The sequence below is a fragment of the Gopherus flavomarginatus genome, chromosome 11 (genome assembly GCF_025201925.1).
Source record: "Gopherus flavomarginatus isolate rGopFla2 chromosome 11, rGopFla2.mat.asm, whole genome shotgun sequence".
NCBI classification, from domain to species: domain Eukaryota; kingdom Metazoa; phylum Chordata; order Testudines; family Testudinidae; genus Gopherus; species Gopherus flavomarginatus.
The window spans coordinates 19,870,071-19,998,557 of record NC_066627.1 but is presented as its reverse complement, the minus strand read 5'-3'; the positions used below and the strand labels follow the sequence as shown (position 1 = coordinate 19,998,557).

At 58.0% G+C, this 128,487-nt stretch overlaps 5 protein-coding genes, 1 long non-coding RNA gene and 1 pseudogene across 13 annotated transcripts; 2 read left to right on the top strand and 5 right to left on the bottom strand.

Moving 5' to 3' along the window:
* Positions 1-22,731: 22,731 nt before the first annotated feature.
* LOC127030975 (zinc finger protein 771-like) lies at positions 22,732-26,331 on the bottom strand. The gene is made up of 4 exons (XM_050917654.1): positions 25,939-26,331; positions 25,056-25,112; positions 24,700-24,793; positions 22,732-24,078 (listed from the first exon to the last, which is right to left on the bottom strand). Exons 1-4 carry the CDS (start codon positions 26,329-26,331, stop codon positions 23,060-23,062), a joined length of 1,563 nt encoding a protein of 520 aa, XP_050773611.1. The 3' UTR covers positions 22,732-23,059.
* Positions 26,332-30,539: 4,208 nt separating this feature from the next.
* Positions 30,540-35,995, top strand: LOC127031960 (zinc finger protein 497-like). Of its 6 annotated transcripts, none has more exons than XM_050919036.1 (3): positions 30,540-31,173; positions 31,682-31,796; positions 32,540-35,995. In XM_050919036.1, exon 3 carries the CDS (start codon positions 32,551-32,553, stop codon positions 34,795-34,797), a length of 2,247 nt encoding a protein of 748 aa, XP_050774993.1. In that variant the 5' UTR covers positions 30,540-31,173; positions 31,682-31,796; positions 32,540-32,550; the 3' UTR covers positions 34,798-35,995. The 6 variants fall into 6 exon arrangements, with proteins under 6 accessions (XP_050774993.1, XP_050774990.1, XP_050774991.1 ...); XM_050919033.1 differs by having other exon boundaries at positions 31,650-31,796; XM_050919034.1 differs by having other exon boundaries at positions 31,650-31,796; positions 32,537-35,995.
* Positions 35,996-39,852: 3,857 nt separating this feature from the next.
* On the bottom strand, positions 39,853-55,957 carry NDRG2 (NDRG family member 2). Of its 3 annotated transcripts, none has more exons than XM_050919053.1 (16): positions 55,867-55,957; positions 51,419-51,504; positions 50,791-50,896; positions 50,198-50,318; positions 49,807-49,869; positions 47,584-47,644; positions 47,183-47,269; positions 46,883-46,939; positions 46,349-46,452; positions 45,799-45,843; positions 45,363-45,414; positions 43,661-43,708; positions 43,033-43,068; positions 42,623-42,674; positions 42,189-42,227; positions 39,853-41,798 (listed from the first exon to the last, which is right to left on the bottom strand). In XM_050919053.1, the coding sequence occupies exons 2-16, from the start codon at positions 51,494-51,496 to the stop codon at positions 41,614-41,616; spliced, it is 1,134 nt and encodes a 377-aa protein (XP_050775010.1). In that variant the 5' UTR covers positions 51,497-51,504; positions 55,867-55,957; the 3' UTR covers positions 39,853-41,613. The 3 variants fall into 3 exon arrangements, with proteins under 3 accessions (XP_050775010.1, XP_050775009.1, XP_050775011.1); XM_050919052.1 differs by having other exon boundaries at positions 42,194-42,227; XM_050919054.1 differs by lacking the exon at positions 42,189-42,227.
* A 9,304-nt stretch (positions 55,958-65,261) lies between these two features.
* On the bottom strand, positions 65,262-83,917 carry LOC127030974 (von Willebrand factor A domain-containing protein 5A-like; annotated as a pseudogene).
* A 7,195-nt stretch (positions 83,918-91,112) lies between these two features.
* On the bottom strand, positions 91,113-96,310 carry LOC127031132 (von Willebrand factor A domain-containing protein 5A-like). The gene is made up of 7 exons (XM_050917906.1): positions 96,220-96,310; positions 95,773-95,876; positions 95,288-95,496; positions 94,060-94,407; positions 92,811-92,947; positions 91,925-92,051; positions 91,113-91,479 (listed from the first exon to the last, which is right to left on the bottom strand). The coding sequence occupies exons 2-7, from the start codon at positions 95,859-95,861 to the stop codon at positions 91,400-91,402; spliced, it is 990 nt and encodes a 329-aa protein (XP_050773863.1). The 5' UTR covers positions 95,862-95,876; positions 96,220-96,310; the 3' UTR covers positions 91,113-91,399.
* Positions 96,311-99,812: 3,502 nt separating this feature from the next.
* On the top strand, positions 99,813-100,446 carry LOC127031353 (uncharacterized). The gene is made up of 2 exons (XR_007768530.1): positions 99,813-100,074; positions 100,388-100,446. It is a non-coding gene; the product is annotated as an uncharacterized LOC127031353 (long non-coding RNA).
* A 1,358-nt stretch (positions 100,447-101,804) lies between these two features.
* On the bottom strand, positions 101,805-116,671 carry LOC127030973 (von Willebrand factor A domain-containing protein 5A-like). Its single transcript, XM_050917653.1, has 10 exons — positions 116,605-116,671; positions 114,603-114,662; positions 114,149-114,351; positions 112,554-112,878; positions 108,544-108,716; positions 107,822-107,936; positions 102,735-102,907; positions 102,499-102,587; positions 102,254-102,398; positions 101,805-101,888 (listed from the first exon to the last, which is right to left on the bottom strand). Exons 2-10 carry the CDS (start codon positions 114,640-114,642, stop codon positions 101,805-101,807), a joined length of 1,347 nt encoding a protein of 448 aa, XP_050773610.1. The 5' UTR covers positions 114,643-114,662; positions 116,605-116,671.
* Between the last annotated feature and the right edge of the window lie 11,816 nt (positions 116,672-128,487).

Sequence of the window (128,487 nt, the reverse complement as noted above, 5' to 3'; positions counted from 1 at the left end):
ATTGGCCCCAGGTGCCTTGATTAACCCGGAGCAACTGCCATTTGGTTACCATGGTACTAGGGATTTGTTTAGCTTGGGGCTAACATACCTGTTCCTCAGTACTTTACTGTAGCCATCTGGCCTTGCCCCATCACATATCCCCCCTCCTCTGCTCAACACCATAGGGTTGGGCAACTTGGGACACCAGGCAGTATGCTCATGAAAGACAATCAGTGTTGCCGTGGTGGCATCCAGCCCCGTGCTGTATGTGGAACTGGAATGGTTGGAGGGATGAGAACCACCTGGTGACCCTTGCATTCTTTTCCTTTTTTCTCTGCATCCACTGGAGGGGTGCATGGTCCGTCACAAGAGTAAATCACCGGCCTAAGAGGTAATAACGCAGTGTCTCCATGGCCCATTTGACAGCAAGGCATTCTCTCTCAACTACTGCACACTTCTGTTCTCTTGGGAGCAGCTTTCTGCTTAGGTAGAGGATTGAGTGTTCTTCTCCAATCATTTGTGACAGAACCGCCCCCAACCCCACCTCAGAAGCATCTGTCTGTAAAATAAATTCCTTGGTAAAGTCTGGGGCTATGAGTATGGGGTCATTACAGAGGGTTGTCCGAAGGTCTAAAAATGCCCCCTCTGCTCCGTCAGTCCACTTCACCACGTCTGGACCTCGGGCCTTCACTAAGTCTGTTAGAGGACTTGCCCTACTGGCAAAGTGGGGAATAAAACGTCAGTAGTAGCCTACCACGCCTAGGAATGCACGGAGCTGCTTCTTTCGGGTCGACCGAGTCCAGTTTTGAATCACCTCTAGCTTATTAGTTTGGGGCTTCACTATACCCCTTCCTACAATATATCCCAGGTACCTAGCCTCTGCTAGTCCTATAGCACATTTAGCAGGATTAGCGGTGAGGCCAGCCCGCCTTAAGGTGCGTAGTACTGCCTCACCTTTCTCAAGTGGGTTCCCCAGTCTGGCGTATGGATGATGACATCATCTAGGTATGCAGCTGCATAACTAGTATGGGGATGCAGCAGCTTATCCATGAGGCGCTGGAATGTGGCTGGGGCCCCATGTAACCCAAAAGGGAGGACGGTATACTGGAATAGCCCATCTGGAGTGGAGAACGCTGTCTTTTCTTTAGCTTTTTTGGTCAGGGGAATCTGCCAATACCCTTTTGTCAGATCCAGTGTAGTCAAGAATCGGGCACTACCCAGTCGGTCAACCAGTTCGTCGATGCGTGATATGGGGTATGCATTAAATTGGGATACTTCACTCAGTCGGCGAAAGTCATTACAGAATCTCATGGTACCGTCAGGTTTGGGCACTAGAACGATTGGACTGCACCACTGACTGTAGGATTCTTCAATAACGCCTAATTCTAACATTTTCTTTACTTCAGCCTTGATTTCTTCTCTTTTGGCTGCTGCGATTCGGTAGGGTCTCAGTGTTACCTTGGCTCCGGGGATCGTGCGGATATGGTGATAGGTCTCAGTTGTCCGCCCTGGTTTTGTAGAGAACACATCTCAGTTGCAATTAATCATGTCGGCTGCCTCAAGTTTTTGGATTGGCATCAAGTCGGGTGATATCTTCACTTGCTCATGCAAGTTATCCTCCTGGGGAAGGGTCTCCGGGTGACTGAGCATGCCTCTCAGTCATGCCAAAGTTTAAGAAGATTGATGTGGTAAATTTGCTCTGGTTTCCTGTGGCCTGGCTGCCGCACCTTATAGATTGAAGCCGTGGGAGAGGTAATCACTTCATAGGGTCCCTGCCACTGGGCCAACAGCTTGCTTTCTGCTCTGGGCACCAGGACCATTACTCCATTCCCTGGTTGGAACCACCGAAGCTTTGCTTGGTGGTTATAATGGGTCCGTTGGGTCTCCTGTGCTTCCTCCAAGTGTTCCCGTACAATGAGTGTAACTCGGGCTATCCGATCCCTCATCTGTAGTACATGCTCGACTATGTTCTTTCCGGGATTTGGCTCCTCTTCCCAGGCTTCTCTGGCTATATCCAATATGCCTCGGGGGTGGCACCCATATAGTAGTTCGAACGGAGAGAAACCTGTGGAGGCTTGTGGAACTTCCCGGATGGCAAACATGAGGTAAGGCAATAGGGTATCCCAATCTTTCCCATCTCGGCTCACCACTTTCCTGATCATGGCCTTGAGGGTCCTATTAAACCTTTCTACAAGACCGTCTGTTTGTGGGTGGTATACAGAAGTCCATAGGGCTTGTACATGGAGCATTGAACAGAGATGTTTCATCAACTTGGATATGAAAGGTGTCCCTTGATCAGTCAGTATCTCCTTGGGTAGCCCAACCCGGGAAAAGATCTGTACTAGCTCCTTAGCTATTGTCTTGGAAGCTGTGTTGCATAAGGGGACAGCTTCCAGGTATCGGGTTGCATAGTCTAGTACAATCAGCACATGTTGGTGGCCACAAGCTGTCTTCTCTAGGGGCCCAATCAGATCCATGGCTATGCTTTCAAATGGTACCTCTATTATTGGAAGAGGTATCAAAGGGGCCCGTAAGTGTGGGTGAGGGCTATGTAGCTGACACTCTGGACAAGAGGTGCAGTGTCTCCTGACATCTTCATGTACTCCTGGCCAGAAGAACCTCCGCAGGATCCTGGCCTGGGTTTTCTCTACCCCTAAGTGTCCTCCAAACAGGTGACTGTGGGCGAGGCTCAATATGGCTTTTTGATGTTTTTGTGGCACCAGAAGTTGATGTATCTCCTGCTCCTGCATTTACACCACACCGTACAGGAGATCTTTCTTCACTATAAAGTAGGGTCCTGGACCCCGGACCCTCCCCTCCACTGGTATCTCATCTATCTCAGCCACCTCTTTCCTGATGTTATCATATCTAGGGTCCTCTGCCTGGTCCTGTTCAAAAGTCTCTCTCCCAGGACTAACCTGCCTGAGCTCCCAGGGGCTGGCTTCTGCTTCTTCCAATGGCTCGTCGCTATCACAGCTGGGGCCAGCCTCCAGCTCACCTTCTGTGTTGGTAGTTTCTCTGATGGCTGCTTGAGTCCATCTACCTACAAGCACGGTCTTCTAGCCCTGGGTCAGGATCCGGGTTCCCAAAGCCTTCGTGGCCTTCCTTTCCTTTTTTGTCTTCCAGGCCTTTTGGGGGGCTGAGAATAGATCCTGAGAAAACTCAGAAAACATTGAGGGTTGACATTCCCCCCAATGATGAGTCACTGCCAACAGGTTCTCCACCTCCCTCCAGCCTCTCTAGGGGGAGTAACTTATCAAACCCTGGATAGTCCCTCCCAATAACTACAGGATATGGGAGTTTAGGAACTACGCCAACTGTCACCTTAATGGGGTTCCCCTGAACCTCTGTCTCCACTGGGATGGCGAGGTAATGGCTCATGGCCCCATGTACACACGTCACTGCTACGCGTTTGGCTTGCAGCAGCTGGGCTGGCTACTGTTTACCCGATATAAGGGTGATAGCACTCCTCGAGTCCACAAGTGCTGTAGTCTCTGCTCCATTTATCTTCACTGGCCTGGTGTAGTTATGTGGGGCTAATGCAACACCCGCAAGGTGGATAAGGGAGCATGGGACCTCCCAATCCCCCAAGTTGCATTGCATAGGCTCCTTGGTGCTGGGACACTGTGCTGCTATGTGTCCCCACTCCCCACATGCATAACAACTATAATTGTTTCTAATTATTCTCCTATCACGTGGGCTAGGGAGTTTAGTTCCAGGGCTCCCCCCACTCAGGCCAATCCCTTCCTTCTGGGGTCTCTGCAGGTTTTCAGCCCCCTTCTTCCTCCACCTAGGACTCCCGAGGGGTTTGGCTGTCCCACCTTCCAGGGCTGGAGTTGGGTGTTTGCTACGAAAGGGGCTTTGCTTGGATAGTTGGGTCAATTCCCTGGCTGTCATGCGTCTTTCTACCAGTGTGATCATCTCGTCATAGGTGGACGGATCGTTCTGGCCTACCCATTTGCAGAGATCTGGTGGCAGTGCCCTCATGTACTGGTCGATGACCAGAACTTCTAGTATCTCTTCCAGACTCCGGGACTCTGTTTGCAACCACTTTCATGCAAGATGAATGAGGTCATACAATTGGGACCGCGGGGTTTTGTCTTCCTGGTACCTCCACTCGTGATACCGCTGGGCCCGCACTGCTGTCGTTACTCCAGATCTGGCCAGGATCTCTGCTTTCAGCTGGGGGTAGTGTGCTGCAGCTTCTTCAGGCAGATAATAGTAGTCCTTCTGGGCTTCCCCACACAGGAATGGGGCAAGGATGCCAGACCTCTGATCTCGAGGCCAGGCCTCCCGTAGGGCTGTCCTCTCAAAGGCCAGAAGATATGCCTCTACATCATCCTCCCGTGTCATTTTCTGCAGCCAATGGCTAGCCCGTATGAGCCACGTCCCATCATGACCACTGTTCAGCTCTGTAGGGGTCTTTACCTGGTTTACCAGTTCCTACAACATAGCCCGGTCTTGAGAAGCCTGGTCCATCAGCAGGCGATTAGTCTCTTGCTGCAGCCACACTGCTTCTTGCTGGGCGGCTGCCTGGACACCGGTAGCCTCCTGCTGGGCCGCCGTGGCTCGTATCAGTGCTCGCACTACATCATCAACTGTGGTGACAAAAAAAAAAAGTAACCCTCTCTCTTTTTTTTTTTTAAATCACCCTCCTTCTTCCACCATGCTGTGTACACCATCAATCCCACCCCTGACACCAGTTGTGACAAAGTTCCTCCTTTACCTTGGTGGGTCCTGCGCTTATTGGCAGATTTGCTCACCTCAGTGATCTTCCCCTGTGGTGGAACCCACAGTCTGGGTCAGCTCCTCCTGTGTCTGATCAGGAGTTGCGAGGCTTGGGGGGAACCCAGGCCCGCCCTCTACTCCGGGTTCCAGCCCAGGGCCCTGTGGATTGCAGCTGTCTATAGTGCCTCCTTAACAGCTGCATGACAGCTACAACTCCCTGGGCTACTTCCCCATGGCCTCCTCCAAACACCTTCTTTATCCGCACCACAGGACCTTCCTCCTGCTGTCTGATAATGCTTGATTGTCTGATAATTCCTCAATTCTCCAGCAGCACACCCTTTCAGTCTCAGCTCCTTGCACCTCTTGCTCCCAGCTCCTCTCACACGCTTCCTCTCCTCTGGCTCCTCCCCACCTGACTGGCGTGAGCTCCTTTTTAAATCCAGGTGCCCTGATTAGCCTGCCTTGATTGGCTGCAGGTGTTCTAATCAATGTAGCTATCTCCACTGCCTTCTAGAAAGATCTTAATTGGCCCCAGGTGCCTTGATTAACCTGGAGCAACTGCCATTTGGTTACCATGGTACTAGGGATTTGTTTAGCCTGGGGCTAACATACCTGTTCCTCAGTACTTTACTGTAGCCATCTGGCCTTGCCCCATCACACCCCCTACCCCTTGTCCTGATTTTTCACGCTTGCTATCTGGTCACCCTAACCCCAGCTCTTCCCTGCCCCACTACATTCTTGGAATAAGCCCAGCTGGGCCACGGCAGAGCATGGGGTAGAATGGAGAGGGTGCATTGGGCAAATCTCCCTGGGGCTGGAGAGAGGATGGGTAAGTCTCCTCCAGTCCCCAGCCAGGGGCGGCTCCAGGCACCAGCACGCCAAGCGCGTGCCTGGGGCGGCAAGCCATGGGGGGCGCTCTGCTGGCTGCCGCGAGGGCAGCAGGCATGTTGCCTTCGGTGGCATGGTACAGCACTGCTTCTGATCTGTGGGGCAGGAGGCGGGACCTGGACTGTATGGGCCTGTGGATTTGATTGGCGGGAGTGGTGGAGGGGGAATCAAGAGAGGGATACTGTGCTGGATGGGCCTTGAGGGGGGCAGCTCTGCTCTGGTAGGACCCACCCTCCTGCTATGGATTCACAGACAGTGCTGCAGCCATGCAGCCGCTATACTGGATTCCTGCCCCAGCACCTCTGGGCAAGAGCAGTCGTCCCCTTACTGCCTCCAGCCCCAACTCGGAGCTGGAGCAGGAGTTGATGCTTCCCAGATGTTGCTTGGGAAATTGAGCCCATCCCATGAGCACCCAGCCTGCCCCTGCCCTCCACCCCCAGCACCCAGCCTGCCCCACTGCCCCTGTGATGCTCTAGGTACATCATGGGTCATCCCATCCTACCCCACACTGTGGCTCCACAGCCCCTGCCCCAGCTGCTCGCTGGCTGCACAGCTGCTACCTGAGGCTGGGGTGATCCCCCTGCCTCCAGGCATGGCCCCACACTACAGGCTCCATGTGTGGCTCCTGGGATGGGGCAAGCTCCCCAGCACCCTGTGGCAGGCTGCAGGGAAGTGACACAGCCCTGAGCTGAGATGCTGCAAAGGGGCCATTCCTGGTTGCTTTGGAGAGTGTGGGGAGAGCCCGGTCCATCCCAGTCAGGGACTCATGGGATTTGCTGGGCTGGAATTTGGCCACCCATCAGGACTTCTAGCTTCTGTCCCTGGCTCTGGAAGGGAGTGAGGGCTAGTGGCTAGAGCAGGAGCTGGCTTGCTGCTTGTCAGCGCTAAGATGGACAGGAGACAATCTGGACTCTGGGGTACAGCATCCTGTCCTTGCCACAGATCCTTGGGCGAGTCACTTCAGGTTGCCCCATGCCTCAGTTTCCCCACGTGTGACATGGCTATAATAACCTGTTCTCCCAGCCCGCAGAGCGATTCACAGCTCTGACAGGGCAGATGGGAGCCAACAGGGTTACGCCGGATTGACACCAATGTCACAGAATCATAGAAGATTAGGGTTGGAAGGGACCTCAGGAGGTCTCTAGTCCAACCCCCTGCTCAAAGCAGGACCAACCCCAACAGGTGTGGCCAGGTCTTTGGGGCAGGGGGCAGCCGGCCGGGCGGGGTCAGTAACAGCCGCCACCAGCCGCCCGGCCAGGAGCAGGCGCCGCCAGAGGGGGCTGGCTCCGGAGCGCAGCTGCCGCGCTCGGTGCCCCACGTCCCGCCCCGCCCAGCGCGCACCGAGCCGGCTGCCCCGGAGCGCCGCGGACGCGGCCCCAGCCCGGGAGTCGCGGTAACTGGGGGAGCTGCGGGGGGCGGGGCCCGGGATCGGGCAGGTGGATCGGGGCCGGGGCGGGTCCCGGGCGCTGCACAGACCCTGCCAGCCCGAGCGGTGGGAGGCTGCCCGGCCGGACCCCTCTGGTAGGGCGTGTCTGGTAACAGCGCCCCCCGCTGGCCCCAGGGCTTTCCATGGGGCTCCCCTCCCAGAACGCTCCTGTCCCCTGCGCTCTGAGCAGTCCCCGCCCCCATGGGGCTGTTCTCCTGGCTGGCATAGTGATCTGGGCACTGCCCTCTGCCCTGGCACCATGTACCCCCCCCCAAGCATTGGGAGGCCCCAAATCCCAGACATGGCACACAGCCCCCCTACCCCACCCCCGCAAGGTCTGGCTTTCCCCGAGGCCCTGGCACAGGCATGGGAAGGTCTCAGGGGTGACCTGGCCTGTCTCCTTCCCCCAAGCAGGATTCCCCATCCCAGGCGGCCCTGACTTTCTGGAGGAAGCACAGGGAGGAGGTCACAGAGCCCCAGGGCTGTGAGGAAGGGGAGCTGCCATGTGGCAACTGTCCAGGTGAGGAAGGGGTTAACCTGCCGTGGTGCGGTTGGTTGGTGCAGGAGTGCCACTATGTGGAATGGCCCTGGTGCTGCCATGAGTGGTAAGTGGCCTGTGGCGTGGCACCCTGTGGAGTCCCCCGGGCCCTGCCCTCTCTGGGACCAGGTGGGAGGTGGTCACAGCTGCTTTCCCCTTGGGGAGAGTTTGTGGGGGGTCAAGCCCTGGTTCCCAGCCCCATTAACAGTGATTGGTTAATGACCCCCCCACACCATCTCAGAGCGTCCCTTTGCCCCAGTGCCGGGGTGGCTCTGGGGGCTGTCTACTGGACGGCATTGACGGGAAAGGATCTAGGAGGCACAGTGGACGAGCAGCTGGACACAAGCTACCAGTACAGTGCCATGGCATGAGGGGTCGTGTAATCCCTGGATGCGGAACATACACGGGTGTAGTGAGCTGGGTGGCACTGGGAGGCTGACACTGGAAACCTGTGCCTAGTTCTGGTGTCCACATTCTAACAGGTGGGTGGTACATTGGAGTGGATGCAGGGAAGAGACACACGCACAGTTTGACGGCTGGAGAAAATGCCCTCGAGTGACCAGCATAAAGAGCTAGATCCGTCTGGTTTACTAAAAAGCACACTCAGTGTCTCAGCCAATAATCACATGACTCCAGGGGCTGGGACTTCAAGGAAAACACCATATAGAGGCTGAAAACATGAGAACCTCATCTGTTTCATTTGTCAGCGAGAAAGTGAAGAAGTAAAGTGAGTGTGTGATCGTGATCTCTAAGTACCTAACTGGGGTCGAAAGCCTGAGTAGAGGGCTTTTCAACCCAGCAGGGGAAGTCAAAGCAGGATCCAGTGGCCGGATGCTGAAGCTGGAAAAATTCAGATGAGAAAGAAGGAGGAAATTTTTCACTGTGGGTGAGTAACCATTGCAACAATTTACCAAGGGCTGCGGTGCATTCTCCAGCACTTGAAGCGTTTGCATCAAGATGGCTGCCTTTCTAAGGGATGTGCTCTAAGTCTGGACGTGGTGAAGGAATCAGTGGGTGAAATTCTCCGGCCTGTGCTGTGCAGGGTCAGAATGACCCTTGGGCCTTAATATCTGTTGGGCTAAGACAACATGGGAAATGGCGTGTTTGATGGAAAATACCTTGTTTTTAAAGAGCTTAGACATTTTAAAATGGAGGGTTAGACTATTGTGGAAAATCCAGTGTCATTCTCTTTTGGGAGTAAGAAATGGGAGGTTGAAGATGTCCTTCACTTACTTTGTAGTTTTCCAGTTTCTTAGTGATTGTATACAATGGGGACAGAGACCTTCAGCTGACATTAAATGACGTTTTGTTCTGTGTGAATTAGTCTTAGGATGGGCTAGGTATCATCTCTGGGTTAATAAAGTACTTTATAAAAATGTATAGCGCAGGCCATAGAATTATTATGTTATAATGGTTCAAAAAGGAACTATTACAAAGGTGACAAAATAAACCACTTACACACCTTATATGTTTTTTTGCTGTGTGCTGAATGTACAGAGAACAATTCTATTAATGCCAGTGTACTGAAATGCCATCACAGAGCAGTAGGTCAAGGCCCAAGTTTTTTATGAGGATTTGTATATATAGAATCATAGAATATCAGGGTTGGAAGAGACCTCGGGAGGTCATCTAGTCCAACCCCCTGCTCAGAGCAGGACCAACCCCCAACTAAATCATCCCAGCCAGGGTTTTGTCAAGCCTGACCTTAAAAACTTCTAAGGAAGGAGATTCCACCACCTCCCTAGGTAACCCATTCCAGTGCTTCACCACCCTCCTAGTGAAATAGTTTTTCTTAATATCCAACCTAAACCTCTCTCACTGCAACTCGAGACCATTACTCCTTATTCTGTCATCTGCTGCCACTGAGAACAGTCTAGGTCCATCTTAAGAACCCCCTTTTCAGGTAGTTGAAGGCTGCTATCAAATCCCCCCTCATTCTTCTCTTCTGCAGACTAAACAATCCCAGTTCCCTCAGCCTCTCCTCGTAAGTCATGTGCTCCAGCCCCCTAATCATTTTTGTTGCCCTCTGCTGGACTCTTTTCAATTTTTTCCACATCCTACTTGTAGTGTGGGGCCCAAAACTGGACACAGTGCTCCAGATGAGGGGAATGTCGAATAGAGGGGAATGATCACATCCCTCCATCTGCTGATGGTTTTAGCTGTTTAATTATGACACCCTTTTGTAAATGTTTCAAGGAATAAAAAGCTTTGGAAATACCCCCTTGCTTTTCTTACCTAGTGTTTATTTCTGCTACTAAACAAAAGTATCGTTTCCTTCCTTTTTCACACTTTCGTTAGAACATCGTAATGGTGGCTGCATTGGAATGGATGCAGAGAACTCTCTTACGCTGGTCTCTATCTTCTGTAACTTACTAGCTGGTCAAGACTGTAGACTTTCAAGAATCTTTGGCCAATCTGCTGTCAAGCACATCCTCACAGCCACTGACCTTCAGATTGCTGCAGTTGGAGGAGGAGTTCCGTGGATGGGTGAACTCTAGGTGTGCAATTATCTCGGTGGTGGGGGGGTCTCTTCAGAGCAGTGGACTGGGACTGTTGAGACCTGGCTTGTCTTCCTGACTCTGCCCCTCCTGCTTGGGTTCGCTTGGGCAAATAATTTCCCCCTTTTTGTGTCACAGTTTCCCCATCCATTAAATGAGAATCATGCTCTGAAGTGCTTTGAGATCTACTGATGAATAGTACCAGGGATTAAAGTGCAGGGCCCAATGGCCCAGAATATTCAAAGCCCTCCTCCTCTGTTATGGATGATTCAGTTTTTCTCTAAGGTCAGATGTTCAGCAGCCAGTCTCCTTTTCCTCTGCTGACACCATTTGTTGGCACAACTTGCTGCTGCCCTACCATGACCCATGCCAGGGCTGGGAAGGGCAAAAGTTGGGGTTTGTGTCTCAGTGCAAAATGCAGCAACATCTGCCTTTCTGGGTCCCTTCGCTAGGCTGTGTGCAGGGGGCAGGATGTCATGTAAGCTATTCACACAATTTAATTGTGGCAATACATCAGGCTAATGGGATGACTCTTCTCCTCAGTGTACCCGGGACAGGGGCAATATGTACTGGTGGTTGGGGAGCCACACGACAGCCAGTTCCCAGTAGCTCAGCCACTTCTGTGTATTACTGTAGCGTGGAAGGTCCCCAGTTGTGGTGGGTGCTGCACAGAGAACAACAGCACCGTCCCTGCCCCCAGAAGCTCCCAGCCCAAGTCCAAGGCAGAGGCCAAGAGATGGTTACTGAGCGAGGGGGGAGCACAAGGAGACAGTGCTTGTCAGCACGATGGGCATGGGCTCCGCTCTCCAGGGACCTGCTGGTTTTTTGTAGGGCTCATAGGTGAGGAAAGTTCTGCGGAGGGATGTGAAGGTAGCTAAGGAGGCTGCTGAAGGCTCCAGTCCCTGCAGGACTTGTGGCTGCACCCCTGCTGCTCTTCTGACACCCCGCGAATCTGACAGCTCCTCAGCTTTGGTCGAGAGTATCTTCCCGACACCCTCCAGGGCGCAGGGTGATGCAGAGAAATTGGTGTGGCCTGGTGGCCAGCGCACAGGCTGGCCCTTAGGCTCTATTCCCAGCTCTGGGTAAGTCCCGTCACAGTCTGGTCTGAGCCTCAGTTTCCCCATCTGTAAAATGGGGATAATGCTTCAATGCTTTTTGGGACTGATGGATGGTAAGGGCTGGGTCTTGTAAGTCAGGTTTGCTCTAACTGAAATGGTACGTTGGCATAGCTTGGTCAGTCAAGGGTGTGAAAAAACACCCCAACTTCCTTTTGCTGAAAGCCTCCCCAGTGCAGACACAGCTATGCCAGTGGAAGGCAGCTAGCAGTGTTCCGGGAGGGGATGTTCCTACACTGCAGAAAAACCAGTGGGTGAAAGCTGCGTCTACCCTGCGAGGCTGCGTTGTTTAGTCTCCATAGTGTAGACATGTCCTTACTTTCTCAGCCATGTCTTTATCTTCCTGTAATTCCAAGTCACCGCTCAGGCCCTGCCAAATTCCTTGCAGGCTTCCTGCTCCTGAGATAATCTCTTGTTTGGTTTGCTAGCCTTGCCTATTTGCTCTTCAAATTCCCTCCAGCCCTCCTGATTTCCATGTCACCTGTGGGAGTGGCAGACGCTCTTATCCTGGGTTTCCATTCCTGAAGGCTCTCATCTGGCTCGCGTCACATCCGGCCACGCAACCCTCACAAACTGTCCTGCCAGCATCACTACTGCTGGGGTTTCAAGGTGCAAAGGGCTGTGTGGATATTCTGACTTGAGTTCAAATCTGCCTCATTTTGGTTTAGCTTAAAGTCAGGTCTACACTTGGGAGTGTTAACTCATTCATAGATTCCAAGGCCCTGTGATCATCTTGTCTGACCTCCTGTATAACCCAGGCCAGAGAACGTCCCTGAATCAATTCCTATTTGAACTCAAGCAGCTCTTTCAGAAAAACATCCTATCTTGATTTTAAAATTGCCAGGGATGGAGAATCCACCACAAGCCCTGCAAGTTGTTCCAGTGGTTAATTACCCTCACTATTAAAAATGTGCACCACTGAGTTTGTCTGGCCTCAACTTCCAGCCACTGGATCTTGTGTGATGTTTGTCTGCTAGACTGAAGAGCCATCTGCTGTCACATTCCTGGTTCCTCTGTAGGTATTTATAGACCGGGATCAAGTCACCCCTTAACTATGGCTATACCAGCTAAAACCCCAGCTATACCAGTGTGAAAATGTTTTTGCTGGTATAACTTATATTGGCTCAGGGTGTGAAATGAGCGATACCAGCGGAGTGCTTTTGCCACTTTAGCTGCTTTGCTAGTACAGAAATGTCATTCAAAATCACCCCCAAACAGCAGTTGCTGGTGAGGTAGCTGTGAAGCCTAGCCCTGGCTTACCTCAAGAAGGAACAGATTTAACCTGCACTTTCATTGTGTGAAATTGGATCATCCACACTTGGGCTTCTGCAGGGGAGCAGGGGATGTGGTTCCCGCAATAACAGGGCCTGGATTCCATGCCTCAGAGGTCCCTGCCAATCTCATGTCCTGTGGACTTGCTGACAAACACCTCCCTCAAGCTCTCCTTTGCTGGGAGGCCTTCAATAAACATTTTTATTATCATCTGTTAAACTTTTCCCATCTTTTTCTTGTACCAAACCAAATCCATTCCAGGTGCCAACGCACAGAACAAGCCAAGGGCAAAAAACTTCTATGCCAGAAAAAAGGAGAGACCAAAGACCAGATCTATAAAGGGATTTAAAAATCCCCAGGGGCCTTCGGTGCCTAAATACGTCTATGGATCTGGCCTCTAGCTACTGACACGGTGCTTGGATTCCCATGACAATATTCCCAGTCCTGTATCCAAACAAATATATATAGAAAAAAGAGGAACTCCAACTCAAGTGGGAAAAGGGTGGGCAAGAGACAGGGAAGGGTGTGGATTGATCACCTGCCTTTCATACATGCAGCCTGCGGGATCTTTAGTCCACTAGTTCTAGGAAACTGGCCAAAATAGCCTACAATAAACGTGACAAGGGTTTGGCAGCTGGTGCACTGAGGTGGCTGCCCATTGTCACATCATCTTGTGCTCCCTCATCAGCCTGGCTGGACCCACCAGGGATGGGTGTTTTGTCCTGCGTATGTACAGTGCCTGGGAGGGGGCCCTTAGTCTCCTACATGGGCTGCAGCATTCCCAGACGGGCAAGGCCGGGGTCTGGATTCTGTTCCCAACGGGGCGGGGGGGCCTGTGAACGCCACCTCCAGCATGTCCAGCTCTCTGCTCCTCTTTCACTCCAGGGCATGCATGCCTCACCTAGCGGCTTGTTAAAGTGCCTTCCATTCTGTGTCCAAGGAGCATGATTTCCTTCCTTTTCACCAGGGCTCTGCGAATCCCTGGGGGGATCTGAGTAACAATAGGCTATTGGGGGAGACTCCAGAGCTTTAGGAGTGAATCCAGACTGACTCCTGGGGCAGCAGGGACCATCTGTCTGCTCTGTGTCTGTGCAGTGCCTGGCATGGGCGGCAGCTGGTCTGCCAGGGTGAGTGCTGGACAGGTCACGGCTGCTCCTTGGCGCTGGGCCCTGGGCCACAGTGGTGTGAGCTTGAGTTGGGTGTGTGACCTGCACACCTGGACAGACCCAACCCCAGCCCAGTAGGACTCCCAGGTGGGGGTGTGGGCAGCTAGAACTGCATCTCCCTCTGTTGTCCCTGTCTGAGGAGGGCCAGGGGACACTGGAGACAGGTGGGGAGGCCAAGAAGTTGGATTTGGGGGGCAGTGGGGCACAATGGGAATAGGGGAGAATGACAGGAGGTGACGTGTGCAGGGGAATGAGAGGAGATGGGGGGCTGAAGGTGTGAGGGGTGCAAGGGGGTGCAGAAGGGCGAGGGGCGAACGGGGGGCCAGTGGAGGAGTGCAGGGGGTGGGGAGCTGTGGGGAATGGGGTGCAGGAGGGCTGACGCGAATGGGGGCAGGTGGACGGGTGCAGGGGGGCCGGGGCAAATGGGGGCAGTTGAGGGATGCGGGGGTGGAGAGCTGTGGGGAAGTGGGGTGCAGGAGGACCGGGGCGAATGAGGGCAGGGGTGTGGGGGTGCAGGAGGGCCGGGGAGATGGGAGGCGGGAGGGAGGTGGGGGAAATGGGCATTGCGGGGGGGGGGGCGCTTAGGGGCAGCGGGGCCCCAGCAGAGGGGCGGGGGCTTATTTACGGGCAGGGGCCGGGCTCCCCTGGAGGCCCCGGGGCCGGGCCAGCTCTGGGCCCGCCCCGGGGGAGGGTCCCGTGGGGCCGGCTATGGGGCACAGGGCGGAGTCCCCGGGTTGGCGGCGGGAGGGTCCCGTGGGGCCGGGGTTGCAGCCCTGGCGCGAGGGGTGAAGCTCCAGGTGGACCCCGCCCCGGACAGCGCTGGGGGTCGCCGAGCCCGGGCCCGCCGCAGAGCCTCCTGCTCACCCGGTAATTGCACCCGGCGGCGGAGCAGCTGGGCTGGGCGCAGCGTGGGGGGCTGGGCCGGGGACCTGGGAGCCATTCGGGGGCTGGGCAGGCTGGGTAAAGCGTGGGGGGGACCTGGGTGCAGTGGGGGGGGGTTCTGGGTGTAGAATGGGGGGCTGGGTGCAATGTTGGGGGGCTGAGCAGGGGAGACTGGGTGCAGTGGGGGGGTTCTGGGTGTAGAATGGGGGGCTTGGTGCAATGTTGGGGTGGGCTGAGCAGGGGAGACTGGGTGCAGTGGGGGGGCTGGGTGCAGAATGGGGGGCTGGGCACGCTGGGTGCAGCGGGGGGGTCTCGATGTCTATGGGCTGGGTATAGTGTGGGGGCTGGGTGCAGCATGGGGGGTTGGGCAGGGGCCCTGGGTGCAGTGGGGGGGGGCTGAGTGTAGTGGGGGGGGTCGGCAGGCTGGGTGCAGCATGGGGGGCAGGTGTAGGGTGTGCACAGTTGGATATTTGAGGCAGGTGTGGGGCTGGCACAGCGTGAGAGGGGACTGGGTGTCTGGGGCAGAGGGGCTGGGTGAGGGGTAGAGGGCTGGGCAGTTGGGGGCATTGCTGAATGTTCGGGGTGGCGATAAGGTCGGGTGGGTGTTGGAATATCAGAATGTTGAGGGGGGCTGGCTAGGTGGGTGGGGGTGTCTCTCTGGGGCTGCCTGGAGGTAGGGGGGCTGTGTTTCTGGGGATGGGGCCTGGCAGGTGGATTTCTTGGGGCCCGGTTGGGGGGCACCTCGGGCTCTGTCTCGGGGGGCACTGGCCACTCCAGTTCTTTTTGCTGCCAATGCTGTTGGCTAGAGAGTGACTGAATGTTTCCCCAGCGACACAGACACCAGATCCAGGGGCAGCAAATGGGCAGAAACACCCTGCCCTCCCAGCACTCCCCCACTGACTGCCCTTCTCACCCTGGCAGGCTGCAGAGCCAAACCGGCTCATTCATGGCTGCGGCAGAGCCCGCTCGGGGAAGGGACTCTCAACGAGCTGCGGGTGAGTCCGCCCTGGGGAGAGGGTGATGTGCGGGAGCCCTGCCTACTGGGGTGTGAGTCGCATGGGATGAATCAGGGGAGGGGGAATCCCTTGGGATGTTCAGTTGGGGACACCCAGTGCAGCCCCCTCGGTGAGGGGCTGTTGGAATTGGCCTCCTGAGGGCTTCCCCTGGTGCAGCGGGAGCCTCCAGGCAATGACAGTCACCCTGGGGTTGTAGCTCCAAGCGAGTGTGACCTCCCCCAGGCACAGGGTGGTGCCACCTTCCCATCCCCAGGAGGTCTCCCTGACCTCACCTCTTTGCTTCCTCCAGAAGGATGCTCTGTTCCCCTGCTGGACCCGGCGTCCTGGGTGGAAGGGGAGAATGTGTGGGTGCTGGAGCTGCAGCCCTACGGCGATCCCAGTGGTGAGTGAGCAGCGAGGTTCTTTGCCCTTGGTACTTGGCACTGGGGCAACCGCTGCTGGGTCCAGTTCTGGGGCCCACAGTTGAGGAAGGAGGTTGATGAAGTGGAGAGGAGTCGGAGAAGAGCCACCAGACTGAGGAAAGCGTAGAAAACCTGCCTTACAGCGATAGATCCCTGGAGTTCGATCTCTGTAGCTTAACAAAGAGAAGGTTCAGGGGTGACTTGACCACAGTCTATACACAGTTATGCAGGGGGAACAAATATTTGATAATGGGCTCTGTGGTCTAGCAGTTGAAGGTCTAACACAAGCCACTGGCTGGACGCTGAAACCAGCCTTGTTCAGACTGGAAAGAAGGTGTGTCTCTTGACAGGGAGAGGAATTAACCATTGAAAGCATTTACCAGGAGTGGTGGTGGATTCTCCATCACTGACAATTTTTCAGGCCAGATGGGATGGTTCTCTTAAAGGGCTGCTCTGGTACAAACCGGGATGGATTCTGGGCAGGTCTCGGGCCTGGACTACGCAGGAGGTCAGATTGCATGGGCCCTCCTGGCTGCACCCAGGTGGTCCCCCAGCTGAGGCTGGGACTCACCTCTGGTTGCATTCTGTGTCCCAGCAGGTGACGAAGTGGTAAAGCTGGAGCCGCAGAGGCCTTTCCTGAGAAGCTCTGTGAAGGCTGTAAAGCAGGAGACGCTGAAGCTAGGCGTAACAAGGATGACAGAGCCGGAGCGACCGTTCCTGAGAAGCTCTGTGAGGGCTTTAAAGCAGGAGATGCCTGAGCCAGGCATAGCAGGGATGCCGGAGGGGCCGTTCCTGAGAAGTGCCGTGAGGACTTTAAAGCAGGAGATGCCGGAGCGAGGCGTAGCAGGAATGCTGGAGCCGGAGGGACCATTCCTGAGAAGTGCTGTGAGGGCTTTAAAGCAGGAGAGGCCCGAGCCAGGCATAGCAGGGATGCTGGAGTCGGAGGGGCCGTTCCTGAGAAGCTCTGTGAGGACTTTAAAGCAGGAGATGCCGGAGCCAGGTGTAGCAGGGATGCTGGAGCCAGAGAGGCCGTTCCTGAGAAGCACTGGAAAGAACATTCCCTGGATCCCGGAGCAGGGCGGAGCTGGTGGGAACCAGCACCGGGCAGAGAGGAGGAACCCTCCACGGAGGAGGCAGGGTAAGAACAGCTGCTATGACCCCCTGCCGGGGAGGCAAGGAGGCAGCCCCCTGCGAGACATCACTGTGCCCCAGAGCGCAGCTGCCGGGGGGCCACCCCACACATGTGCCACCTGTGGAAAGAGTTTCAGCCGCCGCTCCAAGCTGAGCTCCCACCAGAGGAACCACACTGGAGACAAACCCCACAGCTGTGGGGACTGTGGGAAGGGCTTCCTGTGGCGCTCAGACCTGCTCCGGCACCAGCTCATGCACACGGGGGAGCGTCCCCACCACTGCTCTCAGTGTGGCCGTGGCTTCAGCCGGGCCTCGCGGCTTCTGCAGCATCAGAGAGCCCACATGGAAGCCAGCCCCGGAACAGAGAGTAGCCCGGTGCCGAATCTGTTGCAGGCAGTACAAGGAGAGCCTGGCAATGGAGTGGGGCAGAGCCCGGGACTGAGCGTGGGCCAGAGAGTCCATGCGGAACCTGGCCACGAAGTGGGACGGAGCCCAGAGCTGAATGTGGGGCTGGGAGTCCAGTTGGATCCCCGCCATGGGGTGGGGCAGAGCCCAGGGCTGAGTGAGGGCCAGGGAGTCCACGTGGAGCCTGGCCACGGAGCAGGGCAGAGCCTGGGGATGAATGGAAGCCAAGGAGTCCACCTGGAGCCTGACCATGGAGTGGGACGGAGCCCAGGGCTGAATGAGGGCCAGGGAGTCCACGTGGAGCCTGGCCACGGGGTGGGGCAGAGCCTGGGGCTGAATGAGGGGCTGGGAGTCCACACTGAGCCGGACCACAGAGTGGAGCGGAGCCTGGGGCTGAGTGAGGGGCAGGGAGTCCACCCGGAGCCTGGCCACAGAGTGGAGCGGAGCCTGGGGCTCAGTGAGGGGCAGGGAGTTCACGCGGAGCCTGGCCACGGAGTGGGGCGGAGCTTGGGGCTCAGTGAGGGGCAGGGAGTCCACGCGGAGCCTGGCAATGGAGCAGAGAGGACCTGGGCTCTGAGTACATTGCAGAGAAGCCACGTGGAGGCTGCCTATGGAGGGGAGGGCAATGTGGCACAGAGCCCAACCTTGTTCGCACTGCAAGGAGTCCATGGAGAGCCCTGTCGTGGAGCGAGGTGGAGCCCGGTGCTCACTACACTACAGGGCATTCACGCAGAGCCTGGCCACGGGGTGGGGCGGAGCCTGGGGCTGCATGAGGGGCTGGGAGTCCACGCGGAGCCTGGCCATGGAGTGGGGCGGAGCCGGGGGCTGAGTCAGGGGCTGGGAGTCCATGCGGAACCTGGCTATGGAGCAGGGCAGAGCCTGGGGCGGAGTGAGGAGCAGGGAGTCCACGTGGAGCCTGGCCATGGAGTGGGGCACAGCCCGGGGCTGAGTGAGGGGCAGGGAGTCCATGCGGAGCCCGGCAATGGAGCAGAGAGGACCTGGGCTCTGACTATGCTGCAGGGAGTCCATGCAGAGCCATGCCACGGGGCGGGGTGGAGCCCAGTGCTGACTACGCTGCAGAGAAGCCACGTGGAGCCTGCCCACGGAGGGGAGGGCAATGTGGCACAGAGCCCAACCTTGTTTGCACTTCAGGGAGTCCACGGAGAGCCCTGCCATGGAGCGGCGTGGAGCCCGGTGCTCACTACACTACAGGGCATCCACGCAGAGCCAGGCCACGGAGTGGGGTGGAGCCCAGTACTCACTACACTGCAGGGTGTCCACGCAGAGCCAGGCCATGGAGCAAGGTGGAGCCCCGTGCTAACTACACTGCAGGGCGTCCATGTGGAGCCCTGCCATGGAGCAGGGTGGAGCCCGGTGCTCACTACGCTGCAGGGTGTTCACGCAGAGCCAGGCCATGGACCGGGGTGGACCCCAATGCTCACTACACTGCAGGGCGTCCACGCAGAGCCAGGCCATGGAGCAGGGTGGAGCCCCGTGCTCACTACGCTGCAGGGAGTCCACGGGGAGCCCTGCCATGGACAAGAATGGAGCCCAGCCCTGAGTGCATTGCAGGGCATCCACGGGGAGCCCAGCCACACCCCAGAAGGGAACCCGGCACTGATTGCCTTGCAGAGGGTCCACGCGGAGTCCTGGCGTGGCACAGAGGGTAACGTGGCACAATGCCCAACCGTGTTTGCACTGCAGAGAATTCATGCAGAGCCCTGCTATGGCACTGAGGGACCCGCGGCCCAGAGCCTGGAGCTGATTGTGCTGCAGAGAGTCCATGGGGATCCCTGCCATGGAGCAGAGGGGAGCTCAGCCCTGATTACCCTGCAGGGAGTCCACGGGGAACCCTGCCACGGCACCGAACAGAACCCAGCACTGCATGCAGTGCAGACAGTCCACGGGGAGCTCTGCCAAGGCACCGAGCAGAGCCCAGCACTAAGTGCAGTGCAGACAGTCCATGGGGAGCCCTGCCAAGGCACTGAGCAGAGTCAGGCACTGCATGCAGTGCAAATATTCCACAGGGAGCTCTGCCACGGCACCGAGCAGAGCCCGGAACTGCATGCACTGCAGACAGTCCATGGGGAGTCCTGCCATGACACCGAGCAGAGCCTGGCACTGCGTGCTTTGCAGACAGTCCACGGGGAGTCCTGCCATGACACCGAGCAGAGCCCAGAACTGCGTGCAGTGCAAACAGTGCACAGGGAGCCCTGCCACGGCACTGAGCAGAGCCTGGCACTGCATGCAGTGCAGACAGTCCACAGGGAGTCCTGCCATGACACCGAGCAGAGCCCAGAACTGCGTGCAGTGCAGACAGTCCATGGGGAGCTCTGCCACGGCACCGAGCAGAGCCTGGCACTGCATGCAGTGCAGACAGTCCACGGGGAGTCCTGCCATGACACCGAGCAGAGCCTGGAACTGCGTGCAGTGCAGACAGTCCATGGGGAGTCCTGCCACGGCACCGAGCAGAGCCTGGAACTGCGTGCAGTGCAGACAGTCCACGGGGAGCCCTGCCATGGCACCGAGCAGAGCCTGGCACTGCGTGCAGTGCAGACAGTCCACGGGGAGTCCTGCCATGATACCGAGCAGAGCCTGGAACTGCGTGCAGTACAGACAGTCCACGGGGAGCCCTGCCAGGGCACCGAGCAGAGCCTGGCACTGAGTGCAGTGCAGACAGTCCATGGGGAGCCCTGCCACGGCACTGAGCAGAGCCTGGCACTGAGTGCAGTGCAGACAGTCCACAGGGAGCCCTGCCATGGAGCAGAGAGTCCCATGGCCCATAGCCTGGCGCTGGCTTCGCTGCAGAGTCTCCAGGCCGGAGAGGCTCAATGTGTCATGGCTGAGCGAGGGGGAGGCCTGGCTGAGACCCCCCCATCCCCAATGGCCTTGGTGCAGGAGAATCCCTTCCAATGTCCCGAGTGCCGAAAGTGCTTCAGCCGCAGCTCCTACCTGGTGAAGCACCGCCGGATCCATGGGGCGGGGAAGCCCCACCAGTGCCCCCAGTGTGGCAAGTGCTTCAGCCAACGCTCATACCTCTGCAAGCACCGCCGGATCCATGCCGCGGCAGCCGGCAAACCCCACGAGTGTGCGCTGTGCGGCAAGCGCTTCAGCCTTCGGTCCTACCTCTGCAAACACCGCCGCATCCACACGAGATAGAGCCGGTCCCCGGGCCTGGGAGCCATGGTACAGGCAGCCCACAGAGTGTGCCAGCAGAGCCCACGGCACAGGAGCACTACCGGTGGAGCTGGCAGGCTCCTCTCTGGCACGCGGTGGGATGGGGAATGCTGGGTGAGGCTGGGGGGAACAGAGGGGAGAACTTTCTGTGCCATGTTCTATAGAGTTTTCTGTCAATAAACGGTTTTGAAGAGGGGGAAATGCTCCCTTGTAAACGCGCATCATCTCTCTGCAGCTGTTCGGGGGCAGGGCAAGGGCCGTGGTCCTGGTGTGAGAGCAAAACAGCCTGAGCCGCGTATCCTGTGTGAGCTTCTCCGCTGCGGGGGAGGCCGGCGTGCTCACGCAGCCATTCCTGCGGGGGAATGATTCTGTCACGGTGCAGCCCAAACCCCTGCTGGAATGCAGCCGCTCACCCAGGGCTGGGATACCCATGGGGCGTCAGGCGCCCAGCACCTGCTGCGATGGGATCTAGATCCCCTTTGGGAACCTCAGCTTCCAGCAGGCCCTGCCACTCTGGTCTTGGGGCTATACCCGGGCTGGGGCAGCACATGGGAGGGGCAGTGCGTGAAGTGGTGAGTGACTCTGCTCCTGCGGGAGGCCAAGGGGCCAGAACCAGGGTTGGGTTCCCCCCCAGCCACAGGAATGGCTGCTGCTGCCCCAGCCCTGGGATTGCTGGGGTCCTGGGGCTGCGCAGCTTTAGGGTGGAATTTGGGAGCTAAGGTGGTGAGGTGTTCCTGGTTAAAACTTACCCGAGCAGTGGTGGCCTAGAACCCATCAGCAGGGTGGGCCCGTCTGGGAAAGGGCCATTTCCCTGGGATCTGTTTGGGGGCCCTGGAGCTGGGAGCACGGAGCCAGTGGGGAAATAGCCCCAAGGGTTAGGAAGAGGGGGAGCGACTGCCACCTGTGGGTCTGGGTAGGCGGGAGAGGCTCTCTGTGGGAGGCAGGGAGGGGACCTCCCCAAGCAGAGAGGAAGTGGGGGCAGAGACCAGATTTGGGGGGCGGGGCGATGGGCATGCATGTACAACCCCCCTCCCCCACCGAAGTCTGTGTGGGAGCCTGGGGCACCGTTAGCTGAGTATTGTTGAAGATACTGAATAGCATCGGGCCTAGAGACCTCCCCCCCCCAGACCTGACTACGACTCCATGACAATTCAATTCCTTTTTGCCTTCTGTTGGTTCTAGTCCCGTTAACAACGGCGAGGTAGGTTTGAGACAAATTGAATCATTCAGCTGCGCTTCAACAACCCAACAGCGGCTCGCTCAGCCCCTTCCCTCAGGCACCTGCTGTCACCCCCTTCCCCTGGGCTCCCGCTGTCACCCCATTCCCTCGGGCAGAATCTGTCACCTTCCCTTGGGCACCTGTCACCCCATTCCCTTGGGCTCCCGCTGTCACCCCATTCCCTCGGGCAGCCGCTGTCACCCCAGGCACCCACTGTTACCCCATTCCCTCGGGCACTCGCTGTCACCTTCCCTTGGGCACCTGTCACCCCATTCCCTTGGGCACCCACTGTCACCCCTTCCCTTGGGCTTCCGCTGTCACCCCATTCCCTCGGGCAGCTGCTGTCACCCCAGGCACCCACTGTTACCCCATTTGCTCGGGCACTTGCTGTCACCTTCCCTTGGGCACCCACTGTCACCCCTTCCCTTGGGCTCCTGCTGTCACTCCATTCCCTCAGGCACCCACTGTCCTCACTTCCCTTGGGCACCTCCTATTCCCCATTCTCATGAGCTCCTGCTGTCACTCCATTTCCTTTGGTTCCCCCTAGCACCCCATTCTCATGAGCACCCGCTGTCACACAATTCCCTTGGGCTTCTCCTGTTACCCCATTCCTGTGGGTATGCGCTGTGACCCCATTTCCTTGGGAACCTGCTATCACCCCATTCCTTCAGGCCCCCGCTGTCACCCCATGCCCTTTGGTTTCCACTGTCACCCAATTCCCTCGGGCTCCTCCTGTCACTCTATTCCTGTGGGCACCCGCTGTCACCTCATTCCCATGGGCACCTCTTGTCACCCCACTCTCGTGAGCACCTGTTGTCACCCCATTTCCTTTTGGTTTCAGTTCACAGCAGATGCCAGACTGAATACTTTGTTTCAAAGGCTACAACTGGTTAGCACTCTTCGGTAGCTTTAATCGAAGGCTAAGGAGATGTTCGCTAGGACATCAGCCATGGGCTCAGCAAGTCGGGGTCTCTGGACGGGAACCCCGAACCGAGTGGGACTCCTTAGCACTGGGCAGCGACGGGGTCCCGTTAACACCGCAGACCCTGTGGGCTCATTTATTCCAGCTGAATTAACCCACCTCTGCAGAGCACCTTCCCCTCACCCACTCGCATGGGGCCCCCTGTGGCACCCTTCTCCCACCAGGGCCCAGAGCCTCCCCCTCCTGCCAGAGGTCATGCCCTGGCTTGCTGCTGCCGGGCCCGGGAGCACCAGGCACTAGTCGTGGAGTCTCTGGTGGCGGACGAGCGCCGAGCTCTGGCTGAAGCCGGCACCACACTCGTGGCAGGTGAAGGGCCGCTCCCCAGTGTGGACGTGCTGGTGCCGGAGCAGCGCGGAGCTGACGGCGAAGCAGCGCCCGCACTCAGCGCAGCGGAAGGGAGCCTCCCCGGAGTGCCTGCGGCGGTGCTGGCGGAGAGTGGCGTGGGCGGCGAAGGTGGCCCCGCAGTCCCGGCAGGGGAAGGGGCGCTGGCCGGCGTGCAGGCGCTGGTGATGCTGCAGGGTGGCGGCCCGAGTGAAGCCCTTGCCGCAGTCGGAGCACTCGAAGGGGCGTTCGCCTGTGTGCAGCCGGCGGTGCTGGATCAGCGCGGTGGCCTGGGCGAAGCGCTCCCGGCACTGCCCGCAGCGGAAGGGGCGCTCGCCAGTATGGGTGCGGCAGTGGGCCGCCAGGTGGGCGTTGCGGGCGAAGGCGGCCCCACAGTCCTGGCAGGTGAAGGGGCGCTCGCCGGTGTGGGAGCGCTGGTGGCGCAGCAGGTTGGAGCTCTGGCTGAAGCCCCGGCCGCACTCGGCACAGCGGAAGGGGCGCTCCCCGGTGTGGGACTGGCGGTGCCGGGCCAGGTCGGCTTTGGTGCCGAAGCGCCGGTCACAGTCGCCGCAGCAGAAGGGGCGCTCACCGGTGTGGGTGCGGCGGTGCTGCACCAGGTTGGCGTTCTGGGTGAAGCGCTTGCCGCACTCGGCGCAGGCAAAGGGGCGCTCACCGGTGTGCGTCCGCTCATGCTTCACCAGGCGGGCGCTCACGGTGAAGCCGCGGCCGCATTCAGCACACACGTAGCGCTGCTGAGATCCTCGGGGCTGGGGGATGGGCTTGGCGGGGGTCTCTGGCTGCTGCCCAGCACCACTTCTCCTTTCCGACCGGCGCAGGCTCCCAACCCGCTCTGAGCGCCGGCAAATGTTCAGCTGGGCTCCTTTGGGTGCCCCGTCCACCTGGGCAGCCCCCTCCTCACTCACCTGGTCATCTGCTGAGACACAGATAAGAACATAAGAACGTCTGTACCGGATCAGACCAAAGGTCCATCTAGCCCAGTATCTGTCTACCGACAGTGGCCAATGCCAGGTGCCCCAGAGGGAGTGAAGCTAACAGGCAATGCTCAAGTGATCTCTCTCCTGCCGTCCATCGCCATCCTCTGATGAACAGAGGCTAGGGACACCATTCTTTACCCTTCCTGGCTAATAGCCATTTATGGACTTAGCCACCATGAATTTATCCAGTTCCCTTTTAAACATTGTTATAGTCCCAGCCTTCACAACCTCCTCAGGTAAGGAGTTCCACAAGTTGACTGTGAATAGCTCCCTGCACCGGGGCAAAGGGACCCTGCGGGTGGGGGTGCATGTCACTAATAAACCCCTGTTTGTAGGGCTGGGAACCAGGGTCTCACCCCAAACCTGCCCCAGGGGAGGGCAGAGGAGCCAGTTCTGCCCCATATCCTGGCTGAGCCCCAGAGACAACACAGAGAAGTGGGGGTTCCCCCAGGCTAGTGGGGCTGTATCACAGGCCAGGTGAATACAGATGGGTCATGCTGGGAGCTTTGCAGCAGCTTTGGGGCCATTCTGTGCCAGAGCTGCGTTAACCCCTTCCTCACCTGGGCTCATACCAAGTGGCATCTCTTCCTCACGGCCCTGGGAATCCGGAACCCGCAGCTCCTCCCCGCGCTCCATCTGGGAGTTGAGGGCAGCCTGGGACAGGGGAAGGAGATGGGAGAAGTCAGGTCTAAACTGGATCCTCATGGTCCCGGCCGCATTTCCAAGCCCCAGTGTCTCTGGACCCAACGGTTCTAGATTCTGCATCTCTGGCAAAAGGCTGCCACCATATTGCTCTGCAGCCCCCAGCTCCCCCCAGTGAGGGAGCCTCTCAGGTCGTCCTTAGCCGCCTGAGACAGGGCCCCTCTCCCCAGCCAGCAGCCTCTGTGCCACACATTCACAAAGAGAAGGGACTCACCATGCTGCTCCCTGATGCGCCACGAAGGCAGGCCATGCTACAGAGGCTGGGAGACGCCTGTCAAGAAACGACAGTGTCAGAGCCTGGGGAATCTCCAGGTGAGTAGCATCCAGGGCTGCAGGGACACTGGCAGCTGAGCCCCTGGGGACTGTCCCAGGCTGGGAAATGAAGCTGCCCAGCCCCAGGGAGTTAAGGCCAGCCCAAACCTCCCCTTTCTGCTCCACGTGCCAGGCCGGATGAGCTGGTCCCATGGCCCCATCTGGCCTCACTCTCGACCAGAGGTTGCTTTGGTTTTACCCCAGGGTATTTCATAACAATGTTACTTTTTCCTTCAGCTTTTGGACTGGGGCCGGGGGGACCTGGCCCGCCGGAGCCCCCAGACGGTGTATGAAGGGTACATCCCACACACCTGAACGGGGCCTCTAGGAAGGCAGCCAGGCTGCATTGGGGGACTCCAAGCCCACTGCTCCCCCGGGCAGTCAGTTCTGAGGTTATCATCTCATGGCACTTGGGCACCACCCTGGAGCCAGTTAACCCAGAGGCATCTGCCCATCCTCTCTCAGTCCTGTGGGGCCGCGACCCGGGGCTCTTCCATCCAGGAAGCCAGGCAGCCTGGGCGAGTGGGGTCCTGCTGGGGCGGGGAGGGGGAAGGAGACAGGCGCCTCCCTTGGCACCACCCCTGGCCCTGGGGAGAGCCAGGCCCTGGGGGGCAGGGAGGCTGTGCCCGGGCGGGATCCGGGGAGGCCCCACTGCTGGGGGGAAGGGGAGACAGAGGGCAGTGCCCAGCCCCTCTCTGCCAGCAGAGGCTGCAGCCACCCCCCAGCCTGGTGCAGGGAGCTCGGCCCCGATCCCGGCCCCCGCCTCCCGCAGCTCCCCCAGTTACCGGGGCCCCCGGGTTGGAGCTGCGTCCCCAGCGCTCGCCCCGCGGGGCCCCGGGCGCAGCCGGCTCGGTGCGCGCTGGGCGGGGCGGGACGTGGGGCACCGAGCGCCGCAGCTGCGCTCCGGAGCCAGCCCCCTCTGGCGGCGCCTGCTCCTGGCGGGGTCCGCCCGCGGGGACCGGGTCTGCTGCCGGCCAGGCCCGGCCCGGCCCATGGCTGCCCCCTGCCCAGCCCCCCGAGAGGGGTCTGGCTCGGCTGTGTCGCAATCTGGCTCTATTCGGGGCCCTATCCATGGGGGACTGGGGCGTGTGGGCGGCTGCTGCCTGAACCCCGAGACTGAGATCTCGCCCCCATTGTGCTGGTTGCTGGAGACGCTGACCAAAATCTGGGGCCCCCATGACACCAGGTGCTGCACGGCCCCTCCCCAGATCCTGGTGAGGGAGATGATCCAGCTCAATAATTGCTGGTGCTGAATGAAAACAGGAGTTTTGTCAGTCTTTGCTGTACCCCCATGCCTCCATGATCAGATGCCCCAGCTGGTTATGAGCAGGGTTTGGTGCTAGGTTTCCAAGCACGGGGTGCTGCATGTCCAGGGCCGGCTCCAGGCACCAGCATAGCAAGCAGGTGCTTGGTGCGGCCAACAGCAAGGTGGGGCACGTCCGGCTCTTTGGCGGCAATTCAGCAGCATGTCCCTCAGTCCCTCTCGGAGCCAAGGACTTGCTGCCAAAGAATGATGTGGCAGCGGTAGAGCTGCCGCCAATTGCAGTTTTTATTTTATTTTATATTATTTTGCTGTTTGGGGTGGCAAAAATGCTGGAGTGGGCCCTGTGTGTGTCTGAGTTAATGCTGACTCCCACTTGCTGAATGACAGTGAGGAGTTGGAATTACACACAGGTTCCATCAGAGAGTAGTACTGTACAGCACTGCACAGCTGACCACCCTGTGACGGCAGATCCAGAGCTGCTAGGGCTTCTTCACTGCACCTGGTGGGATGGCTGGTTTCATTCCCCAGCCCAGTTCCAACACCAGTGTCATAAAGACCCTCTTTGCCAGTGCCAAAGGAACCATACATTGTGATGTCGTAGCTATACATGCTCATCTTACCTGGTTTATGGGTGAAGGCAGGATTATTTACAGCTGAGAGGACTAATAATTCTTCAAGATAATAATGTTCACTGGCTCTTTCTTCCCCCATAATCAGTCTTCCCTGTTGATTCTCTAATAGAAAACATCTGCTGGAACAATCCTCCTTTATCAGTTTCCCAGGTTTATATATGCTTATGTAAGCAGTATCGATATCTATGTGAAGAGGATAGTTCCTCGGACTAGCTGGAGTTTTATAGACACAGGGAAGCCACAGATTGTTAGCTATGGCCTAACACACAGAATTCCTGAATAGGAATCCACTCAATGTGCAGTGGCAGGCAAAACAGTGAACAGAGTGTTGGGAAGCATTAGGAAAGGGATCGATAACAAGACAGAAAATATCGTATTGCCTCTATATAAATCCAGGGTACGCCCACATCTTGAATACTGCGAGCAGATGTTGTCGCCACATCTCAAAAAACATATATTGGAATTGGAAAAGGTTCAGAAAAGGGCAACAAAAATGATGAGGGGTATGGAATGGCTTCCATATGAGGAGAGATTAATAAGACTGGGACTTTTCAGCTTGGAAAAGAGATGACTAAGGGGGGATATGATTGAGGTCTATAAGATCATGACTGGTGTAGAGAAAGGAAATCAGGAAGTGTTATTTACTCCTCATAACAGAGGAACTAGGGATCATCCAAGGAAATTAATAGGCAAGAGGTTTAAAATAGATCAAAGGAAGTATTTGTTCACACAACAGCACAGTCAGTCTGTGGAACTCTTTGCCAGAGGATGTTGTGAAGACCAAGACTGTAACAAACTATAATCTATAACTATAATCAAAAAAGAATTAGATACACTCATAGAGGATAGGTCCATCAATGGGTATTAGCCAGGATAGGCAGGGATGGTTCACATTTTGGACCAGATCTTGTGCTCCACTTTCCATCTGAAGCACCTGGCATTGGCCACTGTTGGAAGACAGGATACTGGGTTAGATGGACCTTCAGTCTGACCAAGGATGGCCATTCTTATTGATCAAGGTTACTTATTGGTCAAGGACCAGTGTTCTGGGCCATAGAATTCACATATACTCTTTGTTAATATTCTAGCGATTCTAAATAATAATTAATATATAAATGAATCAAATATACAGAACGAAAAGGACTAAAAGAGTGAATATTTACTAACAGGTGACAGATATTAACAATATATAGCTAGAGGGGTGTACAGGGTTAGATAGAACAAAGAGTGTAGGGGGATGGATTTATAGATAGAGGGAGGATGTATGGGGATAGGGTCAAAGAGGTTTACTGTGGCAGCTGGTCTCAGTGTGATGTCAGCCCTCGGGCTCTCACAGGGTTCTGGGGGAGTCAGAGGCCTAGTCTCCAGTGAAATCAGAGAGGCTGGAGCCCCTCCCTCTGCACTGCCCACTCTAGTGGAGTTTCACAGCCACCCCCAGCTCCCAGAGTCCTGGGATTGTGTCTCTCCTCACAAGCACAGATCAGGGCTATAGGGGGAAGCGACAATGTGCCACAGTCAGGCACAGGCTTCCAGCTCAGACCCCTGACAGCAAAGCTCCTCACATGTGACCTTACAATGAGCTGGTGTTTGGGGGCTGGGGCTTGGCCAGGTTGCCTTTCCAGCTCCCTGTGCCCTGCCTGGCGGCAAGAGAGCCATCTCCCCTCTCCCCCTGGCAGGGGCTGCAGCGCCCCGCCCCGGGAGCAGCGCATGCTGGGAGAGGTAGTTCTGAGCAGCATGGGCAGGACAGCAGCCAGGCGGCATGCTGGGACTTGCTTCCCGGACTTGTCGCAGGGCATGGTGGGAGATTCCCTTGGGTACAGGGCCTACTGGGAGTTGAATCTCTCACTGAGCATGATGCATACTGGGAGATTCCGCTGGGACACGGGGCGTGCCCGGAGATTCACCGCCCACTTGGGCCAGGGCATGCCGGGAGATGCGTCTCTACCGGCAGTGATGCACCTGGGAGAGGCCTCTTAGGCATGGTGCATGCTGGGAGATGTAGTCCTGAGATGCTCATCGGTAACACAGGCAGCGTTTGAACCAGGTGCAGAAGCAGTATCTGTTCAGGTGCCCCTCTTGTGGGATCCCCATGCAGCAGCCCCCCCACCCCTGCTCAGGGCAGCGAGGTGCCCAGCATGGCTCCTGCCTTCCCTGCCCCCTCCCAAGCCCTGGGGCTGGGCATGTCTGTGATACCCTGACCTGGGGTGCTGCGGACACCAAAACACACTGGCAATAACGCACACCTGTACACTAGCAATAATACACGCTCCACAACTGGACTCTGGGCTCTTTCTGAGCGGTTTGGCATGGAAAACTAGCATTGCAGGGTATCATCTAAGCACACATGCAGGATGGGCACACAGACCAAACTCTGAGCATCGGTGGACAAGCTCCATAAAATGTGGTAGTCTCTAGTGAGGTTCAGCGGGGATCGTGCCAGTCCTGGTGCAATTCACCATGATCTCCAGTGGCATGGAAATCAGTGTAAATTCACCACTGAGAAAATGAGCAGAGAACCCAAATATCGGCATGGAGAGGATACAGAGCCATCTGGACTGCTTGGGAAAATAGCCTAATTCAAACAAAAGGCATTTTATTTCAGCCCAGCGAAATGTGACACATCTAGGCCCAAAGAAACCCGGCCAGCCCTACCGACTGGGGGCCAGAGTCCTGGACAGCAGCGCCCTGGAAAGGCCTGAGGGGGCACAAACCCAAGAAACTCGCCCTGAGCTCCCAGAGTGATGCTGGGGCAGAAAGGCTAAGGGGAGGAGCGGATGTCTACACGAGGCAGTGAGTAGGGACGTCTCTATAGCTCACTGGGCTGACATGGATACTGGAGCATGGGGCCGCCCCACTCTGGTGGCCACATTGTACAGGGATGTGGAGGTCGCAGAGCAGAGCCACACTAATAACTGGAGCGGCCTGGAGACCAGCCTGCCGGGGAGAGGCGGGCACAGCTCACTCTGCTCAGCCCATCCCCAAGCAGCCAGAGCGGAGACTCGCTCGCAGTGTCCAAGGCCCAGCCCAGGGCAGAATCCCCCGGCGCGGAGAACGCCAGAGGAGCCGGTGCCTGGCAGCGGAAACCAGACCGAGCCAAAGCAGAACTAAGGCACCAGGTCCCGCAGCGCCGGCGAGGAGCCCCCCATGGGCAGGGCGGGGGGAGGATCCGCCGCCGCTCGCAGCCCGGCCAGGAGCAGGCGCCGCCAGAGGGGGCTGGCTCCTGAGCGCAGCTGCGGCGCTCGGTGCCCCACGTCCCGCCCCGCCCAGCGCGCACCGAGCCGGCTGCGCCCGGGGTCCCGCGGGGCGAGCGGCGGGGATGCAGCCCCAGCCCGGGGGCTCCGGTAACCGGGGGAGCTGCGGGGGCGGGGCCCCTGTGCCCGGGGAGGGGCGGGTCCCGGGGAGCCGTGGGGGCCCATCTGCCCGCGGGGTGGCCGGGGCTCGGGGATCGGGGCTGCCTAGGGAGCGATGGTGCGTGTGGGGTGTGGGCGTGAGAAATCCCGGCCCAGCCACAGAGGAAGTGCGCGTGCCCGATGGTGCAATGATGTGTCTTGATTTCCCCGGAGTGAGGGGTGGGGGTGGGTCTCCCCGCACAGTTGTGGGGTGGAGATGCTGCAGGGAGCGGTGGCCCAGGACAGGCCCGTTTTCTCCTCCTTCACTGGCCTCTGCTCTTGTTCTTTCCTTTGAAGCAGCAGGCGCTGCCCAGAGTCGCAGCCCTGATACCAGGCTAGATGGGCCCCTGCTCTCACTGGCCTGGCAGGTCCTGAGCAGCAGCTTGTGCATCCCCAGGTGAAGCCATGTGTGTAGCTGGCTTGGGGGTGGGCTTTCCAGGGTTGCGGGGGTCTGTTCCCATGGGCAGGGCAGTGAATATGCTGTGTGTGGAGAACCTGCAGAAGTGCCCGTCTCTCTGTATGGGAGCAGGGATGGAGGAGATGTGGGGGGCTGGAGGAAGTGGTGACCAAACCAGAGCAGACTGGGGGAGAGCAGCCAGGACTGAGTGTGGGAGTCTTGTTTCAGAGCCTGGACGCGCAGGGAGGTGGCCAGGGGCATCTACCAGGCAGAGCTGACCCTGTACGGAGACCCAGTGCGGGAAGACATGCGGGAGCCGAAGTTCACAGCTGCTGTGGGTGAGAAGCCCATTTGTCTCCTTTGGCAGGAGCTTTGCGGGCTCTGGAGGGCAGGAGGCAGTGTCAGAGCCAGGGGAGGCTGGAGACCGGCCCCGCTGGGCGCCCAGATGCTCGAGAGAGATTGTTCTGTTGCCCCTCATTCACGGTGGAAGGAGATTCTGAGACAGTGACATGGTAAAAACATGCACCTAGGGCTTGTGTCCGCCTGGAGCTGGGCTGGAGCAGAACCGCACCTCACTCCAAATTTACAGGCCCTGGCACTGCTGCATGCTGTAGTTCTGGCTGGATCACCCCAGCAGAGCTTTCTGTCACCTCGAGAGAGGAACCGGGCTGGCTCTTGGGGGAGCCATTCATGTGTATGGAAGATACTCAGCTGCTGTGGTGCTGGCAGCGGTGTAAAACTCTTAAGCCAGCCAGACTGCTTTGTGGGGTAGCTATCCTTGTTCCCACCCTGAATTCGTCTCTCCGCCTTCCAGCCTTGGCATCTCCTTCTGCCCTTTCCTGCTAGAGCAAAGAGCTGCCAGAAATCTCCTTGTGGCTGTGTTCGGCTGCCCAGCGCAGTGCTCTGTAGCTCCAGCGAACCATCCTGGTCAGACAGTTCTCAAGCTGCACTGGGAAACTAGGTAAGATGTTTGTCCCGCTGCTCTACCCCCCCCCCCCCCCCCCCTTACCCTCCTCTGGTGGTTAGAAACCTCTTCTTCCAGCCTGCATTTACTCCTGGCCGTTTATCCCCGTTTGTTTTTGTGCCAATGCTGTCCCTTAGTATCAGGAGCCCTTCTTCCTCCCTGGTGGTTTGGGTGCCAGCCGCTTGCTTTACCAGTTGGGAGTTGAGATTTCCTTCCACAATCCCTGGTAAAGGTCCTCAGCAGCATTGTGCCAGGAACAGATCCCTCCTTGCATGAGGGTTCCCCCATTGGCTGCTGTTCTCTGAGATCTGCTCGGCTGTGTCCAAGATGTTGGTATTGCAGATGTGAGGAGGATTTGCAGAGCGGCCGAAGGGGCTGGGATGTGCCCATCTCCCGGTTGGTATAACAACAAGAACTGAGGGCCAGATTCTAGAGAGATCTGGGCACCTGAGAAGTAGATAAAAGCACCCACTAGGCCCCTATTGGCTTTTTAGGTGTCCAAACAGCTGTCAGTCTGGCCCGGGTGTCTGAATCCCATGAGCTGCAGTGAATCAGGACCTGCAGCCCTTTGCATTTCTCTCAGTGCTGGCATTCCAAGAGTTACTAGTGATTACGACTCCCAGAGTGAGTGTCCCTATCCATTAGGCTGCTCTGACGCTGTCCCTTTCCACCCCGTGAGGTTCCCGTTCTCTCTGGCACAGGGACGGATTAATCCCTGGATTTACTCTGTGTCCCAGCAGGCGACGGAGCCATGAGTGAGAGCGAGGAGGGGGCTCCCCACCTGGACAGGATCAGGCCAGAGAGCGAGGAGGGGATTCCCCAGAAAGATGGTGCCATGAGTGAGAGTGAGGAGAGGGCTCCCCGCCTGGATGGGATCGGGACGGAGAGCCAGGAGGGGGCTGGGACAGTGGAGCCACAGGGGAACGCTTGCTGGAGCCAGAAGCAGACTGAGGGACAGTGGGGCATCAGCCGCTTCGAGGTGAGACCAACAATCTGTGCCGAGTGCGGGGAGAGCTTTGGGGATGATGTGGCTCTGCTGACCCACCAGGGGATGCCCTGCAGAGGTGCGGTAGCGAAGCCGTTTGGCTGTTCCGGCTGTGGGCGGCGGTTCAGCCGCAGCTCCAACCTGCTGCGCCACCAGCGGGTACACACAGGTGAGCGCCCCTTCACCTGTGCTGACTGCGGCCGGTGCTTCAGCCAGAGTGCTCACCTGGCCAAGCACCGGCGCCTCCATGGCACCGCGGGGCTCCCCACCCCGCCAGCGGAGCGCAGCTACAGCCGCAGCCCCGAGTTCCTGCGGTTCCAGCGGGCCCACGCCGGGCAGCGCCCCTTTGCCTGTCCTGACTGCGGCAAGCGATTCAGCGCTGGCTCCTCCCTGGTGCAGCACCAGCGCATCCACACGGACGAGCGCCCTTTTCCCTGCCCCGACTGTGGCAAGCGCTTCCTGCGGGCCCCGGACCTGGCGCTGCACCAACGCATCCACACGGGCGAGCGCCCCTTCCCCTGCCCTGACTGCGGCCGGCGCTTCATCCGTGGCCCCGACCTGGCACTGCACCGGCGCACCCACACCGGGGAGCGCCCCTACCAGTGCGGCCAGTGTGGGCGCCGGTTCAGCCGCGGGCCCGGCCTCCTGCTCCACCAGCGCACGCACACCGGGGAGCGCCCCTACCAGTGCACCCAGTGCGGCCGCCAGTTTAGCCGCAGGTCCAACCTGGGCCGCCACCTGGCCACCCATTGCATGCTGCGGGGGAACCCCACCCCAGGGGGAGAGTCCAGTGCAGAGACTCTCAGGCAGCAGGGAATTGCTGTGGAGGGGGAGGAGTCCCAAGGGCTAAAGGGCCGGAGCTCAGAGGCTGTGACTCAGCAGGGAATCCCTGTGGAGGGGGAGGAGTCCCAAGGGCTAAAGGGGCGGAGCTCAGAGGCTGTGACTCAGCAGGGAATCCCTGTGGCGGGGGTGGAGTCCCAAGGGCTAAAGGGGCGGAGCTCAGAGGCTGTGACTCAGCAGGGAATCCCTGTGGAGGGGGTGGAGTCCCAAGGGCTAAAGGGGCGGAGCTCAGGGGCTGTGACCCAGCAGGGAATCCCTGTAGAGGGGGAGGAGTCCCAAGGGCTGAAGGGGTGGAGCTCAGAGGCTGTGACCCAGCAGGGAATCCCTGCAGAGGGGGAGGAGTCCCAAGGGCTGAAGGGGTGGAGCCCAGGCTCCCTGGTGGCTCCCCTGGGGAAGCGCCACGGCTGCCCAGACTGTGGGAAGGGCTTTGCCCAGCGCTCACACCTGCTGGTTCACCGGCGGGTGCACACCGGGGAGCGCCCCTTTCCTTGCCCGGAGTGCGGCAAGCACTTCAGGCAGAGCTCGGTGTTGGCCCGACACCGGCGCACCCACACGGGCGAGCGCCCCTTCGCCTGCGGGGACTGTGGCCGGCGCTTTGCGGAGAGTGCAGTGCTGCTCCGGCACCGGGCTGTGCACTCCGGCGAGCGCCCCTACTGTTGCATGGACTGTGGCCGGGGCTTCAGCCTTCGTGCTAACCTCCTCCAGCACCGGCGGCTCCATGCCCGGCATCCCCACGTCTGCACTGACTGCGGTAAGGCCTTCAGTGAGGCCGCAGCCCTGGCTGCCCACCAGGGCACCCGGCATGGGGCCGGCAAACCCTTTGCCTGCACCGGCTGCGGCAAGCACTTTGGTCGCAGCTCCACGCTGGCTCGGCACTGGCGCATCCACGCTGAGCGGCCCCACGAATGCTCCTGCTGTGGCCGCAGATTTGGGGAGAGTGCCGAGCTGGCGCAGCACCTGCGGGTGCACAGCGAGACCCCCTATGAGTGCGCCCGATGCGGGGAGCGCTTTGCCCAGAGCCACGCGCTGATCACACACCAGGCCATCCATGCCGAGCCAAGCCACGGACAGCGCCACACTGCCCATGCCAACCCGTCCCCCCTCGCCAAGCATGGGGACAACGTCCTGCCCAAGTCCCCAGCTGTGTCCCACCATAGACTCCACACGGGATAGGAGCCAGGAGAGAGCCCCGGACTCCTGGCTCCCAGCGCCCCCCCCCCAACCCATTAGACCTCATGCCCCTCCTAGAGCCAGGGATAGAACCTAGGACTTCTGGCTCCCAGCCCCCCCTGCTCTGACCACTAGGTAAGGAGTGGGCAAACTACAGCCTGGCAGCCGCATCTGGCCCTTCAAGTGTTTTAATCCAGCCCTCGAACTCCAGCCAGGGAGTGGAGTCGGGGGTTTGCCCTGCTCTGTGTGTGCTGTGTCTCCAGGCAGCTCCCTGAAGCAGCCAATGTCTCCCATCCAGCTACTACATGTAGGGGCAGCCAGGGGCTCTGCATGCTGCCCCTGCCCCAAGTGCCGCCCCTGCAGCTCCCATTGGCTGGGAACAGAGGCCAATGGGAGCTGCAGGGACAGTGCAGTGTATAGAGCCGCCTGCCACGTCTCCATGTAGGAGCCATAGAGGGGACTTGCCGCTGCTTTCAGGAGCTGCTTGAGGTAAGCGCTACCTGGACCCTGCACCCCTCATATGCCCCAACCCCTCAGTCCCAGCACCTTCCCGCACCCCCAACCCCTCATACTCAGCCCCACCCTAGAGCCTGCGCCCCCCCCCATCCCAACCCCCTGCCCCAGCGTGGAGCCCCCTCCCAGACCCTGAACTCCACATTGCTGGCCCCTCCCCAGAGCCTGCACCCTCACGCGCTCCTGCACCCCAACCCCCAATTTCGTGAGCATTCATGGCCTGCCATACAATTTCCATACACAGAGGTGGCCACTGGGCCAAAAAGTTTGCCCACCCCTGCACTAGACCCCACTCCCTTCCCAGAGCCCAGGAGTCCTGGCTCCCAATCCCCCCTGCTCTAACCCACTAGACCACACACCCATTCCCAAGCCAGGGATAGAACCCAGGTGTCCTGGCTCCCAGTCCCCCCATTTCTAACCCACTAGACCCCAAACCTCTCCCAGAGCCTGGGATAGAACCCAGGCATCCTGGCTTCCAATCCCCCCTGCTATAACCACCTTGGAGCCAGGTTGAGGGGCATCTTTCTCCCTGCAGGTGCTGTGGAGCTCCAGCCTTTTTGGCCGTAAGGGGGGTGGGCAGCCAGCTCCATCTGAGTGGGGTCCGTGGGGAACGGTACCTTCCAAAGGCGCATGTAATGTGATACAGAGGCTGTTGGAGACACTAAATGAAGCAGGTCTATGTCACGAACCTTGTCTCTGACTGATCGTTGAGCATCAGGATTCCTGGGTTCTCTCCCTGGCTCGAGGAGGGGGCTGGGGGCTAGTGGGTTAGAGCAGGGGCAGTTTGGGAGCCAGGACTCCTGGGTTCTGCTCTCGGAGGGGTAGGGCTGGTGATGGGGCTGTGCAGGGCCGGCTTTAGGAAGTGCGGGGCCCAATTTGAACAGTTTCGACGGGGCCCCGACAGGGATGATACAAAAAAACCAAAACAACAACAAAACAAACCTGTAAAAAAACACGTGGGGCTTGTATTCACCGGGCGGTGCTCTGAGTCTTCGGCGGTGGGTCCTTCACTCGCTCCAGGTCTTTGGCGGCACTGAAGGACTCACCACCGAAGTGCCGCCGAAGACTCAGAGCAAGTGAAGGACCCGCCACCGAAGTACCGCTGGAGACCCGACGCGCTGCCAGGTGAGTAAAAATTAAAAAGGCACCTCTAGCCAGGGAAGGGATTCTCACTGGTTGTGGGGCCCTCTTAGGCGCGGGGCCCAATTTGGGGGAATTGGTGGAATTGGCCTAAAGCCAGCCCTGGGGCTGTGGGCCTGGGAGTCAGGCCTCCTGGTTGCTGCGTGTCGAGACTGTGTGGGAGGCACATGGGCTAAACTGCGGATATAGAAATAAACAGCGCCCTACTAGACTGAACGCACAGTGAGTGGCACTGGGTGATGTGCTGCTATATCCCTGGGACACCCTCCCCCACTCTCACTTTGGACAAATCGCTGCCCTGCTCCCTGCCTCAGTTTCTCAACTGTAGCAGGGGGATAATGCTCTTGCCCCTGCTTGGTAAAGGCACGTGAGCACTAGGGTGTGTGCCCACGGGGATAGTGTAACTCTCTTGCCACTCACTTTCACCACTCTCCCCCAGAGGGGCAGCGGGTGCCACGTCCAGCAATGGAGACCCCGGGGCCAGGCTCGGCGCTGTGGTTTGCTCTCCAGGTCTGGGCAAAAACCCCCTGGTAAAATCCCTCAACTTGGAGAAAAGCCGGGGCCTTTATAGCTTGGGGATCCCTTGGTCAAAAGACCCTAAATTGGGGTCCCCAGCCCCCCCCATGAGGCACCCAAATCTGAGTAACGGTGCAGAGTTTAGGGCACTGGGAACAGTCAAGCTGGGCTTACTCGGGCTGGGGGGAGCTGCTGTCCACAATACAGGACGCCACCAGCTATTAGCGGAGCCTGCAGCCCCGCCCTGAGCCGTGTGTCTGCACTCAGCGGGAGGGGCTCTCGAAGCAGCTTTGGCTGTGACTGCCTGGGTGCCAGCCCCCCCCCCGTACACCCACTGCCTAGCAGGTGCCCATTGCCAGCTGGGCGCTAACCAGCCAAGAGCCCAGGGCAGAGTTGCTTGCAGAGCCGGGACCTCCCCGGCGTCGCCCCGTGCGGCTCTCTGCCCAGCGGAACAGAGACGGCGTTGCTCGTGCCAGCGTGGCAGCTTCACGCTACATACTTGGGCGCACAAACTGGCCCAGTGTCGTCGTACCAGCCCAGCAATACTGACCCGGACGCCAGCTCAGCTATAGAAAGCTTCTGAGATAAGAGCCCGCCGATAACATGCTCACTCTTCCTGGAATACGCCAGCTGGGAGTTCTCCCCATGCACTGGGGCTTTGGCACGTTGCAGCCAGCCAAGGCCGTGGCAGCAGCAGCGAAATCTGCGTGGCACTGATACCTCCCCCTGTTCAGTGCCTAGTCCCCAGCCAGTGAGAGCCTGGCTGGCAGCGGCAAGCTCCGGACTTCTGCTATGCTGAGAGGCGCACGGATTGTAGGCCGGACTTTGTGGGGGGGAGAGACCCCCCCCTCGGCGTGACAGCGGCCTGGCCCCAGCAGAGATCTGGCCGCAGCATGGCATGGGGAGAGTATGTGGAGCAGCCAGCTCTCCCGTTAGCGTGTGCTGGGGTTTGTTACTGATTTACCATGTGGCTGCTGGATACCCCCCGAGACCAGTCAGTCATTTCGCTAATTGCAGGGTAACTTGTTACCTGCCAACAGGTCTGTATCTGCTCCACTCCCTCAGTGGAACAAACGTACTGGTGAGCTCTCGGCCCAGACCTGGCCTTTGTCATTCCCCTGTGACCAGCATCTCCCCCACTCCCACCCCTTGGGCTCCACTTCTTGTTCAATGCCCATCAGTGCCTCATTAGTGTTGGCCCAAGTATGCAAATCAGTGCCCAGTATCAGCCCCACAAGGGCAGCGAGGAACCCACCTTTACTGGGCCGGTCAGCCAGCTGGGCTGAGCTGTGCAGTCTGCTCACATGGGAGCTGTACATACAGCACACAATCGTGGTGACACCCAATGGGCCACTGGCTTTCAATAGAGCTCTCCCATGACACTTGTTAAGAACATAACCCAGGAGTGCTGGCTCACAGGTCCCCCTCCCCCGCTCTTACTACTAGACCCCACTCCCCAGAGCTGGGGATAAGGACATAAGAAGGGGACTTCTAGCCCAGGATCCTGTCTTCTGAGAGGTGCCAGTGCCAGGTGCTTCAGGAAGCATGACCAGAACAGGGTAGTTATTGAGTGATCCATCGCCTGTCACCCAGTCCCAGCTACTGGCAGTCAGAGGTTTAGGGACACTGAGAATGGGGTTGCATCCCTGACCACCGTGGCTAATTGTCATTGATAAGTAAGTTCATGGAGGATAGGGCCTATTCTTTTTTTAACCCAGCTATATTTAGGCCTTCACAACATCCCCTGGCAATGAGTTCCACAGGCTGCATATGAGATGTGCGAATAATTAGTGTTTGAAACTTGCTGCCTATTAATGTCAGTGGGTGACTTCTAGTTCTTGTGTATGCCAGTGGGTTAGAATGGAAGTTCTTTAATGGGCTGTCAGAGCTGTAATTCCCCTTCCACCCACGTGGGGGTGACACTGAGCACAAAGTACTCCAATCCACAGAGGGAAAAAGGCTGGACAAGCCAAGAGGACACCGAGCATTAGCACAGTGAGTCCCAAGGCCTTCAGCAGCCACGCACCAAGGAGCTGACAGCATCACTCACCTAAAGCCCAACGGTCTCTGAAAATCCCAGCCTCCGTGGTGCTGTTCCTGGTCAGGCCATGTGGGGAAACTGAGGCATAGTACACAAAAATGAATCTCCGCTTTAGGGCACCTGGGAAGAGCAGTATGGGGCCCTGGGAATAATCCAGCAAGCTTAGTGCCACTTGGCATCCCATCCTGAGTAGTGCAAGGAGCCTGTAACTCAAAGCATGGTGGCCTGACCCCAGCTGCGTCAGGTTTCACGCGCTGCCGGGCCCCTCACACCAGGTTCAGCAATGCTGGAGGGGAGAATGGGCGAGCCAGGCATGTGTAGCATCATGACATTGTCCTCGCCTGCCTTTAGGGCTCCAGCTACATGGGGGCAGGGGCTCTTTCCCTGGCACTCGGGGCTGGCACCAGTACCCCTCTGCGGTGCTAGGGAGTAGGGCAGGGGGAAATCAGCAGGGGGCGCTCTCCCCTGCCAGCCAGTGCTGCCCCGATAGGGGGCTAGGTGGTGCTGTGCTGCGGGACACAGAGGAGTGGCTCACTGGGGAGGGGGTCATGCTGTGAGGGAAAACGAGGGGCTCAGCAGGGTGCAGTGTGCTGTTGGGGACAGAGTGAGCAGCTCAGCGAGGGGTGGATGGCTGCGCTGTGGGGTCACATGATGGGACTTTCCCCACCTGTAATGTCTATGATCAGCCCCCTATGGGTTCCTGGGCCCCTACTGGGTTTTTTTCCCCCTTATTCTCGCCTGAGCCTGCTCTGGGCAACACCAATCCTGGCCACTTCTTCATCTGGCTGTGCCCCATGGAGCCCCACCTCCCCGTCCCCTTATGTCACACACGGCCAGTCACAGACAGGTGAGGGGCAGATTCCTCAACAGATTTTATTGTTAAGGCTGGGATTGGCTGTCAGTTGCTCTGGTACAGCCCCAGCCCCATGGATATACAGCTATTACAGCCAGACAGACCCCAATACATCAGCAGTACAGTCGGACATAAGAGCCTGGTACATTAGCAGTACAGCTGGAGCCTGGCGGAGCCACAGCACAGCACACAGTGTTTCAGTTGGAGCCTGGTACGTCACCGGTACAGTCAGAGCCAGAGCCAGAGCCCGGTGCATGAGTAGCACAGTTGGAGCCTGGTACGCACAGAGCTGTTACAGTCAGATCCAATTACATTCACAGCTTGTTACCGTTGGAACCCAGTTCAAACAGGACCTGTTACAATCAGCACAGGCAGCGGTCGCTACATTCAGGCTGTCACAGTCAGAGCCTAGCCTTATAGTGCCCAATACAGGCAGAGCTTTACAGCAGTAACTCTACACCATCATGAGTCTATTACACCTGTAGCCCTCTACTTACAGTGCCGATTACAAACCCAGTACAACCAGAGCTGGTTACATACACAGTTGCTACAGTCAGAGTCCGTACAGAGTCCATTACTAGGCCCAGCAATCAGAGCCTGGTGCAATTGTTGGGACCTAGCCCAGGCTAAAGCTGTTACAGCCAGAGGCTGGTACAACCAGGCCCTTTTACAACAGGAACCCAACAGTCAGAGAACCTGCTACAGTTGTGGCCTGCAACTATTGAAACAGTTGGCACAGTTGGAAGCCAGTTGAGTACCACATTCCCACAGGCCCTCTTCTCATACCACCACCCCCGCCGAGCAATTCTCTGCCTCAGCCACGCTTCAGCCAGCACGGCTCCTGCACACACGCCACACGCCGCTAAATATCTACGCAGGTTAGTGCACAGTGCCCCGCCCCCTTGCACCTGTGCCCCCTGGGGGAGACACCCTGAACACCCAATGTCTGTGGAGAATAACCGAGAAGGGAGCCAAATGCAGACACATAGGCCTCCCAACCTCTCAATGAGAACCCAGTCTGGGGGATGGCAAATGGCTTTGCAGTGCATCCTGGGAAAGGATGGAGATGTGTGTGTGTGACCCCCAACTCCCCACACACATCAGGACAGATGTGGGCAGGGGGCACTCGGGACAGAGAGAGACATGGTGTGTGTGTGTGTGTGTGGGGGGGGAGACTCCCAGAAGAGGGGCGCCCAGGACAGACATGTATATGGTGGTGGGTGGGTGACTCTTGGGATGGCTGGATGGCACGGCTGTCTCTGGACAGACAGATGGACAGGGGGGAGGGCTCACAGGAGGGGGGTGTTCATGACAGACAGATGGACACCAGTGGGGCAGGAACAGGACTGCCCTGTGACAGACGGACAGAAGTCAGGGCTGTGACAGGCAAAGGGGGTGTGGGGAACACACAGGCCCCCGCCCCAGAACCTCTTCCCCTCCACTTGCAAAACACCCCCCCTCCAAAGATTCAGACAGGCTGAGGAGGGGGGAGGAGCCAAGGCAATGGGGGAGGGAAGGTGTGGGGCTAAGGAGGGGGAGGAGCCAAAGGGAAAGGGGTGGGGCCCAGGGGCATTGATTATTTTGTTTTTAAAGGGTTAACGTTGCTTGTGCTGTTGTTTCTGAGATCGGGGCCTCCCCGGTTTAGTACCGTTAGGGGGTGAGTGTCGCGTGGCCCCTGGGGCCGGAGTGCATTGTGGGATAGCAGGAAGTCCTGGTCAGAGGCGGGGAGCATCTCCATCCCCTCCCCCTCCTCTGCTCAGCAGGAGACCTCCATGGTGTGGGCTCCGCTCCCCGGGGTCGGCCGTGGCGGCTGCTGGGGGCTCCCCGACTCGCTGTTCTGGGACAGGGTGCGGGAGCGGGACTGGCTCCCCTCCCCTGAGGCAGCGCTGGACAGCGAGGCGGTGCGGGAGCGTGACAGGCGCGTCATGCAGGAGGAGGCCACTGCAGGGAGACAGAGAGGGGAGGAGTCAGACTGGCTACGCCCCTCTGTTCTGCCCCGCCCACTAGCAACAGACCGCGCCCACCCCTACACCCCATCCCAGCGATAGGCCCCCATTTGTACTGGTGTGCCCCACAACAGGCTGTGGAGGGTGGGGGGCACAGCCAGGCCATGCAGAGGGGAAGGGAGCTCCCCACACAAACTGCACAATGCCCCTTACACCTGTACAGGGAGTGGATGGAGGGGACGAAGGGGGGGAGCCACTGTGGGGTGCATGGGAGGCAGTGCAGGAAATTAGGGTGTGGGGGGCAGGGAGCCAATGCAGGGTGTGGGGTGGGGCAGCCATGTGTGGGGGTCTGGGGGTGCATGGGGGGGAACAGCAGAGAAGGTACCTGACCCCATACTCAGTTTTCTGTCCAGGACGTAGGGGACTGAGAAAGAGAGACAGATGCTTCAGGGGCTGGCCTGGCTGTGGGGCAGAGGCTCAGGACTGGGGAGGGGCCAAGGACCCAATGCACGGGAGGGGGGGGGTCTGCGAGAGGGGGTAGCACAGGGCTGGCTCCAGGGTTTTTGCTGCCCCAAGCAGCAAAAAGAAAAAAAAACAAAAACCCGATCGTGATCTGCGGCACTACTGCTGCTGCTTCTGTCTCCGGTGGCTGGTCCTTCACTCCAAGAGGGAGTGAGGGACCTGCTGCCGAAGAGCCGGACGTGCTGCCCCTCTCCGTTGGCCGCCCCAAGCACCTGCTTGCTGGGTGGTGCCTGGAGCCGGCCCTGAGGCAGGACTGGGAGATTGGGACCCCCGCCTCGCCCCATGGCAGCTACTCACTGTATCCCATGCCCTGGACGAAGTACTTGAATGCCTCGGTCAGCTTCCCAGGCTGAGAGATAAGGACAAGATGGAGATTAGAACCCGTGCCCCACAGCTGGGCTACCCTCAGACCCTCCCCTATTGCCACCCGCCCCCTATATACCCTGGCTGTGCACCCCACCTCATAACCCTCCCTTGCGGCTACCCCCAACCCTCGCTCCATCACTTACATAGCCAGACTGTGCCCCACAACTGTCCTCCTAGAGATCCTGCCTGTACCCCCAGAGCACTCCCCATTATGTCCTTCCAGTGCCTCCCCCAAGCCCCTCCTCCCATGCTGCCCTGTACCCTCCAACTACCGCCCCAGAGACACCCTCCCCCTCACGCTGCCCTGCACCCTCCATCCCCATTAGGAAGGCAGCTCTCACCTGTGTCAGCTGGGGCTGCCCACCAGAATCTGCCATCTAGAAAACAAACCCAACACTCAACTACTGGGGGGCTCAGGGCTGGGCTAGCAGGGGACTGTGGGTCAGGAGCCAGGGGCACCAGGAAACCTGGGTAGAGGGGAGCCTAGGGCTGGGCTAGCAGGGGGTTATGGGTAGGGAGTGAGGGGCACTGGCAGAGCTGGGGCAGGGTGGGAGCCCAGGGCTGGTCTATCAGGGGGCTGTGGGTCAGGAGCCAGGGGCACCAAGAAACCTGGGTAGGGGGAGCCCAGGGCTGGGCTAGCAGGGGGTTGTGGGTAGGGAGTGAGGGGCACTGGCAGAGCTGGGGCCAGGGGGAGCCCAGGGCTGGGCTAGCAGGGGGTTGTGGGTAGGGAGTGAGGGGCACTGGCAGAGCTGGGGCGGGGGGAGCCCAGGGCTGGGCTAGCAGGAGGTTGTGGGTAGGGAGTGAGGGGCATCGGCAGAGCTGGGGCAGGGTGGGAGCCCAGGGCTGGGCTAGCAGGGGGCTGTGGGTCGGGAGCCAGGGGTACTGGCAGAGTTGGGTAGAGGGGCGCCCAATTCTAGGCTAGCAGGGGCTGCGAGTCGGGATGGGGTGGGGGCAGGGGACGTCACTCACCTTGAGGAAGGAGGTCTGGGTGGGATCCAGTTTGGAATTACACTCCACCTGGTTTTGGAGGGGGGCAGGGGGGACAGAGAACAATGTGAGGGGGAGCAGAGCACAGACACCTGGACCCTGAAACACGCCCCCAGCCCGACAGCCCAAGGCCCAGAGCTCGTTGTGCCCCCAGAGGCTGGCCAGGGAGTCAGATGTCGCCCATGCTTTGCCTGGTATGTGTGGTGTGTAAGGCCTGCAGCCCCCGGCCTGGCCAGTGACACTTTGTATGACAGCTGTGTGGGCCTCAGTTTCCCCTGTGTGCCGCATGTCTAAGCAGGGGGTGGGAGAGGGTGTTTACTCTTGCAGAGGCCCAGGTATGACCCTGCCTAGCAGCCTGGATTTCAGCCCAGGGCCGGGACCCTTTGTAACCTAGCAACAGCTGCCCCACGGGCCCAGCTGAACCTGGAGCCATCCGGTTTTGTGAGCTGTTTGCCTGGGACCCACAACAAAGGGAGGAGGAGGGGCTGTTGGGGGAGGAGATATAGGGCCCTGCTGGACAGGGGACAAGGAGCAGCCAGAGCCCATGGGGACGGGGACAGACCCAGCTGGCCTGAGGGCCCTGAGAACACCCTGGGCTGGGTTCAGACGTTCACACGGGCTGAGTGTCACTGCAGGCCAGGGACCAGGGTGGACTCCCTGAGGGGGTTGTGTAGCTGTAGGGATGTGATCCCCAGCAGGTCCAGAGGGATACCGACACAATCCTGGTCAGTTTCACGGCGCTGGTCAATGCCCAGAGCAGGAAATCCAGCCAGTTTCTGCCAGGGCAGTCCAGGGGGCAGGTGACACCCCCCCCCCCCTCAGCAGGGATCAGACCCAAATCAGCTGGGGAGCAGAACCGCGGAGCATTTGCCTGTTCTAAACAGATGACAGGCAGGGAGAGAAAGTGCGTGTGTCCGTCTGTCTGGCCATCCATCCCTGCCGGAGGGAATGAACATCCGTGTCCTTGCTGCCCCCAGCTGGGGGTGATGAGCCCAGCTCAGAGAGAGAGAGAGTGTGTGTGTGTGTGTGTGTGTGTGTGTGTGTCCGTCCGTGTGTGTGTCCGTCTGTCCATCCCCAGCAGGAGGGAATGAATCCTGCACTGTCTGGCCCTATCCCCACCACCCCCTGCTGGCGGGAATGAGCCTGGCTCTGGGTGCATGTCCCATTGTGTGGTGTGCTGGGGTTGTGTAGCAGGGTGTGCTGTGGGGCTGTGCGCGATGTTGTGTAGCTGAGGGTCTATGTGCTATGTTGTACAGCTGTGGGTGGTTGCGTAGCTGCGTGTGTGTGTGTGTGTGTGTGTGTGTGTGTGTGTGTGTGTGTAGCAGGGTGCAGTGCAGGGCTGTACGCTCTGTTGTGTAGCTGCGGGGGGTTGTGTAGCTGTAGGGCTGTGCGCTCTGTTGTGCAGCTGTGGCGGGTTGTGTAGCTGCAGCGGGTTGTGTAGCTGCAGGGCTGTGCGCTCTGTTGTGTAGCTGCAGCGGGTTGTGTAGCTGCAGGGCAGTGCGCTCTGTTGTGTAGCTGCAGCGGGTTGTGTAGCTGCAGGGCTGTGCGCTCTGTTGTGTAGCTGTGGGGGCTGTGCAGCTGCAGGGCTGTGCGCTCTGTTGTGTAGCTGTGGCGGGTTGTGTAGCTGCAGGGCAGTGCGCTCTGTTGTGTAGCTGTGCATTGTGTGGTTTGTTCTGTTACTCGCCACGGCATCTTCGTGGGGGGCCTGGTCTCCCACCACCAGCATCACGGGGCACCTGTGGGGACAGACAGATGGAAAAGGGATGATCAGAGCGCCCCTCCCCCAGCAGCTGCTCCGGTGGTCGGGGGGTGGGGAAGCTGGGCAGAGCAGAGCACATGGGTGGAGAGGGTTAGGGGTCTGCTGGGTGTCCCCCCCTCCATTCCTGGGAGGTTCTGGGGACAGGCCCCACCCCTAACCGGGGGGCTGAGAGTTACTTGGGTGGGCAGTGGTATGGGGCTGCTGTGAGGTGTTTGTGGGGTACCGGGGAGGGAAAGGGGGTCCCTGTGGGCTTGTGGGGGGCTGAGAGGTATTAGGGCATTTATGGGGGGCCATAAGCAGGGGTGTCCTAGGGGGGCTGTGGGGTATATGAGGGATACCGGGGGGGGGCAGGCTCACTTACTTCAGGGTGACGTCTCCTCCGCGTTCGAAGTTCAGGTCCCGGCGGCTGGGAGGGAGGGAGGGAGGAAATGGGGGTCTGAGAACTGCCCAGCACCCCCCACATCTCCCAACACAGCCCTGACCCCCCCCCCCCCCAGCTCCCCCTGGTCTCAGCACAGGGGGGTGGAATCAGCAGCAAACTTTCCTGCCTGGGGCCCCCAGGTCACGTCTGTCCCATGAGCCTTTATGGTAACTCCAGCCTCAGTCATGGCAGCCATGATAGAGCCCTCTGCCCCCACCCAGCACCCTCCAGCCCCCACCCAGCACCCTCCAGCCCTCTGCCCCCACCCAGCATCCTCCAGCCCCCACCCAGCACCCTCCAGCCCTCTGCTCCCACCCAGCGAACTCCAGCCCCCACCCAGCACCCTCCAGCCCTCTGCCCCCACCCAGTGAACTCCAGCGCCAAAGCTGAGCCCTCCCAAACTCCAGCTACCTCCAGCCCCACCGCATGGCCAAGCCCCCCATACCCACCCTGCCTCCAGCCCAGCCCCACAGTTGAGCCCCCCACACACGTGTTATAGCTGCTCCAGTAGAGCTGAATGTTGCTGAGGTTCGGGGCGCCAACCAGCGCCTCCCTGTACTGCTGGACCAGCTCCGTGCAGCCGGACAGCTCCTCCTGGGGGGGGGTGCACGGGGGGGAAAGAGGGCATTACTCTCCAGTTACAGCCCCCTGCCGGTCCTGTTCTCCCCCCCCTCCCCCCGGCCAGCCCTGCCCCTCCCAGCTCCTCCTGGGTGGGCAGGGTGTTATGTCCAGTTACAGCCCCCTGCTGGTCCTACCCCCCCCTCGCCCTGCCCCCACAGCTCCATGCAGCCAGACAGCTCCTCCTGAGGGGGGAAGGATATTACTGACCAGATACGGCCTCCCTCGCCAGTCCTGCTGACCCTCCCTTCCCCCTCACATGTCCTGCTCCCCGCCTCCTTCTCCACAAAGCCCTGCCCGTCTAATCTCCCTCTGCCCCAGGAAGATCCCTGGGTGTAGCCCTTGGGAGCGCCAGGAGTGGGGCCCACCCCTAGTCCCCGGGGTGACACGCAGATTCCCTTGTCACCTGGCTGAAGAGATGGGCCAGGATCATCTCGGGGATGGACGAGGTCAAGCCGCTCAGCTGGGGAGAAAAGCAGAAGGTGAGAGGGGGCACTGGGGATGGGGCAGCACCGAGTGGGGTGAGAGAGATGTGACTGGGTATGGGGGGGAATGCCAAGAGCTGACCTTAGGCCAGAAGGAAGTTCCCTCTGATCTCTCCAGCTGTCCAGGGTCTCTGTGTGGTCCCCTAGACCTGTACGCCCCGTCCCCGGCACAACCACCCCCATACAGGAGAGCCAGGGGAAGGGACCCCCAACCCCCCTACCTTGTGAGCTGCCCAGTCCATCCAGCCCTTGGCATTGGGGTCAATGTTGATTAGAACCAAGCCCTCCACGGTGTCAGGGTGAGAGAGCTGGGAGAGGGGGGAGAAGAAAAATAAGGGTGAAACCAGCCCCCATTCCCAGCCCCCACTACCCCCTGCTAGCCCAGCCCTTGCCAGCCCTGTGCTCCCGCCAGCCCTCCCAATGTCCCTCACTCCTGACCTGAAGCCCCTGCTATCCCAGCCCTTCCCCCCCAGCTCTGCTGGTGCCCCTCTCTCATAGACCGCATCCCCCTGCTATCCCAGCCCTGTGCTCCCCCCAGTCCTGATGGCCCAGCCCTTTCCCCCCAGCTCTGCTGGTGCCCCTCACTCTTGACCCGCAGCTCCCCTGGGCCTGTGTCACTCACACTATAGCGGGCGAGGATGTAGGCGCCGGCTCCCACCCCGATGCCAATGATGCTGGTGAAGCTGTGGGAGGAGGAGGAAGGGTTAATAAACCATGTGTTTCGGGGGTGAGGGAGACGCGTTGTTCCTAGCTCCCACGGACCATGAAATCCAGGTCTTATCTGGTCACCGGCCCTACAAATTCATGCGCCCCCCCTTCCCCCGCAGTAACAGGGAGCATGTCATGGTGACCTGGAACAGGCGACAGATGGATGCAGGCCTTGGCTGCACGATGTCACCCAGGGACAGTGTTTAGATCAGGCCTGGTGCACGAGGCCAGCACGGGGCTCGAAACCAATGCCCCAAAGCCGGGAGGTCGGATGCGGCTGAACTGGGAAACAAGGGGCCAGATTTCGTCTCTTTCCTCTTGCTCTCTGTCTCCTGTGGGTCTAAGGAGCATCTGACTCAGCTGCTCCAGGCCGGCTTTCTTGCAGCATGGCTGAGAGCTTGAGACCAGACAGGCAGCTGAACGCGATGTCCTGAACAGCCTGATGCTACTCTGAGTTTGCCAGGTCTCGGCACAGCTGATCAGGCTGTGAGCTGGGCCTGGGTTTTGCCAGCAGTGAGGCTGCAAATGTGTCTGTGACAAAGGGAATTTTCTGTTGTATTTTTGAGGCCTGTGTGTGCTTCAGTTTCCCCAACACATTGCATGGGGTGACAAAGCAGGGGATTTTCTTGGTGTTTTGCAGGAGTGGTGTGCGTGCCTCAGTTTCCCTGTGTGCTGCGTGTGTAACAAGGTAGGGGGAGGGGGTTTGTTGTTACAGAGGACCAGGTGTGACCCTGCTTAGCAGCAGGGACACTGACATCGGCCTGGAGATGGGGGACCCTAGCGACCAAAAGGCCCAGCCCAGCTTGGAAGGCAGCTGGTTCTGGCCAGTGGGAGGACAAAGAGCTGAGGAGAGAAGGGCCCGGTGACCTGACTAGCCAGTTCCAAGCAGGGGGAACAAAGGCTGGGAGAGGGCCCCAGTGACCTGTTTACCTGGGACCGAAGACAAAGGACAGGGGAGGGGCTGTATGGGAGGTGCTGTTGGGTGATTGGCTGGAAGGAGGGGGTGGCTGGAGTGAGGAGAGGGGGCAGCCAGAGCCCACCTGGATGTGGGAAAGACCTAGATGTGCTGTGCTGTGCTGTGCTGACGGTTGCTAGGCCCGAGGGCCGGAGAACCTCCTATGCTGGGTTCAGATGCTCAATAAACCTCCTGTTTTACGCTGGCTGAGTCATTGCAGACTAGAGATGGGGGGGGCGCTTTGCTCCCCAGGGGGCCAGAGCGAGGGGACTCCCTGAGGGGCCCATGGCAGAGCCAGGTGTGCTGGAGGCACAGAGGTGCAGTCTCGGGAGGCAGCAGGGCCAGAAAGCCTATGCCCAGTGAGAGAGAGCGATCTTCCCGCCAAGCAGGGTTTCTCCCAGGGGCCGTACAGAGCCGGGAGCACCAGGCCTGTGAGTCCCTGACACCTGGCTACCCAGCGGGGTGCAGAGGAGTTGCGTTTGCTCTTAGGGCAGGTGAAGGCCATGTTTAGCCGTGAGGACGCTCTCTCCCATCGGTGTGAATACCCAGCCCCATGGGCGGCAGAAGCTGTGCGGGTGGGAGAAGCGCTGCGCACACGGACGCTCACACTGGAATAGTCACACCCTGGAGCGACACACGCTTTGCCGACGCTGGCTGTAGTGTAGACGTGGCCTCAGAGACACAAGTGGGGGCGTTGCCTGCTGTCTGAGCATCCTGAACGGGACAGGCTGACCCTGTATCAACGGAAACGTCGCAAAGACAGTCCCCAGGACATGGCCACCCCAGAGGAGATGGGTCCCCTGCCTCTCAGCAAAAATGTGGCTGGAGAAGGAAGGACTGGGGAGGTGGGAGCTGGGAACGGGCAGACACCCAGACGCAGGTGGAACACAGGGTGCCTCTGGCTGGGCCCCGGTTGACCCGAACCGACGGAGCCTGGTTCACACGGTGCGAGGCTGGGCAGTCCCGGGGACTGTTCGCACCTTTGGCTCTTTGTTCCATCTCGATTAACTGAACAGACCAGAGATCGGGGTCCGGCCAGGCACCGCATAGACCCCCCCAGCCCGAGACAGGGTCCCCCCCCCACACCTAAGCTCTGGGAGCCAATTCCCCCCCAGCCAGCCCCACAGTGGCAGGACGGGGAGACGTGCATGCTGTGTTTGTCTGTTCCTGCCCCCCACTCACTTCAGGTACTGCAAGATGCAGGGGATCATGTCGGCCAGCTGGTCCAGCGACGGGTACTGGTACCTGCGGGAAGAGGGAACAGCAGCCAAGTGGGTGGCGGGGACAGACTGCACTGGGAAGGGATGGGGAGCTCACCCCATGGGGAACAGCAGGGGGGGAGGGGAGCAGAGAGGGATAGGGTGGTGGTGAGGTGTCTCTTTCCAAAGGGAAAACTGGGAGTGGGGAGAGCAGGGTGGGGAGCAGGGGGTCTCACCCCAAGGAGAATAGCAGGAGTGGGGAGAGGAAGGGATGGGGAGCAGAGGGTCTCACGCCAAGGGAAACAGCGGGGATGAGGAGCAGGGGGAGGAAAGGGTGGGAGACAGGGGGAGGGGATGGGGGCAGGGGGTCTCACCCCAAGGGAAACAGTGGGGCGCCTTCCTCCATGCCAGGGGCATCTACGTGAACCACCACGAAGTTCTTGACGATCTCCTGCATGTCCTCGAAACGGAAGAGCGTCTCGAAGCAGGACTGGTCTGGGGAGGGCGGAATAGTGTCAGAGCAGCAGGGGGTGCGAAGGGGGTGCTGGCTGTGGGGGGAGCTCCCAGCAGGGGGCAGGAGTGGGATGGGAGCTCCCAGCAGGGGGCAGTGGTGGGGGAGTGGGATGGGAGCTCCCAGCAGGGCGCAGTGGTGGGGGGGCAGGGCAGGGGGGAGCTCCCAACAGGGGGCAGTGGTGGGGGAGTGGGATGGGAGCTCCCAGCAGGGGATGCTAGGGGGGCAGGGCAGAGGGGAGCTCCCAACAGGGGGCACTGTGGGGAGTGGGATGGGAGCTCCCAGCAGGGGATGCTAGGGGGGCAGGGCAGAGGGGAGCTCCCAACAGGGGGCACTGTGGGGAGTGGGATGGAGCTCCCAGCAGGGGGCGCTGGCTGTTGGGGCAGCAGGGTCACAGCGCTGGCTGTGGGGGGAGCTCCCTGCAGGGGTCCTGTCCCCACCCCCAGCTCCACTTACGGTTGAGCCCCACATCGTGGTAGGTCAGGATGGCTGGGCGCTTGGGCTTTGGGGTGCCATGGACGGTGAAGACCACGAGTCCATAGGGTGTCTCCACTGAGTGCTTCTGCCAAAGAGAGAGAGATGGGGGCTGTGAGGCGTGTGAGGGGCTGCCCCACGGCTGGTACACGTCCCCGGTGGAAATAGCTGATGCCGTTGCAGAGAGGGGGCTCCCCGCTTTCCAACAATGCAGGCTGGGCAGCCACCGCCCAGGGGACGCCTGAGATATCAGTCCCCAAAAAGTCCCTGCCCCCGATCCATGGCCCATACCCTGCCATGGGCTCCTCACAGAGCTGGGAACCCCCGACTTCAAATCCTGACTCCCCAGCGGAAGCAAGGCCAGAGTACCTGGGGGTCCACTGCTAATGTCCTGCTCCCCCACACCCAGGACACTGCGAGAGGGGTTCAAGCCAGGCAGGGGTCAGGGCAGCTCAGACAACAGGAGCCAGGACTCCTGGGTTCTCTCAGCTCTGGGAGGGGAGTGGGTTCTAGTGGCCAGATGGTGGGGGGCTGGGGACTGGATGGGGTGTTGGGGGGGCAATATAGCAGTGAGCACCCCTCCTCCCCAGCATGCTCTTTGCCCTCTGACCTTGCCCGGGATGGGCTGCAAGGGGGGCAGCAGCAGGGGCTTCTCTTCAGTGATCTGCACCTCGTGGAGCTCAGTCATGGTTGCGCCTGGGGGAGAGGGAAGAGCAGGGGGGTCAGAGCAGGACATAGAGACACCTGCCAGTGCTGCCCCTTCTCCACCCTGACGCACAGACCCCCCCCCAGAGCCACCCAACACATAGACCTCCCCGAGTCACTCCCTGACACACAGACCCCCCTCGAGTCTCTCTTCCAACACCCCCGCAGAGTCACTCCAACACAGACCCCTCCTGAGTCACTCCTCCAGCACTGCCCCCGAGTCATTCCCCCAACACACAGACCCCTCCTACAGCCATGCCTTGACACACAGACCCTCCCAGAGCCACTCCCCCAACAGCACCCCCAGAGCCACCCCCGACACACCGACTCCCCCAGAGCCACTCTCCCACACCACCCCCAGAGTCATTCCCCCAACACACAGACCCCTCCTACAGCCATGCCTTGACACACAGACCCCCCTGAGCCACTCCCCTGACACACAGACCCCCCCAGAGCCACTCCCCCGGCACACAGACCCCTCCTACAGCCAGTCCCCCGACACCACCCCGAGTCATTCCCCCAACACACAGACCCCCCAGAGCCACGCCTTGACACAGACCCCCCCAAGCCACTCCCCCGACAGCACCCCCAGAGCCACTCCCCCGATACCACCCCAGAGTCATTCCCCCAACACACAGACCCCCCAGAGCCACGCCTTGACACACAGACCCCCCCAGAGCCACCCCCTGACACACAGACCCCCCTGAGTCACTCCCCCAACACACAGACCCCCCCCGAGCCATGCCTTGACAAATAGACCCCCCTGAGCCACTCCCCCGACACCACCCCCAGAGTCATTCCCCCAACACACAGACCCCCCCTAGAGCCACACCTTGACACACAGACCCCCCATACAGCCACCCCCGACACACAGACCCCCCCCCGAGTCACTCCCCCGACACACAGAGCCCCCTAGAGCCACTCCAACATACAAAGCCCCCTGGAGTCACTCCCCCGACACACAGAGCCCCCTAGAGCCATCCCCTGACACACAGACCCCCCCCCCCAAATACCCAGGAGATCCCTGTGGCCTGAGGTGCTCAGAGACCTCCACTGCACATCCCAGGAGCTCCCTGCCTAGTCCAGCCCCCTACCCTGCTCTGGGCAGGGCCTCAGGGGGGAGGGGGCTTTTCCCAGGATTGGGGCTGGGGATCAGGCTCAGGAAGACCCTCCCCCCCATTGGTGTCCCAGGAAGTTTGGGCATCAGGGTTCATTGGGGGGGGCATATTCTGCCCCCCCAATCAGGAGGTGCTGGCTGAATGACCAATGTGGGACCTGACCGTCTCCCACTCATCCTGCCCCATGTCCCACAGTGCCTCTTGCTGGGAAAGTTGCCCTGCCTCTGTCCCCTCCCCTCACAGCACCTGTGGGAGCGGGGATCCAGCCCCACAGTGCCCCAGGCAGGAAGGGGTTAGTCCCTGCAGCCCTGTGAGGGGAGAGAGGTGGGGTGCTCTGGCCAGGGGATGGGGGGAGGTCAGGGGGACGCAAGGTACGATCAGCTGGACCCGACCTAAAGGAGGACACTGAGCTGGGGCGCAGAGGGACGGCGTTGAGCGGAGCTGGGGCCCAGGCTGCAGCCTCTCTAGATGGCATGTGTGGGTGTGAATGCCCCCACCCCCTCAGGCTGCTGGTTCTGGTGCGCTCTCCAAGGGGGAAGAGCTGCAATGAAGGGGGGATTTTTGCTGGTATTTTGATGACCCCCGGTGCATGCCTCAGTTTCCCCATATACAATGTGGTTGCCCAGTAGGGTGACCAGAACGCAAGAGTAAAATATTGGGACACATGGGGTGAGGGGGGAGCCATAGGCTCACAGCTTCCACTGGAGCAATAGGGGAGGAGGGTGCACAGCCCTAGGGAGCTGCAAAGGGGGCACATGGGCCCGGCTCCCGCTGTAAAAGGTGGGGGTCTCAGGGCTGGGGCAGGGTGTGGGAGGGGGTTTGGGGTGTTGACTCCAGTAGGCAGTTTGGGTGCGGGAGGGGGCTCAGGGCTGGGGCAGGGGTGTGGGAGGGGGTTCAGGTTGCGGGCTCTGGGCCGTGCTTACCTCAGGTGGCTCTCCAGAAGTAGCAACATCTCCTTCTGGGTCCTAGACGGAGGCGCAGTGAGGCCGCTCTGCATGCTGCCTCGCCCCCAGGTGCTGTCCCCGCAGCTCCCATTGGCCACAGTTCCTGACCAATGGGAGCTGTGGAGCCAGTGCTTGCGGTGGGGGCAGCGCACGGAGGGAAATGTCACCACTTCCGAGGAGCTGTGGTAGGGAGCCCTACAACATCGGGACAAATGGCATCCCCATCGTACATCGGTCGGGACATGGGACAGAAAGTTAAGCATCGGGACAGTCCCAATTTTATCAGGAGTCCGGTCACCCTGTCGCCCAGGGTGGGGGGAAGGGCTGTGTGTGCTTTCAGGAGAGGCTAAAAGGCACCCGCATGGGTGACACCTCCCTGCCTCGGGGAATGAGGAGTCGTTAAGGAACCAGCTGGAACCGATCCAGGTGAACAAGGTGCCCAGTGACCTGATGCCAGCTCCAGTGATGCCTAGATTACCCCTCCCCCAGCTCAGCAGGGGAGCTGAGCAAAGACCCCCCCAGCTGAAGCAGGAAGGGCTGGGAAGGTGGGAGCTGGGGGCGAATGGGGGCTGCCCACCCGGGAAGGGACCAGGGGGTCAGACTGACACTCAGAAGCAGCCATAACACAGGGTGCCTGGGCCCTGGGCCGACCTGATGCTGCGTCTCCCTGCTGCCCTAAGGGCTTCCTGGGCCGCGTCCCGGTGACTAACCAAACCTATTCCGCGTCGGTCACGGCTCTCCCAGGAGTCTGGCTCTGCTCATTGGGTGTGTCAGGAGGGTTGGAGCCCCAGCAGGTCGGGGAGCCCAGGTGGCATCCTCTGAAGGGAGAATGGGACTCCCTGAGGTCCTGCAAGGGGCTGCTCTAAAGCTGGGGGCACAGCACCGATCCAAGGGATCTGGGACACAAGATTGGGGGCAGGGGGAGGTTATGGGTGTTGGGGATATTATGAGGGTGGTTGCCAGGTGTGGGAACGGTTATGAGGGGCAGGCCTGGCAGCCAGGCAGGGTGTGGGGGAGTTGAGAGGGGAGTTATGGGGCAACAGGGACAGGTGGGGGGGGTCATAGGCGTGGGGGAGTTGGAAGAGTCATGGGGAGCCAGGGTGGGTGCCAGGCAGGATGTCACAGGGAGCGATGTTTGGGGGAACTGGGGGGTTAGGCAGGAAGGGGTGGGTCAGTGACTGTCCAAGCTGGGTCTCTGCCCAGATGCCAGCAGCCAATGTCCCCTTAGCCCCTCAGTGCATGGTCCATTCCCTGGACCCCGGGCCCTCAGTGCTGGTACAACAAGAGTTAATGCCCTCCTCCTGCCCCACAGGGTGTGGGGTGTTTCCAGACCCAGGACATGTGGGGCCCTGAAAAACAGGCAGATCTGCAGTCTGTCTATGTGCTGCCCCATAGGCTGGGAGGGCCCCCTCCTATAATCCCCTGAGCTTAGCTCTCCTGGCCATGGGACAGATCTCCCTCCACGCTCCTGTGGGGCTTGGGGTAGCTGGGTTGGGGGTCAGCTTCAGGGGGAGGGGAGGAGACCAGCAGCTGGCTTGGGGGAGCCAGATCCAGTGTCCCTTGTGGACAGATTTCTGCAGGGGGAGGGACAGAGGTGGACAGACGGATGGACAGTTCAGGGGCAGGATGGCTGGGAGCTGGTTGGACAGACAAGTGGAGAGCTCCACCCCCTACACCCCACTCCCCACAGAGCCGGGGAGAGAACCCAGGAGTCCTGGCTCCACCCAGCCCCCACTGCTCTAACCCACCAGCCCCCTCTCCCAGAGCGAGGGTGAGAACCCAGGAGTCCTGGACCCACCAGCCCCCCCTCCCAGAGCGAGGGTGAGAACCCAGGAGTCCTGGCTCCACCCAGCCTCCACGGCTATGACCCACCAGCCCCCCCTCCCAGAGCGAGGGAGAGAACCCAGGCGTCCGGTCCCTTCGCCATAGTGGGTTTTTCCGCTTGAGATTTCGCGTGTCGCTGCTCGGAGGAAGAGCCGGGAATCGGGCCGGGGAGACGGACACACGGAGCTGCGCCCCCGCCCCCCTCCTTAGTGATCACCCCCCTCGCCCAATCCCCCCGCCAAGTCCTACCAACCCCGCCCCCATTTTCACTCCCTCCCATCGCCCCGATCCCCCTCATCTCAGCTGTGACCCCACATCACCCCACTGTTCCCCCGGGGACCCTGCCTAAGACCCCCTCCCCACCCAGACTGGCCCCCGCTCGAACACCAGCCCCCACCCCGAGGTCCTCCTCCAGCCCTATCTGATCCCCCCCATCAGACCCTTTCCAGCCCTTCACCCCCCGGTACCTGCTGTGTCCGCGTATCCGGCTCTGCCTGCGCCTCCCTCCGTCCGCCCCTCCACCTTCACTTGCCTTTGACTGACTCTGGATACAAACAACACCCCCCCCCCCGCCGCAGGCCCCACCCCCTCCTGCACCCCTCCCCCCCAGCTCCGGGCTGCCAATCCCAGGGCCGGGGCGGGAGCGCAGGGGACGTCCCTGCTACAGCGCTGGCATGGGGGGAGGGGACGAGGAGGGGTCTGAGTGGGGGGAGGAGACAGGGAAAGGGCAGAGTGGGGGGAGGCAGAGGGGGCAGTATGGGTGGAGGGGGAGAGTGTGGGGACAGGATGGAGTATGGGGGAGGGGGCAGAGTGAGGGGAGTGGACCCATCCTAGGGAGTCCCACCCCACGCGGGCTGGATTGGGGCCGGGCCCCCTGCTGGAGAAGGACCCCATGGCAGGTGCTGTCCCGCCCCCCGCATGCCTTATTCCTGGGCCCCGTTCACCCAGTCGGACCGGTCTGGGTCTAGCCCCACCCTGCCGTGCACCAGCCAGCACAGCCGGCTTCTCCCGGATCCTCAGTCACGGGCCAGGGCATAGGCCCCCTCACCAGCTCTGTGTGCCTCCAACCATCACAAAACAGGCTGTAGCTCCCAGCCCCACCCCCTGCAAAACACCCCAGTATATAGAACCCAGGTGTCCTGGCTCCCTGCCCCAAACCCAGGGATAGAATCCAGGCATCCTGGCTCCCTGCACTAGCTGGTCTGCTGGAGCGGATGGGCCCATAGGTCAGATCAGGGGGGAGGGAAACCATGTTGGGGGGCATGTGAGGGGAGAGGACTGGCCCCTGGGGTGTGCAGCTGGCTCCCATCACCCACTCAGTCCTGGACCAGGGTCACTGTGGGACCAGTGTGTGTGGCACTGCCTGAGGGACCCAACATGGGCAGCCCCTCCTGGCAGCCAGCCAGATGTGTCCTTTGCCCCCCGCCCATCCGTCCGTCCATCTCCTCCCCCGTCCACCCCCCGTCTGTCTGTCCATCCCATCCATCCATCTCCCCATCCATTTATCCGTCCACCCTTCCCCCGCATCATCCATCCATCCATCCATATCTGTCTGTCCATCCCTTCACTCCCAAACATTCATTCTTCTCCAGTCGTCCACCCCATCTCCCCCATCCATCCATTTCCTTCCCTGCATCTATCCATCTGTCAATCCATCCATCCTTCTTCTCCATCCATAAATTCATCCACTCCCCCTTCTCCCACCCCCATCCCCCCACTGCCTCCACACAGCCAACTGTCCCCAGGGCCACCCCCCACCCATGTGGCCAGCTGCCCCCCCACATTCCTGCACCCAGCCAGCCACCCTCCATTTATCTTCCCCTCCTGTCTCAGCTCAGGCTGGCTGCACCTGTTCCCCTGTTAGGGGCCGCTCAGTGCCACACCCCTCCCCCCCAGCTCCTGGGGTCCCACTCTGGACATGTGAGGGGAGAGGACTGGCCCCTGGGGTGTGCAGTGGGGCTGCCATGGGTGCAGCTGGCTCCCATCACCCACTCAGTCCTGGACCAGGGTCCCTGCGGGACCAGTGTGTGGGGCACTGCCTGAGGGACCCACCATGGGCAGCCCCTCCTGACAGCCAGCCAGATGTGTCCTTTGCCCCCCACCCATCTTTCCATCCATCTCCTCCCCTGTCCACCCCCTGTCTGTCTGTCCATCCCATCCATCCATCTCCCCCATCCATCTATTCGTCCACCCTTCCCCTCCCTCCCTCCATCTGTCCACCCTTCCCCCTCATCGTCCATCCATCCGTCCATCTCCCCCATCCATCCATTCGTCCATCCGACCATCCACCCCCACCCATCTGTTCGTCCATGTCCTCCCCCATCCACCCCCATCCATCCATCCACCTTTCCCCCACTTCCATCCATCTGTTCGTCTACCCCACCACCCATCTCTCCGTCCATCCCCTCCCCTCATTCATTCATCTCCCCCATCCATCCATCCTTCTTCTCCATCCATTCATCCACCTTTCCCTGGTATCTATCCATCCATCCATCCATCTTCCCATCCATTTATCTGTCCACCCTTCCCCTCCCTCCATCCTTCCACCCTTCCCCCGCATCATCCATCCATCCATCTCCCCCATCCATCCATCCATATCTGTCTGTCCTCCCCTTCACTCCCAAATGTTCATCCTTCTCCGTCATCCACCCCATCTCACCCATCCATCCATCTCCTTCCCTGCATCTATCCATCTGTCAGTCCATCCATCCTTCTTCTCCGTCCATATATTCATCCACTTCCCCTTCTCCCACCCCCATCCCCCCCACAGCCTCCACCCAGCCAGCTGTCCCCAGGGCCACCCCCCACCCACGTGGCCAGCCGCCCCCCCACATTCCTGCACCCAGCCAGCCACCCTCCATTTATCTTTCCCTCCTGTCTCAGCTCAAGGTGGCTGTGCCTGTTCCCCTGTCAGGGGCCGCTCAGCACCATGCCCTTCCCCCTGGCTCCTGGGGTCCCACTCTGGGCAGAGCCCCACATCTCGCTCCCCCCAGTGGGGCTTTTCCTGGCTGCGCCACCCCTCCTTGCGAGCCAGACAGGCTGAGCAGGCTATGGCCGCACAAGGGTTTTGCTCGATGCTGGGGCCCAGCGTCACCCATGGGCTGGCGTCTGTCATCACAGGGTGGTTTTTGAGCTGATGCCAGGCGCAGTTATTTTGATGGGGCCACAGAATGTCCCAGTTCCTACACGCGAAACACTCCCCAGTGGGCGTCTGGGGCCAGGGCCGCCCAGAGAATTCCGGGGGCCTGGGGCCATTGGCTGCAGGCGGCTCCGGTGGACCTCCCGCAGGCGTTCCTGCGGAGGGTCCGCTGGTCCCGCGGCTCCGGTGGAGCATCCGCAGGCACGCCTGCGGGAGGTCCACTGGAGCCACGGGACCAGCGGACCCTCCGCAGCCATGCCTGCGGGAGGTCCACCGGAGCCGTCGGACCGGCTAGCGGCAGGGGGCCCCCCCCCCGCGGAGAAATGTCTAGAGCCGGCCCTGTTCGGCTGCGAGGGGCCCTTCCGTTCTGGGAGCCGCCGCTGAAGTGCCCCAAAGACCCACAGCGGGGGCCACCCGCCGGCGACTTACCACCGAAGCGGGACCCGCCGCCGAAGTGCAGCCTGCTCTTCGGCGGTAATTCGGCGGCGGGGGCCCCCACCGCGGGTCTTCGGGGCACTTCGGCGGCGGGTTCCTGAACGGAAGGCCCCCCCCGCTGCCGAATTACTGCCGAAGACCGGGTTGCACTTCGGCGGCAGGTCCCGCTTCGGCGGTAATGCGATGGCGGGGGATCCTTCCACCCCGGAGCGGTGGGCAAAGACCGGGAGTGGAAGAAGCTCCGGGGCCTGGCCCCGAAAGAGTTTTCTGGGGCCTCCGAGCAAGTGAAGGACCCCGCTCCAGGGGCCCCAAAAACTGTCGTGGGGGCCCCTGCGGAGCCCGGGGCCTGGCGCAAATTGCCCCTTTCCCCCCCCCCCCCCCGGGCGGCCCTGTCTGGGGCCTCCAGAGGCCAACCCTCCTGGGAAGGCTGGGCCTCCCCCCGACCGATGGGCCCGTCTGTTTGCTGGAGCGAAGGAGGCCCCAAGCTGTTTGGCTGCTTGGCTCTGGCCAGCCCAGTTTGACCCAGTATCTGAGAACCCCTTGGGGCACTCAAAGCTAGCGAGGGGAATTGCTGGATCTTTCACCCCAACCGGCCACTGGAACCTCCCCCTCCATCAGCCTGCATGCAGGGTCGCCCAGAGGGGGGGCAAGTGGGGCAATTTGCCCCAGGTCCCGGGCCTTGCAGGAGCCAAGACATGGAGCAACCAAAGACATGGAGCGACTGAAGGGCCCCCCACTGCCAAAATGCCGCTGAAGACCCGGACCGCTGCCGGGTGAGTATAAATGCCACAGCTCACCCACTTTGCCCCAGGCCCCCTGAATCCTCTGGGTGGCCCTGCCTACACGGCTCAGGGTCCTGGGCCCTGCACTGCTGAGGGCGAGTCCCCGGCCACCTCCAGGTTCGTTGTGGGGGGCAGGGGGGGGGGCATTTCCTGGCTGAATTGCAGCTGGATTTAACCTTCCATACAGAAACAGCTGCAGAGGTCCCAGGGTGTGTGTGGGAAGGGGGAGTGCAGTGGGGGTTGTTGGGGGGTGAGAAGGGAAACTACACTGCGGGAGATTGAACTGGGGGGGTCCAGCCCTGGTCACATCCTAGTCCCCCAAGTGCCTGGGGGGCAAGACCAGAGGCCAATGCGGGGACAGTGGGGAGGGACGGGGCAGCTGCCCCCCCAGGAGAGAAAAGTGTCACCCCCCCATCCCAGCGCTGAGAGCCTCTTTCTGACCCAGCCCCTCAGCGCCTGCCCCCCCACCTCCCTCTGACACCCTCAACCCCCTCCTGTCCCTTCCCCTCCCCCCTTCCGCTTAGCTCCAGCCCTCTGTGCTCCCTTCCCCCGCCCCAGACTCTCGGCCTGAACATCGTGTTCCCTTTGTGAACACAGAGTCATGGGCCCAGAGCCACTTTAAAAACACCAGGCCCCCCACCCCCCCATCCCGAATCGCAGCTCAGCCTGGGTGAGGCACCTGGATTATTAACCCCTTGCCCTGTGGAGAGAGACGCTGCAGCCACACTTTGAGTAGGACCTACAAAAATACAAACTCTGGCCTAGTGGCCACTGTGCAGTCTAAGCTATCGCATTCGTGTCTGTGTGTGTGTGTGTGAGCGAGAGCGAGAAGCCATGGCTGGGCTAGCAGGGTCTGAGGGGCACCGGTGTGGGGGGTACGAGTGTGAGAGGGCTGCGAGTTGGGAGTGAGGGGCACCTGCAGAGCTGGTAGCGGAAGCCCAAGGCTGGGCTAGCAGGATCTGAGGGGCACCGGCGTGGGAGGGCTGGGGGTCGGGAGTGAGGGCCACCAGTGGAGCCCTGTGCGTGAGGCGGCAGGGAGGAGGCAGGAGGCGCCTGGATTCCTTGGCCAGGGATCCGAGGAGTTGGCAGGGGAAGCTGCAAAACAAGCCGAGGGGGGTGGGATTGAAGACAAGAACCGGCTCTAAAAATAGGGCACTTGGCTGAGCACGTGAGCCAGGCCACAGCGATTTAAAGGGGCCGGAGCAGGGGGGGACCCCCCTGGAGGTGGGGCAAGGGGGCACAATTAACCCTTTGGGGTCCAGAACTCCCTTCCCCTCCTGTGTCCTAGCTGCCCTCCCAAAGGAGTGGAGTCCAGTGGTTAGAACAGAGGGGCCAGGAGCCAGGACTCCTGGGTTCTCTGCCCCACCCTGGGAGGGCAGTGGAGTCCGGTGGGTCAGTGTGGGGGCACGGGCAGGAGCCAGGACTCCTGGGTTCACTGCCAGCCCTGGGAGGGCAGTGAGCTGTAATGGGTTAGTGTGGGGCAGGTGGCAGGAGCCAGGACTCCTGGGTTCTCTGCCCAGCCCTGGGAGGGCAGTGAGCTGTAATGGGTTATTGTGGGACAGGGGCAGGAGCCAGGATTCCTGGGTTCATTGCCCAGCCCTGGGAGGGCAGTGAGCTGTAATGGGTTAGTGCGGGGCAGGGACTGGGAGCCAGGACGCCTGGGTTCTATCAGCAGTTCGCTGTCTCGGCCCCTCCCTGAACAGCCTGGGTCTCGAGTCAACACTTGAGGCTGCTTTGCTGCTGATTTATTCTATTTAATTAAATGAATTATGAGCCGGCTGCTGTTGCACGGCCAGTAGAACAGCGCCCCTAGCGGGAGTGGGCGGGACTGCGGTGTGGGGCTGGAATGAACGCTGACCCTTGCTGGGGAAATGAAATATTCCCACGCAGGAAAAGTGAATGTGTGGGTCACGGGGAGACCAGGGCCAGGCTAGCAGAGGCTGCGGGTCGGGAGTGAGGAGCACTGGCGGAGCTCGGGGCGGGGGGTGGAGGGGCAAGCCCAGGGCTGGGCTAGCAGGGGGCTGCGGGTCGGGAGTGGGGCGGAGGAGAGGGGCTGGGCTAGCAGGGGGCTGTGGGTTGGGAGTGAGGGGCACTGGCGGAGCTCAGCGGGGAGAGGAAAGCCCAGGGCTGGGCTAGCAGGGGGCTGTGGGTTGGGAGCGAGGGGCACTGGCGGAGCTCAGCAAGGAGAGGAAAGCCCAGGGCTGGGCTAGCAGGGGGCTGTGGGTTGGGAGTGAGGGGCACTGGCGGAGCTCAGTGGGGAGAGGAAAGCCCAGGGCTGGGCTAGCAGGGAGCTGTGGGTCAGGAATGAGGGGCACTGGCGGAGCTTGGGGGAGGGGGAAGCCCAGGGCTGGGCTAGCAGGGGGCTGTGGGTTGGGACTGAGGGGCACTGGCGGAGCTCAGCGGGGAGAGGAAAGCCCAGGGCTGGGCTAGCAGGGGGCTGTGGGTTGGGAGTGAGGGGCACTGGCGGAGCTCAGCAAGGAGAGGAAAGCCCAGGGCTGGGCTAGCAGGGGGCTGTGGGTTGGGAGAGAGGGGCACTGGCGGATCTCAGCGGGGAGAGGAAAGCCCAGGGCTGGGCTAGCAGGGAGCTGTGGGTCAGGAATGAGGGGCACTGGCGGAGCTCGGGGGAGGAGGAAGCCCAGGGCTGGGCTAGCAGGGGGCTGTGGGTTGGGACTGAGGGGCACTAGCGGGGAAGCTCAGGGCCATCTGGGCGTGTCTGACACCCTGCTGGGTGGGTGAGCTTTGTCGCCCCACCCGGGGGATGCAGAGGTCCAGCTCTTGGCCCACAGCCCCCGGCGGTGTCTCTCTCTCTGCACGGGGCTGCTCGAGGGACGGGAACAATGTGAATGGGGCTGGCGGTGCCAAGGTGGGGGGGCATCAATGCTCCTTTATGTGGCTCACTGCGTGCCTGGGCTGCCAATGTGGGGGGGGAGGGGCAGGACCTTCTGCCCCATGGGCCCCTCCCTGCTCCAGCACCCCCCCGGCACTCGGGGGGGGGCACAGTGGCTGGATTCACCTCTTAGGGAGGGGTAAGGCCAAGCAAGGCTGGTGGAGGGGACCTGAATACCCCTGAGAGAGCTGGGCCCCACCCTAGGGCTGGATGGGAGCTGGCACCCCCTAGAGGGGACAGACCCTGAGCCACATCCTCCCCCCAGCCTGCCAGGCCCTGCCCTGGGGCTGGATCAGAGCCTAGTTCTGGCACAGAATTGACCTGAAAATTGATTCAATGGGGCCAACTGGTGGCCAGAGGCTGGCAGAGAAATTCCTTCCCATTTAGCATCAGAAAACTGAAACCCATGGCAGGATCAGTGAGGCCAGGCGCGGAGATGCAGCTGCCTGGGGGGGGGGGGGGAAGAGGGAGGTTGCAGGTTATATAGGGACCCCTCACCCAGTGCTGAGATGAGGCCACCTCTGGAGTGGGGCGTCAGGGCTAGTTATATAGGAACCTCTTGCCCAGCTCTGAGATGCAGCTGCCTTGGGGTGGGTCTGGTTGTACAGGGCCCCTTCGCATGGCACTGAGACGTGGCTGCCTCAGTGGGGCTATATAGGGACCCCTTGGTCATTTGGAAAAAACAAACGGTGGTGGTGTTGCTCCCGAGGATGCCCCCCCAGTGCAGGGAGGTGGTGGCAGCTGGGAGCGGCCTGGGGGATACGGAGCTGTGGGGTCAGTGCTGTGCCAGGTGATGTTATGATTAACTCAGAGGCTCCGTTATGGATCATTATCAGAGATAGGCTGTACGGCTGGAGATGCTGGGGAGCGACTGGGATACGTGGACAGTAGGTATCTAAGTAAAGCAGGGCTGAAACACGGTGTCCACAGCTGTCAAGGCTGATTCCCCACTCTGGCACTCCGGGTGCAGAAGGTGGGGCCTGCAAAGATTCTAAAAATTAATCCTGGCCACTCCAGGCTGGTATTAAACTCCCAAGGTTACAGCTTCTCTCTGACCTTGGCTTGGTAGATGCTGCCACCATGCAAGTGCAAAAAAAACACAAAAACAAAAAAAACCCACAACCCTTTGAGTCCAGGAAGGAGCACTTGGAAATTCCTCTCTGGGGGGGTACCCTCAAGCCCTTTCACACGCACCCCCACACTCTGGGGAAGAGCTGAGAAGGAAACAAAGGAAATTAGCTGTGGCTACCAGCTAATCAAACAAACCTCTTAGGATACCAAAAATCCAAGTCCTGTTCTTAAAAAAGGTAAATTTTATTAAAAACAAAAAGAAAGAAAATACATCTGGGACTTAGGCTTTTGCTAGATTTTAAAAGAGCAATTCCAAAAATCATGCACCCAAAATCTCTTTCTTGGGGGTTCAGCTTAAAGGTTACAAGCAAAACAAAAGCACGCGAGGTTCACACAGAGGCAGAGGCGGCTCTAGGCGTTTCACTGCCCCAAGCATGGCAGGCAGGCTGCGTTCGGCGGCTTGCCTGCGGGAGGTCCGCTGGTCCTGTGGCTTCGGCGGACCTCCCCCAGCTATGCCTGTGAGAGGTCCACCGAAGCCGCGGGACCAGCGGACCTCCTGCAGGCAAGCCGCCGAAGGCACCCTGCCTGCCGCCCCCGCAGTGCCGGCAGAGTGCCCCCCGCGGCTTGCCGCCCCAAGCACGCGCTTGATGTGCTGGGGCCTGGAGCTGCCCCTGCACAGAGTCAATAAGAAATAACCTGATCACGTCTAGCTGAGCATTCTGATCTATCTACACATTTGGAGTTGAGATCAGTAGTTCTAGGCATGATCTGATGATTTATGATCATACCTGGCTTAGCTGTGTAGCGTATGGCTGCTCTGACCCTCCAGTCCAGGGAGAATAACAGACAAAGGGAAAGTTTCTTTCCCAATTTTAGGAAGTTCTACCTTCCCATTGGCTCTTTTGGTCAAGTGCCCATTTTTTTTTCTTTACCTGGGAGACTTTTTAACCTTTGACAGTAAAGCAAGTAAGAGGGATTTTCCAGCTAACTGGCTGGCTGAGTGTCCATCAAAGGGAGCTACCCCCCCACCCTTTATTTATCACAACAGCTGTGAGATGCCAGCTTAGCCATAAGACGCCCTAGGCATAAGAGATGCTTGAAATAAGTAAGTGACCAAAGAGCGACTCTATGGCAGAAGATCATGAGAAAGATGTGCTGATGGGTCATGCTGTGAAAAAGTGACTGCGAGGTACGTAGAGGCTCTAAGTCTGAACCAAGTAGCGGAGGAGTCTTTCCCTCTGTTGAGCTTCAAACTGTGGCCACCAGAGGCAAGCCCACCATGGGTAAGATAACATCACTAACTCTCTGCTAAATAGAAATAAAGTCTACAGCCAGTGTGGCGTGGAGCTTAGTCCTGTTCAGCTAGCAGGAAGCAGATGCATCCGAATTGGAGTCAGCGGTGGGATCCCAGCTGGGGGTTAGCTCCAGGCTAGGAGGAGACCGGCTAGGTGGGGCTGCCCCCAGTGCCCCCTGCTGGCCTCCAAGCTCCAGGTCAGAGTCCCAAGGTAGCTTGGGGGGTGGGTACAGGGATCCCGGGGCAGGGGGAGCTCAGAGCTCGAAGACGGCAGGGCCAATGTTGAAGCCCAGCAGGGCACTGGCAGCTTCCAGGCACTCACTCAGCCGAGGCCTGAAACAAGAGGGGGGTCAGGGGGGAGACACCAGCCTGGGGAACAGGGAGGGTTGGGGCAAAGGGCAGAGAGCTCACAGAATGGGGTCCCTGGGAGGGAGCCGAGATTGGGACAGTGAGCAGGGAGCTGGGAGACTGTCATGGGACTGGGGGGCCAGGCTGGGGCTGGGCTGTAGAACCTGGGAGGCAGGGCTCTCAGGGATGGGGGCCCTGTGAGGCAGGGTTGGGGCTGTTAGCCCTTGGGGCAAGGGGTCTTGGGGGAGGGCTGGGCTGTGGGGCAAGGGGTCTCGGGGGGGCTGGGCTGTGGGGTTCCCATGAGGCAAGGTCTCTCCAGTCGAGACCTTGGGCCCTGCCCCGGACCCTGCTGCACCTGCTCGGCCCCACACCCAGCCCACAGCCTTGACTTCCAGCAACTCCCACTCGTCGCGCTGCCCCGTGGCCCAGCCGTGCAGCCAGACCACGGCCAGCACCGTGGCCAGATGCCGGGGGGCAAGTCCTGTGGGGCGGGATGGGGGGACAGGAGGAGAGGCAGCCTGAGACAGCACCTGGCCTGGGGATCCCTGTCCCCACCAGTGCTGCCCTCATCCTCCTGCCCTGGGGACTCTCCTGCCCTCCCATGTTCCCTCCATCCCCTGCCCAGGGGATTCCCCTGCTCCCCCAGCACTGCCCCCATGCCCTTACCCTGGGTTCCCCCCAATCCAGTGCTCCCACCCCCTCCCCAGAATCAGAGGGTTACCAGCCCCCCTGCCCTAGCACCATGGACCCCCTACCCAGATGCCCAGTGCCATGCTCAGGGGTATGGAGACAGCCTCAGAGGGGGCCCAGCCTGGGCCCCCAATGTCTGCCCCCCCAGCCCTGGGCCCCCTCAATCCAATGCTCCGATTCCCTGCAAGGGGTGCCTAGCTCCCGGCTGTGGGCCTGTCTTCCCCACTGGACTCCAGATTCAGAGGTCATTTGAGCCAGTCGCCCTCAGACCCGCCCCCTCCGCCTGGGTCACGCACAGTCTCATCTGGGAGCAGAGAACAGGCCCAACTCATGGCACCTGTCCTCCATCTCTCCCCTCTCCTCTGCCTCCTGCACTCAGACTGGGTATCCTCCCCCTGGTGTCAGTCTCAACCCCAGCGTGGCAGCCAGCCGGGGGTCCAGGTCCCACGAGCCGTCAGCATTCTGCAGAGACACCAGCCTCAGCAGGGGAGACTCTTCCGGTGCCCGCTCTAGGGAGATGGCTCTTGCACAGGGTTATGGGTACAGAACCTGTCCAGGTTGATTTCCCTCCCATCCACCCAGTCTGCCCACCACAAACTTTAGCTCATAGATACAAACTCACACCCCAGATTCCAGCTTCATAGAGTTTATTGTCTGGGAGTTTCCTTGTTTTTTTTTTTTCATTGTGTTGCAAGATCATTTGCATCTCGACACTTAAAAATCCCAGCTGCGGATTCCCCCTCCCCCAGTGTCACACCAGTGTTTTGCCCAGGAAGTTCCTTCAGTTGGGATGTGGCCGTTAAACACTTGCCCAGCTCCGAGACCGTCAGGGCACGTCTGTCTCGGACCCGAGGAAGCGTCATCCTGGCGTTTGGCCCCCACCTGGCTCCCTGACTCCCAGCCCCTGCCCCACTCACCTGGCGGGCTGCGGCATCTGATGATGCATGTTCCCAGGACTCTCTGCGGTTGCCCTTTCACTGTGGGCTCCCTTGGCTCAGCTCTGGGTGGGCGGGGGAGGTGGATGGTTCTGGGCTTGGGGAGCACTTGGGGGGGCGCTCATGGGGGCAAGTCCCATATGTTCCACCTGGAACAGCTTCATCGCAAGGCGGTCCTTGGTGTGGTCCCTGGCCTCGAGGGGGGGCACTTGCATTGGGCAGCTGAATGCACAGGGAGTGCATCTGGCCATGGCCTGGTGGGATCCACGTGACGCCAGGGAGAGACACTGCACATGCTGCATGCTAGCTGCAGCCTTGAAGCCTGGGGAGCAGACGGACGGACACGGAGACAGACAGAGGCAAGCTAAGGGAGGGAAGAACCCCTCCCCCCAGCACCCAGAACCAACGCACCAGTGGGGCCCCTCTTCCCTGCCCTCCAGCTTGGACCCCCTCCCCGCACCCAGCCCCATCCTCCTCTCAGCTCCCTCTGAGCCAGGATCCCCCCAGCTCCAATCTCTCCCCCACCTAGGCTGTGACTCCCCAGATCCAGCCCCTCCCTCACAGCTTCCCCCCAGCCAGGACCCTCCCTCCAGCCCCAGGGGATGCAGGGATGGGTGCCGCACCCCAAAGATGAGGGCAGGACTGGGGGGGGGGCAGCACAACCCCATGGGAGCTGGGGCAGATTCCCCCCTGCCCCAATTCTAGGCCCTCCTCTCACACTGGGATCCCCCTGTGCTAGAATTCCCTGTCCTCCCTGGTGCCAGGTTCCCCCACCCTCTTGAGTCTCGGTTGCCAGCTGGTGAATGGACAGCCTGCACAGGGGACAGAGAGTCATGGGTGAGCCCCAGACGCCTGGGTTCCAGCTGCACAGTGGGGAGCAGGGCTAGTGGGATAGTGTGTGGTGGGGGGGTTGGGAGCCAGGACTCCTGGGTTCTATCTCTGGCTATAGGAGGGGAGTGGGGTCTAGTGGTCACAGCAAGGGGATTGGGAGCCAGGACTCCCACTTGCCTCTGTGGCCTGTGGCAGGTCCCCTCCTATCTCTGTCCTCTTGGAGGTGGGAATTGTGGGGGGAGGGGCAGGAGCCAGCTGCCTGGGGAGCCAGGGGAGCGTTGCTGTCACCTGTCTCCATCCTGTGGTTGCAGGGGGAACTGTAGCATCTCCTTGTAGGTCTGGTCCTGGATGCAGTACTGCAGGGTGACGCCCCTCATGGCAGTGTCTGGGGGCTGCGGCACAGAAAGGGGGTCAGAAGGGCAGTGCGAGGGGGGAGAAAATGCCCAGGGATTAGGTTACAGAACGAAGGGGGTAAATACGCCTGATTAGCACCAGTTGTTGGGCTTCCTAGTCAGCTGAATGACCATCATTGGGGCAAGAGTTAACATCCCCATGTGAGATCAATGGGATTGGGTAGCACAGAGAACTCCAGCCCAATAGCCCTTGTTAGGGGTCAGAGTTAACGATCCCCATTAGATCAATGGGGCTGGGTAGCACAGAGTCCCCAGCTCAATGGCCATTGTTAGGGTTAGAGTTATCGTCCAGGAGGGGGTGGGGGGTTCCTGGCTCAGTCACTGATCCCAAGCCCTGGGGGCGTACCGTGTGTGTGTGTGGGGGGGGGAGGAGGTTGCTCTCTCACCTGGGGCTGCCCGCGGAGCTGCGCGTAGATGAGGCACCGCTGCCCAGGGAAGATCACCTCAGGGCCCCGGCCCAGCAGTGCCGCCTCCATCCCGAGGGGCAGATCCCAGCACAGCGAGATCCTGGTCACGGCCGGCTGCAGGGCCCGCTTCAGAGACTGCAGTGCCTGGGGGAGAGACGAGCACACCCAGGGTGGAGCCAGGACACCAGCGTCCTATCCCCGGTCTGGAAGGACAGTTGGGACTCGTGGGTTAGAGCGGGCAGAGGGGCTGGGAGGCAGGACTCCTGGGTTCTCTCCCAGCTCTGGAAGGGGAGTGGGGTCTGGTGGGTTAGAGCCGGAGGAGACTGGATTCCTGGGTTCTCACCTTGGGCTGCATGCGGTCCTGGCCCGTGATGAACTCGGCACTGCCCCCTGCTGCCCAGGCGATGCCTTTGACCAGAGCCGTGGAGGCCCCTTCCCCGATGCTGAAGAAGAAGCACCTGCAGGGGGGCAGAGACAGGAGGGAGAAGGGCAGACTGGGGGGCTCAGCCAGTGCTGGGGTGGGAGCAGCGCAGTTGGAGAGGGGCCAGTAGAGCTGAGGGAAATGGGGTGGCAGGGCAGGAAAGCAGAGCTGGGGAGATGATGGGGCAGGGGTCCCCACTGCAGAGAGGCTGGAGATCAGGGTTGGGGGGCAGGGCTGGGGGGGGCAGGTGCCCCCATTACCTGTGGCCCCCCCGGTGATGCTGCACCTCGGCAATGATGTCCTGGGTGTTCCCCACCTCCCCGTCTGTGAACACAAAGAGCTGGGGGGGGAGAGACGCTGTCAGAGCTGGGGACCCCAAATTTCCCTGGAGAAACTCACTCCTGCTGGGAATGGGGGCAGCCCCCAGAGACCCTGACCCACTGACCCCATGTGATGAACTAGGAATGTTCTTAATGTTTTCTATGAATACTGTGTTGGTGCCTCAGTGTCCCCATGGCAGTTCTTAAGTATCTGGCAGAGCAAAGGGCCAGTGCACCTAAATTCCTGGCATTCTGTCTCCTAGCAACTGATGGCCTGGGCCCCTCCTCTGCAAAGGTGCCAGCTGAAGGTGGAGACAAAGAGATCAGGTGACCTCCTGGCCCGGGAAAGGAGCTGAGCAGAGAGGAGGAGCTGGAGGGGGTGGTTAGTCTGGAGCTGGCTGAGGGCAGACGTGGGGGTCTGGCTCACTGCCCCCAGAATGGACCCGGCCGAGGGGTCCGGTTCGCTGTATCTACAAGCTCTGTTTTAGATCCTGTTCCTGTCATCGAATAAACCTCTGTGTTACTGGCTGGCTGAGAGTCACATCTGACTGCAAAGTGGGGGCGCTGAACCCTGTGGCTTCCCCAGGACCCCACCTGGGTGGGCTCGCTGTGGGAAGTGCACGGAGGGGCAGAGGATGCTGAATGCTCCAAGGAGAGACCCAGGAGGTGAAGACGTGTGAGCTTCTTGCCCTGAACAAGTCTGCTCCAAGGGAGAGGAGGCTCCCCAAAGTCCTGACTGGCTTGGTGGGGAGCAGTTCCAGAGCATCGCCCGGGAACTCTGTGACACCCCACTCTCAGAGACCCCCAGCCCCATAAACCCCCCAGCCCCCTCCCAGACATCTCTCCTGCGGGGGCTGACAGACAGGGACCCCAAACTTCTCCCTGTCTCTAACTGTGATCCCCAACCCTCACGTGTCACCTTTTCACCAGCCCCTGGGGACACTAACCTGCCTGACAGCTGTGGGCACCTTTCTTGGACCCTCCTGATGCCCCCACATTCCCGCCCTGACCCTCGGCTGCAGGACACCCCCCAAGAGCTGAGCATAGCACCCAGCGCTGCCCCCCTGCTCTACACAGAGGTACCCTCCCAGCTTCTGCCTGCCACGCCCTGCTCACACCCCCAGGGACACCAGCCCCTGGTTGGCCCCAGTCCTCTGAGCCACCCAAAAGCCCCCATCAACTGCCTCCCAACTCCTCTCCCAGTGCCCCTCATTGCCCCCTGTCAACTGCCCCCAAAGCCCCCTGCCCTTCTCTGAGGATCTCTCCCCTAGGAAGTTCAGGAACAGCCTCCTTCAGAGAGCCGAGGGGCAGAGAATCCTTCCCAGGGGGTTCATCCCCCTCGGCAGCTGGGGCACTTGCTGGTTTGAACTGGAGTAACTAGGGGGGCGCTGTTACCTGATGTCTGTAACTCAGCATTTGGGGGCATCAGTGACTCAGCCTCAGGGGCTGGAGCTGTCACAGAGGGGTGAGGGGTTGGGGTTGACTGGGGTGGGGGCAGGGGCTATCATGAGAGGGCAAGGGGCTGGGGCCAGATGAGATGATCAGGATGGTTCTTTCTGGCCTGAAAGTCTCTGAGTTTATCCTCACTGGCCCCATTTCCTTCTGAGAGGCCCCCCCACAACCTCCCTTGGTTCCCCCAGCCCTTCTCCAAGCCCCTGGGACGCCCTGATGCTGCTCCCAGTACCTGGCGCAGGTGCCTCTCCTGGCAGGGGCTGCGGTAAATGGCTTGTAGCAGTGCCAAGATCTCGGTGCCCCCCAGGTCGGCCTGGGGCTGCTGGATGCACTGCAGGGACTCAGCTATGGTGTATCCTACGCCCTGCCTGCGAGGGGCGCTGAGGGGTCAGGACAGCTGGAGCCAGGGAAACCTTGACCCCAGCTACCCACACCGCCTGCTAGCCCTGCCCCCAACCCAGGGACACCACAATCCCAGCCAGCCCTGCCCCCAGCCCATAGACACCTTGACCCCAACCAGTCCTGCCCCCTAACCCAACCCGCCCCCTCCCTGCCCTGCCCCTTTGACTCACAGGTAGAAGGAGATCCAAAGACGTAGATGTTGAAATAACAACCAGGGGCAAACTCTTCAACAGCAGGACCAGGGTCTCCTGGGGACAGACAGAGATGGATGGAGTCACGCCCCCTTCCTCCCCCAGCCCCGCTCTGCTCCATGGGCCCAGCCAGCCTGGGCTGCTCCCCCACACCGGATCTGCCCCACCAGCCCATCTAGCACAATCTCCTGCCAGGCTTACTCCTGATGGAATTGTGCCCCACTGCGCATGCATAGAACTCATGTCCCGCAGAATTTTTTTCCTGCAGAAAATACATTTCTGCCACAGCTCTTTCCCCTAGATCCCTCACCTCCCCAATCTCCAGCCCTCCAGTGCCTGCCCTTCCATCCCATGTTCTTCCCCATGCCCCCCAGATCTGCAGGGCACCCCACTGCCTGGCTCCTCCCAGGCACCCCACCCTCCAACCCCAGCCCTTGCTCCCCACACCACAGAGCCCACGCCCTGATCCTGTCCCCAATCCCCTTCACACACTCTATCCCCAGCTCCTTCAATGGCCACCCCTAATCCCCACCTCACAGCCCTCCCCACCCAAGGGAAGCAGGGTGCGGGACACCCCTCCCCCACCTGGCTCTGCTCTGGGCAGCCCAGCCTCCAGCACCACACTGGGTTAATGTGGCTCTGCGTAATACACCAGCAGCTCCACGTCCCGGTCCCACAGTGGGGAGGGGGCGGGGGGGCTGGGCCAGCGACACCAGGGGGGCCACACACAGTCCCCTCTCTTCAGCTCCTGGGGGCAGGGTTCCACTGGCTCTCGTGCCCGGCTCAGTGCCCCACCATGGAGCCGGAGAGGGGGGGCAACCCAGGAACGTGGGCTGCACCACCCCTGGGAACTGGGGCTGGACTCCCCGTTAGGTGGGAGGGAGAGAGGGAAAAACACCTGGGGAAAACATTGCAAATTTCTGAAATTTGGGGGAGGGCCCTAAATCTTTCCAGTTTGAGGGTGAAATTCCCCCCTGCCCCCATTTTATTCCACTGAAAATCAAGGAGAGGGAAAATCCCAGATAGTGAAGGGAACAAGGGCGCATGAATGCCCAGGATTTCACCCCCATGGGCTGGTCACAGCCCCTCGAGATTTTCCCCAGAGAACTCGGGGATTCCCTGGATCTATTTGTGTCACTCGTCCCTCCCCCCATTCCGGGACTTCTGGGACCCACTCTGGCTCACCCCAGAGCTCCCACCTCTGTGTAGGCCCCCACAGGACCCATGCCCAGATGGTACCCTGGGACTTGCCCCCCCTGAGGCCTTGCCCCAAATCCCCCACAACCCAGTCCCCCACCCCTCAGGCCAGAGACCCCCATCACTCCCTCACTCAGAGCTGCCCCCCCACTGCCCCTCCCAGTGGGGATGGCCAGGACCCAGGTGTCCGGGTGAGCCCTTACCTGGGCGCTGGTCCGGTTCCCAGCCATGTAGCTCAGGGGAGTGAGGGGGCAGTTGGAGAGCACGTGGTTGATGCCGTGAGGCAACTGCAGTGTGGCGCTCAGGTTCAGGGTATAGGGCAGCTCCCCCTGGGGGACTCGTGGGACCCCTGGGTGAAGTCCTCCCTGTCCCATCCTGCAGAGAGACATGGGGTGAGGGCCGGGACAGTGGGATATTGTTGAGCATGGGGGGACATGGGATATTGGGGGAGGGCCCGGGGGGTCATACCCCTGGGGTAGGGATTGCATGGTCGGGGGGGCATTAACTGTGGGGCACATAGCAGTGACCTATGTGGTGTTAAGGGGCTATGAGGATCCATGTGGGTCTTTCCCTGGGGGGTATGTAGCAGGGGCTATGGTATCTCATGGGTTACAGGCTGTGGGGTCACTCACCATGGGGTGCATAGTGAGGGTTCTGGGCATCATGGGTCTCACCATGTAGGGTAAAGCAAGGATGGGGGGGCTACGGGGCTCACTGTGGGCATGTAGCTGGGAGTGTGGGGGACTAGGGGAGGCAAGGAGCTGTGCAGGGCTCTGTGTTTCACTGGGGGGTGCATAGCAGGGTTATGGGGTGCTAGGTATACAGGAAGCTACATTCGCCAGCTGGGGAGCTGGAAAGAAGAGATTTACAATTCATCCGAAGGACAGTTGGCAGCTCATGTGTGCCCTGGAGCTGCCCAGCCACACCACCCAGCCAGGACTTTTCCAGTAAGGAGGGTCAGGGTATAAAAAGGGGGGAAACCGGCCCCCAGGCACCTCTCCCCCCCTTCCTGAAGGCAACGTGAACACTTAGCAGACTTTGAACTGGGGAGCTTGGTCCCAGGCTGGGAAGGACGTGCAGCCTGTGCACTCAGAACTGGGAACTGCCTGCAGCATCCTGTAGGGCAGCTGTTCTCAAACTGGGGGGCAGGACCCCCCGGAGGGTCACGAGGTTATTACAAAGGATGTTGCGAGCTGTCAGCCTCCACCTCAAACCCTACTTTACCTCCAGCATGTATAATGGTGTTAAATATATAAAAAAGTGTTTTTAATTTATGCAGGGGATTGCACCCAGAGGCTTGCTGTGTGAAAGGGGTCACCAGTACAAACGTTTGAGAACCGCTACTGTAGGGCGAGAAAAGCTGCCTGCTTCAAACTTTCCTTAGCCTGGTAACGGTCAGGATGCAGAGTGCGCGTTTACCTTTTATATCAGATGTTACCAGTTCTGACCTTCCTGCCCCATAACTTGGGATCACTTACAACCCTTCCTTCTCTAGCTAATAAATTCGCTTTAGTGTTTGATCTAAACCAGCGGGTTGGACTGGAGTGTTTGGGGAAAGTGTCTGAGCCCAGCAGGGCTGGTGCAGGATCGTTACCCTCGGATGGCCTGACGAACTCATCAATGAACTCGAGCTGGACAGTCTCTAGGGTGCGACGCTGGGGCTGGAGAATTTGCAAATGTTGCCCTGTGTGTGGTTCCAGTGGGGCTGGGAGAGCTTCATGCAACTCAGCTGTGTGTGGCTGTGTGTGAGCAGAGCCTGGAGGGGCCTGGTATTCACACAGCAAAGCCGTGTAAAAGACTCCCTGGGCTGGAGGATTAAGGGGGAACAGCGATTCAGCAAGCCAAGGATGTCACAGTGGCACAGTGAGAGCAGGGTTATATGCACAACTTGTTGCTCTGAGTGACGTTTGCACTTTGAGTACCTGTGTGATGATTTTAAGTGGGTTCAAGTGTGAAAACCAAGTTCCAGTTTTGTTGTTTTCGATTTGCTTATTTCGGGAAAGGGAAATAGACACAGAAAGGTAGAAAAATGCGTGAACCTGATGCAGTTGCAAGTTTAGTGCTGTGCAAACAGCAGGTAGCAGGAAAGGAGAAAGAATCCCAGCGAACCTCAGAACTGAAGGTCGAGGCTCACCAGCCCGTGTAGAAGGAGAAAGAAGTAACTGTGGCCACGGAAATAGCAGCACATCAGCGAGTTTTGGAGCTGAGAGGCAAAGAGGCCGAGGAGAAAGAGCGAAAACACCTGCTGGAAACATTAGACAAACAGAAGGAAATCCCAGCGTCACCAGCAGCTCCCTTTAACTCCAAATGTTTTGGATGGGGACCAGCTATGGGCCTGTATATATTGATACTGACTGTATGGGGGAATATTTCACCACTGCTGAAAAGCTGGGCAATGCCCATGGGATTCCAGCGGGTAAGTGAATCCTCACACTGCGTGCAGAACTGCCTGGTAAAGCTCAGGCTGTACCCAATGCAATGCCATTTCTGGATGCTTTGGCATAGTCTCTGTTCATGGACACTGTTTGGAAAGAGTTTCAATTTACTCCTGAGGTGTGTAGGACAAAATGTAGAGGTCGTCAAAGGAATGCTGGTGCGAGTCATGGGGAGTATGTTTACAGGGTGAATGACCTGAGAAGGAAATGAGTGAAGGTGGTGCAGATTTCGGACAATTGCTAGATCTGATTGGCCAAGCATGTTTCCAGAGTCTCTGGGATAATGATGCGAAGCAGTCTCTGTGGGAGGAGTCTGTGACAGAACTGTCCATTTTGGATGACATCTTTGCACAAGTTCAGATGTCTAACAAGTCATAGAACCTGGGGTTTAAACCTGGGGCGAAGGAGGGATTCCATTCTATCTCTGGAAAAAAGGATGGTGACTGGGAAGCTGGGCACGCACCTCCCCTGAAACCATTTGTCTCATCTCCATCCCAAACCTCCTGTAAAAACAGAGGAGCACCTGTGTTATAAACAGATAGTCAAGGGTTAATAGAACAGAAGTACTTCATGTCTCTTTTGCCTGTAAAGGGTTAAGTTCAGTGAGCCTGGCTGTCACCTGACCAGAGGACCAATCAGGGGACGGGATACTTTCAAATCTTGAGGGAGGGAAGGCTTTGTGTGTGCTGTTAGTTTTTGGTTGTTGTTCTCTCTGGGTTCTCAGCGGGACCAGACGTGCAACCAGGTTTCTCTCCAATCTCTCCGATACAGGCTCTTATAAGATCAGAATAGTAAGTACTAGATAGATAAGGCGAGCTAAGCTTATGTTTGTTTTCTTTATTTGCAAATGTGTATTTGGCTGGAAGGAGTTCAAATTTGTATTTTGCTGAAAGGATTTTAATTTGTACTTGTATATGTAAGCAGAGTCAGGATGAACTCTACCCTGACATCTGGTGGAAAGAATTTCAGAGAGTGTATTTGCATAGGCATGCCTACCCCATCCCAGGCTGCCGAGCTGTGGGACTGCTTTGTGACAGAAATGACTCAACCTCAGTTGGGTGGTACTTGCTAGACAAGGGACATGGGTTCCAAAACCCAGTGAATGGAGAGAGAGGCTGGGGACAGGTATGTGTGCCTGGTGGAGCCAGAAGCACCAGTTCCATCCCCTCCTCTCTCCACTGTGGAATGTCAGAGTTGATTTTTTTATTCCCTAAAGAATCTAGATACAGGTTACTGAGCTGAACTCACTTTGGGCTAATGGTGCACTAGCACTGGGGCTCCCCTACTAAGAGCTGAGATCACTAAGAGTTGAAATCACTAAAGAGCTGAAATTACTGAGCTGAGAGCACTGAGTACTGTGCTGACTAGTGGGGGAGCCTGAAGCTATACTGTGGAACAGAGCAGCTGGCGGAGTGGAGCAGTTTGTGGGGACGGCTGGAGCGGATCACGGGACAGCTGGTGGAGCAGAGCGGCTGGCAGAGCGGAGTAGCTGTGGGACGGGTGGAGCGGCCCACAGAGCGAGCGGAGCTGAGCAGTTTGCAGGGAGAACTGGAGCAGCTCATGGAGCAGAGCAGCTGGTGGAGCGGAGCAGTTTGTGAGGACGGCTGGAGGAGCAGAGTGGAGCGGCTGGTAAAGCGGAACAGTTCGTGGAGAAGGCGGAAGCAGAACCCACGGAGAGGCAGGGCAGTTGGCCCCGGACCAGATAAGGTACCCCTTTCTACCCAGGCTGGGGGAAGGGACCTCTACAGATAAACTCTCGAACTCTGAGGTGGCATTGACCAGAGACTTTTGGGTTGTTGGACTTTGGGGTGATTGGACTTAAGACCCTAAGGGGAAAAGGACATTGCCAAACGTACTTGGAAGTGGGTTTTTGTTTATGATTTGTGTTATAACCCTGTTTGTGGTGTTTCTCCAATGGGATGCCACATTGATTCCTTCCTTATTAAAAAGATTTTTCTACACTCAGACTCTGTGCTTGCGAGAGGGGAAGTATTGCCTCCTAGAGGCGCCCAGGGGGGTGTGGTATGTAAGGGTCCCAGGTCACTGGGTAGGGGCTCGAGTCGGTTATGCATTGTGTTATTGAAACGGAACCCCTGGATACTGAACCCGGCCCTTGTTGCTGCCAACTCAGAGGGGCAGAAGAGTTACGTATACTTAGGCTGGGAGGGTATTCCCAGTGTCTATAGCTGAAAGACCCTGTAACATATTCCATCTTAAATTTACAAAGATCATTTTTACTGTTTTTCTTTCTTTAATTAAAAGCTTTTCTTGTTTAAGAACCTGATTGTTTTTTTATTCTGGTGAGACCCCAGGGGACTGGGTCTGGATTCACCAGGGAATTGGTCGGGAGAAAGGAGGGAAGGGGGAGAGATAGGCTAATTTCTCTCTGTGTTAGGATTACCATCTCTCTCAGGGAGAATCTGGGAGGGGAAGAGAGAAGGAGGGGGGAAGGTGGATTTTCCCCTCTGTTTTAAGATTCAAGGAGTTTGAATCACAGTAATCTTCCAGGGTAACCCAGGGAGGGGAAGCCTGGGAAAGGCAACGGTGAGGGAAAGGGTTTACTTTCCTTGTGTTAAGATCCAGAGGGTCTGGGTCTTGGGGGTCCCCAGGCAAGGTTTTGGGGGGACCAGAGTGTACCAGGCACTGGAATTCCTGGTTGGTGGTAGCGCTACAGGTTCTAAGCTGGTAATTGAGCTTAGAGGAATTCATGCTGGTACCCCATCTTTTGAACGCTAAGGTTCAGAGTAGGGAATTATACCATGACAACCTGCCACTGTAATTCCATTGACCACATGAGAAACCATTGCTCTGCGTGAAGGGACAGCAAGCCCATGTTAGTACCGCTGTGCTCAGCACAGAAACCTCAGAAGCACCTGAAGCATACCACAGTGGTTTTGTGGGATTTGGCTCTGCGGAACCAGACAGGTGATGTATTAAGACTTTGAATTAGTAACAGGGAACACCTGGGATGAGAAGATACAGGTGCACAGATTACTGTGGATTAACAGAGTCATGCAAGAAGGTGACATGTTGCCAGGTCAAATGGGAGAGCTTTTACCAGTAGGAGGATGGAGCCAAGACTCCTGGGCCTTTAGCCAAGGTGCACACAGAATCTGATGGCTCAGAAAGTGAATTGAAGGTGGGAACAGTGGACGATATCCCTGTCGACATGCTTGTGGGGAATGTTTTTTTCTGCACAGCTGAGATTGTTGGTGTGGCAAGCTGCCGCCGCAGGAAGGAATCCTGTGCTGGAACCCCAGAGGGAAATGGGAAAGCCCCAGAGATTGCTACCAGCAGGCTCTCTGCTCTGCAGCAGCAGGGGGAGCAGCGTGCTTCCAGACATGGGAGGGGTTGAGACCAGCTTCTGTACCCAGGGCCGGCGCTTCCATTGAGGCGAACTAGGCAATCGCCTAGGGCGCCAGGATTTTCGGGGGGTTGCATTTTGCTGGGGGGGGGGAGGGCGGCAGGCGGCTCCAGTGGACCTGCTGCAGTCGTGCCTGCGGAGGGTCCGTTGGTCCGTGGCTCCGGTGGACCTGCCGCAGTCATGCCTGCGGACGGTCCGCTAGTCCCGTGCAGCTCCGGTGGACCTCCCGCAGGCACAGCTGTGGCAGCTCCACTGGAGCCACGGACCAACGGACTCTCCGCAGAAATGGCTGCAGCAGCTCCACCGGAGCCGCGGGAGCGGCGCATGGGGTGGCGAAATGGCCGTGTGCCTAGGGCGCGAAAAACTCTAGTGTCGGTCCTGTCTGTACCACAGCAGAAGGCAACATGCCCTCTGATCCCAGGGAGCGGGAGGGAGCGCCCATAACAGAGGACACTCTTCCAGGTGGTGACTGGCAGAGTTCTGCAGCTGAGCAAACCATAAATCTCGCTCTAGAGGGCACCAGGAAAGGGACCTTAGAGGAGGTCCCAAGAAAGGAACACGGAGAGTGGATTTCTGTAGAAAATGGGCAGCCCCTGTAAGCTGCTGGCTGTGCCTGGCCAGCCTTGTGGGGAAGTAGCGTTGTTAGCACGTGACTGTCCTCACGCTGGTTGCCTGGGAGGGACGAGGGGAAATACAGACTCAGCTCCTGTCCACTCCAGCAGCAGAATCAGAGGGTGGATCGTGCAGCTGAGGAAAGCAGTCTCACAGCCAGCTCCTTGGGGACATGGAGTGGTGGTGACAGACAGGCTCCCACTCCAGACCCTCAAGTAGATGGCTGGTTGTATTCTCCAGGTGACCAGTCTGGACGTACTTCTGGAAAGTGATGGTCTCTCTTTAAGACAGGATGTAAACTCGGCTTGTGGGAAAGGGGTCAGTGAAGATGCAACGGCCTGGCTGACGGGGTGGGGGTGGTTTCTCTCTTGATGGGTGGCACCAAGAAAGCAGCTGAGAGAATACTGCTAGTTACAGAAAAGGGGGCTCAGGAAGGTCAGCCCTGAAGGCGAGGGAACACAGTAACCCCAAGGCGGAGGGTAGCCTTCTTACAGAGGCATCGCCATGGCTTTGGGACACAGCTCCAGAGGGGGCCTGCCCATGTGGGGGAGCCCCCTGCCTCTCTGCTTCACCAACCCCTGAGACACCCCAGCCCCAGAGACAGGGCTGGATTATTAACGGATACCGAAGGCAACCCTAAGGTGAAGAAAGAGCCAGTAACTAATTGAAGGCAAAGGTTTGGTTAAAGAGTTAAATGATACAATGGGTATGACCCAAACCCACCTCAGGAACAGACTACATACAAAAAAGGTGCGATAAGTTCAAATGCCCTTTTACAAGGAGAAACTTAGTGTTAATGTTTAACCCCGTTAAAAGCTACAATAGGCACAATGCTTGGAAATGATGGACGTGGTAAACAAGACCACAGATTATTTCAAGAAATCTCAGGGTAATGCTGTTTCACAGATAATGCATGCGAGCAGACTTAAAACTCATCACTGTGGAGGAGCCATGGCAAACATGATCTGCTGTGTAGAAAAGGAAACTGAGGCACACCACCTCATTGATGGGATGGCTAAATGCCAAGGTAATACTTTCCATAAGAACATAAGAACGGCTGTATCGGGTCAGACCAAAGGTCCATCCAGCCCAATATCCTGTCTACTGACAGTGGCCAATGCCAGGTGCCCCAGAGGGAGTGAACCTAACAGGTAATGATCAAGTGATCTCCTGCCATCCATCTCCATCCTCTGATGAACAGAGGCTAGGGACACCATTCCTTACCCATCCTGGCTAATAGCCATTTATGGACTTCACCACCATGAATTTATCCAGTTTTCTTTTAAACACTGTTATAGTCCTAGCCTTCACAACCTCCTCAGGTAAGGAGTTCTACAAGTTGTCTGTGTGCTGTGTGAAGAAGAACTTCCTTTTATTTGTTTTAAACCTGTTGCCCATTAATTTCATTTGGTGACTCCTAGTTCTTGTATTATGGGAATAAGTAAATAACTTTTCCTTATCCACTTTCTCAACATCACTCATGATTTTATATACCTGTATCATATCCCCCCTTAGTCTCCTCTTTTCCAAGCTGAAGAGACCTAGCCTCTTTAATCCTTCCTCATATGGGACCCTCTCCAAACCCCTAATCATTTTAATTGCCCTTTTCTGAACCTTTTCTAGTGTTAGAGTATCTTTTTTGAGGTGAGGAGACCACATCTGTACACAGTATTTGAGATGTGGGTGTACCATGGATTTATATAAGGGCAATAATATATTCTCAGTCTTATTCTCTATCCCCTTTTTAATGATTCCTAACATCCTGTTTGCTTTTCTGCCACCTCTGCACACTGCGTGGACATCTTCAGAGAACTATCCACGATGACTCCAAGATCTTTTTCCTGATTCGTTGTAGCTAAATTAGCCCCCATTATATTGTATGTATAGTTGGGGGTTATTTTTTCCAATGTGCATTACTTTACATTTCTCCACATTAAATTTCATTTGCCATTTTGTTGCCCAATCACTTAATCTTGTGAGATCTTTTTGAAGTTCTTCACAGTCTGCTTTGGTCTTAACTATCTTGAGCAGTTTAGTATCATCTGCAAACTTCGCCACCTCACTGTTTACCCCTTTCTCCAGATCATTTATGAATAAGCTGAATAGGATTCGTCCTAGGACTGACCCTTGGGAAACACCACTAGTTACTCCTCTTCATTCTGAGAATTTACCATTAATTCCTACCCTTTGTTCCCTGTCTTTTAACCAGTTCTCAATCCATGAAAGGACCTTCCCTTTTATCCCATGACAATTTATTATCCCATGACATTTCCAGAATGTAAGTAAATATCCACCTGGAGATAACACCAGTTGAAGTGACAGAAGTGATATCCATGCTGCAAGAACAGAAAATGGTGTTTTCCAACACACCAGGAAAGACATGCGCTAATGCCTGAGATTGCGAGACTGGTCCCCAAAGTGTTAAATGGGATAACCACATAGGCTTATGCAAAGTTTTGTAAGATCAGAAAAACACTTGGGAATTATGCTGTCAAAACTCAGCCAGGCCTTAGTGCACCCTGCCTTGGGGTGACTGACACGCCAACAGGTTTTTTAAGAGGGAAGCCATGACAGTCTATATGAGAATGGTCACCACTTTTACAAGATGACAGTAAATCTGAAACAAAGTCTGCCTTGTGAGGTATCATTTGAAAAATCATGGTCTGCTGAATATTACCGTCCTGGTAAAAGGTGCATATATAGTGATATGAGAGTCTGTTCTATGTTTGCAGCTGCACCATGTTGTAAATCTGAGAAATGTCCACAGACAAGCACCTCAGCGGCTGGGTGACCAACACCCAGCCAGGTGCTATGCAACCATCTCCAGCCATTCGCCAGTGGGGAGCTGTAAACGAGTGATTTACAGTTCACCTGAAGGACAATTGCTCGGTCAGGTATGCCCTGGAGCTGCCCAGCCACATCACCCAGCCAGGACTTTTCCAGTAAGATGTGTCAGGATATAAAAAGGAGGAAAACTGGCCCCTGGGCACCTCTCCTCCCATCCCTGCTCCTTCTTTCCTGAAAGCTTGACAGACTGAACTGGGAAGATTGATCCCACGCTGGGAAGGAAGTCCAGCCTGTGCACCCAGAACTGGGAACTGCCTGCAGCATTCTGTAGGGTGAGAAAAGCTGCCTGCTTCAAACTTTCCTTAGCCTGGTAATGGTCAGGATGCAGAGTGCGCGTTTGCCTTTTATTTTTGATGTAACCAGTTCTGAGCTTCATGCCCCATAACTTGGGATCACTTACAACCCTTCCTTCTCTAGCTACTAAACTCGCTTTAGTGTTTAATCTAAACCAGCGGGTTGGACTGGAGTGTTTGGGGAAAGTGTCTGAGCCCAGCAGGGCTGGTGCAGGATCGTTACCCTCGGATGGCCTGACGAACTCATCAATGAACTCGAGCTGGACAGTCTCTGGGGTGCGACGCTGGGGCTGGAGAATTTGCAAATGTTGCCCTGTGTGTGGTTCCGGTGGGGCTAGGAGAGCTTCATGCAACTCAGCTGTGTGTGGCTGTGTGTGAGCAGAGCCTGGAGGGGCCTGGTATTCACACAGCAAAGCCGTGTAAAAGACTCCCTGGGCTGGAGGATTAAGGAGGGGAACAGAGATTCAGCAAGTCAGATTGTACCCTGGGGGTGCAGCAGGATCTATGAAGTGGCCATGGGTCTAACTGTGGGGTGCATGGGGGGCACAGGGGGATCTCTGGGGCTCACTGTGGGGTGTGTAGCGGGGGTGCAGCATGGCTGGCAGCATGTAGCGGGCAGCCCCGTTGGGTTCCAGTGCAGACGTAGCGCAGGGTCAGCACCACTTCCTCCCCAGGGGCAAGTTCCCCAGGGAGCAGCTGAAAACGTCACCCCCTGCCCCCTCCTGCTGCAGCAAGAAGGAGCTCTGCCCCCCGGCCAGCGCATCCCCGTACAGCTCCTGTGCCTGCCGGAGAGACAGGGTCACCCCGAGATCCCCCTGCCCCCGACAGCCCCTTAGCCAGTGTGTCCCCATACAGCTCCCATGCCTGACGGAGAGACAGGATCACCCTGAGATCCCCCCAGACCCTCAACATCCCACCCCTGCCCCCACGGCCAGCATGTTTCCATTCAGCTCCTGCACCTGCCAGGAGAGACAGGTCACCCTGAGACCTCCCTGCCCCTGACAGTCCCTTGCCCTACTCCCCAGCCAGCGCCTCCCTGTACAGCTCCTGCACCTGCCAGGAGAGACAGGTCACCCTGAGACCCCCCTGCCCCTGACAGTCCCTTGCCCTACTCCCCAGCCAGTGCGTCCCTGTACAGCTCCTGCACCTGCCAGGAGAGACAGGTCACCCTGAGACCCCCCTGCCCCTGACAGTCCCTTGCCCTACTCCCCAGCCAGCGCGTCCCTGTACAGCTCCTGCACCTGCCAGGAGAGATGGAGTCACCCCAAGATCCCCCCAGCCCTGCCCCCTGGCACCATCTCTCTCCCATGGGACCCTTGCCCCCGGTACCAGTTTCTTCTCTCGGAGCTGGGCCTGGATGCAGGTGCCCCCCAGGTGGGCCTGGAAGGCGTAGACGGCCGCCTCGGCGTCCACGGGGAACACGAACACGGCCTCCACGGGCCCAGGCTCCTCGTTCCTGTAGAGCAGCTCACAGCCCATGTCCGCCACGAAGCCTCAGATCAGCACCATCACCGAGCCACTGCGCAGGGGCACTGGGGGGAACAGGGTCATCAGCCAGGGGGCCCCGATGGGTGCTGGGGGGGGATGTCAGCCACGGGCCCTGTGATCTCCATGGGTGTCGGGGGAAGGGCTACGTCAGCCACAGACCCCCCCAAAGGCCCCCATGGGGCCACCCTCTCCCTTCCAGCACCATCCCCACAGCCCTGACTCACCTAGCTTCTTGGAACCGGTCAGGAGGCCGCAGCTCGTCATCTCAAATCCGAGGTCAGGGATCTGTGCGGAGAAAGGGTGGGTGAGATACGGGGTTCCCATGGAAACTGACAGAGGGTGCCCCCCCCCAGCAATGGTTCTGAGATCCCAGCCCCTGCTTAGCATGTCCTGTGGCAGGGAGTCCCACAGGCTTTCAGGAGACTCGCTCAGAGATCAGAGTGACGGCTCCTCTCAAGTCCCCCCTCCCTGCACATGGCGCTAGCCCCAGCAGGGAGGAACAGGCCGGGACCGGGTACAGCTGGGAACCGGGGGATGGATGGAGAAATGCAGGAGAGTATGGTGGTGGATACAACCCATCCTCAGGGCTCTCAGCTGGGCCAGACAAACAAAATTAGGGTCTCTGGCAGCAGTGACCACATGCCAGCACAGGCAGGAGAACCTGGGCCCACCCTGCTCCACCGGGTCCCTGCCCTGCTTCCACCGGGTATCCACCCCATGGAGCTGGCAATCTCCCGGATCAGGATTCAGGTCTTGGCTCCCAGTCTAGTCCCTGGATTGCTTCCTACCCCTGCTTCCTCCCCAGTCAACCGCTTGGTGTCTGTGGAGCTGGGGGGTCCCCTGGAGCCTAGTCAGGGAGACTCACATCTGAGGGCTGATGGCACCTCTACAGGACCAGACCTGTCCTCCGCCCCGCTCTCTTTTAGCCACACCTGCCACCTGGAGCACGCCAAAGTGGGGATGGGGCCTCTGTGGTTAACCCCCGCTTGCCCAGTGTGGGGTGGACATCCTCCTGCCCAAGGGAGTGTATGGGGCTGGATGGACAGACAGATGGAAGGAAGAAAGGTGTACGGGAAGAACAGTCTGTGGGGAGTCAGCATGAACAGAGAGAAGGAAGGAAGGTTTGTGGGGTTGGACAGAGCATATGGCGGGGCTGAAGATGGACAGAAGGGGGTGTCGGACAGGTGTGGGGTTGAGGACAGATGGATGGAAGGAGGGGGAGTCAGAGTAGTGGGTGAGGATGGACAGACAGATGGATGGGGGGGGGGTTGGACAGGCATGAGCAGAGGCTGAGGCTCATGGGATCCGGAGGCAGCTCTGATCCAACAAGGTGCTGAATTTCCTGCTCTGGTTCCGATCCAAACTCCCACCCCTCCCCCATTCTGGGCCCCGCTCCCAGTGCCATGCTGGGGGGTTGGTTGGGGGAAGGGGTAGGGGAACTAGGACTCCTGGGGGAGGCTGTGGGGAACCTGGGTGGATCACCAGGGGGTTCACCCAGCTGGGCTGTCACCCTGCAGAGACCAGAGAAGGTTTGCAGATCGGCCGTTCTGGGTGGAGGTGGGGGTGGGCGCTGCTATTTATTTTCACTAGGGACTGGAATGGCTGCCATGACCCTCCCTGCCTGAGGCTGCAAAGTCCAGTCCTGGCCACAGCTAGGGGCTCCTGCTCCCTGTCCCGGATCCGGCCGGCCTGGGCCTGGCAGGGGTGAAAGGCCGGCGGTGGGCTGGGTTCTCCAGCAGCAGGAACCTGGCTCTGAATGCGCGGGGAGTCTCTGTGGAGGAGCAGGGATCTAAGGGTGCCAGGGGTGAGGAATGCCAGAGTTGCATGACCAAGAGCAGCTTCAGACCCCACTCTCGGGGCCACGTTTCATCTCACTGCCACTTGGCCAGGTGAAGAATTCCCAGTTCCAAGGTTAGATGGGAATGTTGGGCTCACCCAGGTAACCCGCATGCCTGGCAAGGCCTTGAATGAACTCCTAGGGAAACTGAGGCACAAACCTCCATCCTGCTTCAAATGCTGACTGCCATGGAGGATCAACCCCAGCCCTGGGTGAGCTGTGCCAGCTGCTAGTTACCCACACCCAGAAACATGCGCTTTCCCTCTAGCGCGACCTCATCTGCCTGCCACCCCCAGTCCTGAGCCGGTGCCAGAGTAGGGCCTGTGATGCTGCTGTGTCCCCCCCCAGAGCAGGTATTCACAGCCAGGGGCCAGGCACCTCTTCCCGTGCTCCAGGATAAGTGCCACAGACCAGGAAATGGCAGAGGCCCCGGGAAAGGCTCTGGTGGGGAAGGAAGCTGGTTTGTTGTCCCTGGGATTTAACTCTGACGCCTAGTTCCCAGGCTGGAGAAAGGGAGTCGGTGTGAAAGCTACAGCAATTCACTGGCTGTGGCTCTTGCTGTTGCAGCTGCTTCTGGCAGAGCACCCAAGGCTAAGTCACTGGCCATGGGGTGAGATCTGAGCAGGGAACAGGCCCCCAGCAGCTCCCAGAGGCTGTGGGGAGCAGGACCGATCTGGCTGGGTCCCACAGGGATGGGCAGCGGGAGATCCATGCAGGGAGACATACAAAAAGGAACAGAAAGGGGCGGGGGAACCAGGGATTGTACAGCGCAGAGCCATAAAGGTTTAGGGGTCACCTCCCTCCAACCCCTCCAACCCTCCCCTGGCATGCAGGGCCCCCACACCCAGGGAAGGGAGACTCTGCGGGGGCAAAGCCCTGAGTCAGGGGGACAAGCCCAGACCCAGGGGTGAGGGCAGGACCCATAGAGGACTGAGGGACCCTGGACCCAGCGGGGCAGAACTAGGGGGGCCATGGTGGACCTCACCTCAGGGGAGGGATGCAGAGGCTGGAAATCAAAATAACTTTCCCCTGCAGGCCCCCCCAACCCAGTGAAGGAGCATCTGCAAACTCACCGCTCCCAGCTACTCTAAGTCAGGGACTGTCTGCAAAGTCCCTGTCCCCCACACTGGGAGCCAGGGACTGTTTGCAATCCCTTCCATCCACACACCTGGCCATGTGCTAGGGCACCTCTGCAAACTGCCCTCCCTCCCCCACACCTTTGAACTGGGGCTGTTTCCTGCCTGCCCCTTTGCTGCCCTCCAGGGCCATTTCACTGGAAGGCCTGCTGTCTGCGCCAGCGGCACTGCCTTCCCCAAGGAGGGTCTGACCGGCCAGACACACACATCCCCTCGTGCACCACAGGGGACCCCTAAACTAAACCCAGCCCTGGATGCAGGGCTAAATGCAGCTGGAGTGTCCCCCTCAAACTCTGTTTGACTATACTAAAAATCAGGCTGCTCTGGCCTCATGGCCCCAGGGCTGTCATTTGTCAGATAGACATTGAACCAAAACCCTGGGGATAAAAGAGGTTTTTGTTTTATTTGCTATTTCTGACACTTTTCATTTCAGAATTGTTGGCACCTGCTCCCTTCCCTCACCCCACCCCCCGGTGAGACTCACCACTCCACTGGAACTCAGGAAGCAGCTTCCGCCTGTCAGAGCGATGGGCTCAGGCTCTCTGCAGACTCTGGCTGCGTTAGTCACACTCTGGGCAATTCCCTGCTCTCACAGCTCAGCTGGCTGGGAGCAGCAGGGGGCTGTGGAAAGCCTGGGAGCTGCGAGCAGACAGGGGCAGCAGGGACGTGGTCTGCAGTCCCTCCTGGGGCAAAGGAGGCGTGCTTGGGGCTATGGAGTGGAGTCTGTAGTTACTTACTGGGAGGAGGGAGTCTGGGCTGGCAAACCCAGTGGAGGGAGCCAGAAAGGTGCAGGGGAAAGCAGCAAAGTGCAGGACAGCACAGACCTGGGCTGCTGAGCGGAGGGTCCTGAGCTGGGACCCGGAGCAGAGGGCGGCCCAGTTTCCCTGCCATTCTCTGGGCAGGATGTCATGGAGTTGGGGGATACAAGGCCCTGCACCCCCAGCTTCCACAGCTCTCAGACAGTCAGTAAAACAGGTTTATTCAGACAACAGGAACACCGCCCAAGACAGGTCTTGCAGATACAGACAACAGGACCCCCTCAGTTAGGTCCATCTTTGGGGGTGGGGGGCAGGGAGGTCCGGACTCCCCTCCATTTTCCCAGCCAGCTCCAAACTGAAAACTCTCCAGCCCCTCCTCTCTGTCTCTTTTCTGGGCCAGGAGGTCACCTGATCTCTTTGTTCTCCAACACCTTCAGTTTGCAACTTTGCAGAGGAGGGGCCCAGGCCATCAGTTGCCAGGATGCAGGGTGTTGGCCATTCTCTGTGCAGACAGGATCACACTGGCCCCCTAGGGCTCTGCAACAATCACACATCCCTAGACACTCGAGAAATGCATAGGGGAAACTGAGGCACCCACCCAGCACTCAGAGAAAACAAAGAACATTCCCACTTTGTCACACAGGGGCACAGACCAGGCAGTGGAGAGAGGATTGCCAGGGACAGTTTGCCCCGAAAGCCTTTGATACCCTGGAAGGGGAGTACACTAGGACCTGGCCGGAGGGCTGAGTCACCCAGAGACAGCTGCAGCTCCTGGGGAGAGGGGCTGCGGAGTGAGCCGGGATGGTGGGAAGTGAGACCCCCAGAGGAGGGTGCAGCACCTTGAAGGAGCAATGCCCAGAGCGGCCAGGAGGAGGTGCCCTAGCAGAAAGTAGTGATGTGGCTGTGCAGTGTAGCCCCCAAAAGCAATGCAGGGTGCCGGTCTGCGGTGGACTCGATGCACAATCCTGTGGCCTGCGGGAGGCCGGATGGGATGGTTCATCCTGGTCCTAGAGCCTACAGATCCGTGAATCTGGGACATGGGGCAGGCCCTGTCCTGGCCCCGTTGTGGTCGCACCCTCCTTCCCACCCTGTCTCTCCCAGAGCCCCGGTGGGGTTGTCACACTGGGGAGAGGAAATGCCCCAGTGCTGGGTACAGAGCAGAGAGCTCCTTGGATCTGCCCTGGGGATCCGGGCCCATGAGCGAGGAGGCCCAGTGCCCCACATGAGCCCAAATGAGCTAATCAACAGGGGCAGGGCTACACCTGTGGCTGGGCAGGGACACCACGGAGGAGGGGGGTGGGTCCTGGGAGTCACCATGGGGCCAGCACCTTGGAAGGGAGCAGAGCTGGTTGGGTCTGGGAGGCTGCCAGAAGCAAGGTCACCAGGTAGCCCTGGGAGGTGGCCCTGAAACCCACAGCCCAGGGGGTGAGCTAAAGGCTGGTTCTGAAGGTTCCATTTGCTGGCATTTGGCCAATACACCTTGTTAGAGGGACTGGGGAGGGCATGTGCCAGGGGGATGGGGGGAGGCCATGCCTGGGACGGTGCCCCAATGTGAGGGAGAGCAGAGTCAGCTGCCAGACAAGGCTGGGCCCACATCCTCTGTCAAAGCTGGCCAATGGGAACTGTGCTAAGCCAGCCTCCTCTGGGATCTAGGCACCTCTGTGCTCAGGCACCACAGCTGGAACGCCACCCTGGAGTTAGGCACCATGCCAGGAAAGCTATGGGAGGAGAGGGTAGATCCGTATGTTACCCCCCAACACCCGGCTGTGGGAGACCCGGTTCGATCCCCCTCTGCCTGCCGGGAAGACGGGATTTGACCTGGGCTCCCCCATGCAGAAGAGCGCACTGACCGCACTGCGGGGGTCGCCCCAGGAGCTGCCATGAGGAACGGGTAAGGGGAGCTGTTGGGCCAGACAGCAAGCGAGTGACTCGAGCCTGGTGCCTGCAGAGCTCCCCAGGGGTCAAAGAACAGAACCCCCGTCTAGTGAGTAACTGATCCAGAGAACAGCTCCGGCTGGAGCCTCCCCTGGAGCTCTGGGTTTGGGTGTTGCAGCCCAGTGACAGGCCCACGCTCCTGGCCTCTCTCCCCATCCAGCAGGGTGAGGAGCTGAACTGGGGTGACTGCTCAAAGCTCTGAGGTAAAAGCCATAAGGAGCCAGCTGGAGCTCAGAGCAAGCCACTGGATCCAGCCTTGCGACAGCTGCTTGGAGCCTCCCTTGGGGCCGAGAACCTGGGCATCCGCTGGAGTTGCAGGGCCCAGGGTCATGGGCAGGGCTCTATGGACCCTGGCAGCGAACAGTTAGGTGCAACAGGAGCTCGCAGGGCTCGGCAGCAGCTGAGCAGGGTTGGGGAACGCCGTGGAAGCCTGAACGTTGGGCATCAGAGCCAGAAGTGGGAGCTGGACACCCATCTGAATCACAAGATCCTGTGCCAGCCGCAGGGGCAATGCGCTGTGTTTCCTGGCTGAATGGGTTTGCATTTCTTTTCACTGTCACAGGGACGGGGAGTCTCTGGGGTTTGCAAGACGGGCTGTGGGGATCCTGGCACCAGCCATGGGATATTTCTCACCCCACAGGGACAGGCACCACCCCTCAACTTGAACTTCACCTTCACGGAGCTTTCTGCCCGGCGACCTACAAAGAGCCTGGATTTTGCCTGCCCCCACCCAGCTCCTGGGCTCAGAACGGGGGGTTTGGCCCACCCCTAGGCCTGGGTTGGGTGCCAGCTCCCCTGGGTGTATAGCTGTTACACATTGGGATAACAACCCCCATCTCTCTAGACTGTCCAGGGGAGCTGGACACCCGGCTGCCATCTGGGCCTGGAAAATCTCCCCCTCTTTTCTCTCTAGAATTGTTCCTTCCCATTTCAATGCCCTGGGCTGGCAGCATCAGGGCCTGGCCCTGCAACCGCTGGGCCTCAGCACAGGAGCAGGTCCGGCTCCAGGCACCAGCCTAGCAACAGGTGCCTGGGGTTGCCAGTGAAGAGGGGGGTGGCACATCCAGCCATTCGGCTGCAATTCGGCGGTGGGGCTGTCACTCCCTGTCGGAGCGAAGGACCTGCCGCCAAATTGCTGCTGAGCGCGATCGCGGCTTTTTTTTCTTTTTTTTTTTGTGCTTGGGGCGACAAAAGCGCTAGAGCCGGCCCTGCACAGGAGACTTGGTTGCCGGAGCCCACACAGCTGTCGGTGTCAGCGCACAGACGGGAGCGGCCAGGCAAAGCACTGGCGGGGGGCTGTGTGAGCAGGGGGGGGAGAGCGTTTGCTGCTTCCCTGTCCCATTACAACGCCGCTGGGTGCTTGCTCCAGGCAGGGCCGAGGGTTCCCGAGCTGCTGAGGCTGGACGCCCAGTTCCCAGGTATCTGAGTGAGAATCACGTGTCCCAACAGCAGCTGAGCAGGGACAGATTTTCCAGACAAGTGAGGGGGTGTCAGGGACCCGCACAGACCCACAGCTAAAACATCCTGTTAAACCCTGCCCTGGGCTCTGCCCTGCATCTGCCCCCTGCACCCCACGTGCTCCCTTCTCTCTGGGGCTCCTCCCGGCCCCCACCAGCCACCGCAGTGCCTGGGTCCAGATGCTCTGCCCCACCAGAAAGTCGGAGCTGGGAACACTAATGCACCCGCTCAGGGCAGGCGGTCCCTGACCCTGCTGGGAACCCAGTGCCCTGGGCAGCCATGGGGAGCTCGGAGCCCCGGGACCCCAGCCAAAGCCAGGCAGACGGACAAACCCAGGGAACTGCTTTATTCCAGCGAGGGGCTGGCAGAGACAGTCTCCGCCCACAGCACCAAGGGCCTGTCTGCACAACGACCTTCCTCCGCTGTAAGTGACAGGGTCAATTTAAACTGTTTTCCTTAAACTTATGCAACCAACTGGCTGCTCTTAATTTAGGATCCCTGTGGGGGGGTTAGCAAGCTGGAGGCCCAGGGTAGCTTGGGGGGAGGTTTGGGGATCGGGGGGTGGGGCCTCAGCTGGGCAGGAGGCCCTGGGTAGCTTGCGGGGGGGGGGATCCTGGGGGGCTCAGAGCCTGAAGACAGCAGGGCCAACGCTGCAGCCCAACAGGGTGTTGGCGGCTTCCAGACATTCGCTCAGCTGGGGCCCTGCAACGAGAAGAGGGTCGGGAGAGACATCAGCCTGGGGAAGGGGAGGATGGGAGGGAGAAGAAGACACCAACCAGGGAATGAGGGACAAAGGGCACAGAGCTCGCAGCCCGGGGCACTGACGTTGGGGAACTGGGGGGGACGGGGAGCAGGGGGCTGGGAGCCTGTCTGTCCTGGGACTGGAGGCCTCTGGGGGTCTGGCTGGGGGACCAGAAGCTGTTAGGATGCCAGAGGGTCCATAGGGTGCAGGATCCCAGGGCTGTGGTTGGCTGGACTGTGGGGTCCGATGGGGTGGGATTGGTACTGTGATCTTGTGGGATCTCGGGGTGGAGGGGGGCAGGCTGGGCTGTGGGACAGTCTACAGAGGGTCTCGGGGCGGTGATGGGGCAGGGGCTCTCTGGTAGATGACCTGGACCCTGCTCTCGACCCCCCACTCCCGTCTCACCTGCTTGGCCCCGCACCCAGCTCACAGCCTTGGCCTCCAGCAGCTCCCACTCGTCGCGCTGCCCCATGGCCCGGCTGTGCAGCCAGACCACGGCCAGCACCGTGGCCCAGATGCTGGGGGCCATGTCCTGCGGGGGGGAAGAGACACAGCCTGAGACAGCACCCAGCCCATTCCCCTGAGCGCTTCCCCCATCCACCCACCCCTGGGACCCCCCGGCACTCCTCCCAGAATTGCCCCCATCCCCCTGCCATAGGGACCCCTCTGCCCTCCCAGGGCCACATCCTGTGCAGGAGGGAGAGACACAGCCTGAGACAGCGCCCAGTTTGGGGACTCCCCCTGGTCCCTGAGTGCTTCCCCCATCCCCCCTGCCGCTTAATGCTGCCCATCCCCCTGCGCCAGGGGCCCCCGATTGCCCCCAGTGCTGCCCCCATCCCCCCACTCTAGAGACCTCTCTGCCTCACCCAGCGCTGCCCCCATTTCCCTGCCCTGGGGACCCCCCAATCCAGCACCCCTTCCCCAGATTCAGAGAGTTCCTAGCCCCCCCACTCTAGCACCCTGGACCCCCTACCCAGATGCCCGGTGGGATGCCTGGGGGTAGGGAGACAGCCTCAGAGAGGACCCAGCCTGGGCCTCCCCATGTCCCCCCCCTCAGCTCTGGGACCCCTCAATCCAATGCTCCGATCCCCTGCAAGGGGGTTCCAGCTCCCCGCTGTGGGCCCGTCTCCCCTACTGGGCTCCAGATTCAGGGGTCATGTGATCCAGTCACCCTCAGACCCGCCCCCCCCCAGCCTGGGTCATGCCCAGTCTCATCTAGGAGCAGAGAACAGGCCCAACTCATGGCACCTGCCCCCCCATCTCTCCCCTCTCCTCTGCCCCCTGCACTCACCTTACTGGGCATCCTCCCCACGGTGTCGGTCTCACTCACCCCCAGCGCAGCGGCGAGCTGGGGGTCCAGGTCCCACGAGCCGTCAGCATTCTGCAGAGACACCAGCCTCAGCAGGGGAGACTCTTCGGGTGCCCGCTCTAGGGAGAGACGTGGTGAGATGGCTCTTGCACGGGGTTATGGGTACAGAACAGCAACGTGGCCTGTCCAGGCTGGGGGACAGCCAACAACCTTAACTGTTACCCTCCATGCATCCTTAACTCTGCCCATCTATGGGCATCCTTAACTCTGCCCCATCCATGGGCATCCTTTATCTGCTCCTCTGCACCCTTAACCCCTCCGTGGGCACCCTCAACTCTGCCCCTTCCTGCACCCATGAGATGACAATTAATTTACAGTTGGAGTTGGGAACCAAAGTCCCTTGGGCCCTGTGAATGTCTCAGCCCCAATCATTAATCTCATAACCCAAGGGTGTTTCTCAAACACAATCTGACCCCGGGACCATCCTGCACTACAACCTGCAATACAGACATACGTCTGGGGAGACATAGAAGCGTCTAAGGTTATAGGGGAGACAGGATGTTACACAGTCTATATGATATTATAGCTATGCCTGGGCCAGGGTTATGAGGCAGAATTAAGGTTAGCTGGGCTACAGCAAGTCTGTATTTCCACACTCTTCAAATTCAGGTTTAAGGGGAGCCTTAACTTTAACATTTCTTCCTTTTGTGGGCTTCTTTGTTTAGAAACCAGATCGGGCCAACCACGATCTGTGATCCTGAACTCACCTGTACAAACACCCGAGGTTGGGCCCAGCTTCATAAGGTATTTTTGTCTGGGAATTTAGCTGTGCCCATTTCAGAGAAAACTGCCCAGTGACATTTCTGTTACTAAAAAGTGACTGATTACCCTCTCCGCTGCCCAGCTGGGCCCTCCCCACACTTAGCTCATTGATGCAAACTCACCCCCCAAATTCCAGCTTCACAGAGTTTATTGCCTGGGAGTTTCCTTATTTTTTTTCCATTTTCTTGCAAGCTCATTTGCGTCCCGACACTTAAAAAACAACCAGCTGCGGATTCCCCCTCCCCCAGCATCCTGTTTTGCCCAGGAAGTTCCTTCACTTTCTATGTAGCTGTTAAACACTTGCCCAGCTCTGGGACTGTCAGGGCACATCTGTCTCTGACCCAATGAAGCGTCATCCTGGTGTTTCCCCCTGCCCAGAGTCCTGAGTCCCAGCCCCTGCCCGCCTCACCTTTCTGGGACGTGGTCTCCGGCGGGGCTCTTAGTTTGCAGTACTTCTTGAACATGTGTTCGGTGAACCCCGAACTGAACTTTTGGATGGCGCGGGGGCCAGAACGAGCGGCCTTGGCGGGGAATATAAGCTGTACTTCCCGTTGGAAGCCCTGGGGGTGAGTGTCACAGAGGGGGATGAGGGGGCGGCGGCTCTCAACTTGCACATCCGAGCTGTTGTCAAAGTTGCAGGCCATGGCGCAGTCCACGGACACACGGGAGGGCCCTTGGGCCTGGATCATGGGCACAGAGGGGGAACGGCCCATGGGGGAACACAGCAAATTCTTCCTGCGGGGTGCGGCCCTGAAGGCTGGGTGGGAGACGGACAGAGAGGGACAGACAGACACGCAGACAGAGACAGGCTAAGAGAGGGAAGGGAAATTCCCCCCGCCCCCAATGGCACCCAGAGCCAACACACCATTGGGACCCCTCCCCCATGCTGCCCCCCAGCTGGATATCCCCGACACCCAGCCCCATCCTCCTCTCCCCACAGCTCCCTCAGAGTCAGGATCTCCCCTTAGCCCATCCCCTGCACGCTGGGACTCCTTGGATCCCGCCCCTCCCCTGCAGCTTTCCCCCAGCTTGGACCCCTCATCAAGCCCCAGGGAATGCAGGGGCGGGTGCTGCACCCCATGGATGAGGGCAGGATGCTGGGAGGGGTGTTGAGGCCCCCGCTAGCCAGGCCTGCTCATGGCAGCGATGCACCCACCCCTCTGGTCCCTGCCTGTCTGTGTCTCCCTGACTGGGTCCGACTGTCTGATTCTCAGTCTCTACCCCTATCTGTTTGGGTCTCCGATTCTGGGTCCATCTGTCTGTCTGTCCCACAGGCCAGGACCCATGGGCTGCTCCCTGTCCCACCTGGCCGGTACCTGCCGCTCTCCCCCTGCCCTGGGGATGGGGGCACTGGGGTTGCCCTGTGGGGGCAGGGAGGGGATGGCACAGCCTCACGGGAGCTGGGGCATGGAGAAGAGCAAAGGGACATTTGCCCATATCCATGATGCCCTCCCTCCAATGCTTCTGGGTCCCTCCTCTCAAATTGGGATCCCCCTGTTCTGGGATCCTTCCCTTAATTCCCTCCCCCTGGCACCAGGTTCCTCCACATTGCCAGGTTGGATCCCCCTCCCATCTGAGCCCCCTCCCATGTTGTCCCCACCCAGTGCCAGGATCCACGATCCTGCTTCCAGAGTTACCTGTCAGCGGGATGTCCCGTCTCACCAGCGGCCCCTGCACCGGCTGCCCCCGCTCCGTGTCCACCCCCACGTAGGCTGTGAGGGAGCAGACGACCCCCGAGCTCAGGCTGGTCTCCAGCACCTGGTGCCGGTCCCCCTCCGACCTGGTGTCCACGGCTCCCTCCAGCTCCAGCAGCAGCGACTTGGCTGCCAGCCGGTGAACGGGCAGCCTGTGCCAGGGACAGAGAGTCAGGGGGATGAGCCCCGGATGCCTGGGTTCCAGCTGTGCAGGAAGGGGAGCAGGGGCTAGTGGGATAGTGTATTGCGGGGAGCCAGGACTCCTGGGTTCTAGTGGTTACAGCAGGGGGGCTGGGAGCCAGGACTTCTGCTTCCCTCTGTGAGCTGAGGCAGGTCCCTTCCCATTCCTGTCCTGTTGGGGGTGGGGATGGAGGGGGCAGGACCTAGATACCTGGGGGTAATGGGGGTCACAGGAGCATTGCTGTCACCTGTCTCCATCCTGTGGCTGCAGGGGGAACTGCAGCGTCTCCTTGTAGGTCTGGTCCTGGATGCGGTACTGCAGGGTGACGCTCCCCATGGCAGTGTCTGGGGGCTGCAGGCAGAGAAAGGGGGTCAGAGGTGGAGTACGAGGGGGGAGAAGATGCCTGGGGACCCCCCCCAGACCCAGGTTACAGAACAAAGGGGGTAAATACGCCCAATTCACAGCAGTTAGGGGGCTGCCTAGTCAGCCCAAAGGCCATCAGTAGGGTCAGGAGATAATGCAACTGGGGTAGCACAGAGACCTCCAGCCCAGTGGTCACTGGTAGGGAACAGAGTTATCGATCCCCATGGAGGTCTCATCTACACCACATGCTATCGTATAACTGCGTTGCTGAGATGTGTGAAAAATCCAGACCCCTGAGCTCCAGCTCCCTGAGTGACGTAGTTACACTGACCTTAGCCCCACATGGAGACAGGGCCGTGTCAGGAGAGCTTCTCCCATTGGCTTAGAGCGTCTTCACCAGACGTGCTACAGTGGCGCAGCTGCGCAGATGTAAATGTATAGCATAGACCTGCCCCTGAGATCAATGCAAGATCAATGCAGCCAGGCTAGTGCAGAGACGCCCCCAGCCCAACTGCAATCATTAGGGGTCAGAGTTAACATTCCTCACTGAAATCAATGGGGCTGGGGTGGCACAGAGACCCCCAGCCCAATGACCATCATTAAGAACTTAAGAGGGGCCACATGGGGTCAGACCAAAGGTCCACCTAGCTCAGTATCCTGCCTTCCAACAGTTTAAATCTGCTGCCTATTAATTTCATTTGGCGACCCCCTAGTTCATGTGTTATGAGGAATAAATAACACTTCCTTATTCACTTTCTCCACACCAGTCATGATTTTATAGACCTCTATCATATCCCCCCTCATCATCTCTTTTCCAAGATGAAAAATCCCAGTCTTAGTAATCTCTCCGCATATGGCAGCCGTTCCATACCCCTCAACATTTTTGTTGCCCTTTTCTGAAACTTTTTCACCTCCAATGTAAGTTTTTTGAGTTGAGGTGACCAGCTCTGCACACCGTATTCAAGATGTGGATGTACCATGGATTTATACAGAGTCAACATGATATTTTCTGTCTTATTATCTATCCCTTTCTTAGTAATTCCCAACATGCTGTTTGCTTTTTTGACACCACTGCACATTGAGTGGATGATTTCAGAGAACTAGCCACAGTGACTCCAAGATCTCTTTCTTGAGTGGTTAAAGCTAATTTAGACCCCATCATTTTATATGTGGGGTTGGGATTATGTTTTCCAATGTGCATTACTTTGCATTTATCAACACTGAATTTCATCTGCAGTTTTTTTGCCCAGTCACCCAGGTTTGTATAATTTTTTGTGGTGCCCCAAATGGGTCCAAGCAGAGCCGTCCAGTCCATAGGAGTGACCAGGGCAACTGCCCCAGGTCCCTCACTTTGGGGACCCCCGCGCTTCAGGGGCCCCTGCGCTTCAGGGGGACACAGAGTCCAGGGTGGCCTGGGGATTAGCAGGCGACCTGGCCCCGGCAACAGCAAGCAACCCGGCCCCAGCCTGCCCCGCTGCGCTCTGCCCTGCCAGCTCCCCGCATCGCTCGGGGGAGGGGGAAGAAGCTGGAAAGAGGCAGAGCAGCGGCGGGGACTTGAGGAAAGAGGTGGAGTGGGGTTGGGGCAGAGCAGGGCAGGCTGGGGCTGGGTCACTTGCTGTTGCCAGTGCCAGGCGACCTGCTAACCCCCCAGGCTTCCCTGGACCCCGCGTGCCCCTGAAGTGTGGGGCCCAGGGTGGTTGCCCCATCTCCTGGACAGGATGGTTCTGATTAAATATAAGCCCAAATATTGCTGGAGCTGGACCCGCATTCCTGAATATTGGTAGAGCACAGGCACCACAGGCCCATATAACTCCCTGCTTATGTTGTGAGATCTTTTTGTAGCTCTTTGCAGTCTGCCTGGGACTTAACTATCTTGAGTAGTTTTGTATCTGCAAATTTTGCCATCTCACTGTTTACCCCTTTTCCCAGATCATGTATGAATATGTTAGCACTGGTCCCAGTACAGACCCCCTGGGGGACACCACTATTTACCTCTCTCCATTCTGAGAACAGACCATTTATTCCTACATATTGTTTCCTCGGGGATGGATAGCTCAGTGGTTTGAGTACTAGCCTCCTAAACCCCCCATTATGAGTTCTTTCCTCAAGGTGGCTATTTAGATATCTGGGGCAAAAATCTGTCTGGAGATTGAGCCTACCCTGAGGGGGTTGGACTAGATGAGGTCCCTTCCAACCCTGATATTCTGTCTTTTAATCAGTTACCGATCCATGAGAGAACTTTCCCTCTTATCCCATGACTTCTTATTTTGCTTAAGAGCCATTGGTGAGGGACCTTTTCAAAGGTTTTCTGAAAGTCCAAGTACACTATAGCCACTGGATCCCCCTTGTCCGCATGCTTGTTGACCCCCTCAAAGAATTCAAGTAGATTGGTGAGGCATGATTTCCCTTTACTACTAAAACCATGATGACTCTTCCCCAGTAAATTCTGTTCACCTATGTGCCTGACAATTCTGTTCTTTACTATAATTTCAACCAGTTTTCCCGGTACTGAAGTCAGGCGTATTGGCCTGTAACTGGAGAATAGCTACTCCATTTGTTCCAAAACCTCCTCGAATGACATCTCAATCTGGGACAGTTCCTCAGATTTCTCATCTAAACAGAATGGCTCAGTTTGGGAATCTCCCCTGGCCCTTCCTCCTCAGCTGTGAAGACCGATGCAAAGAATTAATTTAGTTTCTCCGCAATGGCCTTATCATCCTTGAGTGCTCCTTTAGCACGTCCATCGTCCAGTGGCCCTTCTGGTTGTTTAACAGGCTTCCTGCTTCTGATGTTCTTAAAATTTTTTGCTGTTACTTTTTGAGTCTTTGGCAAGCTGTTCTTCACATTCTTTTCTGACCGTCCTAATTATATTTTTTCACTTCACTTGCCAGAGTTTATGCTTCTTTCTATTTTCCTCACTAGGATTTAACTTCCACGTTTTAAAAGATGCCTTTTTACCTCTCATTGCTTCTTTCAGAGTTACCACCCAGGAGGGGGTGCGAGGTTCCTGGCTCAGTCACTGATCCCAAGCCCTGGGTGCCTACTGTGTGTGTGTGGGGGGGGAGAGGAGGTTGCTCTCTCACCTGGGGCTGCCCGCGGAGCTGGGCGTAGATGAGGCACCGCTGCCCAGGGAAGATGACCTCAGGGCCCCGACCCAGCAGTGCCGCCTCCATCCCGGGAGGCAGATCCCAGCACAGCGAGATCCCGGTCACGGCCGGCTGCAGGGCCCGCTTCAGAGACTGCAGGGCCTGGGGGAAGAGACTGGCACACTCAGAGTGGGACCAGGACACCAGGGTCCTACCCCTGGCATAAGGAGGCATAGGGACTGGTGGGTTAGAGCAGGGGGGCTGGGAGTCAGGACCTCTGGGTTCTCTCCTAGCTCTGGAAAGGGAGTGGGGTCTGGTGGGTTAGAGCCAGGGGAGCTCGGACTCCTGGGTTCTCACCTTGGGCTGCATGCGGTCCTGGCCCGTGATGAACTCGGCGCTGCCCCCTGCTGCCCGGGCAATGCCTTTGACCAGAGCCATGGAGGCCCCTTCCCCAATGCCAAAGGAGAAGCACCTGCAGGGGGGCAGAGTCCAGGGGGTGGAGAGTCAGAGACAGGAGTAGGAGGGGTAGAGATGGGGGGGTCAATTCAGTGCTGGGGGGCAGTTGGAGAGGGGCCAGTAGGGCTGGGGGGAAAGGTGAGGTGAAGCGATGGGCAGATGCTGGGGTTAGTGTCTCTCTGTTGGCAGGGCTTGGGGGAGATGATAGGGGCAGAGGTTCTCCATGCTTGCAGGGCTGGAGGGAGAGAGTTTGAGGGGGGTCTCCAGGTCAGGAGGGCAGGCAGCAGCTTTGGCGAGATAATGGGAGGTAGGGTTGGTGGGTGCTGGGGGTTTCCAGGCTGGAGGGAGAGAGTTTGGGGTTGCTGAGGGTGCCCATGCCAGTAGGGCAGGGGGGACAGTGTTTGGGGTTACTGGGGGGGTCTCCAGGCAGGCAGGGCTAGGGGGACAGAGTCTGAGGTTGCTGGGGGGTCCCCAGGCCAGCAAGGCTGGGGGCAGGGTTGAGGGGGCTGTGGGGCAGATGGTCCCCAGGCTGGCAGGGCTGGGGGCAGAGTTGAGGGGTGCTGTGGGGCAGACTGTACCCAGGCCGGCAGGGCTGGATTGAGGGGTGCTGTGGGGCAGAGGGTCCCCAGGGCAGCAGGGCTGGGGTCAGGGTTGAGGGGTGCTGTGGGGCAGACAGTCCCCAGGCGGCAGGGCTGGGGTCAGGGTTGAGGGGTGCTGTGGGGCAGACAGTCCCCAGGTGGTAGGGCTGGGGGCAGGGTTGAGGGGTGCTGTGTGGAAGGTGGTCCCCAGGGCAGCAGGGCTGGGGGCAGGGTTGAGGGGTGCTGTGGGGCAGACAGTCCCCAGGCGGCAGGGCTGGGGGCAGGGTTGAGGGGTGCTGTGGGGCAGACAGTCCCCAGGCGGTAGGGCTGGGGGCAGGGTTGAGGGGTGCTGTGGGGCAGACTGTCCCCAGGCTGGCAGGGCTGGGTTGAGGGGTGCTGTGGGGCAGAGGGTCCCCAGGGCAGCAGGGCTGGGGGCAGGGTTGAGGGGTGCTGTGGGGCAGACGGTCCCCAGGGCTGGGGGCAGGGTTGAGGGGTGCTGTGTGGAAGGTGGTCCCCAGGGCAGCAGGGCTGGGGGCAGGGTTGAGGGGTGCTGTGGGGCAGACAGTCCCCAGGCGGCAGGGCTGGGGGCAGGGTTGAGGGGTGCTGTGGGGCAGACAGTCCCCAGGTGGCAGGGCTGGGGGACAGGCACGACGCTGTGTGACAGGTTACGATTGATTAGTGCAATTCGCTGGTGCGCATATCACAGACCCGCTGCAGGGCCACTGCGCACTCAAGCCGGACACCAGGCAGAGCAGAGCAAAGCAGGCATCAGCACGTCGCACGTGCCCGGCGTGTGCCCGGGGAACTACAGCTCCTCAGAATTTGTGAGAGCCAGAGACATGTCGGTGGCGGTGTTGTCACCTCTCCGTAACCCTGCTGATCGCGAGCTCGCTCCACTCCGTAGTTCCTTGTGCTTGTGCCACTGGAGCAATCCCAGGTGCGGGTGTTTCGGGGTGTGAGGCTGGACGGTCTCGGCCATCGCACCGTGTCCCCCCCATTGGCACCTGGCCCATGCAAATGCAGAACCGCGTTCACTCCGAAGCATGGCTCCCGACTCAGGCCAATGGATGTGCCATGAACTGTCTGCATTCAGGCCACACAGCAAGACCCGGGCGGCGATGGAAACTTGCCGGATGGTTTTCAGCAAGGAAAAGGGACACTGGGAGGGATCGCGTGTCTCCGAGCTCTTTGGCTGCCATCAGGGGCCTTCTGGACACCAGGCTGAGGTCCCCAAAGCCATTCTGGGGCACCCTGAGAGTGCAGATCCCACGTCTCTCCCATCCTCTGAACCCACAAACTGACTCCCTGCTCCGTGGTTCACTGAGCTAACCTCTCACGAGCTGTTCCCTTCTCCGAGCTAACACACCCGTGGTTAGTTCACAGGTGAGCTCTGGAGTGTCCCATCAGCGGGCTCAGTGCCTGGAGAACTGTGTGACTTTGGGTTTATGCGCCCAACCCAATCTCGTTCCAACCAGTCTGTCCAGGGGTCAGTTTGGCTGGAGCACCCACGGGGACCGTCCGTGGTGAGACTGGCCCAGTGATCCGGACACGCACGCCTGGTCCTGGCTGGGGAAACCGAATTCGAGGGAACACCCCCAGGCTGTGGGTTGGAGCGCCTGCCCTGGCTTCCAACAGTCTGAGCTGAGGTTGGCACTCTCAGCTGGCAGCCACTCCACACACAGTGACAGCAGGGTTGCGGGGGTGGTAGGAGGCAGGATGGGGAGTCGCTGGGAGGCAGGACTTGGAGGACGCTTGGGGACAGGGTGGGAGGGATGCTGGGGGGGCAGGTGCCCCCTTTACCTGTGGGACCCCTGGTGACGCTGCACCTCAGTGATGACGTCCTTGGTGTTCCCCACCTCCCCGTCCGTGAACACGAACAGCTGGCGGGGGAGAGATGCTGTCAGAGCCAGGGACCCCAAATCCTCCTGGAGACACTCCTCCCCCTGGGAATGAGGGCAGCCCCCAGAGAGCCTGCCCCACTGACCCCCGACCCCAGAGACCTCCCTGGCACTCCTCCCTCCCAGTGCTGCCATCCAGCTCTAGACAGAGGTAGCCCCCCTTAGCTCCTGCCCACCATGGACTGCTCCCACCCCCAGGGGCACTGGCCCCCCATTGGTCACAGTCCCACTCTGAACCCCCCCATAAAGCCTCTGTCAGCTACTCCCCCAGCCCCTCTCCAAGCACCCCCATCAGCTCCCCCCAGATCCTCTCCAAGCCCTGGGACACCCTGCTGGTGCCCCGATACCTGGCGCGGGTGCCCGTCCTGGCAGGGGCTGCGGTAAATGGCTCGTAGCGGCGCCAAGATCTTGGTGCCCCCGAGATCGGCCTGGAGCTGCTGGATGCGCTGCAGGGACTCAGCCATGGTCTGTTGGGTGTATGCCACGCTCTGCCTGCGGGGGGTGCCGAGGGGGTCAGGGGGAGGGATAGCTGGACTCAGGGACACCCCAATCCCAGCCTGCCCTGCCGCCAACCCCCCAGCCCTGGACTCACGGGTAGAAGGACTCGAACCGAGACCCAAAGCCGTAGATGTTGAAATAACAGCCCAAGGGCAAACTCTTTAACAGCAGGACCAGGGTCTCCTGAGGACAGACAGACAGATAGAGTCACCCCCCTGGGCCTAACCAGCTTTGGCTGCTCCCCCACCCAGCTCTGCCCCCCCAGGCCCAGCCAGCCTGAGCTGCTCCCCTCCACAGGCCCATCTAGCACAGCCCTCTTCCTGGCCGTACCTTGGCACTGTCGATGCGCTGAGTGGAGCGGTCTCGGCCGTCCAAGGGACACCGCATGCTGCCGGAGCGATCCAGCAGGAAGATGAACTCCCCGGACAGGCTCTGGCCCGGCACCGCCTCTGGCAGGCTGGGCAGCAGGGTCACCATCACGGCCGGGTCGCCCATCAGGGAGCCTATGGAGAGACGGGGCCAGCCCCAAATGGAGCAGGCATGGGGTTGAGCCCTGTGAGCCTGCGAGAGCCCCCAGGCCCACCTGACTGCTCCAGCCAGAGCCCCACCCATGTCCCTCCCTCCTCCTGCCCTCCCCATAGATCCCCCCCACCCCCAGTGACCGACTGCCACAGAACACGACCTCTCTGTTCCTCTCCCCATATCTCCCTCTCCCTAGATCCCCCACCATCCTCTGACTGCCCCAGAGCTGCACCCCTCTGTCCCTCCCCTTACATCTCTTTCCCCTAGATCCCACACTGATCTCAATTACCAGCCCCTCAGCACTTGCCCTTCCATCCCCTGTTCTGCTCCGTATCCCCGAACCTGAAATGCACCCCAGTGTCTACCTGCTCCCAGGCACCCCACCCTCCCACTCCCTGCTCTGCTGAGACCCCTCACTCTGGTTCCCAGCTTCTTCTGGTCTCCCCCACCCCAGCTCCACACACACTTCATCCCCAGCTCCTTCAACACCTACCCATAATCATAAGAACGGCCATAATGCGTCAGACCAAAGGTCCATCTAGCCCAGTATCCTGTCTGCCAACAGTGGCCTATGCCAGGCCCCCAAAGGGAGTGAACAGAACAGGGAATCATTGAATGATCCATCCCCTGTTGCCCATTCCCAGCTTCTGGCAAACAGAGGCTAGGGACACCATCCCTGCCCATCCTGGCTACTAGCTGTTGATGGATCTATTCTCCATGAACTTATCTAGCTCTTTTTTGACCCATGTCACAGTCCTTGCTTTCTCAACATCCTCTGGCAAGGAGTTCCACAGATTGACCGTGCATTGTCTTCTTTTTGCTTTTTTAAAATCTGCTGCTTATTAGTTTCATTTGGTGACCTCCGATTCTTGGGTTATGAGGAGTAAATAACACTTCCTTATTTACTTTCTCCACACCAGTCATGATTTTATAGACCTAGATCATATGCCCCCTTAGCTGTGTGAAGAAATATTTCCTTTTGTTTGTTTTCAATCCGTTGCCTATGATGGCGAACCATGGATTTATCTAGAGCAGCTTTTCTCAAACTGGAGTCCGCAGACCCCTGGGGATCTGCGAGGGAACTCCATGGCGTCTGCGGGTCCCGCTGACAAACTCTTCCCTCTCCCTCGTTCAACTACTCCACCTGGAAACGGCTGCCAGCTCCCTGTGGCCCCATGGCAGTTAGTGAGGCTCCGCTCACGGCCCCTGCCCAAGTGCTGGCTCCGCAGTTCCCACTGGCCAGGAAGGGGCAGGGCAGGGGAGGGTCCCCAAAAATTTTAAAATCAAAGTGTGGGACCTCAGGTTGCTACCGTTTGAGAACTGTTAATCTAGAGGTGATATAATATCTTTTGTCTTGTCATTTATCCCTTTCCTAAGGATTCCTAACATTCGGTTTGTTTTTTGGATTGCCACCACACTTTCAGTGGATGTTTTACTCCCGGGGGAATTCGGCACCACTGCGCATGTGCAGAATTTATGTCCAGTGCCAATTTCTGTGCTTCCCTGCAAAAGAATGACTTTCTGACGGGGAAGCAAAGGGAAGCCACAAGAGCGGTCATGTGACCCTCCCAGCCGTATGTTTCAGGTGCCCAGGGCAGCCAGCGGAGAGGTAAATCACTGTGGGGCAGGGGGCAGGACTGGGAAAGACCCAGCTAGTGGCTCCTACCCTCTGCTGGGTTCAGCTGCTAGTCCCGGCTGTGTTGGGGAGGACAGGACTTCCTCTTCCCTGGCAGGGCAATTGGGACCAGGTCAGACCCACTCCCCGATTTCTCCCCCAGCTGCAGGAAGCTCTGAAAACTCCCTCCCCCCACACACTTCCTGCACCCATCGCTCCTCAGCTGAAGGGGGAGGGATCCCTGTACGGGAGCTGCTCCCCCATCCATCCAACCCATGTGCATCCAGACACCCTCATACGCAGAACCTCCCGCTGAGCCTCACCCCCCCCGCACTCAGAACCTACCCTGATGAGTCCCACTCCCGCTGCACCTGGACAACCCCAATGAGCCATCTGCACTCAGATCCCAACCCCACTGAGCCCCAACCAGCTGCACCTAGATCCCCACCCCACTAAGCCACCCACTCCAGGGTCCACCCTGCTGAGCCCTAACCACCTTCATCCTAACCCCCTGCAGAGTCCCACTATCTTTGCATCCAGAACCTCCCAACAAGCTCCTGTGCATCCAGATTCCCCGCACCTGCAGATCCCCCACTGAGATGCCTGCACCCAGATTGCCCCACCCAGAACCCTCTCAACCCACACCTGCATCCTGCCTTGCTGAGCCTGCCTGCCCCACACCTGGTGCGCCTGGCACAGAGGGCAGGGCCTTGGGGTGATTCTGGGGCAGGCCCGGTTCTTGTGCTGTGTCAGGGTTGGGTGCAGCCTCACTGCTGAGTCCGTGTCCTGGGGGGAGCTGCACAGTGATCTGCCATCTCTATGCAGCCAGTGGCCCGTGCTCCCCAGTGCCAGGCTGGAGCTTCCACATTTATTTGACAAATAACATTTGCAGAAATTTAAAACACTGTGCGTGGAATTTTTGGAGCAGAATTTTTAACGTTTTGGCGCAGAATGCCTGCAGGAGTAATGTTTTCAGAGAACTAGTCACAATGACTCCAAGATCTTTCTTCAGTGGTCACAGCTAATTTAGACCTCATCATTTTATATGTATAGTTGGGATTATGTTTACCAGCTTGCATCACTGTGCACTCATCAACACTGAATTTCATCTGCCACTTTGTTGTTCAGTCACCCAGTTTTGTGAGGTCCCTTTGTAACTCTTCACAATCTGCTTTGGACTTAGCTATCTTGAGTAGTTTTGTATTTTCTGCAAATTTTGCCACCTCACTGTTTACCCCTTTTTCCAGATCATTTATGAATACGTTGAACAGCCCTGGTCCCACTACAGACCCCTGGGGGACACCACTATTTACCTCTCTTCATTCTGAAAACTGACCCTTTATTCCTACCCTAGGTTTCCTATCTTTTAATCAGTTACCAATCCATGAGATGACCTTCCCTCTTATGCCATTACAACATACCTTGCGTAAGAGCCTTTGGTGAGGGACCTTGGCAAAGGCTTTCTGAAAATCTTAATACACTATATTAGGGGTGGGCAAACTTTTTGGGCCGAGGGCCACATCTGGGTGGGGAAATTGTATGCAGGGCAGGCGCAGGGGGTTGGGATGTGTGAGGGGGTGCGGTGTGCTGAAAGGAGCTCAAGGCAAGGGATTGGGGCAGAGGAGGGGTGTGAGATGTGGGAGGGGGTTCAGGGAAGGGGATTGGGGTGCAGGAGGGGTACAAGGTGCACCAGGGAGCTCAGGGCAAAGGGTTGGGGTACAGGCGGGGTGTATGAGGGGGCTCAGGGCAGGGAATTGGGGTGCAGGAGGGGTGCAGGGTGCTGGCAGGGGGCTTAGGGCAGGGAGTTGAGGTGCGGGGTGTACAAGGGGGCTCAGGACAGGGAGTTAAGGGGCAGGAGGGGTGCACAGTGCCAGCAGGGGAATTAGGGTAGGGAGTTGGGGGGTGGGGTGCAGGAGGGGTGTGGGGTGTATGAGGGGGCTCAGGGAAGGGGTTTGGGGTGCAGGAGAGGTTTGGGGTGCAGGCAGGGGGCTTAGGGCAGGGAGTTGGGGTACAGGAGGGGTGCGGGGTGTATGAGCGGGCTCAGGAGTGCTGTGCAGGCAGGGGAATTAGGGCAGAGAGTTGGGGTGCAGGGTGTACAGGGGGCTCATGGCAGGGAGCTGGGGTTCAAGAGGGGTGCGCAGTGCAGGCAGGGGAATTAGGGTGGGGAATTGGGCGGTGGGGTGCAGGAGGGGTGTAGGGTGCAGGCAGGGGGTTAGGGCAGGGAGTTGTGGTGCGGGCTGTACGAGCGGGCTCAGGGCAGGAAGTTGGGGTGCAGGAGGGGCGCGCAGTGCAGGCAGGGGAATTAGGGTGGGGAGTTGTGGGATGGAGTGCAGGAGGGGTGCGGGGTGTACGGGTGGGTCTCAGGGCAGGGAGTTGGGGTGCAGGAGGGGTGCGCAGTGCAGGCAGGGGGCTCAGGGAAGGGGATTGGGGTGCAGGAGGGGTGCGCGATGCAGGCAGGGGAATTAGGGCAGGGAGTTGGGGGATGGAGTGCAGGAGGGGTGTAGGGTGTTGGGGGATGGAGTGCAGGAGGGGTGTGGGATGTACGAGGGGGCTCAGGGAAGGGGGTTGGGGTTGGGGTGCAGGCAGGCGGCTTAGGGCAGGAAGTAGGGGTGTGGGGTGAACGGGGGGTTCAGGGCAGGGAGTTGGGGTGCAGGAGGGGTGTGCAGTGAAGGCTGGGGGCTCAGGGAAGGGGGCTGGGGTGCAGGAGGGGTGCGCAGTGCAGGCAGGGGGCTCAGGGAAGGGGGTTGGGGTGCAGGAGGGATGCGGGCTCCGGGGTGACAGCGGCACACAACAGGGCCAGGGCAGGGTCCCTGCACGCCTGCCCTGTCCCCGGCCCCGCGTCGCTCCAGGAAGCGCTGAGGCCCCTGGGGCAGAGGAGGCGGAGGTCCCCGCATGTGCTGCCCTTGCCACGTGTCCAGGTACCTACCCCGAAGCTCCCATTGGAGGCGGTTCCCCATTCCTGGCCAATGGGAGCTGCGGGGGCAGTGCCTGGAGGCAATGCATGGAGCCTTGTGACCTCCCGCCCGGGGGCTGCAGGGGCATGGTACTGGTGGCGCCATGGGCCGTAGCCAAAGCCCTGAAGGGCCGGATCCGGCCTGTGGGCCATAGTTTACCCACCCCTGCACTATATCCCCCCATCCTCCTACCATCCCCCTCATTGCCTCGGGCCCCCTGAACCGAAGTCACTACCCAGAAACCCCTCCCCCCACATCCCCACCCCATGGACCCCCTCATTCCCACCCCTCCGGCCAGGGGCAGCAGGGTGCAGGACCCCTCACACCTGGCTCTGCTCCGGGCAACCCGACCTCCAGCACCGCGCTGGGTTTGTGCGGCTCCGCATAATACACCAGCAGCTCCACGTCCCGGTCCCACGGGGGGGCCTCGGCCAGAGACATCTGGGGGGAGACAGACACCGTCACCTCCCCTCGGCTCCTGGGGGGGGCAGGGTTCCCAGCTCAGTGCCCCCAATGCAGCTGGGGGGAGGGAGCAACTCCAGGTTAGGAGGGAGGGAGGGAGAGAGGGAGGAAGGGAAAAACACTCCAAAGGAAACACAGGGACTTGGCTCTTATTGCAGAAAACACTGGGAAAATTCTGACTTTGTTTGGCTAAAACTTTCCAATTTGAGGGTGATATTTTCCCAGCCCTCCATTTTCTTCCATTCAAAATCAAGGAGAGGGAAACTCCCAGAAAGCAAAGGGAACCAGGACCCCTCAAATATCCAGGATTTCACCCCCACAGATTGGTCTCAACCCCTTGAGATTTTCCCCAGAGAACATGGGCAATTCCCCGGATCTGTTGGTGTCGCTCAACCCTCTTCCCCACCACCCTCGCCCTGCCCCAGAGCTCCCACCCCTGTATATGCTCATCCAGGACCCATGCCCCATCCTCTGGAACCCACCCCTCAGCCCAGAGCCTCCATCACCCCCCTGCTCAGAGTTTCCCCCCCATATTGACCCTCCCAGTGGGGATAGTGGGGACCCAAGTGTCCGGGTGAGCCCTTACCTGGGCGCTGGTCCGGTTCCCAGATGTGTAGCTCAGGGGGGTGAGGGAGCAGTTGGAGAGCACGCGGTCGATGCCATGGGGTGATTGCAGCGTGGCGCTCAGGTTCAGGGTATAGGGCAGCTCCCCCTGGGGGACTCGCGGGACCCCCTGGGTGACGTCCTCCCCGTCCCACCCTGCAGAGAGAGACACGGGGTGAGCATGGGGCCCAGGCAGAGACAGATGCATCCTGGAGGCAAATGCCTGGCTGTGAAGATGGTGTCGCCAGGAGTGCTTTGGATTTCTTGACCATGAGGTGCTATTCCAGGAAGAAGGACTGCTAAGCTGAGATGGGGCCCAGCTAGTGAGGAAGGGGAAGAGCATATTTGGCTACAGACTGGCTAACCTAGTGAGGAGGGCTTGAAACTAGGTTTGAAGGGGGCAGGTGACCAACTCCAGGTTAGGAGGGAGGGAGGGAGGGAGGGAGGTAAGTCAAGAACATGGAGATAAGTCAAGAACATGGAGACCTGGGAGAAGGTTTGAGATTTGGGGACAGCATGGGCTGTTATGGGAGAGATGAAGGAAAGACAAGACAAAACTGAGGGGAGTGGAATCAAATCAGTATCTTAGATGTCTGTATACTAAGGTGAGAAGTATGGGGAATGTGGAGGAAAAATGGTTTGAGGCCTAAACTTTGGTTAACAAACTGTATGTATGGCCTGAAGGTAGAAAAAGGGGGTGAAGGTAGAAAAAAGAATGGTAGAAAGAAATTATAAAAGCGGAACTAACTGTAGAAACTATAGAAGCAAATCTAACCATTTGTAACAGCTTGTGATTAATAGCTGCCAGGTGACAGAGCAAGAAACCACAAAGGACAAAACTAAGGAAAACAGGAAAAGCTACTTTGCTTCATGCCTTATATGAATGTAAAGTTTTAAGGAAGTATATGTAATTTTTGTGGTTTTATCCTATATAAGCTCTCGTATTTTATCTATCCGGGTCGGGGGGTGGAGGGGGTTTGGCTGCCTTGGCTGACTCCCCTATTCATGCATGTTTGATTGATCAATAAAGGAGTCTCAGGCTAATCTGATCCAAAATTAATTGTGTGGTCGATTTTTCCACAACAGGAATAAGCAGGAAGAACTCGTAATGCTAGTAAATAAACACAACTATGACAGCTGGCATCACAGAGACTTGGTGGGATAATACACATGACTGGAATATTGGGATAGAAGGGTACAGCTTGCTCACTAAGGACAGGCAGGGGAAAAAGGGAGAAGGTGTTGCCTTATATATTAAAAAGGTGTATGCTTGGACTGAGATTTAGATGGAACTAGGAGACAGACTTGTTGAAAGTCTCTGGGTAAGAATGAAAGGGGTAAAAAACAAGGGTGATGTCAGGGTAGGGGTCTACTACAGACCATCTAACCAGGAAGAACTAACAAAATCATTGAAAACACAGGACTGGGCGGTGATGGGGGACTTCAACTACCCAGACATCTGTTGGGAAAACACAGCAGGGCACAGATTAGATAAAAAGTTTGTGGAATGTAGTGGAGACAATTTTTTGCTTCAGAAGGTGGAGAAAGCTACCAGGGGAGAGGCTGTTCTGGATTTGATTTTGACAAATAGGGAGGAACTGGTGGAGAATCTGAAAGTGGAAGGCAGCTGGGATCAAAGTGATCACGAAATGGTAGAGTTCATGATTCTAAGGAATGGTAGGAGGGAGAACAGCAAAATGAAGACACTGGATTTCAGGAAGGCAACTTTAGCAAACTCAGGGAGTTGGCAGGTGAGGTCCCATGGGAAGTGAGTCTAACAGGAAAAACAGTTAGAGACAGTTGTAATTTTTCAAGGACACAGTTTTAAGGGCACAAGAGGAAACTTTCCCACTGCATAGGAAAGATAGGAAGTGTGGCAACAGCCCACCCTGGAGTAACGAGGAGATCGTCAGTGATCTAAAAATCAAATGAGTCCAAAAAAAGTGGAAACTCGGTAAAATCACAAAGGATGAATATAAACACATAACACAAGTATGTAGGGACAAAATTAGAAAGACCAAGGCACAAAACGAGATCAAACCAGCTAGAGACATAAAGGGTAGCAAGAAAACATTCTACAAATACATTAGAAACAAGAGGAAGATGAAGGACAGGGTAGGCCCATTACTCATTGGGTGGGGGGAGGGAATAACAGAAAATGCGGAAATGGCAGAGGTGCTTAATGACTTCTTTGTTTCAGTTTTCAGCAAGGAGGTTGGTGGTGACTGGATGTCTAACACAGTGAACACCAGAGAAAACGAGGTAGAATCAGAAGAGGCTAAAATAGGGAAAGAACAAGTTAAAAATTACTTAGACAAATTAAATGTCTTCAAGTCCTCAGGGCCTGATGAAATGCATCCTAAAATACTCCAGGAGCTGACTGAAGAGATACCTGAGTCATTAGCAATTATCTTTGCAAAGTCATGGAAGATGGGAGAGATGAAAAGGGCAAATCTAGTGCCTACCTGTAAAAAGGGAAATCAGGACAGCCCAGGAAATTACAGACCAGTAAGATAAAATAATTAAGCAATCAATTTGCAAACACCTAGAAGATAATAAGGTGCTAAGTAACAGTCACCGTGGATTTGTCAAAAGCCAATCCTGTTAAACCAGCCTGACAGCTTTCTTTGATAGGGTAACAAGCCTTGTGGATGGGGGGAAGCAGTAGATGTGGTATATCTTGACTTTAGTAAGGCTTTTGATACTGTCTCCCATGACCTTCTCTTAAACAAACTAGGGACACGCAACCTAGATGGAGCTACTATAAGGTGGGTGCAAAATGGTTAGAAAACCATTCCCAGAGAGTAGTTATCAGTAGTTCACAGCCATGCTGGAAGGGTATAACGAATGGGGTCCTGAATAGATCAGTTCTGGGTCCAGTTCTGTTCAATATCTTCATCAATGATTTAGATAATGGCATACAGAGTACACTTGTAAAGTTTGCGAAAGATACCAAGCTGGGAGGGGCTGCAAGTGCTTTGGAGGATTGGATTAACATTCAAAATGATCTGGACAAACTGGAGAAATGGTCTAAAGGACAAATGCAAAGTACTCCATTAGGAAGGAACAATCAGTTGCACACATACTAAATGGGAAATGACTGCCTAGGAAGAAATACTGTGGAAAGGGATGTGGGAGTTATAGCGGATCACAAGGTAAATATGAATCAACAGTGCAACACTGTTGCAAAAAAAAGGGAACATCATTCTGGGCTGTATTAGCAGGAATGTTGTAAGCAAGACACGAGAAGTAATTCTTCCATTCCACTTGGCTCTGATTAGGCCTCAACTGAAGTATTGTGTCCAGTTCTGGGTGCCACATTTGAGGAAGGATGTGGACAAATTGGAGGGAGTCCAGAGAAGAGCAACAATAATGATTAAAGTTCTAGAAAACAGGACCTATGAGGGAAGATTGAAAACATTGGGTTAGTTTAGTCTGGAGAAGAGAAGACTGAGAAGGGACATGATAACAGTTGTCAAGTATGGATAACGTTACAAGGAGGAGAAAAAAATTGTTCTTCTTAACCTCTGAGGGTAGGACAAGAAGCAATGGGCTTAAATTGCAGCAAAGGAGGTTTAGGCAGGACATTAGGAAAAGCTTCCTATCCGGGTGATTAAGCACTGGAATAAATTGCCTAGGGAGCTTGTGGAACCTCCAACATTGGCGATTTCTAAGAGCAGGTTAGACAAACACCTGTCAGGAATGGCCTAGATAATTAATCCTGCCACAGGTGCAGGGGACTGGAGTAGATGGCCTCTTGATGTCCCTTCCAGTCCTATGTTTCCATGGGGGGATTGGGCCATTAAGGGGCATGGGGGGATGCTGGGATATCAGGAGAGGGCCCAGGAGGAGTCACATACCCTGGAGTGGGAATTGCAGGGCGGAGGGGGGGCTTACCATGGGGCACATAGTAGTGACCTATGGGTCTATGAAGGTCCCTGGGAGTCTTTCCCTGTGGGGTATGCAGCAGGAGCTAGGGGACCTTGTGGAGTTACAGGTTGTGGGGTCCCTCACTATAGGGTGTGCAGTAGGAGTGCTGGGGACTGCGGGTCTCACTAGGCAGGCTAAAGTGGCAGGGGGATCTGTGGGTCTCACCATGGGGCGTGTAGCGGGGACGTAGCACGGCTGGTAGCATGTAGCGGGCAGCTCCATCAGGCTCTAGCGGCAGCTCACAGACGTAGCGCAGGGTCAGCGCCGCCTCCTCCCCAGGGGGCAGGTTCCCCAAGGAGCAGCTGAACACGTCACCCCCTGCCCCTTCCTGCTGCAGCAAGAAGGAGCTCTGCCCCCCGGCCAGCGCATCCCCGTACAGCTCCTGCGCCTGCCGGAGAGACAGGGTCATCCCGAGATCCCCCTGCCCCTGAGATCCCCCTGCCCTGTCCCCCAGACAGCACATCCTCATACAGGTTACTTCTGGGAGAATTCTGCACCACTGCGTTTTCGCAGAATCCACATCTGGCACAGAATCCCCCCCACCCCCTCCACAGAAAATACATTCTGCCCAAGAAGTGCTGCAGTTCCACCTTCGCCCACCAGAGGCCAGGAGTTCTTCACAGCATCCTGCCCACGGAGCCAAGTTAGGACAGAGCGGGTGGGGCACATGGGGTTGCGGGGGGTGGTGGTCACAGGGTGGGGTTCAGAAGGGCTGGTAGGGGGAGAGACTGGGCTGTGGGCTCAGGAGCTAGTGCGGTGACACCATTGAGCCAAGGACTGAATGGGAGGGGGGCTGCAGGGCCACACGAGAGCAAGGGAAGGGGGATGCAGGGACACACAGGGATGGGGAAGAGGCTCCAGAGATCGATGGGGGGTTTCTGACTGAATGGGAGAGGCTTGGGGTGAGCCAGGGTCTGCATGGGGGAGGCTCCCCAACTCCCTAACAATCCCTCCCCCTCAAAACACCTGTTCCATACTTCTCCCACCCACCCCCAACAATCCTCGAGGTTCACTCCAGACTCCTTCCCTCTCCCTCAGCTCCTCCGTTACCCCTGACTCCCCCAAGCCTTTGTGCTGCTTCTGAGGGGGGCAGGAAATCCAGTTCTATATTGTAGTTTCAATGAATTCTTACAGGAAGTTCTGCATGAATAGGCCTCAGAAGGAATGTATTCGTTGAAAAAAATTCCCAGAATCTTAGTTTTGGTCTGTGTTGTTACAGAGGTACTTGCTGACACTATTTTAAAATAAATTACCAAAATAATGGAAACTGGCATGATTACATTGTGTTATTTTGACAAAAAAATGAAAACTTTTAACTTTTTGGTGCCTCATTCCCCCAGGAGTAACAGCTCCTGCACCTGCCTGTAGTGACAGGGTCAGCCCGAGCTCTCCTTATCCCACGAGATCCCACTGCCAGCGTGTTTCCGTGCAGCTCTTGTGTGTGTGTCACCCCAAGATTCCCCATTCCCCCGACATCCCCCTGCCCTGCCCCCTGGCCAGATGTCCCTGTAAAGCTCTTGTGCCTGCCAGGAGAGATAGAGTTACCCTGAGATCCCCCAGCCCCCCAACAGCGCACTGCCCTGCCCCCTAGCCAGCATGTACCTATACCCTGCCCCCTGGCACCGTCTCTCCACCATGGGACCCATGCCTCCCGGTACCTGTTTCTTCTCTCGGAGCTGAGCCTGAATGCAGGCGCCCCCCAGACGGGCCTGGAAGGCATAGACGGCCGCCTCGGCATCCACGGGGAACACGAACATGGCCTCCACGGGCCCCTGCTCATCGTTCTTGTAGAGCAGCTCACAGCCCACGTCTGCCACAAAGCCTCGGATCAGCACCGTCACCGAGCCGCTGCGCAGGGGCACTGGGGGGAGAGGGAGATCAGCCACGGGCCCCTCTGACCCCCACGGGCGCCGGGGGAGTGGGACGTGAGCCACAGGCCCCTCTGACCCCCATGGGTGCCATGGAGTGGGACGTCAGCCATGGGCCCCTCTAACCCCCATGGGCACCGGGGAAGGGGGATGTCAGCCATGGGACCCCCACAACACCTCCCATGGGCTCCAGGGGAGGGGGGCATCATTAATAGGACCCCCTCGCCACCCTGCCCTGACTCACCTGGCTTGTTGGAACTGTTCAGGAGGCCACAGTTCATCATCTTGGTCTGGGGTTGGGGATCTGTGCAGGGGTAGGGTGTGTGGTGAGATACAGGGTTCCTGTGGAAACTGATAGGCACAGGGAGTGTCCCCAGCAATGGTTCAGAGACCCCAGCTGCACCCCCTGGCTCATCCAGGTCCTGTGGCAGGGAGTCCCACAGGCTCATGGGCCTAGCTCAGAGATCAGAGTGACGGCTCCTCTCGGGCCCCCCGGGCTCCCTTTCCTGCACACGGCGCCAGCCTCCAGTAAGTAGGGGCAGGCCGGGACCAGGGCACAGCTGGGAACTGGATGGAGAAATGTGTGTGTGTGGGGGGGTAACAGGGATGGATGGACAGACGAACAGGAGGGGGTGGGGTGGGGATGGATGTTTGGATGGAGGAATGGCTGGGGGCCAGAGGAGGGGTGGAGAAATGTGGGGGAGCATCATGGGGCCCTGCACTTCTGCTGAGAAGGGGGATGCCCCCACTTGCCCAGAGTGGGGTGGACGCACCCCATCATCAGGACTCTCACCCGAGCCAGACAATCAGGGACTACCGGCCCCCCACATGGCCCCAGCCCCCGGCAGAGACTGGGGTATGGCTGAGAGATGGAAATGTAGGGGGATGGATGGACAGACAGAAGGAGGGGTGTGGGAATGGAAGGAGATGTGGGTGGGGACGCCCAGACAGAAGAGGGAGTTGGACAGGCATGGGGGGTGAGGATGGACAGACAGATGGAAGTGGGGGTTGGACAGAGTGGGGGGGTGAGGATGGACAGACAGATGGAAGGGGGGTTGGACAGAGTGGGGGGATGAGGATCGACAAATGAATGGAAGCGGGGGTTGGACAGTTGAGGGGGTGAGGATGGACAGAAGGGAGGTTGGACAGTGCAGGGGGGTGAGGATGGACAGACGGACAGAAGGGGGTTGGACAGTGCAGGGGGGTGAGGATGGACAGAAGGATGGAAGGGAGGTTGGACAGTGCAGGAGGGTGAGGATGGATAGAAGGGAGGTTGGACAGTGCATGGGGGTGAGGATGGACAGACAGATGGAAGTGGGGGTTGGACAGAGTGGGGGGGTGAGGATGGACAGACAGATGGAAGGGGGGTTGGACAGAGTGGGGGGGTGAGGATGGACAGACAGATGGAAGGGGGGTTGGACAGAGTGGGGGGATGAGGATGGACAAATGAATAGAAGCGGGGGTTGGACAGTTGAGGGGGTGAGGATGGACAGAAGGGAGGTTGGACAGTGCAGGGGGGTGAGGATGGACAGAAGGATGGAAGGGAGGTTGGACAGTGCAGGGGGGTGAGGATGGACAGAAGGGAGGTTGGACAGTGCAGGGGGGTGAGGATGGACAGACGGACGGAAGGGGGGTTGGACAGTGCACGAGGGTGAGGATGGACAGAAGGATGGAAGGGAGGTTGGACAGTGCAGGGGGGTGAGGATGGACAGAAGGACGGAAGGGGGGTTGGACAGTGCGGGAGGTGGGTGAGGATGGACAGAAGTTGCGGGTGGCTCTGACCCAGCAAGTTGCTGAATTTCCTGCACTGGCTCTGATCCAAACTCCCCCCCCCACCCCCCCGCTGCCAGGGCCCCGCTCCCAGTGCTGCGCCATCCCCTGCTGGGCAGAGCCAGACCTGCCCGTCCAGGGTCATAGACCCCGCTCTGCTGAGGGTGAGTCCCTATGACTCCTGGGGCCGGCACGGGGAGGGGGGCTCCGTGGGCAGGGCTGGGCCGTGACTCCAACCCTGCCCCCTGCACTGTACATCCACCTTGCGCAGTGCTGGGGGTGGGAGACACAAGGCCTTCCCTGGCTGTGTTAGAGGCACAGCGCACACACACTTGTATCCCCGGCTTGGGGTGGGGGGGCAGGACTCCTGGGTCCTATCCTGTTGTGGGGGGAGCCAGGACTCCTGGGTTCACTCCCCGCCTGGGGGCCCTGAACCCCAGGGGAGGGGACTGTGGGTGTCCCAGGGGCCCCGTTACCTTCACTAGCCCAGACCCAGACGCAGAGACTGGAAAAGCAAAACTGAAAGTCACTTTTCTAGGCTAGCCCCACCCTGGCCAGTCAGGGAGAGTCTGGAATTGTCTACGTGGCGATTGGGGAGGTCCCGGATGACTGGAAGAAGGCTAATGTAGTGCCCATCTTTAAAAAAGGGAAGGAGGAGGATCCGGGGAACTACAGACCAGGGCTGCCCCGGGGGGGGGCAAGTGGGGCAATTTGCCCCAGGCCCCGCAGGGCCCCCCACGAGAGTATAGTATTCTATAGTATTGCAACTTTTTTTTTATGGAAGGGGCCCCCAAAATTGCTTTTCCCCAGGCCCCCTGAATCCTCTGGGTGGCCTTGCTATAGACCAGTCAGCCTCATTTCAGTCCCTGGAAAAATCATGGAGCAGGTCCTCAAGGAATCAATTCTGAAGCACTTAGAGGAGAAGCAAGTGATCAGGAACAGTCAGAATGGATTCACCAAGGGCAAGTCATGCCTGACTAACCTAATTGCCTTATGTGACGAGATAACTGGGTCTGTGGATGAGGGGAAAGCAGTGGACGTGTTATTCCTTGACTTTAGCAAAGCTTTTGATACAATCTCCCACAGTATTCTTGCCAGCAAGTTAAAGAGGTATGGGCTGGATGAATGGACTATAAGGTGGATGGAAAGCTGGCTAGATCGTTGGGCTCAACGGGTAGTGATCAATGGCTCCATGTCTAGTTGGCAGCCGATTTCAAGTGGAGTGCCCCAAGGGTCGGTCCTGGGGCCAGTTTTGTTCAATATCTTCATTAATGATCTGGACGATGGTGTGGACTGCACTCTCAGCAAGTTTGCAGATGACACTAATGTGGGAGGAGTGGTAGATACGCTGGAGGGTAGGATAGAGAGGGATCTAGACAAATTAGAGGATTGGGCCAAAAGAAATCTGATGAGGTTCAACAAGGACAAGTGCAGAGTTCTGCACTTAGGACAGAAGAATCCCATGTACTGCTACAGACTAGGGACCGAATGGCTAGGACGCAGTTCTGCAGAAAAGGACCTAGGGGTTACAGTGGATGAGAAGCTGGATATGAGTCAACTGTGTGCCCTTGTTGCCAAGAAGGCTAATGGCATTTTGAGCTGCATAAGTAGGGGCATTGCCAGCAGATCGAGGGACATGATCATTCCCCTCTATTCGACATTGGTGAGGCCTCATCTGGAGCACTGTGTCCAGTTTTGGGCCCCACACTACAAGAAGGATGTGGAAAAATTGGAAAGAGTCCAGTGTAGGGCAACAAAAATGATTAGGGGTCTGGAGCACATGACTTATGAAGAAAGGCTGAGGGAACTGAGATAGTTTAGTCTGCAGAAGAGAAGAATGAGGGGGGATTTGATAGCTGCTTTCAACTACCTGAAAGGGGGTTCCAAAGAGGATGGATCAAGACTGTTCTCAGTGGTGGCAGATGACAGAACAAGGAGCAAAGGTCTCAAGTTGCAGTGGGGGAGGTCTAGGTTGGATATTAGGAAACACTATTTCACTAGGAGGATGGTGAAGCACTGGAATGGGTTACCTAGGGAGGTGGTGGAATCTCCAAAGCCACCATCTCCCCTTACATCTGCGTCTTCTCCAGGGTCCAGGCACCTAATTAGTGGAGCCATTCCTGCATGGCTCCACTGATTAGATGGGTGACCTTTCATTCTTTCGTGTGCGACTGCCCAGGCATGCACCTTAGAGGAAACTATCCGTGGATCACCTGAATGGAGCTCATGGACCACTGGTGGTCTGTGGACCACAGTTTGAGAACGGCTGTTCTAGGGGACAAGGACCTGTCCCTTAGGACACCACAACCAGCTGTTTCACAGCCTGCTCCTCCCACATACCAGGCACTGGCTGTGCTGCGGTGATGCCACGAGTTGGACGCTTGCTCTGGCAGTGCCAACGCGCCCTCAGGCTCTGGATGGACCCTTCTCCCCAGCGTTGGTGCCCCCATTGAGGTTGGGTCCCCCCTCCGAGTCCGGCCTGCAAGGCTTCCTGGCTGGGGGCATCTCCCTGTGCTGGGCTGTCTGCTCAGGGTCCTCCCTCGCTCTCCGACACACATGGGTGTGCACACAGGTGCAGGGGGAGTCACGCTCTGAGGTTTACATGGCCTGGCTTGTGCAGGACTCAGTCAGTGCACAGAACAGCTTCTCCACGTGCACCAACGGTCTAACCAAAAGACCCTACCCCAGTAATGTACACCAGTGTTTATATCTTTGCGGAGACCTTCCATGCCACCCGCAGGTGAACTTGACTGTAAGCACCAGACCCAGGGGTTTTCGATATCCTTATGCCCTCTGCCAACTGGCATCCAGTGGACCTGCCTGGAGCACAGGGCTCCGTGGCCTGCTCTGGGGAGCTGTTTTCTAGTCACTCCCCAGCTGGTGCCCTCTGGAGATAGTCACAGCTCTGTGGGGCTCGGGTGGGTTCCCTGCTCACTGGGGTTGCCGGGAGCCCCCGAATCCCTGGGCTGGGACGTGTGCCTGGCACACCACGCAGAAGCCTGACACTGTGGGAGGCCCTGGGCAGAGATGTCCCGAGAGAACCGACAGCCCTGGGCCTGAGCCCCTACCGGACACTGGGAGGGCGTTGAGGTAGCGAATGCTCTGGCAGTTCGGAGCAGGCTGGCTGGCTCAGGAGAGAAAGGCTGGAACAGCCGCTTTTCCATCTAGGTCTCCGGGTCCAAACCCAGCCCCAGGGAGCAGCGGCCCAGCGGTGCCCCTTCTCACCTCTGTCCTGGGGTGTTCAATGACAACACCTGCCAAACGCCCCCTCCACCTGGATCCCCTCAGCGAGACCAAGGGCTGGCCAGCCGGGCTCACTGAGAAAGTGGGGCCTGAGCCCCCAAGGCCTCCCCACACAGGTCGTGACAGCTGGCACATCGCCCCAGCAGGCTGTCCAGGGCAGCTCTGCGGTCTGGTGCTGACGAAGCTGCGGAGATGCTGTGGCTCAGGGGTTGAAGCCTGGGGAGAGGCGAGGAGCCGGAGACTGAGCCCTGGCCCAAGCTGTCTGCATAGCTATGGGGCTGGCCCAAGCCCTGCTGGCACAAGTCTGTGGCCCCAGGCCGGGAGCCGCGCTGCCGAATGCAGTGAGCAGAATAGAGACAGAAAGCTACAGGGCACACAGAATGGCTCGCACACCTGTTCTCTCCACGGGCCAGGCCTAGGACTCAGCAGTTCCTGGGCTCCAGCCTGCAGCTCTCCCCACTAGGCACTGCTGTCTCAACCTTGGGGAACATGCAGAAAGCTCCTGGAGGAGAGATGTTAACTTCTGCCTCTGTGCCTCTGTGCAGGGCTCTGGGGAGCAAGCTGCCGAGAGCCCTTGGAGAACAGAGCCGGATAAACCCCCTTCCCACAGAGCCAGGCAGTGACTGCCAGGGAGCTCGTCTGCGCAGAGCGATCGGTCGGAGTCTGTTTCTGTCCGGGCCGGAGGAGTGTGAGACACAGAGGAGCTCTCAGGTTGCTCTGCCTTTGGTCTTGAACTGCTACCATGATGCCAGCATTCGAGAGAGTGAACTGTCTGCACACGACATGCCGGTGGCACAGCTGCAGTGTAGACGCCACTCCGGCGCCTGGCACTGCCAGAAACCCGGATCTCGGAGGCCACAGCAACGTTGACAGGAGAGTTCATCCCTTGCCTAGTGGGGTCCCCAATGGGGCCGAGCTCAGCTTCCTCCCAGGCATGAAGTGCTCCCAGCTTGGCAGTGCATACCAGCCCGAAACCGGAGTGAATCTGTGACAAAGCACTGGATGGGACCAGGGGCTCTCTGAGGGAGGGGGAAGCCCCATGTAAGCTGCAGGAAGTCAAATCCCCAGCACAGTGAGGTAGCAGGCCGGGGCACAGGAGACCAGTTTCACCAGTGTGTTATGATGCCTGAAAGTTGTAGGTGTCACCAAAGCTTCCCAGACATTGGACTTTCCACGGAACGGCAAGTGAATTGCAAAATCCAGTGGAATAGCCGAGTGTGTCCTCTGCTGCTCCACCATTTCCACACGGGTGTTTGCTAGAGACAGCCAGACAAGTGACCTAAGAACAGACATGTGCACACACTAGGCACTGGGCATGGAGGTAAACGCGAGTTCTCATTCTCACTTTGTAAATGCCCATTATTTTCTCTGCTCTGTGTTGTGTCTTTGACTCCTCTTTCTCTGATCACTCTCCGTGTCCTCCCCTCAGTACTGGGCAGCCAAGGCAACAAATGCCTAATTGAACAGCCCTCACCAAGTTCCCTCTCCTGTGACTCTCCGACCTCCAGGAGCTGCAGATTCTGCACTCCATGGTATTTCTACTCATTTACCGGCCACCTTGGTGGGGAATCTTCTCATCCTCACAGCCATAGCACTCGATCACCACCTTCACACCGCCATGTTCTTCTTCCTGGCCAACTTGTGCTTCCTTGACCTCTGCTACCTCTCCATCACCATCCCCAAGTCCAGGGCCAACCCCCTAACCAACACAGCCGCATCGCCCAAGTCTTCTTGGTCGTCACCTTTGCAAGCGCAGAGCTGACCTTGCTCATGGTGATGACCTATGAGCGCTACATGGCAATCTGCTACTCCCCTTCCCCCCACGCTACGTCCCAACCATGAACAGAGGTGTGTGGAGCAGATAGCAGCTGCTTCGTGGCTCACCAGCGTGTTGCATTCTGTGCTGGAAACCGGTAATACCTTTCTACTGGACCTCTGCCTGCTGCACCTGGTTGTGTTTTCTTTATTTACCTGCACCGACATGTTCTCTTACATATGTCCATGGTCCATGTCTTCCCTGCAGCAGGACCTGCTTGCCACCGTGTTGTATTCTGTGCTGCTGCCAGTCCTGAACCCCGTCATCTACAGCCTGCAAAACAAGGAGCTAAAGCAGGCTCTGCGGAGAATTGCAAGCAAGATGCTTTTTGCCAAGATCCTGGATTCCTCACCCTGAGTTTCTATGTGGAAGAGTTGCACCTGTTTATCTCAAATCAGTTTGTAAATCCATCTAATTGAGCTGATGCAAACCCACATGGTCACCCTTATTTTGGGTTAAGGATGCCTGTCAGGGTTCCCTCTCCACTCTGAACTCTGGGGTACAGTTGTGGGGACCTGCATGAAAATCCCCCTAAGCTTATATTCCACTGTCTTAGGTTAAAAACTTCCCCAAGGCACAAATTCCTTTCCTTGTCCTTGGACGGTATTGCTGTCACCACCAAGTGACTTAAACAAACATTCAGGAAGGGGACATTTGGAGTCCTATCCCCCCTCAAATATCCTCCCAAGCCCCTTCGCCCCCTTTCCTGGGGAGGCTTGAGAATAATATACCAACCGAATAGGTAAACAAGGTGAGCACAGACGAGACCCTTGGGTTTTTAGGACACTAAAAACCAATCAGGTTCTTAAAAGAAGAACTTTATTATAAAAAAATAAAATAAAAGAAGCACCTCTGTAAAATCAGGATGGAAGGTAAGTTTACAGGGTAATGAAAAGATTTAAAACACAGAGGATTCCCATCTAGGCTCAACTTCAAAATTACAAATCAGGGATAAACCTCCCTCTTGGCAGAGGGAAAATACAAAAGCTAAAACAAAAGATAATCTAACACATTTCCTTGCTATTACTTACAATTTCTGTTACTTTAGTTGTATTATTTCAGTAGGAGCTGGATTACCTGCTTGGTCTCTCTCTTTGTCTCAAGAAGGAACACACAGAGAGCACAAACACCTCCCCCCCCGATTTGAAAGTGTCTTCTTTCCCCATTGGTCCTTCTGGTCAGGATAATTGAACTGATTAACCCCTTACAGGTAAATGATTCTGTACCTCTGGCCAAGAGGGATTTTATATTACTGCATACATAAAGGTTGTCATTCTTCCCTTTATATTTATGACAATGCCTCATTTCAGTTTAGCTTAAACCTCTTCCCAAATGACTTAAGCTCAACCTATACAAGCTGCTCTTCAACTAAATTTAGTATAAGTTTGTATAAGTGTAACCAAATCAGTTTGAATTGACACCATAATTCATGTAGCAGGAAGGTCATTGTGTAGACAGGCCCTTGCCTGGGAGTAGGGGCCCTCTCTGTGAGTTCCTCACTGCAATAAATTAGTGTGACACTCTACACCCCAGGGAAGTGCCCTGTAACCCTCATATTCATCATTTGTATATAGTTGTGATATTGCATATAAAGCAGGCCTTGTAAAGTATCACGGGAAAGGTTAGGATCTGCTGAAACCCACTGTTCCATCTAAATATGTGTATCATTAATGCATATGAAGTTATGAGAACTGTGTTGCATGGTTGTCTCTTAAATATGCTATCTGCACCCAGATACTAGCTCCCCAAAGACAATAATCAGGGGGATAATCAACACCTGGGTGGGTGGGTGTCAACCAACCATCAATAGCCATTGTCCAGCAAGGGAGCTACAATACAATGACTCACTTGCACAAGGCCACACCAGGGGAATTGCTCAATCTTGCCTGGGGACTCAGCAATTCCCACCAGACATGCCTGGACTTGTGATCTCCAAGCACATGGACTAAGGGTATAACACAGAACATAGCGGTCCCATGCTTTGTCCTTTCTCTTCTCCTCCATCTACACTAAAGGCAATGAGAACACTGGAGCTGAAGAGACTGGGTCTCAGACTACCAAGGAAAAGCCTGTGTATAAAATACTGTAACCAACCTGCAATATTCAGTGGGGTGAAAAAAATGCTTACTCTAGATGTTGCCCAGTCTAATAGGGTTGAGAGATTAGACTGGGTGCTTATATTTTATTTTAGTTTGAAAACTACTCTAACTTTTTGCTTATCACTTATGATCACTTAAAATCCATCTTTTGTAATCAATAAACTTATTCTAATGTTTGTCCTTAGCAGGGAGTTTGCCTGAAGTGGTTGGTAAATCTGCTCCGGTTACAAAGGCTGGTGTGTGTCCACTTTCCATTGATGAAGTGGTGAACCAATTAATACATTTGCTTTGCTCAAGAAAGGGTCTCAAGAAATGCAAGATGGTATATTCCTGAGGTACTAGGCTGGGAGCTGTGGGGATCTGGCTGGTGCCTTTGTGTGATTCGTGAGTGGCTCTGGGGGGCATTCATGCAATCTAGCTGGGTGTGGGGCACCACATGCAGTTGTACTGAGTGATAATAGCACTTGGAGGGGTTTGCTGCCTGTCACCAGTAAAAAAAAGTTGTGAGAGACAACCCAGATTAGTGAGTGAAGGGAGCACAGAGGTTGCACAATCCCAGGGTGCACCCAGCGATCCCATCACAAGCAGTTTCCCTGAGTTTGTCTTCAGTGGTGTGTCTGTCTGTCTGGGTTCCCGGGGCTCTGTGCTCCCCATGGCTGCCCACAGCACTGGGTTCCCACAGCACAGGGTCAGGGACCCCCTGCCCTGAGTGGGTGCATTAGCACTCCCAGCTCTGGCTTTCTGGTGGGGCAGAGCAGCTGGACCCAGACACTGGGGCGGCTGGTGGAGGCCAGGAGGAGCCCTGGAGAGCGGGAAGCATGTGGGGAGCAGGGGGCAGACATGGGGCATTGGCCCAGGGCAGGGTTTAGCAGGATGTATTAGCTGCGGGTCTGTGCTGATCCCTGACACCCCCTCACTGGTCTCTGCTCCTTCAGGAGAATAAGCTGCCAAGCCTGGAAAATCTGTCCCTGCTTGGCCACCGTTGGGACATGTGATTCCCATTTAGATACCTGCGAACCCAGTGTCCAGCCCCCCAACAGCTCTGGACCCCCGGGCCCTGCCTGGAGCGAGGACCCAGCAGCACTGTAATGGGACAGGGAGGCAGCAACGCCCAAATTGGAAAGATTTAGCCAAACACTCCCCCCCATTCACAGAGCCCGCCCCTCCAGTGCTTTGCCTGGCTGCTCCCGTCTGTGCGCTGACGCCGAGGGTCGTGTGGCCTCCAGCAGCGGCGGTGCTAGGCCCTGCTGCTGCCAGCCCAGGGCACTGAAATGGGAAGGAACAATTCTAGAGAGAAAAGATGGGGGGAGATTTTCCAGGCTCAGATGGCAGCCGGGTGCCCAGCTCACCCGGACAGTCTAAAGAGACGGGGGTTGTTATCTCAATGTGTAACAGCTATAAACCCAGGGGAGCTGGTGCCCAGCCCAGGCCTAGGGGTGGGCCAAACCCCCAGTTCTGAGCCTAGGAGCTGGGTGGAGGCAGGCAGAATCCAGGCTCTTTGTAGGTCGCCAGGCAGAAAGCTCCGTGAAGGTGAAGTTCAAGGTGAGGGAAGGTGCCTGTCCCTGTGGGGTGAGAAATATCCCATGGCTGGTGCCAGGATCCCCACAGCCCGTCTTGCAAACCCCAGAGACTCCCCGTCCCCATGACACTGAAAAGAAATACAAACCCATTCAGCCAGGAAACCCAGAGCATGGCCCCCAAATGCCCTTAACTCTGCCTGGGGCCGGCACAGGCTCTTACCATTCAGACAGAGGTGCCCAACTCCCACTTCCAGCTCTGACTTCCCACGTTCAGGCGACCCTGGCATTACCCAAACCCAGCTCAGCTGCTGCAGAGCCTTATGATCTCCCTGTCAGGGTCCCTACAGCACCTCCATTTCTGCCCCAGGCCCTGTGTGACAGTTGCAGTCTATGCAGTTTTATAAAAACTTGATAGAGTGGATATAATGTAACTGGAATATGCTTCATGCAGAAGATCTCTTGTAAGGTATCAGTACAAAACTTATAATCTACTGAGTGTGTTCGTTCTATTTGTATAAATGTACCACTTTTGCATCTGAAACATAACTCTGAGGACCTATTGTAATTATGCAAAATGTGGGCTGTTAATGGTGGTTTGAAATCTTGATGGTTCCCATTAACCAAGACAATTGTCTGCAGATGGATGTGTTTTACCTGTAAGTCTTCCTGTATAGGTGTGTGCTGGCAAGTGGGCAATGAAGTCTTGTGGTGACATGTGATCATATCACCTGAACTGGAATCCATCTTTAACTTTTCCACTGAGAAGGAGGGGGTGGGAATTTAGAGAAGGACAAAAGGATTCTCGCCTTATGCAAAAGATATATAAAGGAGTGAAATAGAACAAAGGGAGAGAGGAACTATTGTGAAGAATCTCCTAGCTACCACCTGAGCTGGAACAAGAGCTGTACCAGGGGAAAGAATTGTGCCCAGGCCTGGAAGGTGTCCAGTCTGAGGGAAAAACTTGCTGAAGCATCTCTGAGGGTGAGATTATCTGTATTCAGTTTGATTAGTCATAAATTTACGCATTTTATTTTATTTTGCTTGGTGACTTACTTTGTTCTGTCCTTTACTACTTGGAACCACTTCAATCCTACTTTCTGTATTTAATAAAATCACTTATTACTTATTAATTAACTGAGAGTGTGTATTAATACCTGGGATGGGGGGGATCAAACAGCTCTGCCTATCTATAAGTGTTATAGAGGTCAAACAATTTATGACTTTACCCTGCATAAGCTTTATACAGGGTAAAATGGGTTTATTTGAGTTTAGACCCGATTGGGAGTTGGGCATCTAAGTGCTAAAGACAAGCACACTTCTGTGAGCTGCTTTCAGGTAAACCTGCAGCTTTGGGGCAAGTAATTCAGACCCTGGGTCTGTGTTGGAGAAGACGGGAGTGTTTGGCTCAATAAGACAGGGTGATGTATCCTGCAGCTGGAAGGGAAGGCAGGGGTAAAAGCAGTCTTGGCACATCTGGTGGCAGCTCCCAAGGGGGCTTCTGTGATCCAACCCATCACACCCTGTGTGACAGGCTGGGTCTCTGAGACCCCCTGGGGACTGTCACTGATGTGCTGAAACTACCTCTGAGCCTGTTTTCCCTGCTAGCTTGGGACTTCAGAACCCTGCCTTGTTGAGTCAGACACGCCACCCGGCTGCAACACAGACCCAGATCTGAACCACGTCCCCCAAAGCTGCAGGCTTTAACTGAAAATGACTTAGCAGGTACTCCTGTCTCCAGTGCCCAGATACCCAATTCAAGCCTAAACCCCAAATAAATCTGTTTTACTTTGTATAAAGCTTACACAGGGTAAACTCATAAGTTGTCTGCCCTCTATAATACTGATAGAGAGGTATGCACAACTGTTTGCTCCCCCAAGTATTAATCACTTACTCTGGGTTAATTAATAAACAAAAGTGATTTTATTAAGCATAAAAAGTAGGATTTAAGTGGTTCCAAGTAATAACAGACAGAACAAAGTCAGTTACCAAGCAAAATAAAACAAAACACGCAAGTCTAAGCCTAATACATTAAGAAACTGATTACAGGTAAATCTCACCCTCAGAGATGTTCCAATAAGCTTCTTTCACAGACTAGACTCCTTCTTAGTCTGGGCCCAATCCTTCCGCCTGGTACAGACCTTGTTGGTTCCAGCTCAGGTGGTAACTTGGGGATTTCTCATGACTGGACTCTCCTTTGTTCTCTTCCACCCCGTTATATGGCTTTGGCACAAGGCAGGAATCTTGTCTCTCTGGGTCCCCACCCCTCCTTCTAAACGGAAAAACAGCAGGTTTAAGATGGATTCCAGCACCAGGTGACATAATCACATGTCCTGTGATACCCCCAAGCCTCCATTCTTCCCAGCCTGACTCACAGGAAGGCTTGCAAGTAAACAGAGCCATCTACAGTCAATTGTCCTGGTTAATGGGAGCCATCAAGATTCCGAACCACCTTAATCGGCCCACGCTTTTCAGAATTACAGTAGGACCTCAGCTATATTTCATATTTCTAGTTTCAGATACAAGAATGATACATTTGTACAAATAGGATGAACACACTCAGTAGTTTATAAGCTTTGTAATGATATCTTACAAGAGACTTTTTGCATGAAGCATAATCCAGTTGCATTATATTTGCGCTCATTAGCATATTTTCATAAAATCATATGGAGTGCAAAGTCACACCCTGCACCTCCGGTGGGTGCCCAGGCTCTCAGCCCCACATCCAGCCCCTGGAGGAGGCTCCAAGTCGCTGTCATGATGCCAGATCCAGTGGCTGTGCTCTGAGCTCTGGCTGTCTCCTTATGGCTTGTATCTCAGGGGTTCGAGCACTCGCCCCGGTTCAGCTCATCGCTGTGCTGGCTGGGGAGAAAGGCCAGGAGCGCGGGCCTCTCATCTGGCTGCAGGACCCGAACCCAGAGCTCTGGGCTAACTCAGGGAGGCTCCAGCTGGAGCTATTTCACTCTGGATCAATAACTCACTAGTCAGAGGACGGGTTCCTGCACTCCGGCCCCCAACAAGCTCTGAGGCACCAGACTCCGGTGTCACTCGCTCACTCTCTGGCCCAATGGTTCCTCTTAGCCATTCCATACAGCAGCTTCCGGGGCGACACCCTCAGCTCAGAGTTGACACACTCTCCTGCACTGCAGCTCCCGAGGGACACCCGCAGCTCATTCCCCCACTGCTTTCCCCAGGGCCTTTCTGTCTCCCCACTCTGGATTTGTCAGCTCAGACTTCCTCCTCCCAGGCAGGTAGTAACCACAGACTCCACTCCATAGCCCCAAACATGCCTCCCTTGGCCCCAGGAATGACTGCAGAACACTTTCCTGCAGCCCCTGTCTGCTTGTACCTCCTGGGCTTTCCATGAGCTTTCCACGGGCTGTTCCCAGTCAGCTGAGTTGTGAGAGCGAGGAGTTGCTCTGAGTGTTACCAATGCTGCCTGAGTTTGCAGAGAGCCTGAGCCCATTGCTCCAAGAGGTGGGTCATGAGTCCCAAAAGGATGGTGAGTCTTACTGGAGGTAGGAAGGGGGGAGGGAAGGGAGCACGTATCAATGAGTCTGAAATGAAATGTGCCAGAAATAGTAACAAATAAATAAATAAAATACAAATCTATCTTATCCCCCAGGGTTTTGTGTCTGATAAATGACAGCCAATGGGTGATGAGGTCAGGGCGGCCTGGGGATC

What these genes read in the sequence shown, in the direction of transcription:
- LOC127030975 (XM_050917654.1), bottom strand. Translation starts at nt 26,331, where the DNA reads ATGGGGGCCCCAGATTTTGGTCAGCGTCTCCAGCAACCAGCACAATGG. An exon ending in GCTCCAACCCGGGGGCCCCG is followed by an intron (nt 25,113 to 25,938) that starts GTAACTGGGGGA and finishes GTTTCTTGACAG; the next exon opens with GCGTCTCCCAGCCTCTGTAG. An exon ending in GCCACTTGGTATGAGCCCAG is followed by an intron (nt 24,079 to 24,699) that starts GTGAGGAAGGGG and finishes TCTGTGTCTCAG; the next exon opens with CAGATGACCAGGTGAGTGAG.
- LOC127031960 (XM_050919032.1), top strand. Translation starts at nt 32,336, where the DNA reads ATGAGCTGCAGTGAATCAGGACCTGCAGCCCTTTGCATTTCTCTCAGT. An exon ending in TAGTGATTACGACTCCCAGA is followed by an intron (nt 32,424 to 32,539) that starts GTGAGTGTCCCT and finishes GTGTCCCAGCAG; the next exon opens with GCGACGGAGCCATGAGTGAG.
- NDRG2 (XM_050919052.1), bottom strand. Translation starts at nt 51,496, where the DNA reads ATGACTGAGCTCCACGAGGTGCAGATCACTGAAGAGAAGCCCCTGCTG. An exon ending in GGAGGAGACGTCACCCTGAA is followed by an intron (nt 45,415 to 45,798) that starts GTAAGTGAGCCT and finishes CTGTCCCCACAG; the next exon opens with GTGCCCCGTGATGCTGGTGG. An exon ending in CCCCCCACGAAGATGCCGTG is followed by an intron (nt 43,709 to 45,362) that starts GCGAGTAACAGA and finishes CTCCAAAACCAG; the next exon opens with GTGGAGTGTAATTCCAAACT.
- LOC127031132 (XM_050917906.1), bottom strand. Translation starts at nt 95,861, where the DNA reads ATGGGGAGCGTCACCCTGCAGTACCGCATCCAGGACCAGACCTACAAG. An exon ending in GGAGACCACGTCCCAGAAAG is followed by an intron (nt 92,948 to 94,059) that starts GTGAGGCGGGCA and finishes GTCTCTCCCTAG; the next exon opens with AGCGGGCACCCGAAGAGTCT. An exon ending in TGGGGAGGATGCCCAGTAAG is followed by an intron (nt 92,052 to 92,810) that starts GTGAGTGCAGGG and finishes TCCCCCCCGCAG; the next exon opens with GACATGGCCCCCAGCATCTG.
- LOC127030973 (XM_050917653.1), bottom strand. Translation starts at nt 114,642, where the DNA reads ATGATGAACTGTGGCCTCCTGAACAGTTCCAACAAGCCAG. An exon ending in GTTGCCCGGAGCAGAGCCAG is followed by an intron (nt 102,908 to 107,821) that starts GTGTGAGGGGTC and finishes GTCTCTCCATAG; the next exon opens with GCTCCCTGATGGGCGACCCG. An exon ending in AGGACGGGCACCCGCGCCAG is followed by an intron (nt 101,889 to 102,253) that starts GTATCGGGGCAC and finishes CTCCCCCGCCAG; the next exon opens with CTGTTCGTGTTCACGGACGG.